At 44.9% G+C, this 124,196-nt stretch overlaps 1 protein-coding gene across 1 annotated transcript; it reads left to right on the plus strand.

Annotated features, from left to right (window-relative positions):
* The first annotated feature begins 62,685 nt into the window (after positions 1-62,685).
* On the plus strand, positions 62,686-121,291 carry TOP1 (DNA topoisomerase I). The gene is made up of 21 exons (XM_077459129.1): positions 62,686-62,945; positions 64,524-64,548; positions 91,653-91,740; positions 92,839-93,268; positions 96,484-96,536; positions 98,429-98,521; positions 101,177-101,249; positions 101,643-101,740; positions 102,667-102,782; positions 105,518-105,639; positions 105,718-105,840; positions 106,034-106,221; positions 106,573-106,717; positions 106,839-106,982; positions 111,765-111,950; positions 112,091-112,159; positions 112,672-112,786; positions 113,657-113,784; positions 113,895-113,989; positions 118,162-118,311; positions 119,410-121,291. Exons 1-21 carry the CDS (start codon positions 62,913-62,915, stop codon positions 119,510-119,512), a joined length of 2,577 nt encoding a protein of 858 aa, XP_077315255.1. The 5' UTR covers positions 62,686-62,912; the 3' UTR covers positions 119,513-121,291.
* Positions 121,292-124,196: the final 2,905 nt, after the last annotated feature.

A 124,196-nucleotide genomic window follows, 5' to 3' on the forward strand; every position in this document is an offset into this window, starting at 1 on the left:
GCAATGTCAATCTCAGGTTGTTCAAAAAAAAAAAAAAAAAAAATCATTTTCATACCGTTTGTACTATGTCCGTCAGGTCATTTCTTTCCATGTCAATCATTGCAGTCATTTCAATCTTGCCAGTCGGTTATGTCGAATCATTTCATTTTCTGCCACTTCTAACCATGTTATCATTTCTGTCACTTACAACGCACCGATTCGCTTCGAAGTGCCCCAAGGTTCGCCCTCATTTCTGTACATGCTCCAGAGACTGAGTCACTCGCAGGTTCAAGCATGGTCCTTGATTCTAGTCTTTGTCATGGCATATCATTTCTGTCACTTATTACGCTCCAACTCGAATCCCACCGCATTCCTTATGCATCGATTCGTTCTGGTGCGCCCAGCTGCTACACCTCATTCCAGTACCCCCCCCTTGCCTGAGCTCCACGTGGCAGGCTCCCCCCCTGCCTGAGCTCCACGCGGCGAGGTCCCCTCCCCCCCCCCCCCCTGCCTGAGCTCCACGCGGCGGGGTCCACCCCCGCCTGAGCTCCACGTGGCGGGGTTCCCCCCCCCCCCTGCCTGAGCTCCACGTGACGGGGCCACCCCCCGCCTGAGCTCCACGCGGCAGACCCCCCCCCCCCCCTGCCTGAGCTCCACGTGGCGGGCTCCACCTCCGCCTGAGCTCCACGCGGCAGGCCCCCCCCCCCTCTGCCTGAGCTCCACGTGGCGGGCTCCTCCTCCGCCTGAGCTCCACGCGGCAGGCCCCCCCCCCCCCCCCTCTCTGCCTGAGCTCCACGTGGCGGGCTCCACCTCCGCCTGAGCTCCACGCGGCAGGCCACCCCCCCCCTGCCTGAGCTCCACGTGGCGGGGTTCACCCCCCTGCCTGAGCTCCACGTGGCAGGGTCCACCTTCGCTTGAGCCCCACGTTCTATGTGCAAGTTGCGTTGGAAACAAAAAGGAATAAAAAATGGGGAAAGGGAATGAAAGGAAATTTTGCATCTGCGGCGCAACCAAGTCACGTCTCTGTCGCCATATGCACGTTATTCTAAATTCAGTTGTCTGCTCGTTTTTTATGTAGCTTGTTTCAGTTATGTCTTCCATCACATTTCAAGTCTTACCTCCACTATTTAGCTAGACATCTCTCTGCAGGTATAGGAGTCTCATACAAACTCACCTTCATCTCCTCAGATCAGTCGAGTTTTCAGTAGGTCCAACCTGCACCGGGTCGGACGGTGCCTCCTTAGGTAAGAGAATCTTCTGGGAAGGGAACGCTCACAAGCGGTAGTATCCTTCTCTAAAAAAAAAAAAAAAAAAAAAAAAAAAAATGTTTGCTTAGGAGTCTCCTACGAGTCTTGTAATCCATGTCACCCTCTTAGGTTCCGTATAGGAGAAAAACCCGGACCCTAGGATTAATAGGCTCACCAAGCCTGGATTTTGCCACCATGTCCCAGGCTGGCAGCGAGGACTTCACGGCTCCGTTGTCCCCGTCTCTCGTCTCAGAGAGCGGCAGCCAAAGGTCCTTCAGATCATGGACCATTCCAAGGCTGACAGCCGAGTTGAGGCGTAGGGGTGTACCCTTCCCAGCTACAGCCAGAAAGGCCGAGCTCTTCAGGCTCCTTTTTCCTCCCCCAGCCGCGGTCGAGGATAGCGTCCAGCAGGCCTCCCTGGGCTCTATCGCTGCTTCCATCACGCAGCTTCACACGCTGGTGTCATCCCTGACGACCTCAATGTCAGGGGTTCAGAGTCGGGTGGCCCTCCTCGAGACCCGCCCAGTTGTTTCTCCTCCTACACCAGCTTTACAAGCAGTGGAGAACACCAGCGCAGGTACCCCCGGGTGTACACCAGTAGTGTACCCTTCTCATTTAATATCAGCCAACATCAGGAAGGACATCCTAGAGGGAAAGGACGTCAATCTGGCTTCACTCCTGATATCCATTCATGAGCTGGCAGAAAATAAAGCTTACACTTGGGGGGACGTGTCGGTGGTCCTCAAAGCCAAAGACCCCAGGCTGGACAGGAAGCTTTCAGTCACCGAGTTCACCTTGGCCTTCGGCATGCTGAGGGATGTCATCTGCTCGGCCTCCCCCGGCAGGAGGGAGGAACTGGATCGTTACCTCCACGTAGTAGTTGACCTGGGGTACAAATACGGCGGTTTTGCATTTTATGACTATCACCGCTCCTTCTCCGCTAAGGCGGCCGCCAGGCTCTCCCAATTTCAGACACCTACGGATTGGAGTGTCTTGGACACCGAGTTGTTCTGTCGACACTTCGCAGGGCTGCGGTCTCCTCTTTGTGCCATTTGCCAGTCGGCTACTCACACCGCGACTTGGTGTGCCAGCTCAGTGGCAACCCCAACTGTAGACGGTCCATCGACCTCAGGCACTGCCCAGGCCCTACCGGCGCTGGTACGCCTGCCGCAGACGGATAAACTGGGGCGCCCGGTCAAGACCTTGGGGGGCGCAGCCATCTGCAACAACTACAACAGTGGGTCGTGCAATTTCAGCCAGTGCAGGCTGCTCCATGTATGCTCACGATGTAATAGAGCGCATCCCAGGCTCATATGCGAGGTCAAGCAGGCTAGAAAATCTTGACTAAGCCGGGTCAACGTGTCGTGGCTCAGCGTCTACCTCGCCAATCATCCCACCCCCTCACTTGCCACCTACCTAGTCCAGGGCTTTACTCAGGGCTTTCATACAGGACTTATTTCCCTCCCTCACCTTACACACGAGTGCCAGAACCTGCGGTCAGCAGCCACGGACGTGCAAGCCATCGACCAGCTATTACAGGCAGAGCTAGACCGGGATTTCATCATAGGCCCTTTCACGAAGCCCCCATTTAACACCTGGCGAGTCAGCCCTATTGGGCTTGTCAAGGGCAAGTTCTCCAATAAACTTAGGTTGGTCTACGATTTGTCAGCGCCTTATTCTTCCTCTGTCCCCAGTCTCAACTCTCTTATCCCCTCTGAGGAGTTCTCCCTTAAGTACGCGTCCGTAGACATGGCCATCCAGGCCATTCTCAAGTCAGGCACAGGAACATGGCTCTCCAAGGCCGACATCTCGGACGCCTTCAAGCTCCTTCCTATCCACCCATCTCTCTGGTGCTGGCATGGCATCAAATGGAGGGAGCTCTACTATTTTGCCACTAAGCTAACCTTCGGGTCCAAGAGTAGCCCCTGGCTCTTCGACTCGTTTGCGCAGGCTCTCGAATGGATCTTGCTGCACGTAGCCCAGTGCCAGGGAGTCATACACTATTTGGATGACTTCCTGCTGGTCGAGTCACCTGGCTCCCTTCCAGGGGATTTGGATAAACTAAGGGTGGTCTTCAATAACCTTGACGTCCCGATTGCTGAGCACAAGGTGGAGGGCCCTGCGCAGGCAATCACATTCCTCGGGGTCAGCTTAAATACCAGCACTATGCAGGCCAGCCTCCCCCCGGATAAACTAAGCCGCATCAGGTCGGTCATGAGGGACTTCACCCACACCAGAACTTGTACCAAGAGGCAGTTACAGTCCCTTCTCGGTATGCTTAATTTTGCCATGCGCATCATCCCTCAAGGTCGCGCTTTTATATCACGCCTGTTAGTCCTACTGTCTCATTCACAAGACCCGGAGCATATCCTCAGCCTGGACCCCGCAGCTATAGCTGATCTTGCCATGTGGGAGGAATTCCTGACGTCCTGGAATGGTGTGTCCCTATTCATTCCCTCCGTGTCCTCCTCGTCACCGCAGGTCGTGACCGACGCAGCGGCCTCTACAGGTTTTGCGGCAATTTTTGGCCACCTCTGGCTCGCAGCCCCTTGGCCTCCTCAGATACTGGATATTCCGGGCTTCACCGAGACGTCCTCCCTATTCGAATTGTACCCCATCGTAGCCGCTGCCCATACGTGGGGCCGCAGTTGGTCCGGTCAAACAGTGACCTTTTCAACGGACAATCTCGCCACTGCGGAAATCATTAACAAAGGCAGGTCCAAGTCTCTGGAGATTATGTCCTTCCTGCGGCGGCTGGTCCAGCTCTCGTTATTGTTTCAATTTAATGTTCATTGTGCCTTTATCCCCGGTAAATGTAATCGGGCAGCGGACGCCCTCTCCCGCTTTAACTTAGTTTCCTTTTTCGATCAGGTGCCCGGAGCCGGACCAACGTCAGCAGTTATCCCGGACTGGTCTCAACTGACCCTGGATTAACCCCTCACCTAGTAGCCGCGACGCAACTCATCAATCACTCCCTCGCAGACAATACCCGCAAGGCCTACCAAACAGCCTGGAGGGCCTTTAACCGTTTCTTAACGTCTCGCTCCACAGAGACCTCCCGGGTCAAGCAAGTTCTGGCCTTCATTGCCCATTGCCACTCGGACTTGGCGTTATCCTTCAACACGATCCGACTATATCTGGCCGGGGTACAACATTTTACGTCCCTCCAGGACCCTGCTGAACCCTCCTTGTTCACTTTTCACGCCATTCGGGCCGTCATGCGTGGCATCCAGAAACGCCAGCCTGCGGCTTCCCTCAAACGCCTGCCTATCACAGGAGACGTTTTCAGAAACATGTCCGATATTCTGGCCACTGCACCTTTCGGACTCCACACTAGTACCATTATACAAGCAGCCATACACCTGGCCTTCTACGGCTTCTTGCGGCCAGGCGAGTTTACCTCCAGCAGCCCCTCAGCTCGCACGCTATGCAAGCACCACCTGGTCAGGCACGGAGACCATTTCATCCTACATATAGCAGTATCCAAGACGCAGCAGCTCGGCCCAGGGACGGACATACATTTTTATAAAACTAACAACCGCTGGTGCCCGGTCGCCATGCTCACCCGCTTGTTGACCCTTCTGGCCGATCAACCAGGAACTGGCCCGCTTCTGCCATTCCACGGTAAGCCACTGAACGCAGCCCAGTTCATGGAGCATGTCAGGATACTCCTGGGCATCCTTCACCTCAATCCGGCTCACTACTCCGGACATTCATTTCGGATCGGAGCGGCTTCAACTGCCTCCCGCCAAGGGGTCCCGGTCCACGTTATCAAAAAGTTGGGTAGGTGGAAGTCCACCTGTTTCGCCCGTTACATACCCAATCCGCAAGTAGAGATGGCCCAGGCCTTTGTCAAGCTCACCCAGTAACAAACTTGAATCAATAAAGGCATTTCCCTACCTGTGTGTTTTTGCCCCCTTATTTTGGTATACCCTACGTTAGGCCAGGGCACACTTTCAGGTCCGGTTCAAGTAAGCGAGTTTGTGTTAACCTTGTTTGTCATCCTTATCCGTATCGGTCAGAGGGCTCTGGGCCATAAATGGAAAGGCCAGTATGGTGGCCTGGAATTATGGGTGGAGCCCGGTGGTGTATATAACCAGCCCGTTCGCCTGGCTCCCTCGTCGGTTCCGGTGCGCGATACCCACCCACCCATCCCCTGTCAAGGGCATTTCTCAAGCATTTTACTCCTCGAGCGAGTACTCATTTCACTTCATTTCATTTTCATTTCATTTATTACTCATTTCTCTATCAAGGGTATGCCCCCTTATTTTGGTATACCCTACGTTAGGCCAGGGCACACTTTCAGGTCCGGTTCAAGTAAGCGAGTTTGTGTTAACCTTGTTTGTCATCCTTATCCGTATCGGTCAGAGGGCTCTGGGCCATAAATATTGTTGGATTGAAAGTATTTCACACGTGAACAGTAAGGGATTAGGTTAATAGCAGTGGGTTTACTATCACCAGATTGTGGGATTATAGATTTGCGCTGCTTGCTTCTTTTTTTTGTTGCCAAAAATTTTGACTTGCATAAGGCCTCTTTCACACTGATGTCCCGTTCAGGCCCGCCTGTCAGTTTTTCAGGCGGACCTGAACGGGTGCTCCATAGAGGTCTATGGAGCGTCGGATGTCAGCGGTGACATGTCCGCTGACATCCGACCCGCTCCGATCCGAAAAAGTGTAACGGAGGAAAAAGCTATTTTTCCATCCGTCTGCGGATCGGATCGGATGACGACGGGCACTGTGGTCCGTCGTCATCCGATCTCCCATAGGGGAGAGCGGCGCTGTGACAGATCCGTCCCTGCGCAGTGTGCAGAGACGGACCTGTCATCTCCCTGCTCAGCGGGGATCGGCGGAGTGATCCCCGCTGAGCAAACGGATATCCACGGGGCGGATCAGAACTGATCCGCCCCGTGTGAAAGGACCCTTACTCTGGCTATAGACTTGCGGGGCTCGTGCTGTAGACTTGCGGGGCCCGTGCTGTAGGCTTTCAGGGCCTGTGCTGTAGACTTGCAGGGCTTGTGCTGTAGACTTGCGGAGCCCATGCTGTAGACTTGCAGGGCCCGTGCTGTAGACTTGCGGGGCCCGTGCTGTAGGCTTTCAGGGCCTGTGCTGTAGACTTGCAGGGCTTGTGCTGTAGACTTGCGGGGCCCATGCTGTAGACTTGCGGGGCCCGTGCTTTAGACTTGCAGGGCCCGTGCTGTAGACTTGCAGGGCTCGTGCTGTAGACTTACCATGCAACTTCGCTCTTGCTAGAGACTTGCCATGCAAATTTGCTACGAATTGGAAAAGTGTCAATTAGAACTTATGCTTCAAGTGCTCTGCAAGTGTACAACAGGGAAGATGTGCAGCAAGTTCACAAGACTTTCAATTCAATACTGCCACAAATGTGTGGCAAGTTATCCTTGCTATCTGGGTAGGGGCACCTGGAGGTACCCACTCTATATACCAGCAGGCAGCCTATGTAAGCAATAATGCCCACTGGTTTGACCTATTTCCCCATGTTTTATCATGTTAAACTCACTGCAAGTACATAAAAATAATTGTTGATGTGCCAAAGATATAGTGTACTCCTATCTTCCTCTCTGTTCGGTTTCAAATGCCACTTCATGCATTGACCCAACGCTCTTTTAGGCACCCTTAGGCCCAGTCTGTGTGGACATTATGGTCACCTGCTGACTTGGCACCATCCACAGGTATGTTAATTCAATCCAGCACAATTTTACTTCAGGTAATTTTACCCTGGATGACTGGTGGTGCCCCGCCACTACACCATCATTATATAGAGCCTTAGTGAGTATATATACATATAATGGTGGTGGGGGTTTTTACGCCCCACCCCTGATTATATCTGTTTTTGCCCATCCCGTTGTTGCTTAAATTTATATCTTTACAGACACCGATACCACATGTGCTTGCTCCTGACGAGTGGCAGGAAAGCCACGAAACGCGTAGAGCCAATATTCGCCGTATTCGTATATTTTTCCGATTTAGATTCTCCATAATATTACCAACCATTCATCTTCACAGACTTAATGAGGCCTTAGGTCTGCAGGCTATATTGTTTAATTATGATTGTATCCCATTCTGACTGTGGTGAACTAGGGAATTTTATTGAGGTTTTACCTTAAGTGACGATTGCTTTGTATATATTTTTTACTATTTTGTTTATCATTTTACCATTGATATGAATATTACAATGTATGTTTATCTATTTTATGACTTATTTTATGTAAATAAAGTGTAATAAACACACACTCACCTGTCCTAGGATCCAGATGCTAGGATCCAGCGAATGCGGCCGCCTGAGCCCTCGCTTCTCTCCCTCACCTCTCCGCAGTGCTGGTATTGCAAGTGTGGGCACCTGGCTGTGGCAGCTTGCAGCTTCACAGCCGGGTGTGCACTGCGCATGCGTGAGTCGTGCAGCACCTCCCCATTGGTCAGGCAATCTTCTGGGACCTGTGACGTGTCCCAGAGGATTGCAAAAAGGGAGGGGGAGAGGAGAACTTCCGTTCAAGACGGTGGAACTGGGAGCAGGTACCTGTCAAAACTAGGTACCTGCCCCCCCCCACAAAAATGACATGCGAAATGTGTTTGGGGAGAGGAGTGCTTAAAGAAGAACTTTCCCTTTTGGTGAACCTTGCTTTAAGCAGGTCTTACCTGTATTTGAGCTCCGCAAACTGAAAACACTATTTCATTCATTTTCAATTTTCAAAGCAAACTCCCCCATCCATCCATGCCTTCATGATTTATTATATTCAGAAATCACTCCCCTAGTATTTATAGCCATGGCCATCTTGACTAAGGGCAAATCATGCATGTAGCATTTACTTCCCGGAATCCATCTACCCTTAGCTCAGACATACAAGCGGGAGGGCATGCTTAGCTGCCAAAACAAAATTTATAGATGAAATTTAAAAAAAAATGGCCATAAAGACTACTGGGATACATGACATAATTTTGGACTAGGCCAGAAACCAGGAAACAAATGAAGAAATGTAAACAAAAAGTTTAAAACAAGTAAATATAACATGCCTTTCTATCTATTTATTAGGACTAGCAGCACAAGTATTAAAAAATGGTTAACAAGGATTGAGAGAGTTTAGTTCTGTTGTAAAAGGTAAGTTCAATTTTACTTGGCCTTTATTGGGCTTGGGCTTTATTGTAAAGTAAAAGCTTTCTATTGGAGCAAAAAAAAAAAGAACAAACAATGTAACACAGTAATGTGTGGGCAGGGCCAACTTCGCCCTGCACACGGGGGTACCTTTTGCGTGTAACGTGCTCATCAATGGCCGGATCCAGGCGGAGACGGCAGTCATATGAAGAACCTTAAGCCGCGTACACATGGGCGGACTGTATGGCCTACTTAGTCCGTCATACAATCCGACGGACAGTCCGTCATACTTTCCACTGAACGGACTTGACCACACACGGATGCACAAACAGTCCGTCGAAAGCTTCCGCGATGACGTGTACAGCACGTACGACGGGACTAGAAATAGGAAGTCCAATACACAGCAATGCACCTTTCCGCCGTGTAAATCCTTTCTGAGCATACGCCATACTTAGTCCGTTGAACTAGCCTACTGACGAGCAGATTGTCCGCTGAAACCAAAGTATGACGGACAGAATTTCGAAAAATCCGAAATACTTAGTCCGCCAGACTGCACGCTGAAAAAGTCAGCTGAAGCCCACACACGAGCGGACTGTCCGCTGAAATGTGTTTCGACGGACTAAGTAGGCCATACAGTCCGCCCGTGTGTACGCGGCATAACATTAAGGCAGTTCCTTGACTTAGAGATGAGCCTTCACTGTGTGCAGTAATGAAATAGAGAGTTCACCTGAAAGTAGCGTCCCATGTCACTGCACACTGTAACTTGTATATTGCATTAGGAGGAAGACATGTGTGCGCGGTTCGTTTCATTCAGAATTTAAATGAGTTTTTGTCTTTCGGAAATTCAGATGTATCCAAATTTCCGAATTAAAATAGTACCAAATTTAAATGAATCCCAAATAGCGAGAAAAAAAAATGGATAAAATTCAAATTCGAAACATTTTCGAATACTTTTGGAATAGTTTTTGAATTCAAAAAGATTTTGAATTTGAATAGTTTTCCAATTTCCAAAGAGAATAAAATAGAAGAGAAAATAAAGGAATAGAATAGAAAAAAAAATAGAATAGAAAGACTATAACAGAAAATAAAGTAATAGTATATAATAGAGTAAAACATAACAAACTAGAATAGAAAATAAAAGAACAGAATAGACTAGAATATAATAGAAACACATAGAATATAATAACATAGAAATAATATAACTATCTTCTGGAACTCGAATTTCAAATAGAATAAATGTAACAGGATAGAATAGAAAAGCATAGAATAAAAAAAACGATAGACTAGAAAGAATATAACCATTTCCCAAATTTCAAATAGTATAAATTAAAATGTGAATAGAATAGAAAAGAATAGAATAGAAAATAACAGAATAGTATAGGAAAAAAACTGCATAAAAAGAATATAACCATATTCCAAAATTAGAATTTTGAATAGAATAAATTTGAATAGAAAAGAATAGAAATTAAAATAATATAATAGAAAAAGAATAAAAAAAAAAATATATATATATATATATATATAATTGAAAAGAATAGAATAGCAAGAATATAACCATTCCCCAAAACTAAAATAGAATCAATTTGAATATGAATATAATCAAAAAGAATAGATTAGAATAGGAAGATGGTTATATTTTTGCTATACTATTGTGTTATTTCCTATTCTATTCTACACTATCATTTTCTATTCTATTCAAATTGATTCTTTTTACATTTTGGAAAATGGTTGTATTATTTCTATTATATTTTCTTTCAATTATTTTCTACTCTATTCGAATTTCAGAAGATGGTTATCTTTCTATTTAATTTTATTCTTTTTAAATTCTATTCCATTCTATTCTGTTCTATTCCATTCTATTCTGTTCTTTTATTTTCTATCCTATTTTGTTCTGTTTTACTTTATTATATTATATTCTTTTATTTTCAGTTATACTCTCTTCTATTCCATTATATTTTTTTCTATTCTATTCCTTTATTTTTTTATTCTATTTTATTTTCTTTGTAAATTGGAAATGAAAAAGGGCGGGTTGACAGGGGCTACTCCATGTAGATTACCATACAACACCTGTAGTAATTATAGGACTATCTCGATACCCAGAAATTGGACACAAATGAGTAAAAAATTAAATTCAAGTTTATTAAGAAAATGGATAAAAGAATTTCATTAACAACCAAATCAAAGGTTGCCAAAACATACAAACACAAGCAGTTTAAATTTAGACAAAGATCTACCCCCCATCAGATAGAAACGAGGGGACTGATGCAAATACAGAGGATATTCTCTACTAGTTTCGCGACAAAGTCGCTTCTTCAGGAGGTGTTTAGACGCATCTAAAATTAGATAAATACAATCACATAATTATACAATTCAATACTATACTGAATTGTTTCAACATATTTACAATACTTGCGTAGAACATTAAGTAAATGGAGTAAATTACTCAATTGACAGCGCAACTTACCAACATAATCCCAAGAGGGAGCCCACCAAAAGGGCACGGGTGGCACCTCAATCAGGGGTGTCACACCCCCGGGGCATACACGGGAGGCAAAAAATAGAGAGGGCTGTAGGTAGCAAAGGTAAATATAATTAAAATGTTATATCAGGCCAAGTCCTATGATATAAATATTATGTGGACTAATAGAGGTATCAGTTTGATATTCAACAGTCCAGGATTGTGTAGCAAGGGAAAAAATGACAGGACAAGGGAGAGAAATGGAAAAGGAGGGGAAAACAGGAAGGGAAGAGGGGGGAGTGGGGGGGAAGAAAGGAAATGAGGGGGGGGAGAGGGGTGAAGAGGGGGGGGAAAGGGGGAAAAGGAGGAGAGGAAAGGCAGAAAGGGAAACAGAAGGGGAAAGAAAGACAATAGAAAAATAATACGGAAAGGAATGAGGGAACGGCAAAAATTAAAAAAGGGGGGGAAAGGAGGGGGGGGGGACCGACAAAAATTATAAAAGACGAGGGTAACAAGGGGAATGAGGGTGAGGGGAGGAACAAAATGAGGGGAAGAAAAACGGAAAAAAAAAATAAGGAGCCCGGCGAGAAGACCCCCAAAGTCGGAAGAAGATCCCGGAGCTGCCTAATAAACTACTTTAAAAACCTGTGTTGTGTGTTTTTTTATTACCACTTTTTCCCTCCAGGTGAATGGGTAGGGGTACACCATACTCATTCACATAGGGTGGGGGGCCGGGATCTGGGGGCCCCCTTATTAAAGGGGGCTCCCGGATTCTGTCAAGCCCCCCCGCCCGCAGACCAATGGCCAGGTTGGGAAGAGGCCGTTGTCCTCATCAACATGGGGACAAAGTACCCACCCCCCATGTTGAGGGCACGCGGCCTGGTACAGTTCAGGAGGGGGGGGCGCTCGCTTGTCCCCACCCCCTTTCCTGACCGGCCAGGCTGCGTGCTTGGATAAGGGTCTAGTATGGACTTTGGGTGGGACCCCCACGCCATTTTTCGGAGTAGGGGTTACCCTTAAAACCCATACCAGGCGACGGAGCTCGCAAGGTGTCAATCTCACCGATGGAGGCGGCGACATTGACTTAGTTCGCTAGTCCCGTTGTACCTGAAGTTACGTTCAAAATGAACAGACTTTATTCCGTACATGGGCTAGTCTGTTCATTTGAAAAGTCCGGTCGTGTGTGCTCGTGTGTGGGCAAGTCCGCTCGTTAGAAAAGTCTGGCAGACCTCCGCTGTAAATTCTGGCAGATTGTCCGCCGGATAGTCCGATCATGTGTATGCGGCATCAGTGAACAAACAGCATCAAGAAGGCCAAGAAACACACCAGGCTGGTCAGGGATAAAGTTGTGGAGAAGTTTAAAGCAGGACTAGGTTATAAAAAAATATCCCAAGTTTGAACATCTCACAGAGCACTTGCAATCCATCACCCGAAAATGGAAAGAGTATGGCACAACTGCAAACCTACCAAGACATGGCTGTCAAGCTAAACTAATAGGCTGGGCAAGGAGAGCATTAATCAGAGAAGCAGCCAAGAGGCCCATGGTAACTCTGGAGGAGCTGCAGAGATCCAAAGCTCAGGTGGGAGAATCTGTCCACAGGACAACAATTAGTCGTGCTCTCCACAAATCTGTGGCAAGAAGAAAGCCATTGTTGAAAGAAAGCAATAAGAAGTTCAGTTTGCAAGAAGCCATGTGGAAGAAGGTGCCGTGCTCAGATGAGACCAAAATGTAGCTTTTTGGCCTAAAAGCAAATTGCTATGTGTGGCGGAAAACTAACACTGCACATCTCCCAGAATACAAATCCCTACTGTAAAACATGCTGATGGCAGCATCATGTTGTGGGGATGCTTTTATTCAGCAGGTACAGGGAAGCTGGTCAGAGTGGATGGGAACATGGATGGAGACTGGGGTGGAGGTTCACCTTTCAGTGGGACAACGACCCTAAACATAGAGCTACAATGGAATGGTTTAGATCAGGGGTCTCAATCTGGTAGCCCTCCAGCTGTTGCAGAACTACAATTCCCATGATGCATTGCAAGGCTGACAGTTACAAGCATGACTCCCATAGGCAGAAGCATGATGGGACTATATACGCAACAGCTGGAGGGTTGCCAGTTTGAGACCCCTGGTTTAGATCAAATCATATTCTTGTGTTAGGATAGTTCAGTCAAAGTCCAGACCTAAATCTATTTGAGAATATGTGGCAAGACTTGAAAATTTACGTTCACAGACGCTCTACATCCAGTCTGACAGAGCTTGAGCTACTTTGCAAAGCAGAATGGGCAAAAATGTCACTCTCTAGATGTGCAAAGCTGATAGAGACATCCCCAAAAGGATTTGCAGCTGTAATTGCAGCGAAAGGTGGTTCTACAAAGTATTGACACATGGGGTCACACCACACGCCACTCTTTTCAGATATTTATTTGTAAAAAAATGTTGAAAGCCATTTATAATTTTCCTTCCACTTCACAATTATGTGCCACTTTGTGTTGATCTACCACATAAAATCCTAATAAAATACATTAAAATTTTTGGTTGTAAGATGCCAAAGTGTGGAAAATTTCAAGGGGTATGAATATTTTTTCAAGGCACTCTGCGTGCTGAGCGTGCGCCTACTCCACCAGTCCAGCATAGCTTTGTTACCTCACTCCCATTAACAGAATGGGATCCCACAAAAGCACATAGCATGGACCTCATGCATGCACTTGTTAACTCCTTTCTTCACGTGACAATTTTTGGAGATTTACCGTGTATCCTCACAGGGTGTCACTGTGGATACACTAATAAGGATGTGCTAACGTCCCAATAACATTGGAAAAGAATTTGGAATTTTCAAGAATGGACTTTGTAGGCACATATATTTAGAATAAAAGTATGAAAATGTATTTAATTGGATAAGGTTAAAAAGCTTATGTACAACACATAAAAGAAAACACACATCATATAAAAGATGACATAAAATACTTGACCCTAGGGACTCAAATAACACTTCAAATGTAGTTTTAAAAAGAGAGTAGTAGAGTAATAGAGTATAACCAGTAGCACTACTCAATATGAGTAGAGTGCATGGAGTGATTGAGTCCATATGAGGGTCACAAGAAAACAATTTGCTCGACATGTTGCTCACCTAGCAGAGCTTCTTCGGGAGCTACAAATATAATAGGTAGATTTGTATGATAAATTGTGAGGATAGAGTATGGAATACTTCACAGCAAATAGTCCTCTCTAATAAGGTATTGATAAAATTCAGTAGTTTAGGAAGGCCTGTAGAAAACAGTAATTGATAACAGACATCAGGGGGTGGAAGAGGAGGTAGTATGCCAACGCAGAAGCGGCTGGTGTTTTTTTTTCCTTTAGGGGGGTGGCAAACAACCCCCCGGTCGGTGGAACCCCCAACCCCCCCACACGCTGTTGGTTAATTGGGTCCCCCGCACCTCCCTCCCCCACTGGCGGTCAGTTAGTCAGTCATCCAGCCCCGCATCTGACCCCATCATCTAGGTCTCGGGCGGGCAGCATTCCTATGGACGGCGCTGGCTTCCATAGTGTCTCCTCCTGCATAATGGCGGCTTCAGCCGTGCATCTCCTCTCTCCTTCTCCTAGGCATCTGATAGGCTCGCCTGTCCTTTAAGCCAATCCAGTGAAGGGTCTCAAGACTCACTTCCTGATTGGCTTGTGAGGAGGTTCAATATGACAATAGCAAACATTAATTCGCTATTGTCACACAACTGGGTGGGCTGAGGGCGCAGTGTTCTGCACCTTATCCTTTTTTAAGCCTATTAGATTATCTGGCTCTAATCACATGCTTCGAGAAAAAAACTCATTGGAATCCATGTGTCCTGCATGTAGATCAGGGAACGCATGTGTAGCACCCTCTACCTTAGGTAGGTTCTAGAAGTAAGTTTTTGTAAGGGCAGGTAAATTTAATCAGTCCTAGCAGTAACCTAGGCCTGTTTGTTTTGATTTGTGTGAGCTGGGAGTGGCTCAAAGTAGGCTGGTGATTAACAGATAGCATCACCTTTGGTTACCTCCCTTCTGTTTCTAGAGGATTCTAGAAGGAAGGAGGGGGAGGGAGGTGGAGCTGTCTGGGGTGTGCTAAGATTTCCATTTAAGAGGAATGCATGCCATCAAGGAGATGGCAAATGATTGATTTTTTGTAGATTCTCCTGGGGCACTGGAGGCAAGGAAGAGGAAAAAGGCTGGGTCGTCCGGTATCAGGCGGTCCATTAATTTTTGGGAAATGTGTTTAACCTCCTTACAGAAGTGTTCTAGTTTGGGACAGGTCTAAAAAATATGGAGAAGTGTGCCTTGTTCTTCAGCAATAATCGGATGTTTTTTGTAACCTTCTATACCATCTGATTAGAAGTTTAAAGTTAGTTTCTCGCACTTTCATGCAGAAGGAGAATTTGTACACAAATTAAAGGATATTTTGTCTTTGTTGTGAACTGAGAGTGCGACCAAGAACCTCTAGTGGAGGCAGCGTAGGGAGTGGGGTTCTGAAGGTGTGATCAGTAGTCTGTAGTTGGCCCAGATTGTGTGTGGCATCACTCCCGAGTCTGAGCAGTACTCCTCCAAAGTTGTAAGGGGTTGACTGAAGTCACTCGGGGGTGGGAGAGATCTGAAAAAGTGAGTGTGTTGGAGAGCCCTCCCAACACCCCAAGCAGAAGGAACCCATTGGGTTGGTGAGGGCAGAGATCGATGGCCAACATCCATCAATTACGAAGTGAGAGGTCTTTTAACTCCCAGAATTTGTCAAATTCCAAAAGGCTGTATCTTGGTATCCCGGGCAAAAATTGTGTATTTCCCAATATTGGGAATAATGGCGAAGTCGAGGAAGAGAGAGACGCTTGCAAAAATAAAGATGAACAGAGTCTCGCAGTCTGGCCAATTAGGGGATGTTTTTTTTTACATCCCTCTGCAGAGAGGTATAGCAACAGGGTGCCTAACAGAGAGATATGGAACTTTGAGCCTGTTTTAACTGAATCCATAATTTGATGTCACAATGCCTATTCCAATCAATGAGTCTAAGATGTACAGCCTGGTAGTATTTACGTACGTCTGACACCGTTAGGCCCCCATATTGTTTAGGTAGTGTGAGCTGGCTTCACTGTAATCTAAGGGGTGGGTTTAGTAGGTCCTATGGCTCCCTGAAATTCCTCTATGGTGATGGGTTCTTCTAGGGCAGGGATATGCAATTAGTGGACCTCCAGCTGTTGCAAAACTACAAGTCCCATCATGCCTCTGCCTCTGGGTGCCATGCTTGTGGCTGTCAGAGTCTAGCTATCTCTCATGGGACTTGTAGTTCTGCAACAGCTGGAGGTCCGCTAATTGCATATCCCTGTTCTAGGGCCTCCCTATCCACATTTGATATTTGGAGCATGAGGGAGGAAGACAGGTAGGAAATAGAATTTATATGTTCCTGTGATGGGGGCATAGTTTTCAGATTGTATAAGGAGTCATAACATTTCGGGAACTCCCCTGCGACATCATGGGGCATTGCAACTTTGGGTCCATGTGGCGGTATCAGATATGGTACATAAGCCATCAATTTCTGTTCCCTCACGGATCTAGCTAGCATCCTGACAAATTTATTCCCAGATTTGTGCGATAGTTTTTGACAAATCTGCAGTGCTGCTTTGGCTTTATAGTGCAGGAGATCTGTAATTTGTCGGATGAGAAGGTCTTACTCTAAGGAAGGTGACGGTGCATGTTTATGATGGCTTTTAAGGCCCTTAAGTCCGGAAGACACAGGAAGCAGGAACATTCAGAATGTGAGGGCGGTCAAATCTAAACATTCACATGAAATGTCCCGGCAACACAAGCCCAGTGTATGCTGAGCAACATATACCCCAGATTCAGAAGATGATGTTAGGCAGACACTAGGCAAGGACAAAGGGATCACGGAAAGGCATCACTTGCATGTAAAGAGCAATATAGTCCTTTAGCAGGGAAACATTACGGCTCAAAGACCTTGTTGAAGAAACAAATTGGAAGTCTCTGAATGTACTGCTAAATGGAGACCGTGTAGCAGAAGAAACATTGAGGCATAAAGACCTCACATCCATAATGAGTCCCTGAAGTGCACTGAGGGATACATTCATGCAACAGCACACGGATCCTTTTTTACAAAAGAAAAACCTGTAAGAAAGAGGGCAAACCATCCCAGCCGCATGTAAGTGGCGGGGACTTCTAAGAACGTCCGCCATTAGTCCTGTAGTAAGACCTCACTATAGTTGGAGTAGAATGGTTGCCACCTAGGATTCTCGGGACTGTTCCCCGGAGGGGGCTCAGGACCTCCTCTGTGTTCTTTTCTGGCATGCTTGAGGGAGACTCCGGGGCCCGGGCGACCTACCAGGCACGGAATAAGCTGGAGCCAATATGGGATCTGGATGGGTAACACATTGAGAGGCAAATAACTCCGGTAAGTCTGCAGAGGTATGCAGGGTAAAGGAAGCAGAGGCCTTCCGAAAGGTGACCGTTAGCGGGTAGCCCCATCTGTAAGTGCAGCCCCGTTCTCTTGCTAGGTCAAGGATAGGACGCAGGCAGGCACTGCGCTGAAGCATTGCCCTAGACAGATCTGGGAGAATCTTGATGGGGCACCGCCAAAGTCTACCTCCCCAACTTCTTAGGCTGTACAGAGGATTAGTTCCTTCTGGGGGTAGAAATGTAGGCAGCACACCACACCCCAGGCCTCTTGGGGTCATTAGATCTGGGGCCCAGGCCTCTCCAGTTCCACGGTGGTCTGTAGGGATTTCAGGACCTTTTGAAAGATGGTACTCACCGTGGCTTGAAGATCTACAGTGCCTGTAGCCTCAGGGAGGCACCGCAGCCGCAGGTTATTTCTGCGGCTTCTGTCGTCTAGGTCCTCCAAGTGGAGCTGAAGGTCCACCACCGCGTCCGCCTGAGAAATGCAGGAATGCTCCATGTGATGTTCCAGGAAGGATATTGATGTCTCCCCTATATCCACCCTCTTCAAAAGCTTTCGCCCTTACAGCTTGGATGTCCCAGCCGTTTGTCTCTTCCATCAGGAGAATCAGGGCTTCAGTGTCTTGTCTGGTGGGTGAGGCCTGCAGGAACGGGATAGGCAGGGGAAGTCCGGAGCTCACAGAAGACACGTCTTCACAACGCCATGTCCAGGCCAAGCCCCTTAATGCCTTTTTTATGTGTTTTTATTGCATTTTCATTTTTTGATATGTTGCTAGGAGGAGGTGTCTGGACTCATGCAGGAAAAGCACCAAAAACCTATGCACATGTGTTTTCATGCATTCTTGATGTAATTACATTAAAGTCTATGGAGTAAAAAATGCACTGTGCTGCATGTAAAAAAGTCCCTGCACATTTCCAAGAAATGCACCTGTGGAAACCACATAAATGTAAAAATTACTCATAGGTACAAATGTTAAATGAACTATAGTGCGTTTCTACTAGGGTTGTACCGATACTAGTATCGTCCCAGATCTTTCAGGATGAAGAGCAGAGGAAGGAGCCAGTATATATGTCATTTACCGGCTCCTTCCTTTTCTGAAAAACATTGTTAAAAACAAAAATAATAATAATAATTTAATTTGTAATATAATAAAAAAAAATATTGTAAAAAATAAAACTGTAAACAAAAATTTTAAAAAATAAACTACTAACACAGTCCACGCTTTATCAGTGCCCATCAGTGCTGCATATTAGTACCACTGTCACATGACATTAAAAAAAGTGTTGGTAATTGGTATCGGCGAGACTTGATAAAAGTATTGGTACTTGTACTCGGTCTTACAAAAGTGGTATCGGTGCAACCCTAGTTTCTATAAATCTACAAACGCACTGAAAAATGCATAGGTGTGAATCTAGCCTAGGTTATCAGTATAAAATGTTCTTTGTTAGTAAATTTTGTATATTTTGTCAGTAAAGATTTGCGGGGGGTTGGCAACCCTGGCATCTGAAGCCTCTATCATTATCTCTGATTCTGATTCAAAACCTTCACAGCCTACTCCATTAGGGACACAAATTTAAAGCAGAGTTCCGCCCAAAAGTGGAAACACCGCTTGTTGGCACCCCCCCCCCCCCTCCGCTGCACCAGATTTCGGACTCTGGTACATGCTATGCTATACTATGGGGGGGAGATTTACTAAAACTGGTGCAAAGAGAATCTGGCACAGCTCTGCATAGTAACAATCAGCTTCTAACATCCTCTGTCTGTCTTCAAGAAAAACCCGAACACTTTAGCGGCACAATTTTTGTTCTTGTACAATATACACTATAGGACTTTAAAAGATCTAGGACACCTTTGAGTGCCTCAAGGAGAGTAGTAATGCATCGTGCTAAGAGCTCCACGGTGAGTGTTTGCCAACTTGTATTGGTAGGGACTGAAAGGGGCATTGTTAAATAAAACAAAAGCATTATTGTACCAAAAAAATATGATTAAATTGATAAAACAAATATCACTGTAAAATATGAATTAGCCTACCTTAAAAGCAGACATTGTTAGTCAGTAGAGTAGTGGACAGCGTCAGTAAAGCAGAAGATGATGTTAGTAGGGCAGTGTATGGTGTCAGTAGGGCAGAGGACGGTGTCAGTAGTGTTTTGTTTTTTTTTACATTCTTTAACAGTCTTGTTGGGGGACTTTGGTGAAATAGCAGGGGGTCCAAACACACTGCTGATAGCTCACATTTGAGACAGAGAAAGGGACTGAGGGTAGATTCTCTGGTTCCTTTCTCTGAAAAATAATAAACATAGTAAATTGGAAGAAATTTACACTGTGTACCCAACTTTACCTGATTCCCTCAATCTCTGTAACTGGTCCCCTGCAGTTTCTGTGAAAGTTGTGACAGGCTGTGGTATCACTCCAGCGTCTTCATTGTACCATACAGGGTTAATCTTCCTGTATGGTATGCAATGATGCTGTGGCTTTGGGTGGAGGAGGAGAGCACTGCAGCTGGCTGGAACATGGAAGCATATAAGTGAAAGTGGTAATTTACCCCCAGCACTGCAATGGTGGACATTTTCCCTTTCCTGGAGTAGAACTGTTTTCTGGCACCATGTCCCTTGCTGTTTATGCTCAAATGACTAGGTAAGGAATATACTGGGACTTTTCAGGTTCTACATAGAAGTATTCTACATTATCAAAAAGAACAATTTTTAAAGCAGGGTTCCACCCAAAAATGGAACTTCCGCTTTAACCACTTGCCGACCGCCGCACGACGATGTACGTCGACAGAATGGCACGGGCAGGCATAAGGGCTTACATGTACGTCCTTGCCTGCCCGCGGGTCGGGGGCCCGATCGGGCCCCCGCCCGGTGCCTGCGGCGGTCGGTATTCGTTCGGGAGCGATCCCGGACGAGGGGACGGCCATTCATTCATGGCCACCCCCTCGCGATCGCTCCCGACGAATGAAAATGTCCGGTGACATCACTTCCTCTCCTGTAATGTAAACACAGGAGAGGAAGTGATGTATTCTCTCCTCCGTGTCGGTATTTTTCGTTCCGGCACCGAGGAGAGAGCATCGGTGAGTTGCACAAGCACTACACTACACAGTAGAACATGCCAGGCACACTCACACCCCCCCTTTACCCCCCGATCACCCCCCAATTACCCCTGCCCCCCCAGTCACAGTGACACCAATTGCTTTTTTTTTTTTTTTTTTTTTGCATTGGTGTCATTTGTGACTGTAATAACTGTTAGGGCAGTTAGGGTTAGCCCCCTTTAGTTCTAATGTGCCCCCCTAACCCCCCCAATAAAGGTTTAACCCCGTAATCACCCCCCGTCGCCAGTGTCACTAAGGCTGGGTTCACATTGCAGCGGTTTATGAGAACGAATGTGATTCGCACCGCACTGCAGTGCAAATCACATCCGATCTCTGTGCGATTCGAGTTCAGCCATACAGATAGTATGGCTGAATTCGTGTCGCACCCGCCGCACCCGCCGCAAATTCGCACGGGACCCTTTTTTTGGCCCGCAGCAGAATCGGATCGCATGGGTGTTCACACCATGCGATCCGAGTTTGCAGATCGCACTGCGATATGCGAACTGATCTGGGGGTGTCATTAACATTTCACTGACACTCCCAGCAGTTCGCATAGGGCAGTGTGAACTGCCGCCGGGAGGCATGCGATGCGGGAACCCGCCACGGATTCGTGGCGTTCCCGCATCGCTCCAGTGTGAACCCAGCCTAATAAGCGATCATTTTTCTGATCGCTGTATTAGTGTCACAGGTGACGCTAGTTAGGCAGGTAGGTATTTAGGTTCGCCGCAGCTTTTTATAGCGCCAGGGACCCCCATATACTACCGCATAAAGCCCCCTGATTGCCCCCTAGTTAACCCTTTCACCAGTGATCACCATATAACTGTTACAGGTGACGCTGGTTGGTTAGTTATTTTTTTATAGTTTCAGGGCACCCGCCATTTATTACCTAATAAAGGTTTAACCCCCTGATCACCCGGCGGGTGTCATTTGTGACTGTAATAACTGTTAGGGCAGTTAGGGTTAGCCCCCTTTAGTTCTAAGGTACCCCCCTAACCCCCCCAATAAAGGTTTAACCCCGTGATCACCCCCGTCGCCAGTGTCACTAAGGCTGGGTTCACATTGCAGCAGTTTATGAGAACGGATGTGATTCGCACCGCACTGCAGTGCAAATCACATCCGATCTCTGTGCGATTCGAGTTCAGCCATACAGATAGTATGGCTGAATTCGTGTCGCACCCGCCGCACCCGCCGCAAACTCGCACGGGACCCTTTTTTTGGTCCGCAGCAGAATCGGATCGCATGGGTGTTCACACCATGCGATCCGAGTTTGCAGATCGCACTGCGATATGCGAACTGATCTGGGGGTGTCATTAACATTTCACTGACACTCCCAGCAGTTCGCATAGGGCAGTGTGAACTGCCGCCGGGAGGCATGTGATGCGGGAACCCGCCGCGCATTCGTGGCGTTCCCACATCGCTCCAGTGTGAACCCAGCCTAATAAGCGATCGTTTTTCTGATCGCTGTATTAGTGTCACAGGTGACGCTAGTTAGGCAGGTAGGTATTTAGGTTCGCCGCAGCTTTTTATAGCGCCAGGGACCCCCATATACTACCGCATAAAGCCCCCTGATTGCCCCCTAGTTAACCCTTTCACCAGTGATCACCATATAACTGTTACAGGTGACGCTGGTTGGTTAGTTATTTTTCTTATAGTTTCAGGGCACCCGCCATTTATTACCTAGTCTCACTAGTGTACCCCTAAATTTAGGGGTGTCTACTTTCCAAAATGGGGTCATTTGGGGGGGGTTTGTGCCATCTTGGCATTTTATGGCTTTCAAAACTGTAACGCCCTTAGAAATCCTGAAGGCAGTGCTTGGTTTTCGGGGCCCCGTACGCGGCTAGGCTCCCAAAAAGTCCCACATATGTGGTATCCCCGTACTCAGGAGAAGCAGCAGAATTTATTTTGGGGTGTCATTTCACATATGCCCATGGCATGCGTGAGCAATATATCATTTAGTGACAACTTTGTGAAAAAAAAAAAAAAAAAAAGTTTGTAATTTTCCCGCAACTTGTGGCAAAATATAAAATATTCCATGGACTCAACATGCCTCTCAGCAAATAGCTTGGGGTGTCTACTTTCTAAAATGGGGTCATTTGTGGGGGTTTTGTGCCATCTTGGCATTTTATGGCCTTCAAAACTGTAATAGGTAGTGAGGAGTGAAGTCAAATATTTACTCCCTTAGAAAACCTGAAGGCGGTTCTTGGTTTTCGGGGCCCCGTACGCGGCTAGGCTCCCAAAAAGTCCCACATATGTGGTATCCCCGTACTCAGGAGAAGCAGCAGAATTTATTTTGGGGTGTCATTTCACATATGCCCATAGCATGTGTGAGCAATATATCATTTAGTGACAACTTTGTGAAAAAAAAATTAAAATAAATTAAAGTTTGTAATTTTCCCGCAACTTGTGGCAAAATATAAAATATTCCATGGACTCAAAATGCCTCTCAGCAAATAGCTTGGGGTGTCTACTTTCTAAAATGGGGTCATTTGTGGGGGTTTTGTGCCATCTTGGCATTTTATGGCCTTCAAAACTGTAATAGGTAGTGTGAAGTGAAATCAAAAATTTACGCCCTTAGAAAGCCTGAAGGCGGTGCTTGGTTTTCGGGGCCCCGTACGCGGCTAGGCTCCCAAAAAGTCCCACATATGTGGTATCCCCGTACTCAGGAGAAGCAGCAGAATTTATTTTGGGGTGTCATTTCACATATGCCCATAGCATGTGTGAGCAATATATCATTTAGTGACAACTTTGTGTAAAAAAAAAAAAAAAAAATTATTTTTTGTCATTATTCAATCGCTTGAGGCAAAAAAATAAAATATTCAATGGGCTCAACATGCCACTTATCAATTTCCTTAGGGTGTCTACTTTCCAAAATGGGGTAATTTGGGGGGGTTTTGTACTGCCCTGCCATTTTAGCACCTCAAGAAATGAGATAGGCAGTCGTAAACTAAAAGCTGCGTAAATTCCAGAAAACGTACCTTAGTTTGTAGATGTGACAACTTTTGCGCAAACCAATAAATATACAATTATTGACTTTTTTTTTACCAAAGACATGTGGCTGAATACATTTTGGCCTAAATGTATGACTAAAATTGAGTTTATTGGATTTTTCTAATAACAAAAAGTAGAAAATATCATTTTTTTTCAAAATTTGCAGTCTTTTTACGTTTATATCGCAAAAAATAAAAATCGCAGAGGCAATCAAATACCATCAAAAGAAAGCTCTATTTGTGGGAAGAAAAGGACGCAAATTTTGTTTGGGTACAACATTGCATGACCGCGCAATTACCAGTTAAAGCAGCGCAGTGCCAAATTGTAAAAAGACCTCTGGTCATTTACCAGCAAAATGGTCCGGTCTGAAAGTGGTTAAGGGAAGGTCCTCCCCTTTGCACTCTCGCCACGCCCCCCCTGGAGGTCACACACGGCGTGGGCTGTGATCATCCGAGTCAATATGACTCAGGTGATCACAGATCGGAGTAAGGGACCGATCCCGGGACCTTAACCACGTGATCAGCTGTCAGCCAATGACAGCTGATCATGTGATGTAAACAGAAGATCGGTAATCTTTTTTTTTTTCTCACGCTGACAGTGTGAGGAGAAAGAAAAGCTGATCACCAGCTTCTGTTGAAGGGACATCGGTCCCGAAGAGGAAGAGGCAAAGCTGTCTCATATGTGCCCACCAGTATCGCCTGCGAGTGCCACCTGCCAGTGACACAAATCAGTGCCCACCAGTACATAAGTGCCAGCAATCAGTGCCACCTATTAGTGCCCTTCAGTTCCACCTATCAATGCCCTTCAGTGCCATCCATAAGTGCCCACCAATGCCACCTATCAGTGCCCACCAGTGCCGCCTTTTCAGTGCCCATCAATGCAGCCTATCGGTGACAATCAGTGTAGCCTATCAGTGCCCATCAGTGTAGCCTCATCAGAGTACATCAATGAAGGAGAAAAATTACCTGTTTGTAAAAAAATTTAACAAACTATAAAATGTTTTTTTTTTTATTTGGTGTTTTTAAAAAAAATTCTAAAAAACATAAAATAAAATCAAATACCACCAAAAGAAAGCTCTATTTGTGGGGAAAAAAATATTCATTTGGGTACAGTGTTGTATGACCATGCAATTGCCATTTGAGGGGTGATGGTGCTGGGGGCTGGTCTGGGCAGGAGGGGAGTTTGGGTGCCCAGTGGGCAAGTGGATAACAAGGTGATGTTTACATGTACTATAGGCTTCTGCCTTTACTGTACAACTATTCTTGTTTTGTTGACCCCTTCAGCTGTTGTTGCAGGATTTCTCCCAACTGCTTTTTTTTTCAAATCAGTCCCTGCCCTCAAGGAGCCCACAATCCTAGGTCCCCATTCATATACTGGGGCCAATTTTGGACAGAGGCCAGTTGGCCTGCCTGTCTTTGGATTGTGGGGGAGGGGCTGGGATGCCTGGGGGGGCCATGTGGGCATGGGGGGAGCATGCAGGCTCCAGGTGGGTGGGATTTGAACCAGTGAACCAGTGGCCTCTCTTGCTGCTAGGTGAGAGTGCTATCCACTACACCACTGTGCCGCCCCACATTAATACAAAATACATTAATGCTGAGGCAAAATGCTGTTACCGGTTTAAGCAATAGGAAAGCAGCTGCAAGCCCATAAAAAGTAGTCCCAAATGAATTGAGCCTCCTTTTTCTCATTCTTGTTGAGGTTCATGATTTTTTCATATAGATTTTTTTCTTCCTTAGTAGTGCTACCTGCCCTACTCTGCTACACCAAATTCTTTCTGGTGCTTTTCCTTATTAAGCCGGCCATAGACGGTTCGAATAACGTATGGGCAGGCTGAATGTATCCAAGTTGATTGATCGATCAACTTCAGTACAACCAGCCTGCTGGATTTTACATAGCCATTATAGCTGCTAGCAATAATCACGGTGCTCTCCTGGCAGGGACAGCTTCCCCCGCCCCCTTCACCAGGAGAACACAATGACTCCATAAGAGGGACTCTCCCATCAGCAATGACTGTGTTGATGGAAGGATCAAGCGGGTTGCAGGAAAGAAAAATCGCTCAGTCTATGTCCGGGTTTAGCAGCAATTTTCATACTTAATTCAACCAGCCTGTTGTATTTTACATGTGATTATTGCTAGCGGCTGTTATAGCCATTAGCAATAATAACTGTGCTCTCCTGGCGGGGATGGCTTCCCCATGTTCCCTCCACTGGGAGACCAGAATGGCTCCACGGGAGGGTTGAAGGAAAGAAAATCCCCCAGTCTCACCATGTCCGGCTTTAGTAGCAATTTACATACTTGCTTCTACTTTTTTCACCAGATATTCTTCTAGCAAGATTTGGACATCTGTTGCTTTTCTCAACGGCTGTTTTAAAGGGCTACTATAATTATAAAAACCATCTGCTACTTGTACAGTGGTTAATGATCACTTCCTCTTCTTCCCATTCCTGAATGACTCAAACACTTCTTTTTAATTGCCATGTCCTGCCAATCAAGCTTTCAGGATAGTAATAAGGGAGGGCTGAAGCAGGCTCTTCTACACAATGTGCATTTTGGTGCATTGGGCAGCCCATTCAAATAATGTGCTCCTTTAACACAACACCCGGTGCCCACATGTCAATGGACCCTTATTGTTTGTCACTAGGTCTAAACCTAATCCACTTATTACTCCACAGAAAAGCAAAACTGGTTTTGCTGTTATTGCTTGTTTCCAAGTATGTTTCCCAAGACTGAAAATGATCCTACAATAAATAAAACAGTATAGGCTATTTCTGAAACTTATCCAGAAGAACCTTTTTTGGAGTAATGCTTACAATTAATATTACAATCCTCTTTTGTTGTAAATCTAAGATTAAAAGTGTTGCACACCTTAGCATGGCCAAGGTGTGGAAATTGGATTCTGAGTCTTCTACTAAATTCAAACAAGTTTCACCAGGTAAATGATAAGAAAACACAGTTAAATAATAATGATATTATTTAACTGTGTTTTCTTTAGTATTTATTGCTTCTATTTTTAATTCTTCATCTAGCACCCTGATGTTTAGGCAGGGTTGCTATTAAATTTACTTGCCAAGTGATAATTGCCTTGGCCAATTGTTAGGAGGTCAATAAATTTTGCCCCTAATTCTGGAATTGCTGCACTTCTCTCTTCTGTCGCTAGAAGGCCGGGTGTCTGGTGACATTATATAAGACATCTGGCTGTTAGGCTATCTGAGAGCCTATCCAGAAGTAGTGCAGGGTTGGCTTGCGGTCCTGCTAGTGGGGAACCAGTCATGGTCAGAGGTGGAGGGGAAGCTGTCGCCACAAAGAGACCATCCACCTTGCTACTGGAGACGATTGTGAGTAAGCTGAGGCCAGTACCAGAGCAGACTTCTCGCCAACCGAGGACGGTGAAGAAGTGGGAAAGCATCAGCAAGGGACAAGTCAGGGACCCAGCTGGACAGCAGCGGTGACGCTATTAGAGTGCCAAGCCAGGAACCTAATGTGTCAGCAGGGGTGAAGCTTGAGGAGTATCTGTGAGTGCCAAGCCAGGGACCCAGCAGTGAAATAGAAGTGAAGCTTGAGGAAGATGCTGAGTGCTACAGTGAAAGAGCTCAGGGGATCCAGTGGCTAGTGGATCTGAAGTCTAGTGAGAAAGACTGAGATCTCTTTGAGTGAAGACCCAAAGTGAGTGAGTTTGGGGTAAAGAGAACTGTTTGTGTTGCCATAGGAGACAGCGGTCCTACCTATACAGAAGTGGTGTCCGGCTGGAGGCCTTCACCTGTAAAGCTGTCTAACTATAGAAGTCTCAGAGTCTGCCAATTAACATTGCATCTACCTAAGGGTGTCCCGTCCCTAATCCTCTCTCCCACAGTTCTGTTTAAGAAAGAGTCTGGCGCCCACCTGTTCATCTTGCATCACACCCACCATGCCTTGTAATTCACTCTACACTGAAGGATGTCAGCTGTCCTTAATGCTGGAGGTCACTATTGGGCTTCAGGGGCCCCTGGACTTTGCTACATTCATTTACTATGGCATCTTAAAGAGGAACAGCAGTCTGCTCACATAATTTGTAATAAACACATCTTTGCCATTCTGAAGCTTCCCTCCAACCACTTTGCATATTATTTTACATATACTGTGGTTCTGCACTTGCCAAATATGTTGCAGAAATCTCCCTCAACTGAGTCTGGCTACATCCATTTTAACTGTGGGCAGCTGAAGCTGCTGCCTGTTCACTTTCTGGATTTACACAGACACACAGAGGCACACCTCCAGCTCTGCAGCTCTCATTGGCCTTCTTATGACTCACCCCCCTTCCTTCCTGGCAAACTCTCACGAGAGTGAGAGATGTGCATGATGTCATAAGCCTAGGCTTTTTACCAGACAAGAAACAGGAAATGGGCTGTATAAGGTATTTACTGTCAGAAAAAAATGTTTTACTATCCAAAGTTAAAACAACAAGGGCAGAAGATTTAATAGATGAAAAGATGAAAAAAATAGGATTTTTATAATAGCTTACCTGTAAAATCCTTTTCTTTGAAGTACATCATGGGACACAGGGCCATAGTAATTACTATGTGGGTTATAGGCCACCTTCAGGTGATGGACACTGGCACACCCGAAACAGGAGGTTGCCTCCCTATATAACCCCTCCCACTACTAGGAATACCTCAGTTTTTGTAGCAAAGCAATACACGTGTATACCAGAAAGAGGGGTGGGACCTCTGTGTCCCGTGATGTACTTCAAAGAAAAGGATTTTACAGGTAAGCTGTTATAAAAATCCTATTTTCTTAATCGTACATCACGGGACACAGAGCAATAGTAATTACTATGTGGGATGTCTCAGAGCAATGCCAACTGAGGGGAGGCAGACACAACCGATTAAGGATCAACATGAGACTAGAGGAGTTATACTGCTGCCTGCAGCACACTACGCCCAAAGATGATATCCTCATGCCTTTTTAAATTCACCTGATAAAATCTGGTAAATGTATGGGCTGAAGACCAAGTTGAGGCCTTGCAGATTTGAACCATGGAAGCTTGGTGATGCACACCCATGAAGCCCTAACAGTCCTAGTGGAGTGCGCTTTTTATTCAAGAGGGTGGAATCCTCCTCTTTAAACCATAATCCTGAACAGTTACTTGCTGAATCCATTTAGAAATAGTAGATTTCGATGCTGCCTGTCCTCTTTTAGGACCTTCAGGCAACACATACAAAACATAAATTTTTCGGATCTGAGCAGTCGCCTTTAAGTAGACCTTGACTGCTCTCACCACATCAAGAGAATGTAGTGATTTTTCTTCCATAGAACAGGGTTCAGGAAAAAAATGAAGGTAGAACAATATCCTGGTTTAGGCAAAAACCTGACATTACCTTCGGTAGAAAGTTAGGATGAGGATGCAATACTACCTTATCCTTGTGAATAATAATATGGCTCTTTACAAGAAAGAGCAGTCGACTCTGATACCCTTCTTGCAGAAGATATGGTTACCAGAAAAACTAGTTTCCTTGTCAAAAGGACCAAGGGAATATGTCGCATCAGCTCAAAAAGCCTGTTTTTGTAATGCCGACAAAACTAAATTCAAGTCCCAAGGGTTCAGGGTTGACCTAACCGGGGGATTAAGCTGTGTTACCCCCCTGAAAAAAACTACAAACCAAAGAATGCAAAGCAAGTTGTCATTGAAACAATACTGGCCTTTGAAAGTACGCAAGGCCAGCTTCATTTCTAACCCCATCTGAAGAAAGTCAAGGATTCTACCTATGACATACTTCTTGGGGTGCCAAGGAGACATATGCCATCCAGACTCTATAATATGTTATTCTGGAGGCCGGCTTCCTTGCATTAACCAAGGTAGATGCCATTGAACTTGACAGCCCACGTTCCTTCAGAATGTGGGACCTAATAGCGAAACTGTTAAATTTTGTGTTTGTAAAGTAGGATGGAATACCGGACCTTGTGAGAGAAGGTCTGGACGTGGTTGGGTCCATAGGACCCCTACCTCCATCCTTATGATCTCTTCATACCGAGATCTCCTGGGCCACGCCAAGAATCACTGACTTCCCTTCCTGCTTGATCCTGCAAAGAAGTCGTAGACACAGGCAGAATAGGAGGGAATGCATAAATCAGCGAAAACTGATTTCAAGGGAACACCAAGGCATCTGTTCCGCATGCTAGCGGATCCTTTTTTCTTGACACAAAGTTGTCGATTTCTTTGTTGAACCTAGACGCAAACAGATCTACGTCTGGGATCCCCCATCTTTGACATATTGACAGGAACCATTCTCCCGGGAACAACTGCTGGCGACTCAAGTAGTCCGCCTGCCAATTTTCTATTCCTAGAATTAAGACTGCCGATAGGCAAAGTACATTGATTTCTGCCCAACATAGGATAAGCTTCACCTCTCTCTGGGACGCACAACTTATTGTGCCCCCTTGGTGATTGATATAGGCCATTGCTGTGGTATTCTCGGATTGGATCCTGACAGGACAATTCCGTCAACTGAACGTTCAGGCCCTCAGAGCCAAGTGCTCTGCCTGAATCTCTAGAATGTTAATGGGCAAGGTCATTTCTGATCTGGACCACTTCTCTTGGACAGTTGCCTTTCCCAGGACTGCTCCCCAACCTAAAAAAGTTTGGCATATGGATTTTCCACTTTGCAGATTTTTGGTTATTAACCATAAACTGAGGCTCCGGAGCACCTTTGGAGTCAGACACATTGGGGAATCTAGAGCTTGAACCTTCTTGTTCCAAGCCGATAGGATACTGTTTTGCAGCAGTTTTGAATGAAACTGAGCATAAGGAAGGGCCTCGAATGAAGCCACCATCTTTCCCAACAACCTCATGCAAAGCTGAATAAAAGGATTCATCTTGCTTCAACCACCTGAATCAGTTTCTTTATGGCGCTGATCTTTCCCTGGGGCAAGAATACCCTTTTCTGGATGTATCTATGATCAGACCCAAGTATTCTAGCCTCCTCGTGGTTTTAAGGAAGATTTCTCTAGGTTGAGAATCCAACCTAGGTATTCCATGTAGTTAAATGTGGTGACCATACTTTGGTCTAAGTGGGCTACTGACTGGTCTATCAAGAGCAGATCGTCTAGGTAAACTATAATCGTTATACCTTATATATCTGGCTAGAGGAGGGGCCAGAACCTTTGTAAACACTCAAGGTGCAGTAGCTAGATCGAAAAGTAGAGCTACAAACTGAAAATGAATATTTTCTACCTTGAAAACTAGATATAACTGGTGAGCGGGGAAAAAGGCACATGGAGGTGTGCATCCTTGATGTCAATTGATTCCAGAAGTTCTCCTTGTAGGATGGAGACAACTGATTGGATTGACTCCAATGCGAAAAAAGAGTAGATATTCAGGAACCGGTTTAGATATTGGAGATCCAGAATGGGTTTGACATCTCCATTCGGTTTTGGCACTGTGAACAAAGGTTTGAATAAAACCCCAACCCCTGCTCATGGGGACCACCATGATCACTTTTTGCCAAAAGATGGTCCAAAAGAAAGACTTATTTTTTTCTGGATCCTTAGGAATGTTTGATCTGAGAAAAGGAGGAACTCTTGGAACTCCAGTTTGTACCCTGGAGCTATTGAGGAATTCCCCCAACTTCCTGCCAGAGCCTTGAGAACTGCAGACGTATTCCCCCTACTCGAGTGAGCAGGGGTGCCTCCTCATAAGGAAGCTTTAGTATTTTGTAGGTTTCCTCCCTCAAGATTTCTTTTGTGTCTGGGGTTGACCCTAAGGATTACCTCTTGAACTTGACAGCAGAGGTCATTGTAACTGCCTGGAGGTTGATGGCCCTGCAACTGGAGAAGGAGCTTGTTAAAATGAAATACGTTTACTCTTTTTCTTAAATGGCAAAGGGGTACTTTTTCCACTAGAAATTCTTTGGATGTATTACCCAAATCATCCCCAAACAGCCATTTCACCGCAAAAAGGAAGACTAGAGAGGAGCTTCTTGCATGGCGCTTAGCAAAAGGTGTGAGGCCTGAAAGATAGATCATAGCGACTATTGCAAACATAAAGCTGCTAGTAGCTTGCCAGATCCTGGGCCTTCTGAACAGGATAACCTTGAGCACCCGTTTAAACTGGTCTCTCAAGGATTGACCAATTATTGTCAGCGCAGGCTGAAACACTCAACCTGCCAGAGAAAAAAGTGTTTTTTTAATAGGAATTCCAACTTTTTATCAGTTGGATCCCTAAGCATTTGAGCATTGTCTGGCATTGTATAGCAGCATTAATTTCTGGTATCCCCCACCTGAATTTTTTCCTCCATAGGATAAAGTGTGAAAAACTTTTTAGGAGGGAAAAATGCTTATCTGGGTGATCCCATTCAGATACAAACTGCTTTTCCAGCAATTAATGGACAGGGAAAGCATGCACAGCTTGAGGAGGCTTTAGCGAACCCAAACACTCAGTTAAGGGTACATAAATGTGGAGTGGACCATTCAGTAAGAAATTGTACCATCAATCTTTCAGATTGTGAAGCTGATCCCCCGCATTTGACCCCTCAGAAGAGGAGTCATCAGCCTCACCACAGTCCCTTGAGGGAATTCATCTTCTCCCACCCCCAGTTCCTCAGTTTGAGGGTCCTGGGTAATGGAAGGGAACCTGTCCCCCACTGGGATGCGATTAAAGCTGCTAACACTTTTTTTTTCCAATCCTATCATGGCTGGGGAAAAAGACCTCTTTAGTAATATAGACAGGGGCTGCAGTGTTGAAAACAGTTGAAAACATTTCATGGCCCCGGTATTCACTCTTACCAGCCATTCCCTCTCAGGGGAGGATTCCATTGTAGAGATGAGTAGGCTTTCCAGAGCTTGAAGGAGACCCTTTTAGCCCTTTTTTGGGGGTGTTTCAACCTCCCCTTCTGACCATAACCCAACGCACAAATGCAGAGGTACTACCAGAAGAAATCGTATCCATTGCCTGAGCAATAGTCCAGCAACTGCCGCTGCTATTAACGCTCAGCCTGATGCTATTAGTAAATGTGTCAAAGGAAAGCCTGTGTCACCAAACTCTTACATGCCCCTTTTTGCTCTTGTGTCCCTCTGATATCTGCAGCTTTTAATCATACTCCCGCTCTGGATGTTGCTGCATGCTAACGCTGCGCTAAGCCCCTCCCGCCCCTTCTGTCATATCATGCCCCCCTCCCCTCTTTTCAAAAGAGGGTTTTCCCACTCAAGCGAAGGCCTCCGTTCCGATGGCATCGGCATGTGTGTGGGGAGGGGATGGCGAGGAGGAGACCTGAAACAAGCTGCCGTGCAGGGGCGGTGAAAGAAATGGAGCGGCCTCACCAATTGTTTTGGCTTTCCCCTATCCAGGGAAAGGGGGAGAGCTTTGTCCAGATGGGGGGTGATTAGTGGAAGAAAATCCCCCCCCCCCAATCTTACCAGAGGTCTGAGCTGCTTGCCAGAGGGAAGCCTGCTGCTTCAGCTGCACAGCGTGATCTTTGAACAGAGCATGACAACATTGGTGACTCTTAGGCATGACAACATTTACATTTTCTTTTTCTTTTTAAAGGAGATATTTAAAGCGGAGGTCCACCCTAAAATGGACCTTCCGCTCATCGGATTCCTCCCCCCCTCCGGTGCCACAATTGGCACCTTTCAGGGGGGAGGGGGGTGCAGTTACCTGGATAATCCAGGTAACTGCACCCACTTCTGGGCTAGCTCTCTGCGGAAAGGGGCGTACATTATGCCCCTTTCCGCAAGTGCCCGCCCCCTTCCGCAAGTGCCCCGCTGCCTGCTGGGAAACACACAGATCCCAGAGGCAGCGGGGACCGTCCTCATTGCGCAGCGCGGCTTGCGCATGCGCAGTAGGGAACCGGGAAATGAAGCCGGACTCCCGCTTTAATAAGAAAATTAAAAAAATTCCTTAGAAACCTCCACTTACCTTTCCCTCCCTCCACAGGGTTTTCTGTGGTAAAACCAACAGACCCAATCTTCACCCCTCACGGTGGTATCCGTTAGCAAACCTTCAGGAACTGAGGAACCCACACTCCTGGACCCGTAAAGCACCTCACCAGTAAAACTTTATGGCCGAAAAAACACCAAAGCACTGGATCCCGGGGTCCAGCTCTCTAAAAAGAGAAGCGTTACAGGCAAAACCTTGTTTGTTCAGACACGAGGCACGGGTACCATTTAATTGGCCTAAAAAATACACTTTAATGGATCCAGTTACATAGCTTTCCCCAGCAAAGGAATTTTCCAGTGGAGCTCAGCACAGCACATCTTTACTCGTGACCAACACCTAAGACACTGGCAAAAAAACTGAGGTACTCCTAGTAGTGGGAGGGGTTATATAGGGAGGCAACTTCCTGTTCAGGGTGTGCCAGTGTCCATCACCTGAAGGTGGCCTATAAGCCACGTAGTAATTACTATGGCTCTGTGTCCCGTGATGTACGATTAAGAAATTACTGACGTTCCGCTTTAACCACATTTACTTACTGGGCACTTTTACACCCTTCCTGCCCAGGCCAATTCTCAGCTTTCAGTGCTGTTACAGTTTAAATGACAATTGCACGGTCATACAAAGCTTTACCCATATGACATTTTTACCATTATTCTTCACACAAATAGAGCTTTATTTTGGTGGTATTTAATCACTACCAGGTTTTATTTTTTTCCTAAACAAACAAAAGAAAGACTGATAATAAAAATAATAAAACCCCCCAAAAAAACAGGTTTCATAGTTTGTTAAAAAAAATTGGCAGACAGGTAATTTTTATCCTTCATTGATGTGTGCTGACGATGCTGCACTGATAGGTGGCACTAATAGGTGGCACTGGTGTGCACTGATCAGGAGGTACTGATGAGGCTGCACTGATAGGTGGCACTAATAGATGGGACTGATGAGCATTGATAGGTGACACTGATAGGCAGCACTGGTAGGTGGCACTGGTAGGGACTGCTTAGCAGCAATGGGTGTGGAGTGTGAGGGACCGATGTCCAGTTTACACAGGTCGGTAATCGGCTTTTTCGGCTCCTCATGCTGTCAGTATGAGAAAAAAAAAACAATTACCAGCTTCTGTATACATCATCCGTCATTGGCTGACAGCTGATCACATGGTAAGAGGCCGGGATCGGCCTCGCTGATTACAGAAAACGCTGCCCACACCCCGCAGGGGGCACGCAAACAGCACATGCATGGGAGGACGTACATGGATGCTTTCCCGGCAATTAACAGTAAAATAAACTTCTCTTGTTTGCCTACCACAACTCCCCCCCCCCCCTCCATTTGGACCCCTTAAAGAGAACCTTCACTTTCCCCTCACTTACCCCGGTTTATAGTATAACCCACATGTAAATCACACAGGAACCTGTCAGAAACCATGAATCAGACTGACTAAATGTAGTCAAAACACCAGAGTTCAGGAACTGGAACGGATAGTCAGACAAGCCAAAACACCAGTTGTTATGATGGTTAGAAATACAGCAAGGAAGGAATTGCTCCAAGGACTGATTGGCTCATTCTGTGACCCCATTAGACTATACACAGAGGAGAAAGCAAGCTGAATTCCCAACTGTGCACAAAAGGCTCACCAAAACTAGGACACAAACCGATTACCCCTGTCCGAGACAATCACCTTGGTAGCCCATGTAAGCGAAAGATCCCCGGAGAAAAAATGGAAGTTCCTTAGAAGAGGGCAACTTCTTAAGTGGAATACAATGGGACATTTTCGAGAAACGGTCAACCACCATAAGGATAACTGTGTTGCCCTGGGAGTTGGGTAACTCCACAATGAAATCCATAGACAGGACAGCCCAGGGCCTCTCTCCATTGGGTATGAGTTGTAGGAGGCCCACTGGTTACATCAGCACGTAGACTAGGCCACCAGAATTGTTGGGAAATGGCCTAGTCTAGAGTTGGTTCTTCCCAGGGTGGCCAGCAGCCTTGGGAGAATGGTAAGTCTGGAGCACGGCAGTACGGAGACTTTCTGGGACAACGCAGCGGTCACAAGGTTTCTCAGGAGGAGCATGGACCTGATCGGCAAGAATTTTGTCACCCAAAGGAGAAGTGAGACTTCAACCATAGCCAGAATACAATCAGGAGGAATCACAGGAACTGGAACCGTCTTTTATCTTGGAAGTGGAGGAAAATTGTTGTGACAAAGCATCAGCCCTTACATTCTTAGTACCGGGTAAGAATAGGACAATGTAATTAAAATTAGGCAAGAAAAGAGCACAGCGGGCCCTTCTGGGAGAGAGGCGTTTAGCCTCAGACAAGAATGTGAGATGCTTATGGTCAGTAAGAATGAGAACCGGCACAGTGGTACCTTTGAGGCTCTCTGTCACCAATCTCGTAATTGCACTCCGCAGGTGACAATTTCTTGGAAAAGTACTCACAAGGATGCATATCGCTCTCAGAGGTAGGACATTGAGACAGAAAGGTGCCAACTCCGCTCTCAGAAGCATCAACCTCAAGGATAAAAAGTAATGTAGGATCATGATGTGCCAAAACAGGAGCAGAAACAAAGGCAGCCTTGAGACTCTCAAGGGCCTTAATCGACTCCGGAGACCAACTGCGTGTGTTACCATCCTTTCTGGTCATATCAGTCAGGGGCTTGACCAGAGACGAGAAGCTACGAATAAACTCCTGATAATAGTTCGCAAAGCCAAGAAAACACTGCAGAGGACGTAAACCCATGGGCCACTGTAGGACTCCTGAAAGTTTCTCTGGGTCCATCAAAAAACCAGCAGTGGAAATGACATAACCCAGGAATTGAACCTGTTCACAATGAAATTCTTACTTTTTTTTACTCCGATTTACAATAAAGATTGTTATCTCTTCGTTTCTGAAGCACACGACAGACATCTGTGTGGTGGCTCTCCAGGGACTTGGAAAATATGAGGATATCATCGAGATAAACCACCACACATAACTGCTACAAATCTCGGAGGACATTGTTAATAAATTCCTGGAAAACTGCCGGGGCATTACAAAGGCCAAAGGGCATTACGAGGTACGCATAATGGCCTGTTCTGGTTTTAAATGCAGTTTTCCACTCATCGCCCTCCTTAATCCTCACGAGATTGTATGCCCCTCTCAAATCAAGCTTTGTGAAAACTGTTGCTCCCTTGAGGTGGTCAAATAACTCCGTAATCAACAGAATCGGATAGGAATTGTTAATCGTGAAATGATTGTGACTCCTATAATCAATACAAGGTCTCAGTTCACCACTCTTCTTCTTCACAAAGAACAAACCAGCAACAGCAGGAGACAAGGATTTGCAGATGAAACCTCGAGAAAGGGAGTCTGCAACATACTCCTCCATGGCCCTATTCTTCAAGACCGACAAAGGGTAAACCTGGCCATGAGGTGGTATGGCACCAGGTTGAAGGTCAATTGCACAATCATATGACCCTTGTGGAGGCAAACTACTGGCTTGACCTTTTTCAAAGGCATCGCTAAAATCGCAGTAATCCTCCAGCATATAGGAGAGTGAAGAGGTGCACAGGACTTTGGCTACCTTCTCGAAGCATGTCTTACTGCATTGTGGTGACCAGGAGAGAACCTCAGCAAGGAGACCAAGTACATGGGTTCATCTTTACAGACCGACTCGGTGCCAGGAGGCATGGGGGGTGAAGGAGGCAAGGGTGGGACTGCAAAGTTTGGAGACAAATGTACAGGAGGCTTCTGCAAGCGCTCCTTAAAAGGAAGTCTTTCTCTGAGTCTGGAGTCAATGAGGATGGCAAACGTGATCAACCTCTCCAGCTCAGTGGGTATATCTCGGGCTGCTATCTCATCCTTGATGGTATCTGAGAGACCATGAGAAAAAGCAGCCAAGAGGGCCTCATTGTTCCAAGCAACCTCTGCTGCCAGAGTATGGAATTCAATGGTGTAATCTCATACTCTGTTTGATGGACATGAGGCACTTGGCAGCAGAAGCGGAGCGTGCGGGAACGTCAAATACCCTTTTAAAATAAGCCACAAACTCTGGGTACCTCAAGACAACAGGTTTTTGTGTCTCCCATAGAGCAGTGGTCATCAACCCTGTCCTCAGGGCCCACCAACAGGCCAAGTTTGCAAGATAACTGAAATACATCACAGGTGATATCATTTGCTGCTCAGTGATTGCAGTATTCTAGTATGCATCTCCCCAAGGTAATACATAAAACCTGGCCTGTTAGTGGGCCCTGAGGATAGGGTTGATGACCACTGCCATAGAGGGTTTGCCCAGGCCAAGGCTCTCTCAAAAAGCAAAGATGTCAAAAAACCTACTTTGTTTCTGTCCATGGGAAACGCCTGGGGCATCATCTCAAGGTATATCTCAACCTGGTTGAGAAACCCTCTGCATTGGACTGGATTACCCCAAAATCGCTGGGGAAGTGGAGCGAAACCAGACACACCTCTTGTAGAGGTAATACAGAGATCTGGAGCAGCAGCAGGGACGGCCTGCAACACAGGTTGTAGAGGAGCAGCCACAGTGGGAGATTCCAGGTGAGCCGTGCAACTCAGGAGCATTTGTAACACCATGGCGAACTGATCCATGTGGTGATCCTGCTCATCCAATCTAGAAAACATATTACCAACAAGTGGATTGACTACATCTTCTGTATTGATGGCCTTCTCCTACTGTCAGAAACCATGAATCAGACTGAGACAGAAGTACAGTTAAATCAAACTTGTTTAATAATAATAAAAAGGTAAACAGCGAAAACATAGTCAAAACATAGCTAGAGTTCACAAACCGGAACGGATATTTAGACGAGCCAAAACATCAGGGAGCCAGAGATGAGCGTAGTAGAACAGCAAGCAGGATCTGGAGCCAGAAGAAATGCCAGCCAAGCAAGTCTTTAACAGGAACACAGAAGAGCGTGACCAAGGAGATGTGACCAAGGAGAAGGCAGAGATCATCTGGGCTGGAAGGCTTAAGTAGACAGGACTGACGAGCAGGATATCATCAACAGGTGAGTCACTGTGGAGAGAAAGGAGCTGGCAATTATCCAACAGCTGAGTGGCCAGCTTTGAGAAGGAAGGGCTGAGCCCAGCCCTGACAGAACCGCACCACATTTGTGTGCAGTTGTGTGATTCCGTACAGTGCGATTTGAGCAACTTCATTTTGAATGGGCTGGATCAAACCCAGGCTAAATCTCCATCTACCTGTCATGCAGCATTGTCCCCAAATCAGACATTTACCTGCCAGCGAATTTAACATTATCCTGCTGCGATCCACTGATCAGGTGCAGTAATCTGGGTCCTGTCCCCTATCTTGGTCCTCCCTCTTCAGTAATCAGAAGCTGACTGCCTTTTCCGAATTTAGGCAGCCGGTATCAGAGGCAGCATGCTAGCTCTGTCCACCAGACGCTGTGAATCCCTGCTCCTCCAGCCTCCTGGGATATGCGATATGGTGGTACACCAGTTTCTCACAGTTGCTGCCCAATACATTGTTTAAATCCCACTTGGGTTAGATAAAAAGTAAACCCAAACTGAATGCCATGTAGTTTGCTAAAGCAGTGCATGTAGTAAAACAATTGTCATTTTCTTTCTTATAGAATACTGTTATCACCTTTTTTTATCCTTTGTTGCATCTCAGTGCTGCTGGTCTCCTGCCGCCAAAACTTGTAACTGCCTGAATACCCAAACAGTAAGACCGGTTTCACACAGGCTACAGCTTGTATAAGAGCAGTGTGAACAAAAAGCTTTGGCAAAGCATTTGCAGAGCTTTCAGCAAGCTTTTAAAGGATACGTTCACCTTTACAAAAAATATAAATAAATGTACATTTTTTTCTGGTAAAAAAATATACATTTATTTTTATTTTTTTCTTATGCCACGTACACATGATTGGAATTTTGGTTGGAAAAAACTCTGATGGTTTTCCTGATGGGATTTCGCTCAAGCTGTGGCAACGTGACGTACAACACGTAAGGCGGGACTAGAAAAAGGAAGTTCAAGACCCAGTGCGCCACCTTCTGCTAATCTAATGTTAGTCGAAGTTTGGTGAGATTCGTGCTTTTCAGACTCCTGCTTATTCCGATCCTTTTAGTGCTGTTCAGTTTGTGCTTGTGGGTTTGTATCTGGTTTTCAGTGCATGTAGTCAGTTCGTATCTGTTTTTCAGTGCCTTCTTGTCCGCTCGCTTCTGATTTTCAGATCGCTCTTCACAGGCCTTGCTGTTCTTCGGTGCCTTTGGTTAGTTCGTTCTGACCAGCCAACCGTTTTGAAGCCATGTTGCGGTTACATACTCGTCGTAAAGTTCGTGCTGTACAAGGGCTTGGTGTTAAGGTTCTTACTTTGACAAAAGCCCAGTCCATGAACAGGGCGAGGAGGAGCTCATGGACCAAGAATTGGTTACTCCAGCGTGACCAATTCTCTCATATGCCTTTGCTGCGTGAGATCCAGGAGAATAACCCTGAGGATTTCAGGAATTTTGTCCAGACGACGGACCCTGTTTTTCACCATCTGTTGGCTTTGCTCACCCCTTATATTATGAAGCAGGACACCTGCATGCAGCAAACCATCACTCCGGAGCAGAGGCTAGTCGCCACCTTGTGGTACTTGGCGACTGAGAGAAGTCTACACGACCTCAAGTTCTCTACAGGCATCTCCCCCCAAGCTCTGGGGATCACTATTCCAGAGACCTGTTCTGCCATCATTCAGGTCCTGCAGAAGGACTATATTAGGGTAAGTTTTATTCTTTAACATCACATTATATGTATTTAATGTGTGCTAATGTTTTGTATTTATTTCATCATTCCATAATTACCCCGATTGTAATATGCTGTGAATGTCCCCTTTGTCCTCATGCATATTTGAATCTTTTAATGCTCCTTTTTTGACCTACATGCATATTTGCCTTCACTAACCTCAGCAGCATGCTATCCTGGGCCCACACACACACACCTATAGCCTAGTCACTTAACAATGTATTTTGTCAGCTCCATTGTAGTGCTTTACCCTAAACACCCCTTATAATGTGTACAAATGTTAGTGGCAGGCCCCTACACACTATCAGATTTTCAGTTGATTTTTTCCTTCAGATTTACCAAAACCATGTAATGCAAGGGCCTGCCAGTTTGCATACAAATTTAAACTTATAAGGTTTGACTTGATATTATATGGTTTTGGTAAATTTGAAGGAAAAAAATCAGCAGAAAATCTGATAGTGTGTATGGGGCTTTAGAGGCTTTTTGTGGGCTCACAAACTCATTTAGAACCCTCCACCCCCTAAAATTTGGACAATGGGCCATCAGAGGGATGAGGAATCTGATAAGTGGACCTTATTTTTTTATCTTTAAATACGCATTAAAATCAATGTTATACTGATGTTGGCCAAGAATGTTTGTGTCTAGTCTGCTTGCAATGTTTATGCAAAATTACAAAAAAAATAAAAAATTCTGTTTTGACTCCACAGTTTCCTTCAACACCACAGGAATGGCAGACTGTGGCATCCCCCTTTGCACATCGTTGGGGCTTTCCTAACTGCGGAGGGGCAATAGATGGGAAGCACGTCCGCATCGTCCCACCACCCCATTCAGGGTCATACTATTTTAACTATAAGGGGTTTCATAGTATCGCATTGATGGCGGTGGTGTCGGTGACATACAAGTTTCTCTATGTGAACGTGGAGAAGAATGGCCGGATGTCGGAGTCTTTGGGCAGACTGAGTTCTATGGACATCTCCAGAGCAGTGGCTTGGGATTGCCAAGAGAAAGTTGAAGGACTTCCATTTGTTTTTATTGCTGATGAAGCATTTGGTCTGGGCAATCATGCGATGAGGCCATTCCCCCAGAGGACCCTCACCCCAGAGAAGAGGGTTTTCAATTACCGGCTGGCCAGAGCCTGAATAGTCATGGAGAATACCTCTGGGACAATGGCCAGCCGGTTCCACCTATTTCTAATGGCAATCAACCTGGCGGAGTACAAACTGAACCACATTGTTTTATGCTGCTGCATCCTGCACAACTTTTTAAAATTTAAAATTCTCCAAATTATATAGCCTCAGTTGGGCCTGAGGCCGGGCTTCAGGAACCAACAATGATGGCCCTGGAAGCTGTCTGTCCTGGCTTGCCCCCCCCCCCCCAAAGCAAGCCATGAAGTGCGTCAAAAATATGTGGAATATTTTACGGGTAGGCATTGCTATGCCAGCTAATTTGTAAATATTTTTTAAATAAAAAAAAAAACGATCTGATAAAATCTTGATTGGATTTACTGCTTGGGTTTATTTTATCTGTCTCTTAGGTTATCCTAGTGCACTTGTAGTGCCAAGTGGTTTTCACATTATTTAAATAACACCCATTGTCACTGTAAACACCAACTTAATACAAAAATTGTTATTGAGCATTGAAAGAAGAAGCCACACATTTTGAGTAGAAAGCCTTTTACTCCATGCACATTCACATGTGCGTTTTATTAAACATTTGGCGGTAAAAAAAAAAACACATCTTTTTTTTTCTAAGTTTTACCTTGACATTTTTTGAAAAATACAGAAACAGGCATGTTTCAAAACATAACATACACAACTCTGGAACTGACAAAGTTCAACATTGCAAAAAAGAAGGCAATATCAGACATTTTATAGTGTGAAAAGGGTCTTGATCTTGCCTTCATCAGATGGGGTGAAGTCACCCCTGTAAAAGCCAAATTTAGAAGATGCACACAAGTTGTGAGTCAAAATGGGGATTTCCTTCCTGATCCCATACCTAATGTCAACATGTACTATTTCCCATCATGGGGGATCAATGGACGTGTTTTTGGGGTGCAACCACTTCCTCTGACCTACTAGAGTTGGGAGGAAGGGGTTACACCCACAAAACGTGTACATTGAAATCCCCTGATGGCAGATAGCACATGTTGACACACTGTGTGCATCTTCCAAATTTGGCTTTTAAACTGTATTAAAACTTTATATAAAAAATTATAAAAAAAAAAAGAAAAAAAGAAAACAGGAATCTTTTTAGGATTTATGTCATGGTTATGCATTAGAGTTGTTCTCCTTACCTGTCTGCATGTGTTTATTTCTAGAGACCAGCCGAGCTTCACCTGACTGCTTTTATTTCCTTCCTCTGGAATGGCTCCACCCTAGCCCCTATCAGACTACACTATATTAACCTTTGCACTGCTAGCCTATCCTGCTGATCAACCTTTGTGTATTAGCTTCCTGTTTCCTGTCTTGTGCTCTGCTTCTGATTTCCGTTACCGACCTTGGCGTGTTCTGACCATCCCTGCTTGCCTGTGACCCTGACCTATTGGCGTGTACCCGACTATTCTGTTCTGCTTGTGGCCCCGACCTTGGCTTTGTCCCTCACCATCCCTATCCTCCTGTTACCTACTGTGGGTGTGAGCTGGGGGACCCTGGGGGTCGCGACCTGGAGCCAGTTGCAGCCAAGACCATCTTCACCACTCGAAGCTCTGGTGAACACCAGCTGGCTCTTAGACTCCGCGCCCCGGGGAATCTTACGCTCTTACCCCAGTGGGATCTGTCCCCCGTCTGCAGCCGTCAGCCGTAGGGTCCACAGCCTTGCGGTGCATCCCCAACCCTACGGTGTGCACCTGTCACCTGGGCTCTAGGTGACCTGACAGTTTGATCAGCCATGGACCCGGCTGACGTGCCGCTCCCTGCAGTCGATCCATTGCAGGGCATAGTGCGGAGACTCGAGACCCAGGAATCTAATCAGACTCAGGTGATGCGATTCCTCCAGGATCTGGCTTCTCGCTTCGAGCAGCTACAGGCTTCCTTGGGAACCCCGAACCCGCAGCCTCAAGTACAGTCTGCGACTGCACCTATCGCATCAGTCGCATCCACGCATTCATTAATACTGCCTGCTCCGTCCCGTTTCTCTGGGGACTCCAAGGCCTGCAGGGGCTTCCTCAGCCAATGCACCATTCATTTTGAGCTCCAGCCTCAAAACTTTCTATCCGATCGGGCAAAGGTAGCCTATATCATTTCCCTCCTCTCCGGTGAAGCTTTAGCCTGGGCTGCCCCCCTGTGGGAGAAAAATGATCCAGTGGTTTCCAGCCTGTCCGACTTCTTGAAGCTCTTTCGTAACATCTTTGAGGAGCCAGCTCGGGTTTCTTCTGCGGCTAGTGCCCTTTTACGCCTTCGCCAAGAATCTGGTTCAGTGGGCCAATATGCACTTCAGTTCCGTATCCTTACAGCGGAATTGAGCTGGAACAATGAGGCCCTGGTCGCAACCTTTTTACATGGCCTCTCAGACCGAGTGAAGAACGAATTAGCAGGAAGAGCTATCCCCGCCGGTCTAGACGAAGTCATTTCCTTATGTAATCAAATTGACATTCGCTTCCAGGAGAGGTCCTTAGAAAAAAGACGCCAGCACCCCCCAGGTTCTAGTCAGCCTGAGCTTTTTCCCCGTCGCCCTGTGGAGCATCCTCCGTCTGCTGAGGAGCCCAGGCAGCTGGGCCGGACCAGACTAACCCCCGAAGAACGTGCTAGACGCAGAACTCTGGGCTTGTGTCTTTATTGTGGGGGAAAGGGTCATTTTCGTGACTCCTGCTCGCTCCGTCCGGGAAACGCTCGGGTCTAATACATTTGGAAGGTGGAGTATTGGACCCAGAAACATCACCTTCTCGTCTCCTTCTTCCGGTGTTCCTCCATGTAGGCACTTCTCCCCAATCAGTCCTAGCATATCTGGACTCCGGGGCTGCCGGCAATTTTATGGACTGGAGAACTGCCTCTTCTATGAAGCTTACCCTTTCTCCCCTCGCTACTCCACTAGTAGTCTCGGCAATTGATGGCACTGTGCTCCCAGGGGGTCCTATCCGTTTCCAGACGCTACCTATTAGGATGTCGGTAGGGATACTCCACCAGGAGTGGATCTCCTTCCTCATCCTACCCAAGGCCTCTACCCCCATTAATTTTCAAAAAAGCTGCGCTGAGAATGATCCAAAAATTATTTGTGAAAAATAAAGTGCTAAAAAAACAATATTATACCAACTCTAATTGAAGAATGTGTATATTCAAAAAGTAATTCGAAAAAGAATAAAATATTAATTATATTAATTTTCCATATCACCATCTACACAAAAAAGAGTTCATTTCATATAGAAAAAAATAATAGATCCTCTTTGATTGTAGTTCCCACCGTGAAACACACCACACCGGTAAAGGGAAAAGGGTGTCCTCAAAGATGCAGAAAACAGAACTCCACCACCAATATCACTGCCGCTTACCAGCTAGACTGGTCCCATCACAGAGACCAGATATGGCCACACATAAGAAAACACTCCTTCTGCACATGGACCACCAGGAGGATACAGCTCTGTTCAGGCGTTTGGACTGATCATACGGATACACCACTCATTGCCCGGTACATACAAAAACAAGAAGGGTCGCCATAGTGTAATAAATTCTTAGGTTTAATAAATAAATAAAAGATTGCACTTACATCCAATTAGGAAAATAGGTCGCTGTATAACAAGTAACAATATTGCCGGCCGGCTTCGTGAACGTTGCCCGTTGCTTCCGGGTTCAGCGTGGAACGCGATGACGTCAATACGCCACTCCTCCCTACGCCGTTTCGTCACAACTGACGTCTTCCAGGGGCACGGGCGGCGTATTGACTCACCGCATTAAATAACAGTACAGATAGTCGGTTCCGCCCCACTCTGAGCTTCTGAGGGCCATATCAAGTAAGGGCAAATCTCAATAACAAAAAGGGCAGGTATGCGAATATTCCCTCCACACACCGTCCGCTGTATTGTGAACGATCAGATCCTAGGTCTACATTACCTACCCAAACGGAAAATTCGACTTTACATTCAAAAAAACGAACGAAATATTAAAACCAGGTAAAACTAATCCCAAACAGAACATCTTATTTTCCCTCCTTTTTTTTCCTTCTAGTTATATATATATCCAGAACTGAAATTGATATATTCAGATCGGAATTGGAATTTATTATATAACAGGAAAAATATATATATATAAAATAAAGAATTTTTATTAATTGAAATAAAAATAAAAATTAGGGATTAGACATTAACCAAAATTACTTATAAAAAATTGATATTATAAAAAATTATTTATTGGGTCTTCCTTGGCTGCAGCTCCACTCGCCACATGTGGACTGGGTATCTGGGCAGATCCTGGCCTGGGGTCCTTCGTGTTTCTCATCTTGTCTTTCCAAGGTGACCCCCAAGAGGAAACTTCCCATTGCTACCACATCTGTCTCGTCCGATCTTCCTGCGGCTTATAGCGATTTCCGGGATGTGTTCTGTAAGAAGTCTGCTGAGGTACTTCCTCCTCACAGATCTTTTGACTGTGCTATTGACCTTGTCCCTGGAGCAACCCTGCCCAGGGGTCGTACCTACCCTTTATCCATTCCAGAGACCCAAGCCATGTCTGAGTATGTCGCTGAGAATTTGGAGAGAGGTTTCATCCGGAAATCCTCATCGCCTGCAGGAGCAGGGTTCTTTTTCATTGCCAAAAAGGATGGCACCCTCAGGCCCTGCATTGACTATAGAGGTTTAAACGCTGTGACTATTAAAAACCGTTACCCCTTACCTCTAATATCTGAGCTATTTGACAGGTTGAAGGGGGCTTCCATTTTCACTAAATTGGATCTCAGAGGTGCATACAATCTCATTCGAATACGAGAAGGTGACGAATGGAAGACCGCATTTAACACTAGGGACGGGCATTACGAGTACTTGGTTATGCCTTTTGGTTTGTGTAATGCTCCAGCTGTGTTCCAGAACTTTGTCAACGAAATATTCAGGGATCTACTGTACCAGTTTGTTGTCATCTATCTGGATGACATTCTCATCTTTTCCCAAAATCTACCTGCTCACAGAAACCATGTACGCACCGTACTTCAGCGCCTTAGAGAGAACAATCTCTATGCCAAGATGGAGAAATGTTCCTTTGAATGTTCCGAGGTCCTGTTTCTGGGATGTTTTGTTTCTAGTGAGGGTCTTCGCATGGATCCCGGAAAGGTCTCTGCCATTACCAACTGGCCCCTTCCTGCTAGCCTCAAGGCCACACAGCGCTTCCTTGGCTTCACAAATTATTATAGGCAGTTCATAAGGAATTACTCTTCCATTGCTGCGCCTATTATCGCTTTGACCAAGAAGGGTGCTAATGCCAAAGACTGGTCTTCCGAGGCTGTCTCTGCATTTCACGATCTGAAACAGGCCTTTGTCTCTGGACCCCTCTTGAGGAGACCAAATCCTGAAGACCCATTTTTTATTGAAGTAGACGCTTCTTCGATGGGGGTGGGAGCTGTGCTTCTTCAGGACTTTGAGAAGAAACGTCAACCATGTGCGTTCTTCTCCAAAAAAAATTCTCAGGCAGAGAGAAATTATGCCATTGGTGATCGGGAACTTCTCGCAATTAAATTGGCGTTGGAGGAGTGGCGTTATCTCTTGGAAGGTTCCCCTCACTCCATAACGATCTTTACTGATCATAAGAATCTACAGTACCTACAGAATGCTAAACGTCTGAACCCCAGACAGGCCAGGTGGAGTCTCTTCTTTTCTCGTTTTAAATTCACGATTACGTACAAACCTGGTTCCTGCAACGGTCGAGCTGATGCGCTCTCTAGGTCATTTGACACCTTGGACGAGGAGTCCAACCCTGATCCTGAGCCGATCATTCCTACCTCTTGCATTGTTGCCCATTCTACCACCCTGGAATCAAAGATTCCTCCTGGTAAGACCTTTGTTCCCACGGAGCTAAGAACCAAGATCCTTCGTTGGGGACATGATTCCAAGATGGCAGGTCATGCTGGGTTCCTCCGATCCTTCCTGCTTATCAGTCGTCACTACTGGTGGCCTAATCTCCGCTCGGATGTTAAAGACTATGTTAAGGCTTGTCACGTCTGTGCTCAGTCTAAATCTTCCACTCAAGCCCCTGCTGGTCTTCTCATGCCCTTGCCCATTCCTAAGGAGCCCTGGTCTCATATCGCCATGGATTTTATCACTGATCTTCCACTATCGGAGAATAATACGGCCATTTGGGTAGTAATCGATCGGTTCTCCAAGATGGCTCATTTTGTTCCTCTTCCTGGTCTCCCTTCTGCCCCTGCCTTGGTTCCCATTTTTGTACGAGAGATTTTCCGCCTTCATGGTGTTCCTTCGCATGTCGTCTCGGACAGGGGTGTGCAATTTACTTCTCGTTTTTGGGGAGCCTTTTGCAAATCCCTCGACATTACCTTGGATTTTACCTCTTCTTATCATCCCCAATCCAATGGCCAGACTGAGAGAGTTAATCAGGAGTTAGAGGTCTTTCTCCGTACCTTGGTCTCTGCCCATCATGATGATTGGGCATCACTATTACCGTGGGCTGAGTTCTCCCACAATAATCATGTTAACGTCAGTTCTCAGAAAACACCCTTCCTCACTGTTTATGGAAGACATCCTCAGCTTCCCCTTCCTATGATTTGTTCTTCTGACATTCCAGCTTTGGCTACTGTTCAGGAATCATTCAATTCCATGTGGGCTGACGTTCATGATTCCCTCCAGAAAGCTGCCAACAAATTCAAGAGTTTTGCTGACCGTCGCAGGCGTAAGCCACCCTCTCTTCAGCCAGGAGACAAAGTCTGGCTCTCCACCAGGAACATCAAACTCCGGGTTCCTTCCCTCAAATTTGCCCCAAGATTCATTGGTCCATACACCATAATTTCTAAACTGAATCCGGTTTGTTTCAAGCTCCAGATTCCCAAAAGCCTCAAAATCTCGAACTCCTTCCATGTTGCCCTTCTAAAGCCGTTAGTCCTCAATAAGTTCTCTCGTCCCTCCCCTACCATAGCACTGGTCTCTGAGGATGATCAGGAGTACGAGGTTAGCCAAATTTTGGATTCCCGACTCTGTAGAGGCATTCTCCAGTACCTCGTGCACTGGAAAGGTTTTGGTCCTGAGGAGAGGTCGTGGATTTCGGCTTCCGAGGTCTTTGCACCTCGTCTGTTGAGGAAGTTTCATTTGAAGTTCCCCTCTAAACCTGGTCCCAGGCGGGGGAGGGGGAGGCCTCGTAAGAGGGGGGGTACTGTCATGGTTATGCATTAGAGTTGTTCTCCTTACCTGTCTGCATGTGTTCATTTCTAGAGACCAGCCGAGCTTCACCTGACTGCTTTTATTTCCTTCCTCTGGAAAGGCTCCACCCTAGCCCCTATCAGACTACACTATATTAACCTTTGCACTGCTAGCCTATCCTGCTGATCAACCTTTGTGTATTAGCTTCCTGTTTCCTGTCTTGTGCTCTGCTTCTGATTTCCGTTACCGACCTTGGCGTGTTCTGACCATCCCTGCTTGCCTGTGACCCTGACCTATTGGCGTGTACCCGACTATTCTGTTCTGCTTGTGGCCCCGACCTTGGCTTTGTCCCTCACCATCCCTATCCTCCTGTTACCTACTGTGGGTGTGAGCTGGGGGACCCTGGGGGTCGCGACCTGGAGCCAGTTGCAGCCAAGACCATCTTCACCACTCGAAGCTCTGGTGAACACCAGCTGGCTCTTAGACTCCGCGCCCCGGGGAATCTTACGCTCTTACCCCAGTGGGATCTGTCCCCCGTCTGCAGCCGTCAGCCGTAGGGTCCACAGCCTTGCGGTGCATCCCCAACCCTACGGTGTGCACCTGTCACCTGGGCTCTAGGTGACCTGACAATTTATATTCTTTAGTACATCAATCATGTTCAATCATGTTCTTCTGTCTTTGTTAAATCTCCTTGTTTTTTTCTTTGATAAGGTCCAAATCCCGACTACAAGACATGATTTCCTGGATAAGCCTCTGTGCACTGTCACTGGTGAAATGACTGTTTTTTGGTACCACAACCTGGGTATTACCTATAAAAAAAAAAAACACACCTTGTCTTAAAAATATGCAGGCAAACATCTATTACCTGAATCTGTGGTGTTCGACACTGACCTGTTGTGGTACCAAATTCCAGCACTTCCTCCACCTCTCCTTCCTCCACATCATGAGGTACAACAAAACTCTGCTCCCCTTCTTGAGGAGGTGGGGGTTCATGTTGTCCTCCAACAGAGCGAGTCTTTCCTCCCTTATGAGAATGAAACAAAAGGTATACTTAGCACACAGATATTTGTGGCCAGAAATATGAACGTGAAACATTGCTTGGAAGTGGTGTACAATTGTCTGTTTGGGCAGAGTTCCAAGTTGAAGACATGATTCAATTCTTTAACCAAGCTGGGATACTTACCTTTTTGGACAAGTTTCACACATGGAGACACCCTAATCATCCACTGGAGCACCTGTGTGGGTCACCCTAAAAAATGTGTTCTGGTGTCCCACACTAGTGCTCCTGAGTCCAGATGTGTAAACAGCTGCTGAGTGTCCTCTCCTTACATTCCACTGAATCGAGTTTGCAATTCATTCTAGTTTAAAAGACATCTAGACAACGATGTCCTAAACTTCTTTTAATAAAAATTAGCATGACCAAATGTAGTTAACGCTGTATCAGCTAAAAACATTGTATTTAGTTGGCAAACTAACAATGTTTCCTATGAACGATTACTGTGCCCACGAACATGAAAGTAGCCATTTAAAACTGTACAACAGTAAAGAAAAGCATATAGAGCAGCATGCAAGTTAACAATCATAATAGGAACACACGACAAGTACTTACTTTTTTAAGCACTTTCTTTATCTTTCTGTACTGATCCTGCTCCCTTAATTTTAGGTCTGACCAGCATTTTCTTCAAGGGCGTTTGCTAGGTGGCAAAAGCACTAGGGCTGTTTCCAAGGCCGGAAACGGGGGGGGGGGGGGGTGTTGTATGTGACGCAGACTTTTTTTGGCTGGGTCGTGACCTGCCTGACCTATATACACTAACCTACCTGACCTACATACACTGACGGTAGTGACCAACATACACTGACCTACCTACACTAACCTATCTGACCTACATTCACTGACCTACCTACATACACTAACCTACCTGACCTATATACACTGATGGTAGTGACCTACATACACTGATGGTAGTGATCTACGTACACTGACCTACCTACACTGACCTGCCTGACCTACATACTGACATTTACATACACTGACCTACCTACACTGACCTACATACACTGACAGTAGTGACCTACCTACACTGACCTGCCTGACCCACATACACTGACATTTACATACACTGTCTGACGGAAACCTGCATTACATTAGAGGGGGGGCGGGGTCACCTGCACGTCACTGGGGAAGCCAGGTTTCCCCTTGCGTCAGAGGGGGACGGGGTCACGTGACGGGTGGCCCCATCCTCAGCTAAGAGACCTGTCAGGCTGCCGGGATTGCCTTGGTGTCTCCTGTGGAGACAGGATGAGCTGCGCTGGACATCATTGTTGGACCCTGGACCTGGAGAGGAGAGATCATCCATCACTGGACCCCGGAGAGATGATAACCTGTCGCAGGATACCGAGAGTGGATTACCACCGCTGGAATCTTTTTTTTATTTTTAATAAAGGACTTATCCCAACGGTGTCTGTGTGTTTTTTTTTATTTTTTACACTTTCTCTGTGAAATGGTAGGGGTACAGTGTACCCATTACCATTTCAAACGGGGGGTGGGATATGGGGGTCCCCTTGTTAAAGGGGGCTTCCAGATTCCGATAAGACCCCCGCCCGCAGACCCCCACAACCACCGGGCAAAGGTTGTGGGGATAAGGCCCTTGTCCCCATCAACATGCATCCCAATGTTGAGGGCATGTGGCCTGGTATGGTTCGGGGGGCGCTCTCTTGCCTCCTGCTCTTTTCCTGCGGCCTGCTGGGTTGTGTGCTCGGATAAAGGGTCTGGTATGAATTTTTGGGGGGAACTCCACGCCATTTTTTTTTTTAATTTGGCGTGGCGTTCCCTTTAATATCCATATACCTGAAGGGTCCGGTATGGATATTTGGGGGGAACCCCACGTAATTTTTTTTTTTAATTTGACACAGGGTTCACCTTAATATCCATACCAGACCTGAAGGGCCTGGCAATTGAATTTTGGGGGAGCCCCACGCATTTTTTTTTTTTTATCAATAACTTTCAACTGTATTACCAGGAGCTGACAATTCATTATAGCCACGAGTGCTTTTAAATGACTTTTTTTTCTTCAGAAATGACACTTTGTGCAGGGACAGTTCTAAGCACGGGAAACAAGTGCTACTTTACAGGCATACTATACACACCCCCTAGGTACGAAATTTAAAGGAATATTTCCCTTTTATGGTTTCACTTCAGTATTATTAAAATCACTGCTCCCGGCCATTTAAAAAAATAAATTTGCATCAATACATGTCCCCTGGGGCAGGACCCAGTTCCCCAAACACTTTTTATGACAATAACTTGCATATAAGCCTTTAAAGATAGCACTTTAGATTTTTCATGTTCGAGTCCCATAGACTTTAACAGTGTTCGGATTTTCGAACAAATTTATTGCCTGTTCGCGTGTGCTGATGTGAACCGAACTGGGGGGTGTTTCGACTCATCCCTACTGATAATCGCAATAATCATATATTCCAGAATTAAACAGAAAAAAAAAAGCTGCCCGCCTTTCTCTATCATCTCCTATTATTGTTATCTATCTACTCCTGACAAATCCTTCAGACCAGGATATCCATCCACCTCTTCCACACTTTCTCAAATATTTCTGGGCAACCTCTAAGTAAAAGTATGTATTTTTATTTAAATATCATTTCCTTTATTTGTGTACTCCATTCAGATATTGTTGGGGGTATGAAGACATCCATTTTTGTGCTATGAGCTTTTCGAGCCTGAAACATACTCCTTACTATTGGTATAAGGTTTTTTTTTGGGATCCTAGTTTCATCTATCATACTCAGAAAACATACTTGACTCTAGCAGCAGCTCTGTCCCAATGAGACCATTAATAGTCAACATAACCCCCTGCCAGTATCGATTTAGTTTGGACATCTCCATAACATATGTATTAAGTTGGCCAGTTGCAGATTATACCTAGGGCACCTACGCTTCCATTTAAATAGCTTCTCCCGTGTATGATAAGTCCTAAGTAGGGATGAGCCGAACACCCCCCGGTTTGGTTCGCACCAGAACTTTCGAACGGACCCCAAATTCGTACAAACGTTAGAACCCCATTGAAGTCTATGGGACTCGAACGCTCGAAATTAAAAGTGTTAATTTTAACAGCTAATATGCAAGATACTGTCCTAAAAAGGGTTTGGGGACCTGGCTCCTGCCCCAGGGGACATGGGTCACTGCAAAAAAAACTTTTAAAAACGTCCGTTTTGGCGGGAGCACTGATTTTAATGACGATTAAAATGAAAAAAAAGAGTGAAATATTCCTTTAAATATGGTGCCTGGGGGGTGTCTGTAGTATGCCTGTGAAGTACCACGTGTTTCCGGTGTTTAGAACAGTCCCTGCACAAAATGACATTTAACGGAAATAACGTCATTTAAAGCTGCTTGCGGTTTTAATGTTATATCTGGTTCCTGCAATATGGTTGAAAATCATTGAGAAAAATGGCATGGGTAGCCCTCCCTGCCCATTACCAGCCCCTTTGGGTCTTGTACACATATTAAGGGGAACCCCGTACCCATATTAAAAAAAGGAAATACGTGTGGCCCCCAGGCCCTATATACTCAGAACAGCAGTATACAGGCGGTGCAAACAAGACACGGACTGTGTAGGTTTGTTGTGTTAAGTTGAATCGGTTTGTAATTTTCAACTGGTACATTTTTAAAGTGTAGCTCCAGTCAAAAAAACTATTTTTAAGCTTTTTGGAAAACATAGGGAAGGGTTATCACCCCTGTATAATTTGTTTTACCGTCCATCTTTTTCAGAGCACGCAGACAGCACGTCTCCTAACACTGACTGAGAGCTCTATTTAAAACGAGCAAGATATTTAGCTAGATAGGTGGATATAGGGGTGTATACTGCGTTCAGAGCACGCAGACAGCACGCACAATCTCCTAACACTGACTGACAGCTCTATTAAAAAAGATAGATATATCGCTAGATATATAGGTGAATATAGCGGTGTATACTGCGGTCAGGGCACGCAGACAACAACCACTACAGAAGAGCAAGAACGAAAAATCGGCCGATAACGATCGGTGTATACTGTGTTGAAGGTACACAGAACACCCATTAACTGCTACAGATGCCAACACACTACACAAGGCCGCCGCGCTGGCGGCCTTATATAGTGTGGGGCGTGTACTACACAGCCTGAGCTATGATTGGCCACAGGCATCCTGCCTGTGGCCAATCATGGCTCTCTTCACTGCCGGCGCTGTGATTGGCCAAGCATGCGGGGTCACAGTGCATGCTTGGCCAATCATGAGCCAGCAATGCACTGCGCCATCGCAGTGCATTTTGGGCCGTGAACGCCACACGAATTTGGTGCGAACGGCCCTTAACGTTCGGAATTCGCCTGAACGGGCGAACAGCCGATGTTTGAGTCGAACGTATGTTCGACTCGAAAACGAAGCTCATCCCTAGTCCTAAGTAGGAATAGTAGTTGGGTTAGTTTTTGTGCAGGAGATAAAGAGACCATGGGCACTGCAGACAATGCAGCCTTCCATTGTTCATCCAATATACAGTGGGGACGGAAAGTATTCAGACCCCCTTAAATTTTTCACTGTTTATTATATTGAAGCCATTTGCTAAAATCATATAAGTTCATTTTTTTCCTCATTATGTACACACAGCACCCCATGTTGACACAAAAACACAGAATTTTTTACATTTTTGCAGATTTATTAAAAAAGAAAAACTGAAATATCACATGGTCCTAAGTATTCAGACCCTTTGCTCAGTATTTAGTAGAAGCACCCTTTTGATCTAATACAGACATGAGTCTTTTTGGGAAAGATGCAACAACTTTTCCACCTGGATTTGGGGATCCTCTGCCATTCCTCCTTTGCAGATCCTGTCCAGTTCTGTCAGGTTGAACGGTAAACGTTGGTGGACAGCCATTTTTAGGTCTCTCCAGAGATGCTCAATTGGGTTTAAGTCAGGGCTTTGGCTGGACCATTCAAGAACAGTCATGGTGTTGTTGTGAAGCCACTCCTTTGTTATTTTAACTGTGTGCTTAGGGTCATTGTCTTGTTGGAAGGTAAACCTTTGGCCCAGTCTGAGGTCCTGAGCACTCTGGAGAAGGTTTTCATCCAGGATATCCCTGTACTTGGCTGCATTCATCTTTCCCTCGATTGCAACCAGTCGTCCTGTCCCGGCAGCTGAAAAACACCCCCACAGCATGATGCTGCCACCACCATGCTTCACTGTTGGGACTGTATTGGACAGGTGATGAGCAGTGCCTTGTTTTCTCCACACATACCGCTTAGAATTAAGGCCAAAAAGTTCTATCTTGGTCTCATCAGACCAGAGAATGTTATTTCTCATCATCTTGGAGTCCTTCGGGTATTTTTTTTTAGCAAACTCCATGCGGGCTTTCATGTGTCTTGCACTGAGGAGAGGCTTCCGTCAGGCCACTCTGCCATAAATCCCTGACTGGTGGAGGGCTGCAGTGATGGTTGACTTTCTACAACTTTCTCCCATCTGCCGACTGCATCTCTGGAGCTCAGCCACAGTGATCTTTGGGTTCTTCTTTACCTCTTACCAAGGCTCTTCTCCCCTGATAGCTCAGTTTGGCCGGACGGCCAGCTCTAGGAAGGGTTCTGGTCATCCCAAACGTCTTTCATTTAAGGTTTATGGAGGCCACTGTGCTCTTAGGAACCTTAAGTGCAGCAGAATTTTTTTGTAATCTTAGCCAGATCTGTGCCTTCCCACAGTTCTGTCTCTGAGCTCTTCAGGCAGTTCCTTTGACCTCATGATTCTCATTTGCTCTGACATGCACTGTGAGCTTTAATGTCTTATATAGACAGGTGCGTGGCTTTCCTAATCAAGTCCAATAAATATAATCAAACACAGCTGTACTCAAATGAAGGTGTAGAACCATCTCAAGGATGATCAGAAGAAATGGACACCAGGGAAAATGGCTAATTGGGTCCGATTTGGACATTTTCACTTAGGGGTGTACTCACTTTTTTTGCCAACGGTTTAGACATTAATGGCTGTGTGTTGTGTTATTTTGGGGGGACAGCAAATTTACACTGTTATACAAGCTATATACTCACTACTTTACATTGTAGCAAAGTGTAATTTCCTCAGTGTTGTCACATGAAAAGATATAATAAAATATTCACAATACTGTAAGGGGTGAACTCGCTTTTGTGAGATACTGTATATACTGTATGGCCTGCCCTATATACTCTGCAGAAAATTGGGCCTGAGGTGTTGGTGGTGCTAGAACACTGTAACCCCTCACAGTTACTCTTGTTGTGGGCAGGAACAGGCCCTGCTGTTAAATATTATTTCAAAAATCGTAATTACATGCCCCTGTTAAACAGGGGCAGAAAAATCGGGCCTTTGGTGGTGGTGGTGCCACAACACTGTAAGCCCTCACGGTTACTCTTGGTCGGGGCAGGAACGACCCTGCTGAGAAATATTAAATCAAAAATTGTAATTACATGCCCCTGTTAAGCAGGGGCAGAAAAATCGGGCCTTTGGTGGTGGTGGTGCCACAACACTGTAAGCCCTCACAGTTACGCTTGCTGCGTGCAGGAACGGGCCCTGCTATGAAATATTATATCAAGAATTATAATTACATGCCCCTGTTAAGCAGGGGCAGAAAAATCGGGCCTTTGGTGGTGGTGGTGGTGCCACAACACTGTAAGCCCTCACAGTTACGCTTGCTGCGCGCAGGAACGGGCCCTCCTATGAAATATTATATCAAGAATTGTAATTACATGCCCCTGTTAAACAGGGGAAGAAAAATTGGGCCTTTGGTGGTGCCACAACACTGCAATCTCTCACAGATACTCTTGTTGGGTGCAGAAACGGGCCCTGCTGTGAAATATCTGATCAAAAATTGTAATTACATGCCCCTGTTAAACAGGGGCAGAAAAAATAGGCCTTAGGCAGTGGTGGTGGTGCCCTAAACCAAAAATATTGTTGGACGCTAGCATCATCAAGATTGAGGGGAATAGGTTAGTCACTCAGCATAGGCAGTCTTCAAGGGATCCCACATCCATAGAAAAATCAACCAGTTACATCAGCATCAGGTGCTTGATAGCCGCTGCTGATCCAAGACTGATTCATTTTTATGAATGTGAGCCTATCTGTGGACACTCTATGATCCATTACAAACCCTCCAGCAGAATTGAGCAAGTTCTGGCCAGTGGTCCATCCTCAAGACCCAGTAAATGGTCTGTTGGAAAGGTCTCCAAGTCTGCTCTTGCCCCAAGATATTCATGCACCATGTAATGCAGACTGTCAGGAATCCGTCCGTCCCGTACGATCGACCTTCCGTACGCGCACACGCATTCGTGCCGCGGGTCGTCGTGGGCACGAGCGTCGTCCAACGCGCGCGGGTGCACGTCGATCGTATGTGCGCGCGGTACACGCACGCACGGACGAGCGTTAGCTCGATTGGCGCCAGTGGCCCTTTTTAAAGGCGCAGTTGCAGTGGTTCTGTGCTGTCTCGTCTGCAGCTAGTGCCTGAGAATACCTGTTTACCTACCTGCTACCCATCTGATATCTGACCCGGCTCCGTCTGACCTTGCTGACCTCTCCTGCTCCGACCCCGGCTTGTTTGACTCTTCTTGGACTGATTACCTGTTGCCGAACCTTGCTTGTACCTGATACCTCTGCTGTCTCCTGCCTGTTCCTGTATCTGCTACCTTACCTCCGGAGGATCCATCCATCCTGATCCAGTGGCCTACAGCCTTCTGCTTCTCCGCTACAGAGAGTTCCTGCTTCAGAGGATCCTCATCTCCTGACACCTGCTGCTGCACCTGGCTGGACTCTCCTACCCCACTGTGCTCCGGTCTCCCTGTTCCCATTCCAGTGAAACCAGAACCAGAGCCGTAAGAGAGGTCCCCTTCCACTAAGTCAGACTCAATACCCGAAGTTCTTAACACAGACGCTGGAGAAGGTTGCTTGAACCGATCAGACCTTGGCGTTGAGGACTTTCTCCACCGCTCTTCCTCTGACTGAACGAAGCCTCAGCAACACATTGTCCAGCACCAGGAAAATGTAACCTCCCAGGGTCTGGAAACACATTGCACAAACCTTTCTTCGTGGCATCCTGAAGATGTTTCATGCTCTGCTCCCTCTGCGAAGGCAAGATGAGTTCTGCAAACTTAGCCTTGTAACGTCGATCAAGAAGGGTTGCCAGCCAGCAATAATCCCTCCCCTTGATACCACGAATCCTCTAAAATGGAAGATAGAGCGGAGTCCAGGTGACTTAGCACAGGAGCAGTGGTGAATCGTTTCTTTAAGGTCTCAAATGCGGCTTGTGCCTCGGTAGACCAGCAGAAGCAAATGCCTTGTTTGGTAAGTTGAGTGATGGGGGAGATAATAGCTGAGAAGTTCTTGATGAATTTACGATAAAAGTTGGCGAAGCCTACAAAACGTTGGATTCCCTTTTTATCGGTGGGAGCTGGCCAGTCTAGGATTGCGGATACTTTTTGTGGATCCCTCTTGATTCCATCAGTGGAAATAATTAATCAGAGAAACTGACCGCCCTGTCCAATGAGGCCAAAACATTGCTTTCCACATGCCGGTAGTGAGCCGGAATAGCCTTCCTTTAAAAGAAATGGCATTTTGGAACCTGCCACTGAGGTACGGCAAATTCCACAAAAGGGGGCAGAGTCTACCAGCTGAAAATCCAGCAGTTGCAGTGCTAGCAATTTGGCCAAGCTAGCATTCAGACGCTGAGCATGTGGATGGCTGGGACCAAATTTCTTTTTACGGTTTAGCAACTGGGATAGAGACATTTGCCCACTAAAATTAAATGGAGGTGTACAAATTGGCTGCAAGTACTTGGGACACCTGTTGCTATAACTTCTTTCCTCTCAGTGCAGGTTTTTGAGAGGACTGGAGGTATAGTGGGGTTGGAGATCCCAGATGAGGAGCAAGGAGAAGTCTGCCTTTTTCTTTGATGTGGGTCTTCAAGTGTGTCTGGTCAAGCATGTGGTGCCTAAGCGGCTGCTGTTCTGGCCACGCTTGATCCGCTTCAGACATAGGTTGCAAACAGCAACGGTGCGATCTGCTGCACACGTGTCAAAAAAAGCCCACACCAAGGATGTTTTCAAAATTAGCAGGGAGTCAGCAGCGCTTTGCACCTGCAGAGCTCTGCGGTGTGATGCAGTAGGGTGGCTGCCCTTAAGCTGCCCCCTAGAGAACATCCTGCCTCGTTTGAGTTGTGCCTCCTCCTCCTCTCTAGCACCCAAGTAGAGTCAGTGACCTCATCATCCCCTCCCTCCTCGTCACCCGAGCAAACTTGGCAGTATGCTGCGGCTGGGGCAACATGACTGCAAGTTTCTTGTCCTTCTTGGGCACCCCCTCTCTCTAGGCTCATGTTACTCCCTTCCTCAACCTGGGAGCCAACATCCGAGCCTTCTAATTGCTTTGCATCCTCCATCAGCATGTACCCGACACTGTGGTGGAATAGTTCAGCAAACTCCTCCATGCCTGATGGTGGGGCTACAGAAGGAGTGACTGTGGACAAGGAGCTGGCGGAATAGGCCGCTTTGGCAGCTGCATTGGAAGGCAAACTGCTCTGAGCCTAGGAGATAGAGGATGAGGACGGCTTTGTTATCCATTCAACCAATTCTTCTGCATGTTCTGGCTCAATAACTTGGCCAGCAGCAGAAAAAAAGGACAAGCGTGCTCCACGGCCACCTGCAGAGGATGCACCATGTCCATGACCAGCACTGTTGACTGTGGACACAGAGCCTGCTTGCCTTCTTTTAGTGGCCTGTGAGCGTCTGCCTCTCCTTGGTGGCCTTCCAAACATGATGTATATTTTGTTTTGCAACACTATATATATATATATATATATATCTAATACACTGCCAGAAGATTAGAAATAGTACACCAATAGAATGTACTGTAGTATGTAGATCTAGGCTACACTGACTGGATGCACAGTATATATATATATATATATATATATATACATACACTAGACTGACTGTATATATATATATATATATATATATATATATATATATATATATATATATATATACACAGTGGTGTGAAAAAGTGTTTGCCCCCTTCCTCATTTCCTGTTCCTTTGCATGTTTGTCACACTTAAGTGTTTCGGAACATCAAACCAATTTAAACAATAGTCAAGGACAACACAAGTAAACACAAAATGCAATTTGTAAATGAAGGTGTTTATTATTAAAGGTGAAAAAAAATCCAAACCATCATGGCCCTGTGTGAAAAAGTGATTGCCCCCCTTGTTAAAACATACTATAACTGTGGTTGTCCACACCTGAGTTCAATTTCTCTAGCCACACCCAGGCCTGATTATTGCCACACCTGTTCACAATCAAGGCATCACTTAAATAGGAGCTGCTTGACACAGTAAGGTCCACCAGAAGATCCTTAAAAGCTACACATCATGCCGAGACCCAAAGAAATTCAGGAACAATTGAGAAAGAAAGTAATTGAGATCTATCAGTCTGGAAAGGGTTATAAAGCCATTTCCAAAGCTTTGGGAATCCAGCGAACCACAGTGAGAGCCATTATCCACAAATGGCGAAGACATGGAACAGTGGTGAACCTTCCCAGGAGTGGCCGGTCGCCCAAAATTACCCCAAGAGCGCAGCGACGACTCATCCAAGAGGTCACAAAAGACCCCACAACAACGTCCAAGGAACTGCAGGCCTCACTTGCCTCAGTTAAAGTCAGCGTTCATGCCTCCACCATCAGGAAAAGACTGGGCAAAAATGGCCTGCATGGCAGAATTCCAAGGAGAAAACCACTGCTGAGCAAAAAGAACATCAAAGCTCGTCTCAATTTCTCCACAACACATCTTGATGATCCCCAAGACTTTTGGGACAACATTCTGTGGACCGATGAGACAAAAGTGGAACTCTTTGGAAGGTGTGTGTCCAAGTATATCTGGCGTAGAAGGAACACTGCATTTCATAAAAAGAACATTATACCAACAGTAAAATATGGTGGTGGTAGTGTGATGGTCTGGGGCTGTTTTGCTGCTTCAGGACCTGGAAGACTTGCCGTGATAAAAGGAACTATGAATTCTGCTGTCTACCAAGAGATCCTGAAGGAGAATGTCCGACCATCTGTTCGTGTACACAAGCTGAAACGAACTTGGGTTCTGCAGCAGGACAATGATCCTAAACACACCAGCAAGTCCACCACCGAATGGCTGAAGAAAAACAAAATGAAGACTTTGGAGTGGCCTAGCCAAAGTCCTGACCTGAATCCTATTGAGATGTTGTGGTATGACCTTAAAAAGGCCGTTCATGCTCGAAAACCCTCTAATGTAACTGAATTAGGACAATTCTGCAAAGATGAGTGAGCCAAAATTCCTCCAGGATGCTGTAAAAGCCTCATTGCACGTTATCGCAAACGCTTGGTTGCAGTTGTTGCTGCTAAGGGTGGCCCAACCAGTTATTAGGTTTAGGGGGCAATCACTTTTTTCACACAGGGCCATGATGGTTTGGATTTTTTTTCACCTTTAATAATAAACACCTTCATTTACAAATTGCATTTTCTGTTTACTTGTGTTGTCCTTGACTATTGTTTAAATTGGTTTGATGTTCCGAAACACTTAAGTGTGACAAACATGCAAAGGAACAGGAAATGAGGAAGGGGGCAAACACTTTTTCACACCACTGTATATATATGTATGTATATATCTCAAATAAACTGCCACTAACTGAATAACCTGCCTGCTTAATCTAAATCAAGCTATCTCTCCGTCCACGCCAACAATACACAGGACCGCCATGTAGGCAGCTTTATATGGTGTGGACGTAGTCCCCCTGAGCCATGATTGACCAAAGGCACCCTGCCTTTGGCCAATTATGACTCTCTTAGTAGAGGGCGCTGGGATTAGCCAAAGCATGCAGGTCAGGTGCATGCTTTGACCAATCATCATACAGCAATGCACTGCGATCTCACAGCATTATGGGCATTCTGCGGACGCTCGAATTTCCCACGAATACCCCATAATGTTCGTTCTTCGGTGAACGGGCGACTACCCGATGTTCGAGTCGAACTCATGTTCGACCTGAACATCGAGCTCATCCCTACACCTATTGTAAGGGGGTACTGTGATGAGGACACCTGATGTAAGGAGGGCACTGTGATGAGCACACCTGATGTAAAGGGGAACTGTGATCAAGACTCTGATATATGGGGGCACTATGATTAGGACATCTGATATAAGGGGGGCACTGTGATGGGGACACCTATTGTAAGGGGATAGTGTGATGGGGACACACAATGTAATGGGGCCCTATGATGGAGGTGCCTGATCTAAGGGCATCCCAGTCTTAGTCCGTAGGGTTCAATATTGAGTTGGAGTCCCCGTAAGAGTACTCCCTTCGATCGTGCACCTCTATCATAGGGTCCCCTTACATTGTGCATCCCCATCAGAGTTCCCCCTTTACATCAGATGTCCTCATTACAGTGCCCCCATATATGAGTCTTTATCAGCGCTGTACTGTGATGAGGACACCTGATGTAAGGGGGGGGGAATCTGATGGGGAAACACAATGTAAGGGGGGACTCTGATGGGGACACACAATGTAAGGGGGGACTCTGATGGGGACACACAATGTAAGGGGGGGGACTCTGATAGGAACACACAATGTAAGGGGGGGGGACTCTGATGGGGACACACATGGTAAGGGGGGCTCTGTGATGGAGATGCTGGTGTTCTGACACAAAGCGTCCACCTATCGAATAGTGTTCTGCCCGTACTGCGCAGGCACAGCACTTGCACAGTACGGAGGACAAGGAGACTGCAAACGTCTCCAAAGAAGAACGGCGCCTGTGCACTGAGTCCAGGTTGAAGCCCCACCATCCAAGTGGATATATGGTTGCTCATAGTAACAGGGCCGCTCGCCACGCTTCGGGCATGGCCTTGCTTGGCTCGGCTTTTTATTCTAACTCTATGTCCACTTGTATGGTGGGGCTTGAACCTGGACACAGCGCGCAGGCGCTGTTTATCTTTGGAGATGTTCGGTTTCTCCTTGTCCCGGGTCGGACACTATGTGACGAGGACACCGGATCTATTTTTCTATACAATGACTTTCTATACACAAGGATGTGACTCAGGAGATTCTGACCTCCTCTGCTGGAAGAAGATATTGCTGACTGGCCCTCCCCGATTTGTAATGTAATCCCCCCTCATCTAAACAATAAAACACACCCGGCTGGTAACCTTCTCCTGTATTCCTGAGTGTGCACACCTCCAGTGTAGAGGGGTGACCCCCCATGGAGTATTATTGAGCAGTGCCCGGATGCGGATGACCCGGGGACGCGATCACTACAGTAACAGCCGGTCTGATCCACCAGCCGGGAATGTGCGCTTGTGAACTTCTCCTTGCTGAGCAAAGACGGAAGAGGCGCGGCCTTCGCTCAGTCGACGCTCCTCCCCCCGGGCCTTTTAAATGAGATGCGCCTGCGCAGTCGGGCTAAATCGGGACTTAGCTGTTACACAATCCGCTGTGTGTCTCTGCCCACTCTCATTTTGCTGTTGCTTCTCCTGGCTGTACCCTGCTCCTTCCCCCCCAAGACACACAATACGGGAGCCGTCCATACTGCTCTCTCCTTCTCTAGCAGATCTCTGTGCTCGACGCCTAGGCTCCTTACCGGCTCCCCTCCATTCATTCCCTGATCCCCCCTTTCTGTACTTGGTGAGGATGAGTGGGGATAACAGTCACAACGACTCACAGGTAAGCTGATCACCTTCCTTCTTTCCATCCCCCCCAAAACCTTTACTAGATGAGCCCCCCCCATCCACATGGTCTGCCCCAGTTCCTGGAAACCATCAGATCCGGGTGAGAAATCCCTTTAAACGGCCACAATGTATCAGTGATCTCGTGTTCCAGCTGTACAGTCCTCTGCTTCCTCTTCAGTCCCCCCCCCCCCCCCCCCCAAACCTTCTAAAGCATGCTGCCCCCCCTCCCCCCACAGGTCCCCCCTCCTCCACCCTGACAGTTATACTGTATCTCTGATCACCCCCATCATCTCATCCCTTCACCCCCCCAAACATCCAGGCCCTATATATCAACTCCCCCCCCCCCCCCCCTCCTCCTCCTTTAGAAGGCCACGAACCAGATCTGATGATTAATATAGATATATTTATACTAATATAGGATCTGATCCTTTTATTATATGTGGGGGATCTCCTCCATCTTCTATTATAAGTACAGACCCTATTCTAGTTTTATATTACAGAATCTCCTACACTTGTTCTAGATCTGATACCCCCTCTATATTCTGGGTAGGGCCTTCTACATGTTATGTTGTAGGATCTGATCCATTGGTTATTGGTAGGATCTTATATTCTAGCTCAAATGGGATCTGGTGCACCTAATATTATTATATTCTAGGTAAGATCTGATCAATCTTAAAAGGATCTGATCCCCCTTTACAGGTAGGGGCCTCCATTTATAGGTAGGATCTGATGAATCTTGTACAAATAGGATCAGATCCTTTTCTAAAATAGGATCTAAAACATTTTATGGGATCCTGTATTGTAATACATGGGATCTGATGACTTATTGAGGGGCCCCCTTTATCAAGAGGGGGATATGGTGCACCCTGTCCTATAAATATAATCAGGTACTTTTCATAAATAGGATCTAAAACCTGCAATGTTCTAGGAAGGATCTGATACATCTTGTGTATTTTATGATCTGATCCATGTTATATTATAGATGTGATCTTATTCCTTAGGGTGACCCCCTTTATTGGGGGGGGGGGGGTGCATGTTATAACAATGATCAGATACTTATTTTATAACTAGAGTCTTATACATGTAATGTCAGAGGATGCATCTTATGTTTTATGATCTGATTTATATTATACTATAGATGAGGTGTTGGGGGTACCCCCTTTACTGGGGGGTGCATGTTATAGCGATGATCAGATACTTTTTTATAACTAGGATCTGATGCATATAATGTTATAGTTAGGATTTGATGCATCTTATGTTTTATGATCTGATTCATATAGTATAGCTGAGGTGTTGGGGTACCCCCTTTTATTGGGGGGGGGGGTGCATGTTATAACAATGATCAGATACTTTTTATAACTAGGATCTGATACATGTAATGTTGTAGGATGGATCTGATTCTTTTGTGGTCTGATCTATAGATTGGGGTTCTGATTATTGGGGGGTCCCCCTCTTAGAGGGTATGGTGACCTCCATCAGTAAAGTGTGATTTTTGGGGTGCGGGGAGTTTAGCAGAGCCCTCTATCTGACCAGCACCCCCATGTCCTGATTTCTCTTTCTCTCTCTCCTGTAGATCGACGCGAATTTTCGGGCAAACGGTAAGTTCTGGGGTCCCCCGGTTAGTGTGGGTGTATGGGGCACATTTTGGGGGTGCAGTGTGTGGATTGAGGTGTTGGCTTCCCCTGTTTTTTCCTCCTTTTTTCCCCATCCCCCCTCCTCCTCCTCCTCTCCTCACTCTCCTTCCTCCTCTAGAAAGGGCAGACATGGCGTCCAGAGACTAAGTCCCGTCTGCTCGCTCACCGGCTCCTTTGTTCACCTCCAGAGCCTTCCATCCGGCCCGTGGAGGGTGATCCCCGGCTAAAAAACCCCTATTTCTGTTCAGCCCGAACCGATCTCCAACGTGCCGCCCTCCCCGGGCTCCTCCGACCCCGTTTCCCCACAGTTTTCCCCGCCTGAAAGTCGTCTTTCAGGCGGTGGGGACTTAGTCTCTGCGCCATTTTCTTTTTTTCTCTGCTGCCTGTGTCTGTCTGTGAGTGAGTGAGCAGTGTGTGTGTGTCAGGCCTGGGCTGCAGGGCTGACATGGCTGCTGCTAGAGGCCTGGGCTGTCTGCACCACACTCTGAAATCTGCTTAAATCACTATTTATTACCTTTTTTTTTATATTGTGTCCATCTCTCATTACCACACATTATATTTATAAATGTGCTCAGGCAACTAATGACTCTGGGAGCCTATACATCACCCAGTCACTATTCACAATGCTAATTCTTTGTGTACAAAACACTTTTAATAAAGTTTTATTTATTTTTTTACCTCAATTGGCACACTCCTGAAGCTGGGCCCATACCAATGCTTTCTCATTTAAGGCGAGAACAAATAATAAAACAATGTCTGTTGTTTACGAAGCACAACTGTGTCAGTGACTCAGTCACGTTTTAGTAATTACCAAGTAGTCACCTGCTCTCATATGGAAAAAAGTTTTGGGATTTAGGTGGTTTAAAAAAAAATAAAAAAAAATTTGTAGCTTTAGCGATATGTCATACTGTATATAGCTATGAATTTTATACCCATATAAATCCAAACTTTACAATACAAAAGTTGTGACTGCAATATTTGATATTGCGGCCTACTGCTACCAAACCACCACTGACAGTTTTGGTACAGACGTACAAAACGCCTTTTAACTTTCTCTCTACGTAAATGAGAGGTCAGCAATGGCAGCCTCCGTGTTCCTTTCAGGTACAGTATCTAGAAGACCCGGTTCACGCAGGGGCGTCCTGTCGGGCGACTTGGCCGTTCTGTCTAATAGAACCGTTCTAATAGGAGTGACTCATGTCGCTCTGACTTAGGAAAAAAGTTCCTATACCACTTTAGGGCGACTTCAGAGTGGCTTGCATTGACTGCTATATATGTCGTTTTGCAGACCGGGCTGAAGTCGCTTTGTATGGGGCAGCTTCAGAGTCAGGTGACTTCGAAGCTGCCCCTGTGTGAACAGGGGTGCCCAACCTTTTGAGGAGCGAGGGCCACTTTAGCGACTTGGTAACCGGTTGTGGGCTACAATGAGCGGTATGGATTACATGTCTGTGTCCACGCTGCACATGCAGAGCAGACACTGACCCAGCCCGCTCTACTCCTATGGGCCCTCTGATCCGATCTGCTCAGACAGAAGGGGACAGATTACCTTCTGCTTTTTGTGGATCAGATTGGAGATGAGCTAACAAACATAAGTCCGTTGTGTAGCTCTATAGAGGTGAATGGAGGGTCTGCCAGGTGGGACAGGCAGACCCGATCGTGTGAAAGGGCCTCAAACTGCTTTCACACTGATGCACTGTGGTTTACTTGCACCACAACTGACCTCAATCTTCACTTCTTCCTCAGGATTCCTGCAGGTATCACTGACTGCAGCTGTCCCCCAGGCAGGTGCTGCTGATGGGTATTGCTCAGGGATGGTGGGTCAGGAACCAGCCAGCATCAGTGTGACAGGAGCCGGTGCTGGAGGAAGCATGCGGCTGCAGTAGAGAGCAGAGATAATGCCTCCTGTATCTCTCAGACCTTTTGGTGACAGGAGCCAGCGCTATACTGGAAGCGCCCGCTCTACTTCCTTTGCGGCGGCTCAGTTCTTCACACTGATGCTCAGGGATGGCAGGTCTGGAACCCGCAATCTGGGCTTGCTGATCCACCATCCCAGAGCAGGAGGTGGCGGGCTACATCAAAGGGTGCTGTGGGCCAGCGGTTGGGTACCACTAAACTATAACAGCTAAAAACTACCACCTCATGGCAATCCTTGAATTTTTTTTTTCCCTTTTAATATTTTGAACAGTAAAGAGACATGCTGTATTGTCGCACTGTACATCTCTGAATTTTATATCTATCTAAATCAAAACTTTCCAGTACAAAAGTGACTAAAATATTTGATCTAGTGGCCTACTGCCACGGTTTTGATTCATAAGTACAAACACTTTAACTTTTTTTTTTTTCTTTGCCATAAGGCTCCGTTCACACTACTATGACCTGGCAGTTGCACCATTTTGCCAGGCGACTTCCTGCCAACTTGAGTACTACTTTGATACAACTTGGGAAGCAACTTTCGGGATTGCCTGGGTAATCTTTCTGTAATATCAGATCCAAATCGCATCAATCTAGATGAGGATCTGACTCAAAGGCGACTTTTATTAAAGTCTATGGGCAGAAGTTGCCTTGAAGTAGCACAGGAGCAGTTTTTAAAGCCTAAGCAACTTCAGTAGTGCTACTTAAGGCGGCTCTCGTTGACTAACATTGCATTTCATGCAACTTGGGGTCTCAAGTCGGCAGTGTGAAGCGAGCCTAAATATGGGGTCAGCAATGGCAATCTCCAGGGTTCTCAATTCGGATCCCAAGTCGTGGTAGTGTGAACCAAGCCTAAGGCTCGAATTGCATTGGTGCCACCAAAAAGTCACACGTCTTAAGTCCGACTTTGAGGGAATGACTGGGTAATCTGGTAATGTCGGAGCAAAATCACATCAATCTAGATGGGGATCCAACATGGAGGCGAATTACATTAAAGTCTAAGGGGACAAGTCTGATAGAAGTCACCTTGAAATAGTACAGTAATAGTCATAGGACTTTTGTAAAGTCGGAGCAACTTCAGTTGTACTAAGACAACTCTCATTAACTGACCTGGGATTTCACATGTCATGTGATTTGGGGGTCTCACAAGTTGGATTCCAAGTCGCGATTGTGTGAATCGAGCCTAAATGAGAGGTCAGCAATGGCAACCTCCATGTTTCTTTCCGGTACAGCATCTATAACGCTGAAAAACTACCAACTGGCAATCCTAATTTTTGTGGTAAAAACTGAAGTACAGTATAGCGATACACTGTCTCACTGTACACGTCACTTTTTAGGATGACTTCATGCTGGCCTTTTGCTAAAGTTCCGCTAAGCTGCAGTTTTTGCGTGGGTTAGCTGCACTTTCCTATAGACATCTAATGAGGTCCTGTGGAAAGCGCACCAAAAATCTTTGTGCTGCATCTTTGATGCACTTTCTAAGATCCCATCAAAACCGCAGGACATCATAGAAGTCTATAGGGAAGTGTGGCTAACACGCATGAAAATAGAGGGTTAGCTGCTCTTTGCTAAAAGTGCAGCGGGACCGGACCGCACCAGGACAGTGTGAATCCACCATTTTTACTGTGCTTGCATTTTTACCTCAAAGTTTTAGCATGCTCAGAAGGTATAGTATAATGGCTTTTAGTTCTTAAAGAAATGTATGTAGTCGCTGTTCTTGTACTGAAACTTCAAGGTAAGTTTAGATTTAGGTGGGTATTAAATTCATAGATGTGTACAGTACAATGTATCAATATGTTAAATTTTTACCTCCAAAGAGATGAGTTTCAAAAAAGTTTTTAGTTCTTAAAGGAAATATATGTAGTCCCTGCTCTCGTACTGAAACTTCCTGGAAAGTTTAGGTAGGTATAAAACGTAGATATGCACAGTACGAGTCGGTATGTTGCTTTACAGTTCTTGAATTTTTACTTTAAAAAGACTTGGGACGTTGAACAATGGCCTTGGTTTTTTAAATTCTTATTTGTTTTTTTTGTTGGGAAAGGTCAACTTAACCTTTTTATGGAGTATTTGTAATCGCAGCTCATGTACTGAAAGGCTTGGATTTATTGTAGCTGGTTAAAAAATGCATAGATATGCAAAACATCAGTATGTCGCTTTACTGTTCTTGAATACTAACCGCTTGCTTACTGGGCACTTAAACCCCCTTCATGACCAGGCCAGTTTTCAGCTTTCGGCGCTGTCACTCTTTGAATGACCATTGCGTGGTCATGCAACACTGGACCCCAATGACCATTTTGATCTTCTTTTTCCCACAAATAGAGATTTCTTTTGGTGGTATTTAATCACTGCTGGGTTTTTTATTTTTTTGCAATAAGACCGAAAATTTAGAAAAAAAAAACTTTTTATATTTTTGTTATAAAATTTTGCAAATGGGTAATTTTTCTCCTTCATTGAAGTGCACTGATGAGGTGGCACTGGTGGGTACAGGTGTGGTGGTGTCTTGCCCTCCTTTAGGGCCGACATCCCTTTTGACAGAAGCCAGTGATCAGCGTGTTTGTTTTTTGTTTTTGTTTTTTTTTGTTGTTGTTTTGTTTTTCCTCACCCCGTCGGCATGAGCAGAAAAAGCCAATTGCCAATCTTCTGTTTACAGCACGTGATCCGCTGTCATTGGCTGACAGCTGATCACTTGGTGAGGGGCTGGGTTTTCCCCCTTTAATCCGATCTGTGATCAGCCGAGTCTCATTGACCCGGCTCACACATCTCTGGTGGCCGCGGAGTGTATTGCACAGGGGTTCTGTGCATCTTAGGCTCTGTTTCAGGCAAAAATTTGGGCATGGTTTATCCTGGAAATTGTGAACATGGACGCACCGGACCCCTGCTGTGAGCTGCATCTGATTTATTTTTTGTGTGTGTACTACGACATCCCTTTTACGTGGGGGGGTTGTTGAAGGAAACCATTCCTGAAAGAAACTCTGAGGCTTCCATTGCTGATCCCTTTCACACTGGGGCGTTTTTCAGGCGCTTTAGCTTTAAAAAAAAAAAGCGCTTGAAAGAAGCTGCAACTGCAATCCCAATGTGAAAGCCTGAGTGCTTTCACACTGAGGCGCTGCGCTGGCAGGGCGTCAGTCCTGCAAGCAGCTTCTTTGCAGCGCTTTTGGAGCGGTGAATACACCATTCCTAAAACGCCCCTTCCCGTTGAAATCAATGGGAAGTGCCTGGAAAGCATTTTTGGCAGCAGCGCTTTGTGGGCGCTTTAACCCTTTATTTGGCAGGGGTTAAAAGCGCCCCAATAGCGCTTGAAAAACACTGGTAAAGTGCTGCTAGTTTAACCACTTGCCGACCAGCGCACGGCGATGTATTTAGACAGAATGGCACGGGCAGGCAAATGGGCGTACATGTACGTCCCTTTAAATTTGCCGCCCTGTCATCGGGAGCGCTCCCGCGCTGGTCGGGACCCCCGTGAGTCTGGTCGCGGGACCCGCGGACTCGATCGCCGCAGGCATACCCGCGATCGTCTCACGGATCGGCCAAATGAAGAAATGCCGTTTGTAAACAGAATTTCTCCATTCTGCCTAGCAACTAGTGATGCTGATCTCTGCTCCATGTGATTGGAGCAGAGATCAGTGTTCACTAAATGAAAGCGTAACACACCACTAGGAACACTTAACCCCTACACTGCCACCCACTGGTTAACCCCTTCACTGCCAGTGTCATTTACACAGGAATCACTGCATTTATATAGCAGTGATTGCTGTATAAATGACAATGGTCCCAAAAATGTGTCAAAAATGTCCAATGGGTCCCCCACAATGTCGCAGTCACAATAAAAATCGCTGATCGCCGCCATTACTAGTAAAAAAAAAAAAAAATAAAAAAAAAAATTGATAATAAAAATGCTATAAAACTATCCCTGTTTTGTAAACGCTATAACTTTTGCGCAAACCAATCAATAATCGCTTATTGCGATTTTATTTATTTATTTTTATTTTTTTATACCAAAAATATGTAGAAGAATACGTATCGGCCTAAACTGAGGGAAAAAATGTTTTTTTTATATATTTTTGGGGGATATTTATTATAACAAAAAGTAAAAAATAATGCGTTTTTTTTATTTTTTTCAAAATTGTCGCTCTATTTTTGGTTATAGCGCAAAAAATAAAAACCACAGGGGTGATCAAATACCACATAAAGAAAGCTCTATTTGTGGGAAAAAAAGGACGTCAATTTTGTTTGGGAGCCACGTCGCATGACCGCGCAATTGTCAGTTAAAGCGACGCAGTGCCGAATCGCAAAAAGTGGTCTGGTCTTTGACCAGCAAATTGGTCCGGTCTGAAAGTGGTTAAGCGGTGCTTCACAAGCGTTTTTCGGGCGCTGAAATTGTGAAAGGGCTCTTAAAGCACTTGGGCTTTCACATTGGGATTGCAGATGAGGCTTCTTTCAAGCACTTTACCGATGCGTTTTTTTTTTTTTTTTTTTTTTTTTTTTCTTCCCCCCCCCCCCCCCCGTTTTTTTTTTTTTTTTTTTTTTTTTTTTTTTTTTTTACGCTAAAGCACCTGAAAAATGCCCCAGTGTGAAAGTGGGTCTTACAGAAAAAAATAAATTTAAATATGGTTTTGCTTTTACCAAGCAAATCCATGTCAGCAACTTATTCGGGTTTTTTTTTTTTGGTTACTGTATACATGTGAGCTTGGTATGTGATAGTGTAGTTGCCATACTCGTACTGAAATGCTGAGGGAAATTTGGATTTAAGTGCGTCTAAAATGTATAGATTTGTACGGTACGACGTCTGTATGTCACTTTATGGTTCTTGAATTTTTACCTGACAATTTTGGAACACCAGGAGGTTTAGTTACAGTATTTTTATTTTTTTTAAGTTTTTACATTGCTGGAAAGTTCCTGAAAGAAACATGGAGGCCGCTACCACTGACCTCTCATTTACAGCAACCAAAAAAAAAAGTTAAAGGCGTTTTTTTATTTACGAAGCAAAACAGTGTCAGTGAGTCAGTCACAGTTTAGTAATTATAGGCTTCGATATGCACCTGAAAGCTTTAAATGAATTGGTGTAGTCACTGCTCTTGTACTGGAAAGTCGAAGCAGGTTTTGATTTAAATGCATATAAAATGTAAGAGTATGACACAGTGGTATTATTTTTTTTTTTTTGTTCTTGTATTTTTACCTCAAATTTCAGAATGCTGAGAAATGGTAGTTTCCTTAGTTCTTAAAGGAATGTATGTAGCCACTTCTCTCATGATAACTTTGAGGAAGGTTTTGCAATTGAGTATAAAATTCATAGAGGTGTATAATAGGACGTCAATATGTCACTTAACTGTTTTGAAATTTTTACCTCAAAAGTTTGGAATGCTGAGAAGTAGTAGTTATTGTAGTATAGCTTTTAGTTTTTAAAGAAATGTATTTGGTCTCCATTTATTTCTCCTTTTTGAATTTTTACCTGACAATCTTGTCGCACCAGTAGATGGTAGTTTTATACTCTACTGCAGTTTTATAAGCTTTTAGATATTGAAGGAAAGTGTTCCTGAAGGTTGCCATTGCTGCCTTCCTCATTAAGGGTTGGTTCACACTGAGGCAACGCGACTGCCTCAGACGACCTGCATCCGACTTCAGTGGTGGCTTGCAAAATGACTTCTGTATAGAAGTCAATGCAAGTCGCCTGAAGTCGTCCCAAAAGTAGCACAGGAACCTTTTTCTAAGTCAGAGCGACTTGTGTCGCTCCTATTGGACTGGTTCCATTGTACAGAATGGAGCGTGACTTGTCAAGCGGCTAAGTCGCCTGAGAAGTTGCTCCAGTGGGAACCGAGTCTTACCGAAAGTATTTATTTATAAAGCAAAACTATCAGCGACTCCTTCATGTTTAGGTTTCCATATGAAGGTGTGGTCACCGCTCTCATACTGGAAAATTTGAGGGCAGTTTGGATTTGGGTGCATTTAAAAAATAAAAAAAATCAGGTGTGTGTGCCGTACCACGTATCTGTACGCCACTTGACTGTTGACTTTTTACCTGAAAGTTTTGGGACACTAGTTGGTGGTAGTGATCGTATAGTTTGTAGAAAGTATGTGGTCGCCTCTCTCATAGTGACGCTTCAGAGTCTGGATTTAGGCAGGTATGAAATTCATAGATGTGTAAAGTCAGTAACAATATCTGTTCATCACTTTACTCTTTATGTTTTCTTTTATTTATTTATTTTTATCTTTAAATTTTGCAGTGCTGGGAGATTGTAGTTATATAGGTTTTTAGTTGCTACGGGAAACTATTCCTAAAAGAAACATGGAGGCTGCCCTCATTTACATTGGGGGGAAAAAAAATTAAGACAATGGTGTCTCTTTATGAAGCAATACTGTGACTCATTCACGTTCTTAGTAATTATAGGTTGCAATGTGCACATAAGAACTCAGAATATGATTAATTGTGTAGCCATTGCTCTAGTACTATGACTTCAAAGGATTTTGGATTTAGGGGAGTATACATTTCATTGATCTGTACAGTACAATATTTGTGTTGCTTTAGGACTTATTCACGCTAGGAGCCATGTTGTACTGCAGTCCCTTGTGAGCAGTGCTGATGCATCATTTGATGCATAGTATTGCGTTGTCTATGTCCTGGGACTGCATTTGAACAAAAGCCAATGCAAATGGTGTAACAGGACCCTTACTTTTCTTGGTGGGGTGTGTGCGCGTTTTTATAAACCTTTTTTTTTCTTTTTTCTTTCTTTTTTTCTCAAAGTCTTTAGAAAACCTTATAGCAGAATATGGCAAACTTTCAGAGGTTGAGATCTACCTGGAAAGCATGGAGGAAATCAAAGATCCCAGATGTTTAGGCAGTAACTCTAAAAAAAATTAAAATAAAATAAACACCAAGCTCCCAATAAAGACGGCATGAAGAACACAGGGGGTTATTTACTAACTTGGAAGTGCAGTCGCTGTAAATCTGAGGGGTAAAGCTGCTGATTTTGTTATCCAATCATGTGCAAGCTAAAATGCTGTTTAGTTTCCTTGCATGTCCCCCCTCAGATCTACAGCGACTGCACTTCCAAGAGCACTTTGCACTTGTAGTGCAAAGTGGATTTGCCTTTTGTAAATAACCCCCATAGTATAGAGTTTTCCTTTTTTAACTTTACTGAAAGAAACACATTTGACGTTGTCATTGCAGACCTGTTGTATGATAATGCCATTTGCCTGGCTATGGTGCTGATGATCTGACTTGCATTTATTTTTATTTTAAGTCCATAACCAGGACGCCCATGTAGAGTAAAAACTTTGGACTTTCCTTTTTTTAACAGAAAAAAACATGGAGCAAAGCAATGCCAGGGACAGTTTGCGTACTTGTCTCAAGCTAGGTCATGGCCTGTTTACAGTTGCTGTGTAGTAGAGGCCCGTTCATGAAAATGCGTTGCAATGTGCTGGGATGTTTTTTCCACTGCGTTGTGCTCTGAGGGCACTGGTATGAGTGGACACAAACTGTCAATTTTAGCATATTGGCAATGAGGAGTGGCGCTTTCTGCCTTGTTGCAACTCGGTTCACTTTCTCTATTGAAACGTCAAAGTAAGATTTCATTAATTTCTATGTGCTGGAACAGATACTGAAGGTGACTGATGTACTGCATGTAAGCTAGTTCCTTCCTGTATGCTCACATATGAGCGGGTGCAGGAAAGCAATAATCGCACACCTTCCTGCACCAGTAGAGCTGCCACCTTGAGGCGGGGTGGGGTTCACTGGCAGAAGTTTTTTATTTTATTGTTTCCTCACCTTAAAGCGGGAGTCCACCGGGACTCCGCGTTATTTTTTTTTTTTTTTTTTTTTTTTTAAAGCCAGCGGCTACAAATACTGCAGCTGCTGACTTTTAAAATAGTGATACTTACCTGTCCAGCGTGCCCGCGATGTCGGCACCCGAAGCCGATCTCTAGATCGACACTCGAGTGCTGTCGCCACCATCTTGGGTATGGGAATCAGGAAATGGAGCCTTTCGGCTTCATTTCCTGGTTCCCTACTGCGCATGCGCGAGCCGCGCTGCGCAATGAGGATGGTCCCCGCTGCCTCTGGGATCTGTGTGTTTCCCAGCAGGCAGCGGGGCACTTGCGGAAAGGGGCGTAAGTTACGCCCCTTTCCGCAGAGAGCTATCCCGGAAGTGGGTGCAGTTACCTGGATTATCTAGGTAACTGCACCCCCCCTCCCCCCTGAAAGGTGCCGATTGTGGCACCGGAGGGGGAGAGGGTTCCGATGAGCGGAAGGTCCACTTTAATGCATGGGATGCATTAAGTGCAGCCCCCATCAACCCTAACAGGTGATATATATATTTTTTTTTTTTTAAGATGGGGTCTGCCTTTCTCATAGAACATACTCCCTGCTGGGGGGGAAGTGCGCACCGGTCCTTCCCCCCTGGAGTCCCTTTAGCTGCAGGAGAGAAGACAGGGTGGTTGGGCTCAGTCCATCATGCTGTTGGGCATCTGGGCCTACTGCCCAGAATCCCTGGGGTATACAGGTGGAGACTGAAGTCCCATCCACCTTTACAGGAAATCTGTCCTCTGTTTGTTGTGGGCAGAGGCCAGCAGCTCTGTTCCGTTGCCAGCAGTTCAGCTGGGCGTAGGATCTTCCCTACATCATCTGCTCCAGCTAACTGTTGGGGAGAGAGCCTGACTGCACCAGCTCCCTGGAACTCCACAGTTGTTGCCGGTGCTGGGCAGAGGTTGGTAGCACTTCTGCTGGTTTTCTGTTAGTGGAAACCACAGGCCCATCCACCGACACCAGATCAAGCTGCAGTTGTGAGGCGATGACTGCATTCTCTCCTTGGATCCTGATCTGCAGCTCGCGATAGACTGTTAGACTGTGCATCCTCAGTTATAAATGCTGTGACCGTAAATCAAAGCATGCTGGCTGTGGCATGTAAACAGCCATGTCGGGCTGTAATGTTTGGGTTCAGGTGGGTGGCATGAGGGTGCCTGTTTTTAGAATTCTCTCCATGGTGTTATGGTGGAACTGCTCTGTGCAGTGCCCTTAACCTGCTGGAAATGAGATGGTCTTGGCACAGTTCATTTGGACTTGGACATGGATCGCATCTTTGATCGCTAACTGTGCCCAAGCATGATGAGCGCAGGAAGACTGCACAGGCCTGGCACCATGTGAGTACATGCCAGAGGGGTGGGGAGGACAATCGTGCTTGGATATGGTGTACCTAGTGTAGGATGCTCTAAGGCCCCGTAACAGCTGAGAATTTTGTAGCTTTAGTTATAAAATGCTGAACAGTTAAAATCCAATTTGTTTTAAATTTTGCATGCTCACATCAGAGTGCTCAGTACCTGTTGTAGATCAAAGTACAGGAACTCCTTCTTTTCTGGCAGATTTGGATGTTTTTTTGCCCCATAGACTTCAAAGGGACCAGCACCTAGATAGATAGATAGATAGAGATAGATAGATAGATAGATAGATAGATAGATAGATAGATAGATAGATAGATAGATAGATAGATAGATAGATAGATAGATAGATAGATAGATAGATAGATAGATAGATAGATAGATAGATAGATAGATAGATAGATGTCTCTGGGGCAAAAACAGCCAATTCTGCCCTAAAGAGATGGGCATCTCACTGAAGACCATGATTAAATCCCAGGCTGTGTCCAGCTATCTTTAAGTGCTCATGCACACGGACGTTTTAAAAACTGGCTGCAAAGCTAGCTCTGACGCCTGGAAAAATCGGCGTTAAAAACTCAATATTTACTGTGTTTTCCATTGGCGTTTTTTAGCGTTAAGTAGCGTTTTTAAAGAAACACATCTCTTGGCTATAGCACTCAGAAAACAAAGAAAATGTTACGCGTTTTTGCGTGTTTTTTCCCACGATTTGCGTTTTTACAGCTCTAGCTCTGCGCCACGGAACGCACTGGTCCTGGGTTTTTTTTTTTACAGCTTAAAAACGCCTATGCCATTTGCAGCTCAAAAACGCCTAGGTGGGCATGAAGCCATAGACTAACATGGACAGGCGTTTTTAAGCTGCAAAAAAGCGGCTGTAAAAACGTCCGTGTGCATGAGGCCTTATACTTCAGTAGATGTACTTTGAGTCGTGTTTTGAACACCAACTTGATTGCAAGGAACACGACATCTAATAAAGAACCACTATTGTTGCTTTAATCTTTCAATCTAAATTGGTGTCCTAAAACTGAAGTATTTTTCAGAACTTCTTGGTACTCTGTGATGTGTAAGTTGCTGAAAATAATGTTCTCCTTCTTCACATTAAGTGTGTGGAGCACATGATCTACTGAACTTTGCAAGAAAAAACCCCAGAAATCTACAAAAGTCAATCTAATCCTTTAAACGTTCAAAATGTAATTATTAGTTTTTTTTATTTTTGATCAAGAATACAATGAAATGATTTAAAAAATATTAATGGCCAGTAAAGTGTAAGTTTCAGTTACTAATTTGCATGAATAAACGAATGACTTGTTAGAAACTGTATAATTTTGTCAATAAACCTGTTAGAAGAGTGGTTGTCAACCTCAGATATGAAAAGGGAACCATGCGGGAGCCTCAAAACTGGCTGCACTTCCAGCTGTTGTGGCACTACAAGTCCCATGAGGCATTGCAAGGCTGACAGTTATAAGCATGAGGCTGGGTTCACACTGCAGCGATGCTGGAATGCCGCAAATCCGTGGCAGGTTCCCGCATCGCATGCCTCCTGTCGGCAGTTCACACTGCCCTATGCGAACTGCTGGGAGTGTCAGTGAAACGTTGACACCCCCAGATCAGTTTGCATATCGCAGTGCGATCTGCAAACTCGGACAGGAATCGGATCGCATGGTGTGAACATCCATGCGATCCGATTCTGCTGCGGACCAAAAAGGGGTCCTGTGCGAGTTTGGGGCGGGTGCGATGCGAATTCAGCCATACTATCTGTATGGCTGAACTCGCATCGCACAGAGATCAGATGTGATTTGCACTGCAGTGCGGTGCGAATCACATCGGCTCTCGTAGCTGCAGCAGTGTGAATCCAGCCTTACTCTCTCAGGCAGAGGCATGATGCGACTTGTAGTTCTGCAACAGCTGGAGGGCCACCAGTTTGAGATCCCTGTCTAAAGTGTGTACTTGTCTCAATTCAGAGCACAGGGTGTCATTGCCTCTGCTATAAGCATGAGTAATTTCTGACAAGTTTTCCTGATACCAAGAGAAAAGAAGGTGACCGGGGAGGGGCCTCTGACCGATTGACAGCCTCAGCTCAGTTCCTGTGTGCAGGGGCGTGTCCCTTCCCTCCAATCAGCTCTTGGAGCTCTCCTCACTGAGCTCCGCTGTGTGGTTTCAGCTCTCTGCTCCCTGTTTTCTGAACTCTCAGACCAGCTTTGTAAATTCTGGACTTTGAAATGATGTAGAGAAGACTGGAGATAACCAGGCACAACTTATGTGGGAGGATTTGTTTAATCTCCGTATCACCTGAGGCCAGTCGCTACACTGGGTATATGTAAGGTTTTACAACCTCCTTTAAAGTCAGGAACTAAACGGGAAGCAGGATTCTTGTATCTGAGAAAGCACATTTGCTAAAGAAGCGGATGCTGACCCTGAATAATCCCAGAGCAGATGCGCCTTATGAGAAATGCAGATGGTAGGCATTGTCATGGGGAGTTCTGTGATGTCTGTGCAGTAGAAGAACATGCACATGGAAGTGTTATACAAGCACTCTGAGGGCACTGGTATGAGTGGACACAAACTGTCAATTTTAGCATATTGGCAATGAGTGGTGCTTTCTGCCTTGTTGCAACTCAAGGCGCAGTTCACTTTCTCTATTGAAACGTCATAGAAATAAAGATTTAACCCCCTGATTGCCCCTAGAGTTAACCGTTTCACCCCCTTTTTGCCAGTTTCACTAAGTGATCGTTTTTCTGATCGCTGCATTAGTGTCACTGGTGCCGCTAGGTAGATGGTTATTTTTTTAGGTTCACTGCCAAGTTTTTATTGCGTTAGGTACCCCCATATACTACCTAATAAAGATTTTAACCTCCTGATTGCCCCTAGAGTTAACCCTTTTACCAGTGATCACCGTATAAGTGTTACGGGTGACTCTGGTTAGTTTGCTTTTTATAGCATCAGGGCACCCACCATTTATTACCCAATAAAGGTTTAACTCCCTGATCACCCGGCGGGTGATATCAATTAGGTTTTAGGGTCAGGGTCTGCGTCGCCCCAGGCAGCGCTAGGTTAGTGCCAGTACTGCTAACACCCACGCGCAAATCATAAACCTCCCGTAGTGGTATAGTATCTGAACAGATCAATATCTGATCTGATCAGATCTATATTAGCATCCCCAGCAGTTTAGGGTTCCAAAAAAATGCATTGTTAGCGGGATCAGCCCAGATACCTGCTAGCACCTGTGTTTTGCCCCTTCGTCCAGCCCACCCAAGTGCAGTATCGATCGATCACTGTCACTTACAAAACACTAAACCCATAACTGCAGCGTTTGCAGAGTCAGGCCTGATCCCTGCGATCGCTAACAGTTTTTTTATTTTTATTTTTTTGGTAGCGTTTTTATATTTAAATCCCGAAGGCAGTGATTGGTTTTCTGGGTTCCGTACGTGGCTAGGCTCCCAAAAAGTCCCACATATGTTGTATCCCCGTACTCGGGAGAAGCAGCAGAATATATTTTGGGGTGCAATTCCACATATAACTATGGCATGTGTGAGCAATATATCATTTAGTGACAACTTTTTGAAACCCTTTATTTTTTTTTTTTTTGTCTCATTATTCAATGGGCTCAACATGCCCCTCAGCAATTTCCTTGGTGTCTACTTTTCATAATGGGGTCATTTTGGGGGGGGTTATGTACTGCTCTGCCATTTTAGCACCTCAAGAAATGAGATGGGCAGTCATAAATTAAAAGCTGTGTAAATTCCAGAAAATGTACTCTAGTTTGTAGACACTATAACTTTTGCTCAAACCAATAAATATACGCTTATTGACTTTTTTTATTTTTATTTTTTTAACTAAAGACATGTGGCTGAATACATTTTGGCCTAAAATGTATGACTAAAATTGAGTTTATACGATTTTTCTTATAATAAAAAGTAGAAAATATATTTTTTCAAATTTTTCAGTCTTTTTCCTTTTTTATATAGTAAAAAATAAAAATCGCAGAGGCAATCAAATACTCAAAAGAAAGCTCTATTTGTGGGAAGAAAAGGACGCAAATTTCGTTTGGGTACAACATTGCATGACCACAATTACCAGTTAAAGCAGCGCAGTGCGAAATTGTAAAAAGACCTCTGGTCCTTAGGCTGACAATTGGTCCGGGGCTTAAGTGGTTAATTGGCTCCTGTCTAAATTGGCCCTAGTATATTTGTGAATGTGAGTTGAAGACCTTGGGTTGTAAGCTCATGAGGGTAGGGACTGATATGACTGTATAGTGTATATGTAAAGTGCTGCATAAATAGACAGCACTATACAAGTACCATAAATAGGAGAAATCAGAGTGGTTGTCTGACCTGTAGCAGCTCAAATGCTGCAACGCAGAGGAGTGTGAATCTTACATCTGGAGTGACAGGAATGCAAATCTTTGGCAGGTAGGACAACTTCCTTATAGACATTTCTTTATATTCAGCAGTTTGCCTAGAAGTCGGCTTAATGATATTACTGCTAAACTTCCCCATAGTATCCAAATGTTGGCTACAGTACAGATGGTAGATAGTAATAGTGTATATCTGCAAGTAACAATTAGTTTTTGTCTCGTATTTGAAGGCTTGTATAAATTGCGCTACTGCCTAGTTACAGCTGAGTGTTTAATTCATTAAAATGACAATGCCATAAGTACCCAAATATGTATTAAAATGCAGGACTGGAAATCCTCTGATGGGTAAACTATTAACATAATGTACATGTATAGCAGATAAAAATGACCCCTTGTGGACACTTCATTACACTGCAACATGGGCTGTTAAGACTGCAAATGCAGTGCCTTTTTTTTTTTTTTTTTTTTTTTTTTTTTTTCCCCCTGCATCGGATTGCATGATACAAAAGTACCATGCAATCCAGTTACAGTGCAATTCCAAAATTGATGCATGCAGGACTTTGGTGCGACTTCAGCCCATTCAAAATGAATGGGCTGAAATTGCACTGCACTGGATCCTGTGTGAATTGGACAAGAAACCGGTGCGCTTCATTTGATTACATGTGGTTTTTAACATGAACAGAGGCTTAAAGTGATTGTAAAGCTTGTATATATTTCAGTATACCCTTCTTCCTTTTCTTTTTTTTTTTTTTTTTTTTTTTGTGTGCTACCATAGAAAGCACTTATTTGCTCACTCCTGAGCAGTGGTCGTCTATGCATGCTCCCTCGACAGATCTGACAGCAACAGGAGTCAATGGCTCCTGCTGCTGAGGCCTGTAGGGGAGAATAAGGGAAAGCAGTGCTGCTGTAATCAAGCACAACACTGGATCGAGATGGGACTCGGTTTAAGTATTTGGGGAGGTGGTGATCTAAACAGGGAGACTTATATTTAACTTGATGCAGGGAATCCATTAAGGTAAAAATTGCTTCCCTTTTTTAGAACAAGCATTTTAAACAAGAATTCCAGGCATTAGCACGTTATGCATAGTTACATTAATCCAGTTTGGCCAATGTAAACTGTTTGTACCATATCTTGGCAATACCCCTGGAAGCTGGAATTCCCAAATGTCCCAATTGGCCATTTTCCTCCCTGGTGTCATGTGACTCGTTAGTGTTACAAGGTCTCAGGTGTGAATGGGGAGCAGGTGTGTTAAATTTGGTGTTATCGCCATCACTCTCTCATACTGGTCACTGGAAGTTCAACATGGCACCTCATGGCAAAGAGCTCTGAGGATCTGGAAAAAAGGAATTGTTGCTCTACATGCCCTGGGCAATAAGAAGCTTGCCAGGACTCGGAAACTGAGCTTGCAGCATGGTGGCCAAGACCATACAGCGGTTTAACAGGACAGGTTCCACTCGGAACAGGCCTCGCCATGGTGGACCAAAGAAGTTGCGTGCACGTGCTCAGCATCATATCTAGAGTTTGTCTTTGGGAATTAGATGTATGAGTGCTGCCAGCATTGCTGTAGCGATTTGAAAGGGGGGGGTTCAGCCTGTCAGTGATTAGACCATACATCGCACGCTGCATCAAATTAGTCTGCATGGCTGTCATGCCGAAAGGAAGCCTTTTCTAAAGGTGAACAAGAGCCCACAAATGGCTTGCTGAAGACAAGCAGATTAAGGACATGGATTACTGGTACCATGTCCTGTAGTCAACATGTATTGTGGCATACTGAAGCAGAGCATGATCCCCCCCCCCCCCCCCCCTACCTTCCGAGACTAGGCCGCAGGGCAGTATATAATGACCCCAGACACCTCTCCAAGACTATCACTGCCTTGTTAAAGATGCTGAGAATAAAGGTGGACTGGCCCAGCATGTCTCCAGACCTAAACCCTATTGAACATCTGTGGGGCATCCTCAAATGAAAGGAGCGCAAGGTCTAGAACATCCACCAGCTCTATGATGTCGTCATGGAGGAGTGGAAGAGGACTCCAGTGGCAACCTGTGAAGCTCTGGTGATCTCCATGCCCAAGAGGGTTAAGGCAGTGCTGGAAAATAATGGTGGCCACACAAAATATTGACACTTTGGACCTAATCTAGACATTTTAACATGGAGGTGTACTCACTTTTGTTGTCAGCAATTTAGACTTAATGGCTGTGTTGCGTTATTTTGAGGGCACAGCAAATGTACACTATTATACAAGCTGTACACTAACTATTTTACATTGTAGAAAAGTGTAATTTCTTCAGTGTTGTCACATGAAAAGATGTATAATAAAATATTTACAAAAATGTCAAGGGGTGTACTTTACTTTTGTGAGATACTGTAGTTACATTGGTCCAAGCTGTAAAAATATACTTTTTCTGGCATGGGGTGAGAGTTAACAGCAGAGAGCTAAACGGGTTGAAGAAAACTATACACGCAGCCAATAACTTAAAGGCAACTCCTTGCTCCCATGGGTTGCATCAGCTGCTATGGAGGAACTTTGGAGACTCCTCCATACTATGCTATGGGGAACATGTCGCTTAACTACCTTCCTCCCATGACCACGGTGGAGCTTTATGGCTGACGCTGTAGGTGTTCGACACTGTCGTAATAGATGTGGGGAGGGAGTCATCGGCACTGTGTAAGCTCCAGGTCATCACTTGGAACTTGGGTAGGGGTTTCTGCACTTGTATAGACATGGTACAGGTCCACTTTAAGCAGCCTTCACTGCACAGCGTATATGGTTGATTTACTGGTTGGTAAACTGCCCTTTATTTTGACATGCAGTTGGTTAACTACTTCAATACTGGACCCGATCACCCCAATTCACCCTCTATTCTGCTCCAGACAATTTTCAGCTTTCAATGCTGTCATGCAAAACTGTACCCAAATAAAAGCTCCTCAATACCCCTCCGTGTGTGTGTGTGTGTGTGTGTGTGTGTGTGTGTGTGGGGGGGGGCTGAGCCGGGTGTCGATCCAGTCATGTGGGTGGTTGCAATCTTTCCTGAGCCTGGACCAGCTGTGACTTCAGCCCGCTGTCTGCTAAAAAGAAAGGGCCATGGGAGTGCAGAAGGAACTCCTGTGAGCCATAGAAGTACAGCCAAACGAGGTTTGGCTGTACTCCTTTTAATCAAATCTCTGGTTAGGGTGTGATTACTGCAATACTAGTTTTAAGTGCGATACTGGCATGTCAATTTTGCTGGAAGATGAACTTTAAAATGCATGCCTCGAAGGCTTAAAAACCTGATTATAGTAGCACATAACTTTTTTTGTTTTTGTCACAACTATGTAGTATTGCCTGGGGCATTTCCACTTGTCATTTGCTGAACATGGCTAGACTTACAGGAAGACGCCACACATCAAAAAACCTTCACTTTGTTCAGTGTTAACTGAACATTTTCATTTTTCTAATTTTTAGTCCAGGTAAACTGTAGCTATGTGTAATTATTGAAATGTTTACCTGAACCACAAAAAATTAAAAGCCATTACGAGCATTTTAACTGCTTCAGCCCCAGAATATTTTACCCCCTTTCTGACCAGAGCACTTTTTGCGATTGGGCACTGTGTCGCTTTAACTGACAATTGTGCTATAAACAGTGTCAATTTAGAAGAATTATATATTTTATTTTTTTTTTTTTTTTTTTTTGCTATATTAGCCCCCCCCCAAAAAAAATATATATTATATTATATTTACACTTACTCTCTCTCATTTAGCTATGTTGAATAACTGAATCTGACTTCGTATAAGTGTTTCATAAGAACCTTACAAAGTAGAAAATAGTAGGTACAACCATTTTCATGGTTTGTAATTCCATAACAGAACTAAAGTTGCTGATTGGAGCGCTTTCCCAAAATGGTTACGTTCAAGAAATGCCATGAGTAACTGTCACGTGTGTGTGTGTGTGTGTGTTCTTAACTGAACAGTCAGGTTGTCAAATGATTGGTGTCAAACTGATCACTTGTGCAGCACCATGACAGCTGCAGATAACACACAAGTTAGATGGCCGCTTTATTGGCTGTAAAAGGATAAGAGCATTTAGTTCTGCTTCAAAGCCGAAGCAGTAGATTACATTTTAAAGGGTAAGTTCACCTTTCTGAACATTACACCCATATTTGGGGTGTAACGTGCAACATCAGACCCCTCTCCTGCACCCCTTCCTTGTGACAGCGAGCCAGGGATCTTCTCCCTGTACTAAGTTGCCACAATTCAAAGAGTGCGGCTCCACCCACTTGACTGCATCATTGTGCTGTTGATCACTGTGGTAGTTAATTGATTCCTTCTGTTAATGCAAGTCTGGTTCACACTGATGCGGTGTGGGAATGTCAGAAGTTCTTGCACTGCATGAGAATTGCAGGCATTTCACACACTGCTCTGCAAACCACTGCGGTGGGCAATATAAAGTTAATGACTCCCACAGTTTGCACTGCATTCTGCAAACCGATTTTGGTAAATTGGATCGCATGGGTCTGAACACCCATACGATTCAATTTCAGTACGGACAGAAAAGGGGTCCTGCATGTTTTTGGTGTGGCTTCAGTATGAATTGAGCCATATGTAGTGTGTGGCTCAATTCACACTACACTGAATTTGCATGTCATTTGTAGAGGAAGCCGGTGCGATTCCTGTACAAATGATTTGCGATGCAGCAGACCGCATCAGTGTGAACCCAGCCTAAAGCTGCCTGGCCCTACAATGTAGGAGCCAGACGGCTTACACCAACAGTCTGCTGGAGGCCTGCATGGCATCCGTGATCTGCTGATCACTGGAGCAATGCTTTTCAGGCTTCCCCAAAAAAAAGTGTGTGGGTGGTTTTTTTTTTTTTTTTTTTTTTTTAACTGGGAAGCCAACCACAGCATATAATCAAATTTTTCCTTTTACTTACCAGCCAGGGCCGCTGATAAGGCAGTACAGTCAGCCCTCCAGTAGGGGGCCCGAGCCTCATCAGTCCAAAAGGGGGCCCGGACAACCGCAGGAGAGCAGAGCTGGCTGTTCTGCCTTGTGACTCCTGTGCTGTGTTCTACTTACTTGCCTGCTGACCCATGCTGGCTTTATTCTCGGGCTGCATCCTGATTTTGGAGCAGCAGGGACAGCTGCACACTGTCTCTCTGCTTCTGCCTTGAAATCATTACACTGCCGGTGTCTTGTAAAATAGTGTCCCCCATCAGATGCTGTCCCCTGCGTACTGCGCATGCGCAGTACACAGGAACATAGATTCCGAAAATTGCCGAGGACGAACGGCGCCTGCGCCGTGAGTCCAGGTTCTATCCCCACTATCCAAGTGGACATAGAGTTAGAATAAAAAAGAGCCGAGCGAGGCCGAGCCCGAAGCGTGGCGAGCGAAACTCGCCCGCGAGGGGCCCTCTAAAATTCTTAACCCTATGTCCGCTTGGATAGTGGGGCTACCTCCTCCACTCACGGCGCAGGCGCCGTTCAACTTCGGAGTTTTTCCGAAGCTTCGGCTGCTCCGTACTGCGCATGCGCAGTACGGAGCGGACAGCATTTGATGGGCGGACTGTATTAGGCAGAACACCGGTGTTCTGTGGGTCCTTAAACTCCCCCCTCCCCTCCCCCTTTTGCAGCGTTATCTTGCAAAGAAGAAAGGTTGAAGTTAAGAAGTTCTCTGTCTGTTCCTCCCTGATGAGTCCCGAGCTCTGCTCTCCTGACCTCTACTCCGTGCTCTGTGAATTGTGGCTGTAGGATTTGAATGTTGTATTGCTTCTAATGGAAAGGGGTGACTGAGGAAGGGGGGGTGAAGCTGCAGAATGGTCAGAATTCCAGCTGACAAACATCTTCACCAGCCACAATGCACCAGCTATTTCTATATGCCACTCCTGAGGCCCCATTCACACTTGGCATAGCGAGAACACATGTTCCTGCATTTTTTTTTTTTTTTTTTTTTTTTTTTTTTTTACATTGTTTATACATAGGGCAGCCCATTCACTTGAATGGGTGCCCTATATTTGACAAACACACCATAAAAGTTCTAGAACATTTTCAGGCATGCAGCTTTGCAAGTTTGTCACATTACAAAATGCAAGCTGTTTTTGGGGTGCCATTAACAATTAACGGCACCACAAGCACTATGCGAGATTGCAGTGCATTCCTAAAATCCATGCCGAGCATGCGTTTCCCTTACCCTTTGTCACACAGTCAGGAAATACAAAGTGGGAATGCAGCCTAAGAACTCTTTCACATGGTTGGCTGAGCCGTGGATTTATCACCACCCCTAGCTGCACACCCAAATCCTAACAATACCGTCAGACAGGGCTGTACACATTATGTAGTTGCAATGTTTTACTACACAGCTGCGGCATTTTAACACAGGCTGCAGAGTTTGACAGGCAGCACCACCTATCAAACTTCCCATTGAATTCAATGGGGCCACTTTGCAACTGCAAGCTAAACACTTGGCTCACACTTGCAGCCAAGAGTTGCTCACAGTTGCAGCCAGTCTCGCAAAGAAAAATTACTATTCAGCAATTTTAAAAAATGACAAAATACAGGTGTCAGGAGGCAGTAGTAGCAAGGGTATAATTTCTGCCATGGCCGCAAAACGGCATTGCTACCATTCACATTTTAGCACAAATTTAATTTTGATATTTTTTTGGGGGCGGGGCCTGTCAGGCGGTATTGGACCCTGTAATTTCTAACAGCAGCCCTGTTACCAGCTGGTCTATTTGGCCACTGGGAGCAAAGAAAAACACTTTGTACTTTTGGTATAGGTGAACATGGGAATGGCTCCCCTTCTTTCCATGTGACAGTGCTGATGATTGGATGCTCAGACACCAGCTTGCATGCGGTGGGGAAAGGGTGCCCACCACACGTGTAAACTTCACATTTCTCCCCTTCTTGGCTTCCGTTACTGAACAGAATTTTTAGGAGAAATGATAGTGAGCATGTTGTGTTTCCCTGCTTGGGCAAAGCAAAACTGGTTAATTTTTAAGAAGGGGGGCAAAGCTTTGTCCCTATACTTGTATTGAGAAACTGGGAGAGGTAAAGTACAGTTGCTCAACTGAACAGGAAGTCCTGCATACTTCCTCATGAAGAAAAATGTATGCAAACGCATACCTTACCTAAAACTATAAATGGGAATGTATGTTTAGCATTTCTTTACATAAAGTTTAATTGCTTTTTCCAGTCTCCTTAGATGTACTTTAAAATGAAGACCTCATAATTTTAAGGTTATTTTACTTTTTTTCTTGTCTAAAATGCAAGGAGCTGCAGTTAAGATAGGACCTTGGTCAGAAAATGAAATCCTGCTTGATTGCTTCATGCTGGCCCCATTTGCAGGTAAAGCTATGTAGTTCTATACTGTTAAAAATCCAGTATTGCACATGCTCAATTGCTCTTCTCCCCTTCTTTTTTTTTTTTTTTTTTTTTGCACTGTGCTGAAAATCTGAGCCACTAGAGCATGGGTGCTCAACCTGTGGCCCTCCAGCTGTTGCAGAACTACAAATCCCATGAGGCATTGCAAGTTGCTGACAGTTATAAGCATGACACTTAAAGGCAGAGGCAAGATGGGGACTTGTAGTTTGGCAACAGCTGGAGGGCCACAGGTTGAGCACCCATGCACTAGAGGCTAGGCTGATCTGCTGCCGAGCTAAGGAGTCACTGCTGCTCGGCCACTGGGCTTCAGCAAATATGGCAGCCTCCGGCAAGAAGCAATCCACAGCACAGTTTCAAGTCCTGAGCCATTAGCCAGGCCTTAAGAGTTATTTGCCACCAGTTGCTCCGCCCAACCCCTGCCCTTCCCACTGCGTCATTAGTGACCATCAGTGCCGACGGGAGGAAACTGTCAGGGGGGCTGGCGGCCAGATCACAGAGCGGGGAATCTCCTGCTGAGACAGTTTGACAGCAGCTGGCAATTCGTATAGAAGCTAAGTCCCAACGTGTGTGGGTTTTCTTGTGCACCAGTTCTTCTCCTCCTCCCTCCCCCCCCCCCGTTCCACCTTAACCCTCCGCAGATCTTGCTTATGGGATCCATCAACAACTGCCCTTGGATGGTTGCATACCGTGTGCTGCAATTCTCCCTCTCCTGGCCGTGCTCTCCCAGGCCATGTTGATGAACCCAAAGAAGTGAGAAGATTGTAATGCACAGATGCAGCCAGCAGAGCAGATCATGGGACCTAATCTGCCCCCAAAGGCCACGGGTGACAGATTTCAATACAGGTCTAGTACAGATGCTGTCTGAGTAAAATAGCCAGTAGGGACAATCCTCACTGATGGGGGGGGGGGGGGGGGAGATCAAATATTTCTCATTTAGCCCCACAGCATTTAAAAAGAAAAAGGGGGGGGGGGCAGTGTATCTAGCCTAACGGCTTAGAAAGGCCTACTGACTACATTAGAAGGCTTTCAGACAGTCGATCCATGCTGGTATTAAAGTGCATTATTGCCAGCATATCAACCCCAATGAAGGGTGATCTGTAAGACCCTGAAACGCATTTGGTGTATGCCTTGACATTGTTTTAAAGAATAAATACATCGGTGTGAGGCTCTTACTCTTCCAGTACCCTGCATACATTTAGCAGGCTGGTGAGCAGTCCTGATTTTGTGGTTTATGGAAGTGAGTGGTTATTTTAGTGCCTCTCTCTGTGGCAAAGGTGAATTTAGGTTAAAGTTTATCTAAAGCTAATGCCTTATTCCGAATCGAGTGGTGAGATGTTAGAACCTCTGTTACGTTTCTGTTGCAGTTTATATCCATGTCGGGGATACTTGCCCACCAAATTTGTGCTGGTGACAACTATTTATTTCGGTACAGAAAGATGTGGGAGGTGGAGATCTTAAGTTGTGAGTTGGCACCAGAATAGGAATAAAGGGAATTTTTGTTTAGGTGACGTGTCCGTAGGGGATTTCTTCCTTTCCTACTGTCGATAAGAAAAAAGAGCGCGTCTTAATGGAACACATCTGATCACAAAACGTTAGGTTTTTACTTATTCTTTCTCTATCCAAAACGGTATGGCAAGGGGTTGACTTTAGATATTTATACTTTTAAACTGTTACTAAAAAAAATGCCCCTACTTTCTATTACAACTTCCCCCTCCTATAAACAGGATGTTTTCTAGTTGAAAGTCATCACTTAAAGCGGGGTTCCACCCTAAAGTGGAACTTCCGCTGATCGGAACCCTCCCCCCCTCCGGTGTCATAATTGGCACCTTTCAGGGGGGAGGGGGGTGGAGATACCTATTTACACCCACTTCCGGGCATAGACTCCCGTGGGAGTCTATGCCTCTTCCTGTCCTGCCGCGCTGTCTGCTGGGACACACACGGGTCCCAGAGACAGCACGGACAATTCCTATTGCGCTGCACGATTTGCGCAATGCGCAGTAGGGAACCGGGAAGTGAAGCTGATTTGCTTCACTTCCTGATTCCCTCACCTAGAATGGTGACGGCAGCAGCCAAGAGCCGAGCGATCGATCGGCCTCGGCTGCCGGTATCGCTGGACCCCGGGACAGGTGAGTGTCCATTTATTAAAAGTCAGCAGCTGTAGTATTTATAGCTGCTGGCTTTTAATACTTTTTTTTCCCCAGTACAGTCCCGCTTTAAAGCTCCATTTGTAGGCCTGAGTGTGGTGATGCAATATAAGTTGTACTATAAATTTCTACTAGTGCAAACTCATTGACAGTCCTGGATGACCTTTTACTTGTTGGCCCTTGTATGTGTAGTTTAACTTGAAACAAGATCCTGGTACATGGGCCAGTCAGCAAGAACATCCCGTGTAGGTCATCATTAAGATCATACGGAGACTAATGTAAAGAGGACTGTAGTCTACAATATTCTGGTACCCCTAATCAATGTGATATTTGACAGGTAGAATGGAAGCATTTGCAATCGGTATACTTCCAGTGAACTAAAGGGACGCTAAAGCATGACGTTACCCAACATCATTAATTGCAAAATAGTTTTCCAATGGATACGCAATTTGAATATTGATTTTATTTTTATTTATTTTTTCAAATATAAATCTTATTGAAAATTGTATATAGACAAGGCATACAGAAAAGTACAGTACAACAATGGTCAAACATGTTTTCCCAGCCAATATGAGGGTCTTCCATAGAGATGCTTGATTACATTTTTAATAGTACACATCACCTCTGACCTGACGAGAGTAAAACTAACTCTGTTATGGGATGGTGGGCTGAAGATTCCACTTCTGAAGATTGGATGCCATGATTATGTCAACATATGAGCTCAACTGTGCATAGAGCAAAAATCTGCAGTGCTCATCTTGAGGTAATAGTAGTGAATGAGACAAAATGCCCATCCCAGTTATTGTGCGACCACCCCCTCCTGAGATTGGGTGTCTGCAGAGGTCCCAGACTTTGAATAGACAAGTGGTTTTTATTATCAGGTACTTATACGGTAGTGCCGTCCAATTTACACTGCGCTATAATTGTATATTCACATCAGTCTCTACCCTCAAGCAGCTTACAATCTAAGGTCCCTAACTCACATTCATACATATACTAAGGCCATTTTAGACAGGATCCAATTAACCTACCAGCAGGTCTTTGGAATGTCGGAGGAAACCTGCACAGGGAGAACATGCAAACTCCAGGCATATTAGTGTCGGATTCGAACCAGTGACCCTTTTGCTGCTAGGCGAAAGCGTGCTGCACCATTGTGCTGCATGATTGGTCAACTGTCTTACAGCTCCTATTGCTGTAACCTTGAGTAGAATAACCATGCTAAACCTAACTAATCTTTTTAAAAATTGAGTTCTTGTACATGGTTAACCACTCCAGTTAGGATCCCCCTACACCCTGTGCTATGGAGATGAGAAACAGGGATGTTTTTGTAGTCCTAACACTTCCTGTACAATACTGGGTGACAATACCGCTACTTTATAGGTGCACAACAGGGAGTGAGCATTTCCTCTCTAGGACAGAAAATGTTACTAGCGAATTGGAACAAAGTCTGGTCCAGCATAGCCAAGTGTTCTTTCAATACAACCACTCTGGCGGCCTGCAAAGCAGTCTTCTGCTGGTACTGTGTCCCGGCCTGTAGTGCCAAATTGAACCCATCATACCGTGGTAGATGTTTTCAAGGTTGTGGCCAATGAGGAGACAAAATGCATATCTGGTGGGATTCTGGTCTAGGGTTTTCGGACTCTTGTATGCTCTATCTGCAAGGATGTCAAATTTAGCACTGCTTCACTGTCCTATCCTAGGCCTGTTTTCCTACCAACAGAAATTGGCCACCTACCTATTCATTGCTGCCAAGTGTGTAAATGCCAGGGTCTGGGAAAAAACTTGCTGTCCCATTTGCAGAGGTGAAAAGCATCCTGACGACTCTCATGATCAATGAGATTCCCATGCTAAATTTCTTAAGGTGTGGTTGTCCTATGCTCTTCCAAACCTGCATCTGTCCAGCTTGGGCCTTCCCAACTGATGGCATCCACTCCCCAATCTGGGTGATCACTCTTTTTTTCCTCTTCTTTCCTTCTTCAGCTTCTCTAACTTTTTTCTCTTTATTTCCATTGGGATTAGGACTAGGGAAAAACACCTGCTGCATTCCATGTCTACGTACGATGTTTTGGCTAGGATTGTAAAATCCCCTTACCAATACATGCTAGATGTTTGAGAATCTGCATTTATTTCTGTGCTCTAATATCCTTCTCTTGACCTGGCAGACTCCCATAAACATAAGAAAGACAAAGAGCATCGTCACAAAGAACACAAGAAGGACAAAGACCGTGAAAAATCCAAACACAATAACAGGTGAGTGCATTACATGCAGAATCTTCCCATTTACAAGCAAAATATAACTACTGCACTGTCTAAGTGAATACATGAAACCAAGCTGCAACTTCTTTTGAGATACACACAATAACATACACTTTTTTTTCAATAAATAAGTTGCGCTAATTTCTAAAAGAAATGTGATTGAGTAAAAAATTAAGTCCTTCCAGTGTAGTGACATCAATGTGAAATGAGTCAGTTCTCTGATACACATCTTGTGCAGTCTCGCTGGTCCTTACTCCTATATCAGCAACACCAGAACGTAGGACAGATGGGCTCCAGTTCCAGATACACTGGGTTACACCTACATTCATGCTCCCTGTGTTCCCGTTGGACCCTATTACCACAGCTTCCGGATCAGGCATTTGTTTTGGCCCTGGCGTTGTGTTAGTTTTACACTAAGCAGATATATGCATCGTGCATCCGCCCATGATGATTGGATAGATCCCAGGAAACGCGTCAGACTTAACCTAGATGCAACGCACACACTTACATGGTCTTTGGATCCAGACAATACTGTGCATTATAACTGTTGTATTATAGCAGAAACATGAATCTAAACATGTCCACTGTTTTTAATGGCCTTGCGTGGGTTTTTTTTTTTTCCATAAAGATTTTGTAGTTCCCCCCCCCCCCAGTCATCTATTTTTAAGTCAGGAAGAGCTTGTTGGGTGGACTGCAGAGCCGTTTGCCAAGATGTTACCTGCCAGGTCTGTGCATGCACTCTCCATTCATTCCTGTGAAAAGGAGTATGAAGCTCGCTAGGACTGAATGGGCAGTGCAGATCAATTTTTCTTTTGGCCCTTATCCTGAGTCTAATCCTTTAAATCTGAAGTGAAACTTCAAAAAAAACTGTTCCAATGCTTGGCTATACCATGTCAAGTTAAAGGATGCTGTTTAGTATGGCTTGGGCATCTAGGCTTCAATTTGGGGTACAAAGGGGTTGATGGCTTTTCCTGAATAGCATTGGATTGGTTCTACTCCCCTGTTTTTGTGAGTTTTTGTTTCCCCCATATCTTCCATGTACTCCCAAGTCATATATATTTTGTTTTATTTTTTTTGTTTTTCTTCACTAAGCGAGCACAAAGATCCTTCTGAAAAGAAACACAAGGACAAACACAAGGACAAAGATGGTGAGAAACATCGAGACAAAGATGGCGAGAAACATCGGGAGAAGGACAGTGAGAAACATCGGGACAAAGATGGTGAGAAACATCGGGAGAAGGATGGTGAGAAACATCGGGACAAGGAGAGCGAGAAACACAAGGATGGCGAGAAACATCGGGAAAAAGATGGCGAGAAACACAAGGATGGTGAGAAACATCGGGATAAAGATGGTGAGAAACACAAGGATGGTGAGAAACATCGGGATAAAGATGGCGAGAAACATCGCGATAAGGAAGAGAAGCGCGGGGAGAAGCATAAAGATGGAGAGAAGCATAAGGATGGGGAAAAGCATAAAGAAAAACACAGGGATAAGGAAAAAAGAAAGGAACTAAAAGAAAAGGTATGTGGCAGAGTGTGTGTGTGTGTGGGTGGAACTTCTGCTAACCTGCTCAACTGTAGATGGCGTTCTTTTTCCTATGATGGTCCATCGTTGACTTATGTAGTCACTGAGCAAAAGCAGAACTGGGGAGTTTGTCATGTTTTGTCTCCTAGCGAAGCTGTTGCTTCCTCACACTGCAGTGCTCAATGGTTGCATTGCTGAGTAACAGCCACACCCACTAACACAAAGGGATTTACTGAAACTAGAGTGCAAAATCTTGTGCAGCTGTGCATGGTAGCCAGTCCGCTTCGAATGTCAGCTTGTTCAATTTAAGCTTTGACAAGAAAACCTGGAAGCTGATTGGTTTCTTTGCAGAGCTGCTCCAGATTTTGCACTCTCCAGTTTTAGTAAATCAACCCCAATGTCTTCACAAAGTTGTATAGCAGAAGTGCTGTGGTCGTGCGTCTAACTCACTGCTCAGTAATGTATACTAGTCAAAGTCTAGTGCTTGTAGACCTGCGCAGTCAGTCTCGCACCCTGCACAGCTGCTGTAACAGAAAGTGACGTTAGGACTATAAAAATTGAAAGCGGTTAGCACAAAGTAACTACGTACACTGGGTATAGGAACTAATTACCCCCCTTTAAATTGATCACATGTTGCTTTTGCTACCTGAAATGAAGACTCACAGGTGTGTGTGTGTGTGTGTGTGTGTGTGTGTGTGTGTGTGTGTGTGTGTGTGTTATAAATATATCTCCGGTTGTATTTGAGTGCAATTTACAACATTCAATTGGAAGGGAAAACTCCAACATGTCAATAAAAAAACTAAAACAAAAATTAAAAAAAAAACGAATCGCTGAGTTGGAAAAGATCACCCCCTCCCGAAAATAACTTGTAAACTCAATCGGGTGTAGCTAATCACCTTCGCAATGGCATACAAAGCTATTTGACTTTCAACCGTGATCAGCTGTGGTCATTTGGATTAGATCAGCATTGAAAGCTTTCCTGGAGCATTTCAGTCACTGATAGTGCCTTGCCATCCATAGTTGATGATTTGCTTCAGTTGCACTATCAAATTATCTTCAGGATAGAGTTGTGGACAGGCAAAAGATGGCTACAAAAATATTTCAAAGGCTTTTTTTTAAAGCCTAGAAGCACAGTGAAGTCTATTAAGAAGAGGTTTGGTACAACAGACCCGCCCTGGATTAGGACGTCGCTCAAAGCTGGATGAAAGAGCCAGGAGGAAACTGGTCAGAGAGGCTACCAAGAGGCCAACAGCAACTCTGAAGCAGTTGCAGGAATTTATGACAGAGAGGTCATTGTGTGAATGTGACAATATCACAAATTCTCCACAAATGTGGCTTGTATGGGAGGGTTGCAAGAAAAAACACTCCCCAAAGGTCACATGCGGTCATGAGCTTTGCCAAAACGCACCATGAATTTTCTGAGGCCACATGAAAAAACGTACCATTGTCAGATGAGACTAAAATTATATTATTTGGCCTCAATACCAAACGATATGTCTGGGGGGGGAATCCAATACAGCTCACCATCCAAATAACACCATTCCTACAGTAAAGCGTGGAGGTGATGATGTCCTCTTATGGGGGTGTTTCTCTGCAGCAGGGACTGGAGCACTTGTCAGGATAGAAGGAAAAAATGGATGGGGCAAAATATCGTCAAATTCTCTAGGAAAATCAGATTCTTTAGCAGAAATCCCTCTACCGAGTCTGGCCGAATCCATATTAACTGAGCTTCTGCCTGTTCACTTCCTGGATTTACACAGAGGCAGCTGATTGGCCCTCTTATGACTCATTTCATCTCCCTTCCTGGCAAACTTACGCTGTGTATGAGGTCATAAGCCTAGGCTTTTTTTTTTTTTTTTTGTCAGGGTGAAAAAAAGACTATACAAATTTAAAATGACAAGAGCAGAAGATTTAATAGATGGGAAAATTGAAAAAATGCCTGAGGCTGCATTCACACCTGAGCGCTTCAAAGTCCGCATTTTTTTTACTGCGATTTTGTTCATGTCACCAATGTAAAAGGCAGAAAAAATGCCTGTGATCTGCCCCAAAGAAGCTTATGTTCTCCCCTTTTTGTGCTTGGGGCATTTTTCAGGTGTTTTGCTTCAGGTGACAAAAGGCTCAGATGTGAACAGGTGCCACTGAAATTGGATTTTGCTTGTTGGGTGTTTTTATGAGCTGAAAACGCTCAGGTGTGAGTGCAGCCTGCAGGTCCGCTTTAACGTTACAATTGCTATAAAATGGGGTATGGTTTGCATAAGTCAGGCCTTGATTATTGCGAGCTCATTTATTAATAATATTGGAGCAATTTAATTTTAGAATGGGAATCTAAAGTTTATTAATCCATTAAAACTAAAGTAAATGTGAAGCCTTTTGTATTAGGTTTGCTAATTGTAGTAAAGCTGAATAGTTAGTCTTGTGATGCTAATTGCGCAGATGTAGATACTAATTTGGAGGGGTGGGGGGGGGGGGGGGGGGGGAGAATGAAGAGTCAAACCTTAAGTGATTAATCTTCTGGTTTAGATTTATGGAAATCCTTACAACTTCTGCTACAAAATTTGTGACATTGCGTGGGGAATTGTGCAGTCGCACTGCTGCTAATTTCTTGTGTGGCAGTTCTCTTCAAAACCCGACATCATCCAAAAAGCAGTTGTTTGCACTAGGGTTTAATCTGGCCTTTTTTACCAACAGGTAAGCCTATAAAAAAAAGTCTTCCCTTTAGGTAAAATCTCCTAAACGAGCACTGTTTAGGAAATATTCACCCTGGATGCAGCCAATCGCGCCACTGGTGCATGCCGGTTTTGGGAGCGCTATAAATGGCGCTCCCAAAACAACCTGCCCATTGAAATTAATGGGAAGTGCTTTGAAAGCACAGCAAAACTGGTCGTGTGTTTGTCGGTTTATTTTTTTTATTTTTTTTTTTTTTTTGTCACGTGACCTTATAACGGCGCTTCGGTGTGAAAGGGGATTTGGTGTGATGGTCGGTGGGAAGAACTACCCCCTTACAGGTGGCTAAAAAGAAAATTGGTATTGGTGGGAACTTATCTGAGAGGCAGAAAATGCTCATTGCTCAAGGAACCCAAGAGGTCCATAAAACCCTGCTCTAATAGGTGTTGTGTGTTTTTTTTTTTTTTTATTTATTTTATTTTTTTTCTAAACATAAAGATGGCTAAATAAACTAGTTTTAAAACTTTTTAATTTTTTTTGTATTGCAGCAAAAAGCCTCCGTGGACGGTGTAAAAGTGAAAAAAGAAAATGGCTTCTCTAGGTAAGATGGAACATATTGTGCCACAGATACTGAGGGCTTAACCACTTGAATACCAAGCACTTTCACCCCCACCCCCCTTCCCACCCAGGCCAGCTTTCAGAGCTGTCGTAACACTGTACAAATAATTTTTATATATATATATATCTATCACACACACCTTTTCAGTGGTATTTTCATCACAGCTGGAGTTTATTTTTTTTGCTGAAAGACCGAAAATGTTGACATTTAGACCCCTTTCACACTGGGGCGTTTTTCAGGCGCTTTAGCGTTAAAAAAAAAAACGCCTGTAAAGCGCTTTAAAGAAGCCTCATCTGCAGTCCCAATGTGAAAGCCCAAGTGCTTTAAGAGCCCTTTCACAATGTCAGCGCCCGAAAAACGCTCGTAAAGCGCCGTTTAAACTAGCAGCGTTTTTCGAGTGTTATTGGGGCGCTTTTAACCCCTGCTAGTGGCCAAATAAAGGGCTAAAAGCGCCCACAAAACGCTGCTGCCAATAGCGTTTTTCAGGCGCTTCCCATTGATTTCAATGGGAAGGGGCGCTTTAGGAGCGTTGTATTCACCGCTCCAAAAGTGCTGCAAAGAAGCTGCTTGCAGGACTTTTGACGCCCTGCCAGCGCAGCGCCTCAGTGTGAAAGCACTCAGGCTTTTACATTGGGATTGCAGTTGCAGCTTCTTTCAGGCGCTTTTTTTAACGCTAAGGCTGCTTTCACACTGCTACACTGTTACAGCGCTAAAAATAGCACCTGTGTAGCGCCTGAAAAAAACCGGCCCCTTTCACTCCAGTGTGAAAGCCGGAGGGCTTTCACACTGGGGCGGTGCCCTGGCAGGACAGTGAAAGTCCTGCTAGCCGCATCTTTGGAGCGGTGAAGGAGCGGTGTATTCACGGCTCCTAAACCGCTCCTACCCATTGAAATCAATGGGACAGCGCGGCAATACCGCCGGCAAAGCGCCGCTGCAGTGGCGCTTTGTGGGCGGGTTTAACCCTTTTTCGGCCGCTAGCGGGGGGTTAAAACCACCCCGCTAGCGCCCGCAGACCGCCGCTAAAACGACGGTAAAGCGCCGCTAAAAATAGCGGCGCTTTACCGCAGACGCCCGCACCGCCCCAGTGTCAAAGCAGCCTTAAGCACCTGAAAAATGCCCCAGTGTGAAAAGAATCTCGGTGTGAAAGCACTCGGGTTTTTACATTGGGATTGCAGATGCGGCTTCTTTCAGGCCCTTTTTTTTTTTTTTTTTTTTTTTTTTTTATGCTAAAGCGCATGGAAAAAAATGCCTGAAAACGCCCCAGTGTGAAAGGGGTCTTAGAGAAGTGTGTGTGTGTGTGTGTGTGTGTGTAAATCCATGCCCTGATTATCTGTGTACATGTCCCCTGTCACACTTGCTTGATAACAGCTCTCTTCATGCTGTGACTGCGTGTGGGGAAAGGAATGCTAAGAGCAAGTTTATACATGTGATCGGCTATAATTGGACACAGCTGACCATATGGTAAAGGGCTGCTGTGATTGGCCGTTTTACTGCAGTCTGATTGATCAGCTGTGTCTGACGCACACAGTGATCAGAGCACGTGGAATATATCGATGGGCATCCTCCCGGGAACAGAGCTGCGTTGTAGCAGTCTTTCGGCTATAGCATAGGTCTGAAGATGTTAAAGGCATCCCAACTCAAAACTGATATTTTATTGTGAAACAGAGTAAGGTTTGATCTGCTACGAAGTCTTACATGGGTGCCCAGAAGACCAGATGGAGGTCAGCTTCTTGGCTGTGCTGGTATAGGCCATGGTCTTCCTGGGGTGGAGTGTTTTGCTGTCATTTCAGTTGGCTAGTCAGTTATCTGTCAAAATAGTCTTCTGATATATTATATTATAATTTGTATGTGACCTTTCTTCATCCTGTTTTCAGTCCTGTTCATGTCAAAAATGAACCAGAAGATGATGGCTACACCTTCTCTCCCAAGGAGAACAAGGCACTGAAGAGATCCAGAGATGATGAAGAGTAAGTATGGAGGGGATCCTGGGAAGCAGGGAGTCTGTCAAGGTTGTAAAAGCCACTTATGTTTCTCTTAAAGAAATAGTTTGTCGTAGCTTAGATTGACTCGAGAGTTGACCTTTTAAGGTTTGAGGATTTTCTCTGCATTTGTAAATTTGAGATTTTAAAGTGGTAATAAACCCAACACTGAAAATACATTGTATTACCGCTTGCCAATCATTGGATGTGGTGGCTGCATTTGTTTTTTTTTTTTTTTGTTTTTTTTTTTTCCACCTCTTGATGTGGCCAGTAAAGCGCCCTCCGGTACTAGTGAGACACAACTCTGTGTGTGTGTTTTTCATATTCTCATCCATGTAAACTGATACGTCCTGCTAGAGAGCTTTTGAAAAAAACAGACTTCTTTGCGGTGTCACCAGATGAAAAGCCTAAAAAAAATAAAAGGAATCCTGTATAATTAATAATGCAGCACATCTAAGAACTGGTAAGCTGCAACGTTTGCTTTTTGGGTTTAAAATGTTTAACCCCCCCCCCCAATGCAGATTACACTGCACAGTTCTCTAATCTGCCTCCCTCTAAACTGTAAACCAAAAAAAAAAAAATAATAAAAAAAAAAACCCTGAGCTTGCCACTCCCTGTAACCCACCTCTCCACATAGACCATTATAACCAGGGTAGCTCTGCCCAGATCACCATGGTAAAAGTGCTAACCTCCGTCATACGCTGTCCCCTTTGCTTTCCTCTAGTCCCCCTCCTTCCTGCCTGTCATACCCCTCTGTCTGTTGCTGCCCCTGCCCCCCGCAGCTATTCTTGTAGAATAAATTGTAAAAATTTTCACTGCCAGCCTCTCTATTAGAGGCTGGCATAGCACATGGTCTGTAGTTTAAAAAAAAAAAGAATGTTGTAAATACCTAATTTCGGCTGTCTTTAGGTCGTTCATGTGACTCGCGGCCGCTTTACAGCTGAGACACAGCTTCTGCTGAGGAGCCGAGCGGCCACATGATCTCCCTGGTTGACGTCGGAGCGTGATCACGGCCCCTCCCTCAGAAGCAATAGATCAGAGATGTAAAGTGGCTGCAATGACTTCAATGACCTGAAAACAGCTGAAATTGGGTATTTACAACACTTTGTAGTTTAAAAAAAAAAAAGACTGTGCTATGCCAGCCTCTAATAGAGGGGCTGGCATAGTTTTATATGGATGGGTTAACAAACGCCCTTATAGCTGCTTTTAAGTTCGAGCCCACTTTTTTAAAGTGTTACTAAACCCACAACAGTAAAATCAGTCTGTATATGCAGCATAGCATGCTTGTTATACTCGCTGTGTATCCTAAGGGGTTAATCCTCTGCATTGTGCAAAAAGGCTCTTTGACACTATATGGACAGAGCTCCCCCCTCCCCAACTGTATCTGGGCGAGGCCATATAATACAGTGAGGGTAGCCCTCCTGCACATGCTCAGTTTAGTTTATTGCTGGAGAGAACATTTCCTGTTTTTAGTTGAACAGGTCACATGATAGTGGCATCACACATGTGGGCGTGTATACAGGCTGTAGTGGACGTCTCCTCCTGAAAACTCAGAGCTGGACAAACTGTTTATGTGGCCGTGATATACACATCAGCAAAAAAGGTATTATAGTGGCAGTATTTGAATGTAAAAATTAAGATTTATAAGCTGTATGTGGGGGTAGAGGAACTATTTTCATATTACCGGGTTTAGTAACACTTTTTAAACCTAACATTCGTTTTTCCTTAGCTAATGAGCTGTCCTCTGTGCAAGGAGTTTGGCAAAATCACACTAGCATTGATTACAATTTGGGGAGCTTTCTGTAGTAGCATTTGATCAGATGGCAATGCACTCGGTTAGTAAAGCCTCTTGTGGGCTGACGACGCACAACACTTTTGTGGTGTCAGCTCTGCCCAGCTCTTTTTGCTAAACTGCTTCTACTGCTTTTATATCTACAATGTAAGTCATGGATATCACATGCGGTGTCTGGTGCGATTCGATTTCAGCCATACGGATCTTTTGGTGTTCTAGATTAGTGGAAATAACATGGTGTGGGCTGCTTTCTGCCAGTCATGGGCTGTGTTGCGCCGCTCCAGCCTGTGTCTTATACTAAGAGGGAAGAAGTGAAGCCACCATTAATCTAAATGTAATATCTTGCCCCTATTGTGTTTTTAGCTGGTTAGTGGCCATAGAAGAGGGAGGGAGCTGGCTGTCATTTACCACTGTGTATACACCCACATGTGTGCCTAGTATAATCACATGGGCTGCTCAGATGTGATGGGGAGGAAATGCTCAGCACAAAAAGAGCATGTGCAGAGTTGCCACCACAGCTGCAAAAACCCTTGCTAAATTGGGAACATGGACAGACGGTAGAGAGAACAGCAGTCTCAACCAGGCAGAATACAGAAAGCAAATCTCATAGTGAGTGAGTATGATCAGCATGTAATTCACCATTTATGGTGTGTGTGTGTGTGTATATTATAATATACACTAGTCTATCGTGGTGTGTGTAATTTTTCCTTCATCCATGTGCAGGGATAGACGTGACGATGTACATTGAACAGTGTATGTTTAGTATCCCTTTTAACTTGCTCAAATGCTTTAACCATTTTATTTTTACATTTTATTTTTTATTTATTTATTTATTTATTTTTTTCCCACAGTTCTGATTACAAGCCCAAAAAAATTAAAACCGAAGATGGCAAGAAGACAAAAAAACGAAAGCAAGAAGAGGAGGTAAAATGGCTTTTTATGTAGGGGGGGAGAAATTGGAGGCTTTTTTTTTTTATTTTTTTTTTTTAAGCCGTTGAAACGGTTTCCAGGTTAAAGGATTTGAAAAAAAATGCAGCCTCCGTTATCCTTCATTGCATGAATGACATCATGTTTGGTGAACCAAACATCTTGAACGTGCTCCATTCAACCAGCCCTACATTCAATGGTAACAATTTGCAGAAAGACTTCCTGGACCAACACCGTCCTAAAAATTTTTTTTCCCAGTTTTAGAAAGTGGTCTTTAATTCCAAAAATTTGCAGAACCCTGTAATCTTTAAGAGCCACAATAAAAACATCTCGTACAGAGGCTAGTTGCATCTCTTGCTGGTATAAAACCTACTTATGTTTTTGTTTTAGGATGTAAAACCTAAGAAAACTAAGAACAAAGACAAAGGGCAAGATGGTGCAGTTAAGAAGAAAAAAATGAAAAAGGAAGAGGAGGAGAAGTGGAAATGGTAATGTTATGTCTATATATATATATATATATATATATATATATATATATATATATATATATATATATATATATATATATATATATATATATATATATATATATATATATATATATATATATATATATATATATATATATATATATAAATTTTTTTTTGGTAATTTTTCTTAACTCCAGGTAGAATAAAAAATGCAATTTTGTGTAGTAATCTTGGGGGGGGGGGGAAATACCCATTTAATTCTTTAAATGTGTACATGGAGCGTCACGGAGTTCTTCCTTCACACATTGCTGTGCTGCATCAGTCTACCTCATATTTTTTTGTATGTTACATGGTAAACACCCTTCTTGCTGTCTTCCACACGCTGATTTGACATAAATCTCAGTAATTTTCTCATGGTTTTTGGAAGTTTTGAGTGTTATTGGTAAAGCAGAAGGAGGATCACAGATCTTAAATCACCGCAATGACCAGGTCCACTTATTCAAGGGGCCTCTCTTAAACGATTGAAAATTGCCTTAAAAAAAAAACCCTTGTGGGGGTAAATTTTAAATGATACTTGCCTTTCCCCCACCTTCTCCTGCAAAGCGAGGGTGACATCATCCTACTGGTCAGTCCTTGGTGAATGTAGAGTTGCCCAGATCTAAGAAAAAAATACTGCTCTTTGCTGCAGCATCTTTGAGGCTACTTGGGACGCTTTCAGGGATGATGTCACCCCCCCCCCTTGCACTATGACATATGAAAGTTACTTTTCTTTTTTCTTTTTTTCTTTTTTTTTATGCATAGTTTAGAAAGAGGGAGGAAAAGATTGACCAAACATACCTTGCCTAAAGTGCAAGTTCTCCTGTAAAGAATCCTTTTTTATTTTATTTTTCTCCATACAATATATAGTGTTTAATTGCAGCTCATCTACTGGCTTTTCCTCGTAGGTGGGAGGAAGAACGTCATGCAGACGGAGTCAAGTGGACCTTTTTGGAACACAAAGGACCTGTGTTTGCTCCACCATATGAACCTCTCCCAGACAATGTGAAGTTTTACTATGATGGTATGACTTGATTAAAGTAGAACTATGGCCTCCTATTTAAAAAATAAAAAAAAATGTGCTGTTTAAGTGCCCTGGAAAAGTCCCACAAATGCCTGTTGAGTCTGCCAGTGATCACCTAATGCAGCTTTCTGTTTTTCACTACAATGGCTTTAGAAGCTATTGCCAGGGGTGGGGATATTGGCATTGTCACTGCTGATTCACAAGCCTGTAGCTTGTCATTCAGCACCTGGCCACACCTTGTCCTGCCCGCTGCTTTGATTGACAGCATTGCCTCTTTTACTTTAATCCCTTCCACCGTAAGCTGCAGTGTGTGGGAAGGGAAGCATAGAAGACACTGAATTTGTCTCGCCCAATGAAGGAAGCTGCACTGTAATTAAGGCTTCTGCACCACATAGTAACTGGATTTGGGACAATCTTGGCCCATAGGGTTCAAAAAATGAGTTGGCCCACCCTTTGCGGCTTTGGCCTTTGGCTGTAAAAAGCCTAGTTTCTGCTCTAATTCACCCCAAAGGTGTTCTGTCAGGTTGAGGTCAGGGCTCAGTAGATTTCCTCCACCCCAAACTTACTCATCCATTACATCCAACCATGGCTCTGAATCATGCATAGGTGAAATCCGGGAACCCCTTATGGTAATAAGCTCACCTCAGAGCGTCAAAATGCACATATGAACCACTATAGGGTTCTCAGCTGTTTCACTGGATCAGTGGTATCCTCAATGCAATGATCTCAGAGGTGCATGGAAAGACTAATAGTGCCATACCTTTTTTCAAAAGTTAATAGACAAGTTAAAAACTATTCCCCTGCCAGGGTACTCTCATGTATAAGGTGCATCAGTGCACCATACTTCATAAGGCTCAATAAAATACTGTAAACCGTATAGGTATGGTTTGTATCTCCTCTAGGCAGGTGTACTATCCCTCACTCCATCCTGGCCCCTCCTTAGTTGTACGTTTACAGATTTTGTGCACATTATTTAGCTATATTTTGCATTTGCACTTTACACCAGTTGTATGTTTTTTATTTTGTTCACACTATTCTATTCTTGTGAATCTATAACTATAGACTAAGATACAGATTATTTAGTGCATAGCAATCCCAGCGCAGCGATTATGATGTGGAGTGTTGTGGGTTTTTTTTTTTTTTTTTTTTTTTTTTCAGGGGTTGTGCCCCTCAGTTCCAGTGAAGGGAATTTAAGGCATCAGCATACCAAGACATTTTGGACAATTTCATGCTCCCAACTTTGTGGGAACAGTTTGGGGATGCCCCCTTCCTGTTCCAACATGACTATGTACCTTGCTTTGTGCACTAGTGTGCAAAGACATGAATGAGCGAGTTTGGGGTTAAGGAACTTGACTGGCCTGCACAGAGCCCTGACCTCAACCCAATAGAACAGAACACCTTTGGGATAAATTAGAGCTGAGACTGAGCCAGGCCTTCTAGTCCAAAATCGGTGCCTGACCTCACAAATGCGCTTCTGGGAGACTGGTCAAACATTCCCATAGACACACTCCTAAACTTTGTGGACAGCCTTCCCAGAAGAGTTGAAGCTGTTATAGCTGCAAAGGTTGGGTCAGCGCAATATTGAACCCTACAGACTAAGATGCATATGCGTGTAAAGGCAGATGTCCCAATACTTTTGACAATATAGTGTACCCTTTTTAAGCTGGTCTGTTACTGCACTGAGCTGTCAGTGCCAGCTTCTCTGTCGAGGTGTGTTAAGGAGAGGAAACCGACATTCGAAGCCCTGTAGTAACTCCTATAGACGACGTCAATTTCCCAGCCTCTGTCGGCTGTCTCCTCTGCAGAGCTTCTGACACTGGAGACCGGATCCTCCCTCTCCCTCTCCCTCTCCAAAATTGCTTTTTTTGGGGGGGGGGTTATTAATCGAAACAATAATCGGCCAACTAATCGATTATGAAAATAATAGTTAGTTGCAGCCCTAGTATTGAGGGGTGCTGGAGCCTTGGCCTCCTCTTGCTGTCAGTCAGATGCTGGGAGGAGGTAGCGGAGGCATGGTGTGTTTCTATGAATGCACTCAGTTGGCTAGCTAAGGAAACGCCCACATACAGGCAGTCTTGTAAAAATTTATAGAGGGTTTAATAACGCTTTAAAAAAGTTTTTATTTAAGATAAGTTTTTGGTTGGATGCGGGAAAGACTGCAATAAAAACCTTTCTACTGTATGCAGATAAAAATTTGCTTTAGAAACTTTTTTGATGCAAACAATTGGTAGTGTACTTCTGCTTTAGCACTCTCAACACAATTTTCAATTTTCCCAGTAATTTTTCTAACTTTTTATTTATTTTGATTCCATTCTACCTCGTGTGTGTGTGTGTGTGTGTGTGTGTGTGTGTGTGTGTGTGTGTGTGTGTGTGTGTGTGTTTTTTATTTTTTTAAACATATGAATTTAATTGTTTCCACCCCTTAGCAGTGTTAGTTCTCAAGCTCTGTAACTGTCATTTTTGCTGGACTGCTTGGTCTGCATTTAAATGTGGAGAAAAATGTAAAATACAAGCGTGGACTACTATCGATAACTAACTACAGGTATAACCCTATACAGTTGCCAGATAATTTATTATATATATATATATATATATATATATATATATATATATATATATATATATATATATATTTTTTTTTTTTTTTTTTTTTTTAAGTGGACCATTGAAGTGAACGCTGCAGTTTTGCACTTGTGACTATTAATTCCCAGCAACTTTTTTTATGTTCACTGCAGGTAAACCAGTCAAGCTCAGCCCCAAAGCAGAGGAAGTAGCCACTTTCTTTGCGAAAATGTTGGATCACGAATACACTACAAAAGATGTCTTCAGGAAAAACTTCTATAAAGACTGGAAGAAGGTGAACATTATTACTCTTCACTAGGGAAATTTTAATAATTGCCAGCTTGTTGTCTTACCAGTATTCTGCCTTCCATAGGAAATGACCCCTGAGGAACAAGGTCTCCTCACCAACCTGAACAAGTGTGACTTCACTCATTTGAGCACATACTTCAAAGCTCAGTCTGAGGCCAGGAAACAAATGACCAAGGAGGAGAAACTGGTAACTTGTGTTACAATAGAATTCCTGTTCTATGTTCTACTTCAAAATGCCTGTGTGTGTGTGTGTGTGTGTGTGTGTGTGTTGTTTTTTTTTTTTTTTTTTTGTCTGGTTTTTATAAAATGTTTTATCACTCTGCTGAAAATTTGCAGTCTGGCCCCGTGTTGCAAGGCTCACATCTTTTCTCATTTCTTAGAAAATCAAAGAGGAGAATGAGAGGTTGGTGCAGGAGTATGGCTTCTGCATCATGGACAACCACAAAGAGAGAATTGCCAATTTCAGGATAGAACCTCCAGGCTTGTTCAGGGGCCGAGGAAATCATCCCAAAATGGGAAAGCTTAAGAGGAGAATCAATCCTGAAAATATCATCATTAACTGCAGCAAGTAAGTTTTACAACAATAATAAACTTCTAAAGCCCTCTTTAAAGCTTGATCCTAGTTTGCACAGCTGTAATTTTATGAAATAGAGGGGGGTATAATCCATAAAGGTGCAATGTCCTTGGTGTCCAGTCACCTATAAGCAGGGCATATACTCTGAGATAAGGCAGTGTGCCCCAATGAATAAGTACAAAAAGAAAAGGCTCTGTGGGTTTACTGCAGATTAGCAATTTCAGGTGGTATCTCATCAACTGAAGATTAGTCTTGGCAGGGCATTTGCCCCCCCCCCCCCCCCCCAGCTTACAATAGTATAGCTGTATGGTATTTGTAGTGACATCTTTCTGTGTATTTATCCAGAAATTCTAAGGTTCCCTCTCCTCCCCCTGGACACAAGTGGAAGGAAGTAAGACATGACAATAAAGTTACATGGCTTGTTTCCTGGACGGAAAACATCCAAGGCTCTATCAAATACATTATGTTGAACCCTAGTTCCCGTATTAAGGTAAGAGTTTTAATGTTGAAACACCCAAAGTCCTTAAAATTTAACCACGAATGACCCATTTGTTAAACATGATGGCCTTTACTACCACTTTTACTGAAATTCTTGTTTTTCTTTGTTTTAGGGTGAGAAGGACTGGCAGAAATATGAAACGGCCCGCAGGCTGAAGATGTGTGTTGATAAGATCCGCAATTCTTACAAAGAAGACTGGAAATCCAAAGAAATGAAGGCCAGACAGAGAGCGGTTGCACTGTACTTTATTGACAAGGTGAGGCATTTTACCAGAATAGCTGAAGTAGTTGTGCAAATCATTTGGTAGCCTTAGTTGATTAAGCAGAACACCACTATTGTGTTCGCTTATATCTGGTCTTTTTGTGTTTGGGGAAAACTATTTTCTTTCGTTCATTGATGGACACAGCATCTTCATCTTGACCTTAGGGTTATATCGCCCCTTTAAGAAAGGACTAGGCAGAAAGGGGGCGGTCCTCCTGGCTATAACCCCTCACACTGCATCCAGCAGCTCAGTTCTTTTCTGCCTAGTGTAGAAAGACCTGGCTCTCAGTGGGACCTTTGGTCCTGGGAATCTTCTTCTTCTTTTACTTTTTTTTTTTTTTTTTTTTTTTTTTAAATCTGCTGGGTGACAGGCTGGATAATGTATATCCTGGTAGTCTCCCCAGCCTTGCCATCGAGCGCAAGCAGGCCTTAGCTGCTGGATCGACCACAACATGCCCCGTCTGATCCAGGGGCGGTTGGTGAACTATATGCTCCGGGGTGCTGTTGTCTGTGTCAGTGTGCTGTGGCTGACAGCCACCCTGTACTGCTAGGGTGATGGGTCTGTCGGTGGAATGCGTCCAGCAGTCCTTGCAGGAAGGGTAAGTATGGTTCCACCTGTCTCGGTGGGATGGAGCAGATAGGCATTCCCAGGGAGATCGACTAGGGGGTCTCTCGCTCTCCCTTTCTTCTCTCCCTGTCCATTTCCCTCCTCTCCATGCTATGGGCCGCTGTGTGACTGGACACATGGTGGGGCTTTGGATCCTGGCAGGGGGGCTGCACTGGATGTTGTGGGTCCGCTCGTCCTTTTCCCTGTTTCTGGGCCATGGTGTGTTTGCCATGTGGGGAGGCCACTGCGCGCTCCACGTCCATGTTTCTGTAGCCACAGACAGTTTTTTTTTTTTTCCTTTCAGCCATTTTCTGGAAGCTCAGCGGCCATTTTCTCTGCGCCCTCAGACGTTTTTTGCTGAGACAGCCAGCAGCCATTTTCTAGTAGCCTCATAGTTTGGCCTCTAGCACTTGGTGCTTGTTTCCTTCTAGAACAGTGCGCTTTTCACACCGACACCTCGTGGATGACACGGGAGAGCGGACAGCAGCAGCACAGTGCAGTACCTGGGTCAGGGTGGCAAGTCCTGTGGAGAGCCCCTCAGTCTGTGGCAGCTAAGAGGGTGGACATTTTGTATGGACTATTGGGTCAATATAAGCAGTTTATCATTGTGTGGCGGGAATAGCACATGATTAGAATTTTATATAATCAATTATATTGGCCATCAAGTCACATATATATTTATATTGTATGGAATACCATTTGCTTTTTGCGCAGTAGTGCTCTCTAGCACAGGATTTTAGCATTGATTTTTTGCACATGACCATTCGGACAGGGAGATTTTCGGGTCAGCGCAGGAAAAGGCGCTTGTAGGAGCGCTTATTACAGCGTTGCAGGTATACCCTTAAAGATGGAGTATACGGCAGGGGGGCATCTACAGAGGTGTCGGTCCCTTTCGGGCTCCACAAGCTGGCCCTTACCCAGTTTATTTACAAGGAGTGGGGGTCCCGAAATGCAGGTGCGTTACCCCTCTTAGAGTTTTTCCTGAAGAAATGGACATCTCCTCCGATTGTTGAAGGCCCCCCCCCCCAGTATCCCGGTTAAATAAGGTAACCCCGATTCCAGTAAAAGGGACTCCTGTTTTCAAGGACCCTGTCGACAGAAGGGCCGAGGCAGTTGCCCGGTCCATGTTTACGGTCGGGTTAGCATTGCGGCCAGTGTTGGCCACGGCTCTAGTGTCAGATGCTTACTGAATGGGCTAAATCGTTGCACCGTGATTTGGAGGAGCAACGGGCTTCCCCGGTCTGCGTGGAGCTGGCGAACCAGTCGGTGCAGGGCCTTAAGTATGTCTGATGCAGCCCCCTTGCTCTCTAGAGCAGGAGTCTCAAACTGGCGGCCCTCCAGCTGTTGCAAAACTAAAAGTCCCATGAGGCATTGCAAGGCTGACAGTTAAGAGCATGACTCCCAAAGAGGCATGATGGGACTTGTAGTTTCCCAACACCTGAAGGCCTGCCAGTTTGAGACCCCTGCTCTAGAGCCTCAGTATCAGCAGTAGTGCTACATCACCTGATTTGGCTGAAATGCTGGTCTGCAGACCAGGCATCTAAGAAAGCACTGGCGGACTTGCCCTTCCAGGGAGAGGGGCTATTTGGAACTTCGCTGCATGACATTAAGAATGTTACTGGGGGTAAGAGTACGTTGCTCCCGCAGTCCAGAAAAGGCAAGGAGCAATGCCATAGACAAGGTCAAGGGCCCTTCTTTTCCAAAGGGCAATCGGATTTTTCATCTACCCGGAACGGCGGGTAAGCGTTCCTAGTCAGACAAGGTGCCTGCTGTGGAATAACCCTGAGGGATAAAGGCGTCCCTGGTGTCACAAGCCTACGAGCAAATCTGTTAACTCATGAAAGTTTGCCTCTGTCCGACTATCGGGGTGGGAGGGGGCTCGCCTTTGGGAGTTTGCAGCCCAGTGGACCTCGCTACATTCTACATTTTTCTCTTCCCCCCCCCCTTTCAGGGCAGAACAGGACCTGCTGTTGCGCAGGGTGCCTGTACCTACGCCGAAAAGGTTTCAGGGATTCTACTCCAATCTGTTTGTAGTCCCAAAGAAGGAAGGGATCCTTCCGGTCCTGGACCTCAACAGCTTTGTGAAAGTACAAAGGTTCAGGATGGAATCAGTTCGCTTAGTGGTCGCTGCACTCCATCAGGGGGATTTTCTGGCATCCCTGGACATCAAGGACACACACTTGCATGTCCCCATATGCATCAAGCATCAGAGGTTTCTGCAATTTGCAGTCGAGGACGAGCACTACCAATTTGTAGTTCTCCCTTTTGGCCAGGCATCGCCACTGAGGGTCCTCGCTAAGGTGCTAGTCCCAATTTTGGCTTTGCTAAGGCAGCGAGGGATTGCAATCGTGGGTTACCTGGACAACCTCCTTCTGAGGATCAGCTTCCACCTCAGAATTAAGGGAGGATGTGGCAATCGCCATGCAAACGCTTCGGGAGTCTGGTTGGGTACTGAACCTACAGAAATCGGTGTTGGTGCCGACTCAACACCTGGAGTACCTGGGCCTGCTTCTGGACTCCTCAGAGGTGAGTCTTTATTCATTTGGACAAGTTGTAGACAATTCAAGCTGCGGTGAAGTTGTTGGTGTCTCGTAGGGTCACTGTTTTTGCAAGCGAGTCCTGGATCTCATGGTAGCCACTTTCAAGGCGGTACCATATGCTCAATTCCACACTCGAGTCAAAAAAGTTGCAAAAGGCGATCCTGTCCAAATGGGACTAATCTCCATTGTCCTTGTCAAATTTTCGGCTGGGCTAGCTAGGGATTCCCTGCTCTGGTGGCTGAGGTCCCCCAGCCCTTCAGTCCGGGAAGTCGTTCTTACTCTTCATTGGACGGTGATCACAACGGACGCCAGCCCAGGGTTGCTGGACCCAGGAAGAATTCCGCCTGCCGATCAATGTGCTAGAACTTTGGGCTATCAGGTGGTGCCTCTCCACATGGTCTCAGAGGCTGCAGGGGCATCCGGTCAGGATCTAGTCGGACAACGCCATGGCGGTGGCGTATGTCAACCAACAAGAACCTCGGCTGCAGCACTGGAGGTTGCTCACATCCTGCGGTGGGCAGAGCGACATGTGCCAGCTCTGTCAGCCGTGTACATTCCAGGTGTAGAAAACTGGTAAGCGGACTACCTAAGCCTTCAGATGCTGGACCAAGGGGAATGGTTGCTACATCCAGATGTATTGTGGCTCCTTTGCCTAAGGTGGGGCACTCAAGATGTGTATCTCCTGGCTTCTTGACTCAATCGGCAGGTACAGAGGTTTGTGTCCAGGTCAAAGGATCCCTGGGTGGATGCAGCAGACGTGTTGGTGGTTACATGGGGGCAACATCGGCTGATTTATGCTTTCCCCCCACTCAAACTTCTACCACGTCTGCTTTGCAGAGTGGAGGCCGAGGGGATTCCGGTAATTCTGATTTCTCCAGATTGGCCTTGCCGTTCGTGGTACGCTGACATAGTATGAACGGTGGCGGATGTTCACTGACACACCGCATCTCCGATCGTGGTAAAGAGCCCATGACGAAGGATCTTTACCACATGAACAGCTGTGCACAATCGCGGTGGGTACCAGAAAGTGCCGGATATCGGCTTTCCTTGTTTCACGCTGACAGGTAGAGCCGATCGGCGGCTCTCTTGTCAGAGGGCGGGTCCGCCCTGATGATCAGCGCAGCCCCCATCAGAGGTGCCCACCACAGCTGCCAAGCAGTGCCCATCAGTTACGCTTTTCAGTACCTCCTCATCAATGCCCATCAGTTCTGCATATCTGTGCCCATCAAGTCTACATATTGGTGCCGCCTCATTAGTGCCTGTTGGTGAAGGAGAAAACTAAATTTTATAACGGAAACTTTTTAGATTTTGTTTAGCAAAAAGTTAAACCCAGGGGTGATCAAATACCACCAGAAGAAAATGAAGATGATTTAGTTTTGGGTCCAGTGTTGCATGACCTCAATTGTCATTCAAATTGTGACATTGCTGAAAGCTGAATATTTGTTCTGGGCAGGAAAGTGCCCTGTATTGGTTAAATATCCAAATACATTATTATATATTCTTTCTGGTTAACCAGAAGTAAATGTGGTTGAGATCATGCAGTTGCTCAGAATGCTGGAATACAATGCTGGTACAAATTGTGCTTTTATTGTAATGTACCACCTTTTTTTTTTTTTTTTGTCATTTTTAGCTTGCCCTGAGAGCTGGTAATGAAAAGGAGGAAGGAGAGACTGCTGACACTGTAGGCTGCTGCTCATTGAGAGTGGAACATATAAAACTTTTCCCTGAGATTGATGGTCAGGAGTTTGTGGTAGAGTTCGACTTCCCTGGTAAAGATTCCATCCGCTACTACAACAAGGTGCCTGTGGAGAAAAGGGTACGTACCTATTTTGAGTGCTTGCTTTAGTCATGGCTATTATGTCATTTAGCCATAGTATGGATCCTTGAATATCTTTTTTTACAAACTTTTTTTATTTATTTTTATTCCGCCCCCCCCCCCCCCCCTCCCTTTTTTAGGTCTTTAAGAATCTGCAACTTTTCATGGAAAACAAACAACCTGAGGATGACTTGTTTGATAGGCTCAATGTAAGTATTTTACCATAACTTTTCAATTCTGTAAACTTGTGCTGAGTTAAGCTGGGCTTGGACTGGTCAGAATTCAACCAGTGCAGCAGGGACCAGCTGTTTTGTGTTTTTGTTTTGTGTGTGTGTGCGAAAGGACACCTTGGGAAATCTTTGTCAATCAGCTGTGTGTGCTGCTGTCAGAATATAATATCCCAGCAGGGATGATACTCCCATCCAGTTGCCTTGTTTAGGTGTTTTTTTTATTTTTTATGGTACCAACTTTAAGGCCACTTATTGTTTCACCCCCCCCCCCCCCCCCCCCAAATACCCATGTTTGCAAAGATCTCTCCTTCCAGTGCCCTGAAACTTCAGGTCATCAGTGGCTTAAGGACACAACATGGTTTCCCCACTACTAGCTACAGGATGTTAACCTGTGAAAACGGACTGTTCTGGAACTCTGGGAGAACTTAAATCGTATGCTGACTTCAGGGTAGAACTTGTACTCCTTCCCATGCTTTTTCTTTATCCCCCAGACAAGCATTTTGAATAAACACCTTCAGGACCTGATGGATGGACTGACAGCCAAAGTGTTCAGGACATACAACGCCTCTATTACCCTACAGCAGCAACTGAAGGAGCTCACCAACGGTAAGTCTCTTCTTCTGGTGGTAATTCTTGGTTCTCTACTGTGGTAGGTTTTTTGTTTGTGTTTTTTTTATTCTTATTTTTTTTTTTTTGGTTTGTCCTCTTAGGTCTTGCTGTAGCGCTTTTATTTATATATTTTTATTTATTTTGCGTTGCCCACCCAACTTATTATTTTCTAGGTGGTCTTGTGCTAGAGAGCTAAGTTTGAGTTTATAATTCTGTGGACTTGGGTCACTTGGCAAGGAGCCATTGGCCATTTATAATGGAAGACTCCCAGCCACTTTGGTGTCTGTTTAATACAATAAAACCGATAAATGAGCAGTCTGTTGAGCCTAGCTTGAAGTGGTACAGGGCTATGCTTGGACTTTGAATTCTTGTACGGTTATAATAATAAGCTATTCCCTAAGGCTGCATTCACACCTGAGCGTAGCTTTTTCAAGCGTTTTTTGCGGCGTTTTTTACCGCGATTTGCAGCGTTTGTTACCGCGATTCGCGGCGTGTTTTGCCGCGAATTTGTGCAGGGCAAAAGGTCACCAATGTTGAGCATTGCAGATACAGCGTCAAAACGCTCGAATCGAGCGTTTCCATTAGTTTTTATGGGAATGAAAACGCCCAAATCAGCCCGATTCGCGCGACAAAAAAGGGTCGGGAACTTGTTTGAGCTTCAGGCGACTTGGAGTGGAGATGTGAACCATCTCCATTGAGAATAATGTATTTTTCCCCTCCAGCGTTTTGTAGCTTCAGGCGTAGGGCTACAAAACGCTCAGGTGTGAATGGGGTCTTAAAATAAAAAAAATTGTAATGATGTTTTTTAAGTCTTTCCTATTGAGCCGATGAATGTAAATAGTCTAAATATTTTGATTTATTTTACAGGCGATGATAATGTCGCTGCCAAAATCTTATCTTACAATCGTGCCAACAGAGCTGTGGCTATATTATGTAACCATCAGCGTGCTCCTCCTAAAACCTTTGAGAAGTCTATGATGAACCTGCAGACCAAGGTAGTACCTGTCAGGGTTTCAACCAATTGCATTTTTTTTTTAGTGGACTATATAGTTCACTGTGTAGATCAGTATTAAAGTGCTTTTGTGTCCTTTTTTTTTTTTTTAAGATTGATGCCAAGAAGGATCAGCTAGGGGAGGCACGACGAGAGCTGAAAAGCGCCAAAGCAGACGCCAAGGTCAAACGGGATGAAAGGACAAAGAAGTATGTGTGGGATGATCCCTATTTCTTGCATAACTACACATTAGATCTCCTCCATTTCATCTCATCTCACTGATTTGGCACATCTTGACTAGTTGGTGGCCATGTGGCATTCATAAGCTGTATTGGGAAGGTTTTACCAAATTAAGTTTTCATTGATTGCTTTGTACTGTTTACCAAATGTTTATCAAGATCCATTAGTAAACTTCCTATATACAGTGTAGCTGAAATTCTCCTTTAGGCTGCTTTCACACTGGGGCGGTATTCAGGCGTTACAGCGCTAAAAATAGCGCCTGTGTAGCGCCTGAAAAAAACCGGCCCCTTTCCCTCCAGTGTGAAAGCCGGAGGGCTTTCACACTGGAGCGATGCGCTGGCAGGACGGTGAAAAAAGTACTGCTAGCCGCATCTTTGGAGCGGTGTATTCACCGCTCCTATACCGCTCCTACCCATTGAAATCAATGGGACACAGCGGCAATACCGCCGGCAAAGCGCCGCTGCAGCGGCGCTTTGCGGGCGGGTTTAACCCCTTTTCGGCCGCTAGCGGGGGTTAAAACCACCCCGCTAGCGCCCGCACACCGCCGCTAAAACGACGGTAAAGCGCCGCTAAAAATAGCGGCACTTTACCGCCGACGCCGCTCCCGCTGCAGTGTGAAAGCAGCCTTAATCTCTATTAGCAGGGGTGAAAGCGGAGTGCCACTATGCAGCTGCTGACTTTTAATATATGGACACTTACCTGCCCAGTGCGCCCGCGATGTCCTCACCCGAAGCCGATCTGTCCCTTGGCTCCCGGGTGGAGGTGCCGGCATCTTCGGTAAGGGAATCAGGAAGTGAAGCCTTGCGGCTTAACGGCCTGATTCCCTACTGCAAATGTGTCTCCCAAAAGACTGGGGCGGAGGAGGGGCCGGGCATGGCCTAGAAGGGTTAAAATGTAGGGTGATTAAAGGGTATAATGTGTTACCCTTGGAGTGGTTTCTAACTGTGGGGGAAGACAGATCTGTGTTCCTGCTTAGCAGAAACACGATCTCCATCTCCCCCACTGACAGAATGGCAATCTGCCTTGTTTATATATGCAGACCACTGTTCTGCCTCTCTTGGAAATGGTTGCTGGGTGCCGGCAAACAGAGGGTCTGCTGGACCCACTGATTTGGCACCTGCTGTGTCTGAAAGCAGGAGCGGGTCGCCGGGGGCACACCCCCCAGACCCAAAGGAACGATCATGTACAAGTGGGTATTTTTATTGCTTAAGGACCGCTCTGCCACAGTATGTATGTGGGGCAGTCCTTGACCACTTGCCGACCATCTGTTGGCCTTCTACTGTGGCAGGACAGTATGTACCCGTGGGCAGTCGTAACTGTATGTCGGGCCTTTAAGCAGGAATAGCAGGCACATGCCTGCTGCACTGCGGGGGAATTGGTGTGTGTGTGTGGCCTCAATTTTACCTCCGGCCACAAGAGCCAGAGTGTGTGTGTGTGTGTGTGTGTGTGTGTGTATACACACGCAAATCCCTGTTCTGATAGGAAAGACAGATTGTGTGTTCCTACTAGCTAAGAACAACAATCTGTCATCTCCTCTAGTCCATTCCTTCCCCCTACAGTTGGAACACAAACTAGGGAACACAGTTAACCCCTTGATCTCCCCGTAGTGTTTAAATGTGAGTGACATTTACACAGTAATTTTTTGCATTTTTTTTTATAGCACCGATTGATGTATAAATGTCAATGGTCCCAAAAATGTCAAGTGTCAGATCTGTCCGCTATAATGTTTCACGCGCAATTAAAATCGCAGATCAATGTCATTACTAGTAAACAAAAAAATAATAAAAATGCCTTAAAACTTTCACAGTTTTTAAACGCTATAACTTTTAGGCAAACCAAACAATATAAGGTTATTGCAGAAATGTTTTTTTCTTTTTATACCCAAAATATGTAGCATGCATATCGGCCTAAAATGAGGAAAAATAACCTTTAAAAAAATTGGGGATATTTATTATAGCAAAAAGTACAAAATGTGTACCGTATATACTCGAGTATAAGCCGAGATTTTCAGCCTCTTTTTTGAGGCTGAAAGTGCCCCCCTCGGCTTATACTCGAGTCATCGCTGTCTGCCCGCTCGATCAGCGTGTCGAGCAGACAGACAGCGGCCATTCTATGATTCAAAAGCCGCGCCTCCGGCTCCGCCTTCGCCTGTGATAGGCGGAACACTGAATTTCCCAGCAGCCTGTGTTCCGCCTATCACGGGCATCGTCTCATCCTCGTACTACGGACGAGGATGATACGACGTCCGTGATAGGCGGAACACAGGCTGCTGGGAAATTCAGTGTTCCGCCTATCACAGGCGAAGGAGGAGGCGCGGCTTTTGAATTTTACAATGGCCGCCGACGAAGAGGGGACGGAGGCAAGGCACGGCACGGGACGGGACGGGACGAAGGCAAGGCACGACACGGGACGGAGGCTCGGGACAAAGGCTCGGGACACAGGTAGGCTGGACACACACACACACACACGCACACGCACACGCACACACACACACACACACACACACGGATGGATGGATGGAGACACACACACACACAGGGATGGATGGATGGAGACACACACACACACACAGGGATGGATGGATGGAGACACACACACACACACAGGGATGGATGGATGGAGACACACACACACACACACACAGGGATGGATGGATGGATGGATGGAGACACACACACACACACACAGGGATGGATGGATGGATGGATGGAGACACACACACACACACAGGGATGGATGGATGGATGGATGGAGACACACACACAGGGATGGATGGATGGACACACACACACACAGGGATGGATGGATGGACGGACACACAGGGATGGACGGACACACAGGGATGGACGGACACACACACAGGGATGGACAGGCATGTCTCACCCTCGGCTTATACACGAGTCAATAAGTTTGCCAGTTTTTTTGGGGGTAAATTGGGGGCCTCGGCTTATATTCGGGTCGGCCTATACTCGAGTATATACGGTATATATATTTTTATTTTTTGTATATAGAGATGATCAAATACCATTTAAAGAGCTCCATTTATGTGGGGGGGACTATATTTTTGTTTTGGGTACAGTGTCGCACGACCGCGCAATTGATCAATGCTGTTCCTGGCCGGCTCTGCATGAGAACTGAGTGAGCAAAGACTGCTGATCGATCAGCTCTTAATCTTCGCTGAGCGCAGTGTCAATCATCGCTCTCTGCTCTGCCCCTCCAGTGCTCACTGGAGCACTCTACTGTGGAAGGGGGAAAAGCGGCCTGCTCAGGCTGTCGGTGTGCTCCGAGGCTGTCGGCTAACGGTCAGGTATCTGTGGATTCCTACATTATTGGGATTTCCGTAGAGCCTGGATTGGCTCTTTGATGTCAGCTGATGGCGGGCTTTAGTCACAGGCGTTCACTTAGTTTTGGGTCCTACTTTTCCTTTTAACACAGATTACAAAGTCCAGCTGCATGCAATGTTTATAGTGCAGTTGACAGAAATGTATAACCCAAAACACAGCTTATACTTTTTGTTGGTCATTGTTTAGAAGAATGCACCCCTTTCACACTGAGCCGCCCCGGGCGTCAGCGGTAAAGCAGCAATGTTTTTATCGGCACCATCAGTGGGCAGGAGCGGTGTATTCACCGCTCCTACACCATTGCAAAGAAGCTGTGGCAGGACTTTTTGTGACGCCCTGCCAGCGCAGCGCCTTAGTGGGAAAGCACTCAGGCTTTTGCACTGGGTTTGCAGCTGAGGCTTTTTTCAGGCGCTATGCAAGTGGTATTTTTAGCGCTGTAGCACCTGAAAGACTCCTCGGTGTGGAAGGGGTCTTGCACTGATGTCAGTGGCTAATTATCTAACATAAAAGGCCTCTGTCTTGTAATATTGCGTGTTGTGTTTATTTTCTTTTTTGGCTCGGTCATGTAGATTTCTGCAGCTATGTTAAGCTGAAGGGGTTTTCTTGTGGTTGTTGTAGACTTTGGGTACACTACCTAGGTCTAGCAGCCTTCCTTGTGGTCACTATAGTGATTTTTATATATGGTTAAGAGTGGGCACTCAACTGCTTCAGCATGCATCATTCTTTTGGTATCAAAATAAAATGCAGTTTTTCCCTTGGTCCTTCCCTGTTCAGTTAGACGTTTTTTCATTTTCTTGCAGGTTGGTGGAGAGCAAAAAGAAGGCTGTAGAGAGGATAGAGGAGCAGCTGATGAAACTGGAGGTTCAAGCCACAGACCGAGAAGAAAACAAACAAATTGCTCTAGGAACCTCCAAACTTAACTACTTGGACCCAAGAATCTCTGTAGCTTGGTAAGAACAGCTTTTATATTTTTCAGTTTAGCAACAGCCTTTTCATAGGTTAATGCTTTACAAGTGTGGGGGCTTTACATTATTTTTTCATTTTTATCTTTGACTAACTGCAGTTGCACATTATCTGACATTACATTTACAAAAATGTTTTATTAACCACTTGCGGACCACCCCACACACCTGTACTGCTGCAGGGCAGCTTGTCTGTGGCAGATCACATACCTAGCACTTCGGGTCTGGGGTGAAACCTGTTCAGGCTGTGATTTGACACAGCGGTAGCCAATTTGCGGGTCCGGCACCCGCAGTGTCTGCCAGGACCTGCCAATCGTTTGGGAGACGGGCAAAACGGCAGTCTACCACTACCAGTCTTACTAATGTAAACAAGGCAGACCGCTGTTCTGAGAGGAGAATGTACTGATCATGTTTCGAAGCAGGAGCCAGGTTCTTTACATTCTCTCCCCCCCCAAGTTGGTAAGCACTCCCTAGGACACATTTAACCCCTTCCCTGCCAATGTAATTAGTACAGTGCATATTTTTTGCACTGATCACTGTATTGGTGTCAGGTGTCCAATTTGTCTAGCAGAATACCGCAGTCCTGCTATAAAGTGACTAATTTGCCGCCACTTTTTTTTTTTTTTTTTTCCTATCATAGTGTAAAAAATAAAAACCGCAGAGGTGATCAAATACCACCAAAAGAAACCTCTATTTTGTGAGAAAAAAAAACAAGTTTTATTTGGGTACAGCATCGCAAGACCACCCCTTTCCTGTATAGCCAGGTTGTGCAAAAAGGCATGCTTCTATGCCTGGTGATCCAACGGTGTTACCTAGGGATTTGCTGCAGCACACCTATCCTGTGCTACCATCCTCTGACATAACCAAGGGTTGCCAACAGTCTCTTCGAGGTTGGGCATCGGCCCGGTTATGAAGTGCATGCACCTTGTCAGGAGGGCGGGCAGCTGCAGAAACCATATAAACCGCACTTGTACACATAGTTCTGGCCTAGGCCAGTAATTGGGGGGGGGGGGTGAAGTTCTGTATTAAAAAAAAAAAAAAAATACTTTTAAAATGGATGCTGTGATCATTTCTTCTTGCTTGCAGGTGTAAAAAATTTGGTGTCCCCATTGAGAAGATCTACAACAAAACACAACGAGAGAAATTTGCATGGGCTATCGACATGGTGGAGGATGACTATGAATTTTAACGTGTGCGCGAGAGACAATTGTGTTCTTAATTTGTTTTTAATTATTATTTTAAGCCTGGATGTCACCTCGGAAAGGGATTTTTCTTTTAGAGAGCTGTGAGCCTTACCTTTTTATTAACTTAATTTTATTTTAAGATGGGAAGGGGATATGCAGCAGATTAAGGGGAGAAAAGAGACATGGATTATAACTAAAAATATTAATATTACCATCCCCTTGCTGCCTTCAGTATTGTCCCATGGACAAGAACTATATATACATATGTACAATATGGATGAGCTGAAGTTGTGACTACGCTGTTTTTATGTGTGTTTTAAGATGGGAGGTTTTCACCAGGCATAAAAAATCCGCTTTTCAAAAAAGTCTGTATAATAGAATTAAAAAATATCCTGTGTGTTTTTACAGTTAAGATTTTTTGCGATAACGTCTATTTTAATAGAAAACTATAAATTGTACCCTTCCCTTTCATCTGGACATATCCCCTTACCCTGGTTACACTGTTCTGCTGAAAAGAGGGGGCGTGTTGTCTGGCAGCTGGGGAGTCACTTTGACTCCTGTTTTCCCATTAAAAGTGAATCTGGGCCTTGTGGTCTAAAACTGGGGGACAGGAAGCTGTCTTTTTGCCTGCAGCAACCAATCAAGTGAAACTTTGTATGTAATCTGCATTCCTGATGGATGCGAGTTACCATAGATAACAAACTTCAATCTAATCGGGTTTAACCTGTCCTTTTTTCTTAGTGTAGATTAGAGAACTAATTATGCAGGTTGCTGTAGAGGAAAACGATAGGGCTAATGCATGAAAAGGAGAAATTATTTAGCACAAAATTGGCAACGAATTGGGTTTCACCTTGGGGTGGGGGGAGGGGGGGCGGTTAACCAGTGGATCCATTCTGAACTCCAATTGTGTAAAATGTTCTCTAGTTTCCATGAATTGGCTCCAATATCTCATTTTCTTTCTCCAGTTTTTATGCAGGAGTCCCATGTCTGAGCCATCCACAGTTGGTTTGGGCACTTGGTTACAAATGTGATTTTTTTTTTTTTTTTCACAATTTTACTGAAGGGGGATTTTATTTTTTTTTCAACTTTTTAGAAATGTGAATTCTTTTTTTATTTTTTATTTTTTTTTTCTTTGCCCAATTATCTATTCACTATTTTAAGTATTTAATCCTGTATCTTAGTAGCAAAAAAGCAGAAAAAACAGTATCAAAACAGTTGTACCATTGTAGGAACATTGAACTTTTCATTTCAGTAAATGCTTTTAACAGAATTTTATTTAATGTGAAAAGTACTTTTTTGTCGAAGTACAACAGAGACCAAACTTGTTGAACTTTTTGTATAAAAGCATTATTTGTCACGGTGGGATGAACTGACACCCCATGGAAAGGTGGGGGGGTACTTGCCATTATTCCTTGAGTTGCTTAAGTCATATAAGCTTAGTGTTTGGCACCTCTATTAAATGGGGAGAATGATGCAGATGTGGACAACTCTGTTGGAAGCCATTGGGGGCCAGGGAGGAAATGTATTTGAAAGCTATACTTGAAACTTATTCCACAATGGACTGGCTAATCTTTAGTAAAGGCGGTTTTAATTGGAGGAAAAGAACATTTGTCATACAGGGTTTCTGGAGAACCTGTAATGCATATATTTTATTTTTATTTTTTATTCTAAATGAGTGTTCACAACAATCCTTTCTTTTATGACTATCTCCCCATCTCCTGTTTTTATCATGATTTGCCATTAACTTGAGTGTAGGTTATTTAAAAATAAAACCCTACAACTTGCATTTGACTTTGTTGTGTTTCTTTTAGCTTGTGTGTTTGTTGTGTTTTTTTTTTTTTTTTTTTTTTTGTACAATGTAAAAGGTGCGTTCCATTTTTACATTTCTTTCCTGCATGCCCACAGTGTGCTGCGGGCATCAGCTGCAGGCCAGGGAGACGTACCTGCACATCGTGACATTTTCTTCTAGGTTTGGCAGCTAATTTCAGACAATGATTTTGGTTGATCTGTGGTGGCCAGTCACGCACAGTTATATGTTTTATTAAAACACAAAACTTTTGCTCTTTATTTTTTGCAATAAATGAAAAAAAATTTGGAAAAGAAAAAAAACAGCTGAGATCAAATACCACCAGAAGAAGGCTCTTTGTGTGAAATAAGTTATTTCATTTTGGGTACAGCATTGCATGAACAAGCAATTGTCAAAGTAGCACAGGTCAAAATGCTCTGGTCATGGAGGGGGGAAAACCTTCTAGGGGCCAAGTGGAAAGTGCGGGAAATGATGAAATGCACTCTATATTCCCGGAAGCTACATTTTCATGTAACCCTGGGTCAGCAACCCATCGATTGTGATCAGGGCTGTGCTGAGCAGCTGTCTTACAGGCAGAGTGGAGTGAGGTAGCACAGTACTGGATGGTGGGCAGAAGCACGGCAGTTGCTTTAGACCCCTTTCGCACTGGGGCAGTGGGTGCGTCGGCTATTTTTAGCAACGCTTTATCAGTTTTCGTTGCACTATTCAGCCGCTAGCGGCGCTTTTATTCCCCCCGCTGTGCCTGTGGTATAGCTGCGCTGCCCCATTGACTTCAATGGGCAAGAGCAGTTTAGGAGCAGGGAAAAATACAAGGATGCAGAGGATACTATTGGCAGGGGGGGGAGGAGGAGGAGTGATTTGAAGCGGGGCAGTGTCTACTGTGACACACCCTTTTTTTTTTTTTTTTTTTTTTTTTTTTTTTTTTTTTGGGGGATGGGGGGGGCTTTATTTTTTATTTTGTGTTTTTTTGAAAGTGAATGATGCAAAACAATCAAAAGGTTCCCCCCCTCAAACCTTAGGACCTTTTTGATTTCCTCTATAACGTCTGGGTAGATCTCAAAGACCAATTGAGAATGCATCAGCGCAGATTCCGGCTCCTCTGTGACATCACGTCCGACAATCGGTGGAACACAGATGAGGTTGTGAGAGAACAAAGCTGCTTCCTGGAGCAAGCAGACTGTCCTTTTGATGTTCTTACTCTGCAACATTGTAAGCAATACTTTTTTAACCTTGTACTGAATAAACCAAGACGTACTCTACCATGTGGGCTCTCTCCTTAAGTTTTAGTCTGAAATGCAAAGGAAGATTTGTCTTGAAGTGACATCTCATAACCCTGCTCACCAGTCTAAGCCTGATGGACCCACATGCAGTAATGCTAAGGGGTCCATTCGATCTGGTGAGTTTAACCACTGGGGGAGCACAGTAAAGAACGCTCTACGTAGTTTAACCACTTAACAACCGGCCCATAGCCGAATGACGGCTACAGGGCGGTTGTTTAACTCTGGGAAGCCGTCATATGACGTCCTCCCAGAATTCCGCTCTTGCGCACCCCCTGGGGCGCGCACTCGAGAGCATCCGTGACCACCGGGTCCTCGCGGCCGTGATCAAATGACGGTGTGATCACTTGTAAACAAACCGGTGTCATGTTATGACGCTGGTTCCTCCCTCCCCCTCTCTGTACCGATCGGTACAGCGGAGGGAGAAGAGATCGGTGTCAGCAGCGATGTGGGCTGCAGTGCCCACATCGCTGCTCACCAAAAATGAACCCCTCAATTCCCTGCCAATACTCTGCAATGCCAGCTAATACTCTGCAATGCCAGCTAATACTCTGCAATGCCAGCTAATACTCTGCAATACCCTGCCATTACTCTGCAATGCCCTGCAACACTCTGCAATACCCTGCAACACTCTGCAATGCCCTGCAACACCCGCCAATACTCTGCAATGCCCTGCAACACCCGCCAATACTCTGCAATGCTCTGCAACACCCGCCAATACCCTGCAATGCTCTGCAACGCCATACTCAGATACTCAGCCATACTCTGAGATACCCAGCAATAGTCGGTGATACCCTGCAATACCCAGCCATAGACATTCCCCCCCCCCCGGTGCTTCTACCGACTCGCCAATATGATCAAAGCCAGAATCCTTTTTTTTTTTTTTTTTTTTTTTTTTTCAGGCTTCCCAGCTTAGAGGTGAGATGTGGGGTCTTATTGACTCCATATCTCACTGTAAAGAGGACCTGTCATGCCATATTCCTATTACAAGGGATGTTTACATTCCTTGTAATAGGAATAAAAGTGACCAAAAAATTTATTTTTGGGGAAAATTTTTTTTAAAGTAAAATGAACAATAAAAAAAAAAAATATATTTTTTAAAGCGCCCCTTTCCCCATGTGCTCGCATGCAGAAGTGAACGCATACGCAAGTCCTGCCCACATATGAAAACGGTGTTCAAACCACACATGTGAGGTATCGCTGCGAACGTTGGAGCGAGAGCAATAATTCTAGCCCTAGACCTCCTCTGTAACTCAAAACATATAACCAGTAAAAAAAAAATTAAATCGTTACGTTTGGGGATTTTTAAGTAGCGACGTTTGGCGCCATTCCACGAGCGTGTGCAATTTTGAAGAGTGACATGTTGGGTATCTATTTACTCAGCGTAACTTCATCTTTCACATTATGCAAAAATTGGGCTAACTTTACTGTTTTTTTTTTTTTTGTTTTTTTTTTTTTCCCAAAAAAAGCATTTGAAAAATTGCTGCGCAAATACCGTGCAAGATAAAAAGTTGCAACGACCACCATTGTATTCTCCAGGGTGTTTGCTAAAAAAACATATATAATGTTTTGGGATTCTATGTAATTTTCTAGCAAATAAATGAT

This window comes from Lithobates pipiens, unplaced genomic scaffold (genome assembly GCF_037356315.1).
Source record: "Lithobates pipiens isolate NorthernLeopardFrog02 unplaced genomic scaffold, aLitPip1_a1.2 Scaffold_28, whole genome shotgun sequence".
NCBI lineage: Eukaryota > Metazoa > Chordata > Amphibia > Anura > Ranidae > Lithobates > Lithobates pipiens.

Bases quoted from the DNA above. Each gene is read 5' to 3' on its own strand.
- TOP1 (XM_077459129.1), top strand. From the start codon at position 62,913: ATGAGTGGGGATAACAGTCACAACGACTCACAG. The intron at 112,160-112,671 runs GTAAGTATTTTA...TTTATCCCCCAG, and splicing joins ACTTGTTTGATAGGCTCAAT to ACAAGCATTTTGAATAAACA. The intron at 112,787-113,656 runs GTAAGTCTCTTC...TTTATTTTACAG, and splicing joins ACTGAAGGAGCTCACCAACG to GCGATGATAATGTCGCTGCC.